This window comes from Adiantum capillus-veneris, chromosome 14 (assembly GCF_014529385.1).
Source record: "Adiantum capillus-veneris isolate H3 chromosome 14, ASM1452938v2, whole genome shotgun sequence".
In the NCBI taxonomy this organism is placed as follows: domain Eukaryota; kingdom Viridiplantae; phylum Streptophyta; class Polypodiopsida; order Polypodiales; family Pteridaceae; genus Adiantum; species Adiantum capillus-veneris.
The window spans coordinates 15,263,086-15,407,264 of NC_140944.1; the positions used below are offsets into that span (position 1 = coordinate 15,263,086).

The 144,179-nt window shown below is 43.1% G+C and overlaps 2 protein-coding genes and 1 pseudogene across 5 annotated transcripts; all 3 read left to right on the forward strand.

Moving 5' to 3' along the window:
• Positions 1–262: 262 nt before the first annotated feature.
• LOC147441950 (uncharacterized) lies at positions 263–728 on the forward strand (annotated as a pseudogene).
• A 1,837-nt stretch (positions 729–2,565) lies between these two features.
• ACS12 (1-amino-cyclopropane-1-carboxylate synthase 12) lies at positions 2,566–50,809 on the forward strand. Its single transcript, XM_086528342.1, has 4 exons — positions 2,566–3,223; positions 3,710–3,841; positions 49,585–49,745; positions 49,845–50,809. The coding sequence occupies exons 1-4, from the start codon at positions 2,798–2,800 to the stop codon at positions 50,689–50,691; spliced, it is 1,566 nt and encodes a 521-aa protein (XP_086384468.1). The 5' UTR covers positions 2,566–2,797; the 3' UTR covers positions 50,692–50,809.
• A 51,869-nt stretch (positions 50,810–102,678) lies between these two features.
• Positions 102,679–114,039, forward strand: CYN (cyanase). Of its 4 annotated transcripts, XM_086528346.1 has the most exons (8): positions 103,092–103,393; positions 103,985–104,056; positions 104,134–104,242; positions 105,411–105,448; positions 105,709–105,722; positions 105,895–106,041; positions 110,930–111,641; positions 112,124–114,039. In XM_086528346.1, the coding sequence occupies exons 1-6, from the start codon at positions 103,125–103,127 to the stop codon at positions 106,032–106,034; spliced, it is 642 nt and encodes a 213-aa protein (XP_086384472.1). In that variant the 5' UTR covers positions 103,092–103,124; the 3' UTR covers positions 106,035–106,041; positions 110,930–111,641; positions 112,124–114,039. The 4 variants fall into 4 exon arrangements, with proteins under 4 accessions (XP_086384471.1, XP_086384470.1, XP_086384472.1 ...); XM_086528345.1 differs by lacking the exons at positions 105,411–105,448; positions 105,709–105,722; positions 105,895–106,041; positions 112,124–114,039 and adding an exon at positions 102,679–102,829 and having other exon boundaries at positions 110,930–112,117; XM_086528343.1 differs by lacking the exons at positions 105,411–105,448; positions 105,709–105,722; positions 105,895–106,041.
• Positions 114,040–144,179: the final 30,140 nt, after the last annotated feature.

Below are 144,179 nucleotides of genomic sequence, written 5' to 3' on the forward strand. Positions count from 1 at the left end.
GACACTTGATACATCATAAATTGGAAGAGAGGGGTCTGTGCCATTATATTTCAGCAGCACATCTTCCGTGATTTCGCCCACTTCAGTGGCCATGATGTCGTATGTGGCATGCCTTGATGTAGTATTCGTGCAGGTGCTAGTCTGATAGAGATTTGGTTTTAAAAAAAAAAACGCGCAATCATTTCTCTCTCTTTCAAGCTGAGGTGGGCACTTAGAGAGAGAGAGAGAGAGAGAGAGAGAGGAAGTTGAGCTGCTCGACAGAATGTTGATATGTGTGCTCGTCACCAACACAATGGGAATATTCTTCTGGATTGCTTTCAGGGTGTTCAAGCTGAGGAGCGCTTGTATTGGAGGTCTTTTCTAGTAAAGATCGGAACGGATAACCTCAATGGGGCACACAATGAGGAGCTCTTTGTTGCCTCTCATAAGTTCGTCTATGTCATTTATACCACAATTGGATATGAGTTTGTATTCGTGGTTAGCAAGGATGAGTATGATGAACTGGCATTGACAAAAGTGTTGTACATGATAATATCTTCAATCAAGGATGTGTGCAAGAAAGCTCCTATTGAACGAGCATTTTTGGAGAAGTATGGGAAGGTGTGCTTGTGTCTCGATGAGATAGTTTTTCAAGAGACATTAGAGCATACAAAAAAGATTGCATTCGACAATTGACTCGGTTGAACCCCCTGCTGATTGATGAATGCTCCAAAGAAATTGTGGATTGAGGCCCTTGAAACAAATGCACATTAAAAAGACATGCAAAACTTTTCAAATTTTCAAACCTCAAAAAAGTTTTTTTTTTTTTTGGCTTGCCATGCCAGGCCTTTTGCGCGTGCGCGCGCACACACACACACACACACACACACACACACACACAGAGAGAGAGAGAGAGAGAGAGAGAGAGAGAGAGAGAGAGAGAGAGAGAGAGAGAGAGAGAGAGAGAGAAGGGGGTGAGAGATAGAAAGATAGATAGAGAGAGAAGTGGGAGAGAGATAAAAAGATTGATAGATAGAGAGAGAGGGAGGGAGGGAGGAAGAGAGAGAGACATGGAGGTATATAAAAAGGGGGAGGGGATAGAGGAAGAGAGAGATAGAGGTAGAGGGAAAGAGGGATTGTGTGTGTGTGTGTGTGTGTGAGAGAGAGAGAGAGAGAGAGAGAGAGAGAGAGAGAGATTGAAGGAATGGGAGATAGTGGGGGAGAGAGAAATAGAGATAGAGAGAGAGCTGGAGATAGAAGGGGAGTTAGAGAGAGAATATAGAGGGAGGAGAGAGAGAGAGAGGGAGAGAAAAAAAAAGCTCGCTCCAAAAACTCTTTTGGAGTAAACTTTTTTTCTAGATTTGGTCAATTGAGTAATGTTTGAAAAAAGCTCACTTTAAAGCTCGCTCCAAATCTCAACTAGTTTTGGCTCCTCTACCTTGATAAGAATGAAAATTTTGAGCTAGCTAGCCATTCTAGGGGTGTTATTTTCCATGCAACACATACTCATGAGGAGGTGATAAATTTATTTGCCACTTTATCTTACATAATACACTACTTGGTAAAGGGTTTTCTATGAAGCTTTTCTCATGATAGTATCACAAGTGTGAGATGCCTTTATCGATTGGGCAAGAATCTTCTTTTTGAAGAGTACTAGGTCCCGAGGTCCATATTTATATCTTAAAAATCCATGCCATTAGAACTTCTTTCTCTTTTCGACGAGATTGTTGACCTTTGAGAATGACAAAAAAGGGTATAAAAGTTATTAAATAGTATGATTGCATTGCACACACAATTTTAACCAACACTCGTACAATGGAGAGGGACCAAGTGTTCACAACGAGGTGTGAACTCTTGATTGCAATGCAAGTATCCCCCCGATCTCCTTCTCCTAGCAGTCATGCCAATAACTTTGATTCTAACCGCTCGGTTTGAGCCTTATTAACCAACAATCAACATGTGTATGAGATCACATGTAATATGAGAATAAAATAGAATGACCTTCAATTTGTCTATATCTCTTTAGGGTGATTCTCTCTCTGGGATTGTTACTATGACGTATATAACTCTTTTCTTCTTCTTCTCCTCTCTAAGCACGAGCACAACCAGAGCAGCCGGCCAACCAAAGAGAATCTTGCAGGGGCGAGTGCATACGTGTCGAGTGCTCTTTTTGGCCGGCAAGTGGCTGGCTGGCCGCTGTAGCCCACGCCTCACCTCCCCCGGCAACGTCTCCAGCCTCCTGCCATCCAATCAAAAGTCTGCAACCCTCTTCCACTCGCTGGCCGAGCTGCTGCCGGAGAGGTTGTGCTCAATATCGCCAGCCAGCAAGGGAAGATTCCTCAGCATCAACTGTTGGCTGCCCAGCTGCCGTCCGGCTCGTTGTGCTAGAGCTATCTCTCTCTCTCTCTCTCTCTCTCTCTCTCTCTCTCAAGTCTCTTGGGATTGTTCCTATGACACTTCTCTTCTTCCTCATTCTTAATAAGCCTTGAGCTCAAGAGATAGAGACTTGTCGGATAGATTGTTGAGGTATCGTTCCTCGTGTGTACAAAATTCTCATTCGCGCGTGTAACTAAAAATTATCGTCTCTTACTCCAGGTTAAATTTGATGGATTAAAATCGGTCCCAATCCAGAGTAGGAGCCAACCTCGGTTTCTTCTCAGCCTCCACCTTCTTCTTCATCCACGAAGAAGAAGAGGGGAGGGGTAGGGAACAATAAAGTATTTGCACCTGCCCAAAGTTAGGGTTTGATCTTTCAGGAAGAAGAATAAGGGGCTCCACCATTTCGCTTTTTGCAGAAGCAGATTTCGTTGTTGCAGCCATGCGTATCATAGTGCCCTTGCAAGGTGTGGTGCAGGGCCGTGGGGGTGTATTCTGGGGGTCTGTCATTCCTTGTGGCCTCTTCTACCTCCTACAACTCTATATACGACAACGCAGGCCTAACTCATCTGAAGATGGCGAAGGGGAAGCTGGTCAAGCAGCACCTCCTTCTGCTGGAGGTACCATCAGCCGTGCCAGCTCCAACAGTAATGTCAATTCTACAAATAACGAAGATTCTGCCAATTCTCTGTCTCTCCTTCAACCTAAAGGTCCACAACGCCCACCATTTGTCTCTAAACGAGCTATTGCTGCGTCCGACACAGGTGATTCGCCTTACTACATTGGATGGAGAGAGTATTATCAGGATCCATATCATGCAACTGAGAATCCTGACGGAGTTATCCAACTTGGATTAGCAGAAAATACTGTAAGTTTGACATATGTGCTCCACATGGACTGCTCAAGGTTAAATTCGGTCATCCCTACATTGGTGCAACATCTGCATATCAGTGTGCATCAGCAGGCACATGCCCTTCGTACAAATGTTCATATGCATGAGCATGCACTCCACCAGTGCCGCTGCTAATTTGTAGTCGTAAGTTTTGCATGTTTTTTTTGGGTGTCTGTGGTGTATACTATGTAAGTTATTCACTGGTCAGCCCCATTTGGCATTTCACACCTGTTTGGTGTCCATGTGCATTGAGTTTGTTTTTATTGTAGTTAAATTGGGTGGTGCTTTTGATAGAGATATCAGAACCCTGAATGTAATTCTCTCCCTGGATTTTAGAATGACATGTCTCAAACAACAATGTGTAGTACTGACAAGGCTTGATATTTTTTTCTGGACATTAATTTTATTGTTTATAGAAAACTATTGTTTAAAAGATTTTTGTTGGATGGCGCTTTTGTGCAGCTTTCTCTTGATCTTCTCCAAGATTGGCTGAAAAACCATCCTGAAGCTTCTTTGTGGAATGAAGGTGAACATCTTAAACTCATGGATGTGGCACCTTACCAATATAGTCACGGGATGCCTGCTTTAAAATCTGTAAGTGTTCTTGATTCTTTGGTTTTGAGTTTTTGTACATTTTTGAGAGAGAGAGAGAGAGAGAGAGAGAGAGAGAGAGAGAGAGAGAGAGAGAGAGAGAGAGAGAGAGAGAGAGAGAAGGGGGAGGGGGAGTGTTCAAGCTAGTGTTGGTGTTTTTTATTCCTATTTAACATAGCAGAACACACCTTGCTGGCTCAAGTGGATCAAGCAAAGCTGCAACAGACATGTGCTGGATTGATTCATGCTTTGGCTTTGCTGTCACAAAGGACGGAAGCGTAATCTGACTTTTAAATGCAATTCATATACTCAAGAGAATTGGGGAGAGAGAGAGAAAGCTTGACACATCATTGGGGACCAGAAGATGGGCTGGTCCCTCCCCATAAAGAGAATATCTTTATTACTAAGGGAGAATCTTTACAAGTGCAGGAATGGGGCAAATACCCGTCCTCCATTCTTTCTTGTCCTTTTCCACTTTTGACTGAGAGAGAGAGAACTACTCTCTAACTACTAAGAGGAACCTTCCCCTCTTCTGTGAGATTTTGGAAGCTCTTGTAAGCGAGAGTCTTATCTTCCACAAACCTCCTCGGAAGCTCTCAAAGAAGAGAGTCTATCTTCCACTAATTGGCCACCTTCATACTTAGTCATTTCTGCAATAAACACAAGGGAGAAACACGCAAAAGGCACACACATATGCTTGCTGTAATTTTCTGCACATTATCTGAAATCGTTACCTGTGCACGTTGCAATACCGAAATGGAGGCCTTTTTTTGCGATGGAATTGCACCAAACTTTGCGTATACGTAGGGTAGGTAGAGAAGAATGAGATTCTATGAGTGCTTTGCTGAAATTCACCCTAATAGAAGTGATTAGGGGTTGAAAACAGAGAATTTACAGCCACTACACTGGAGAAAGAGAGTGTAGGTTGCAACTTTTCGCGATAAAACTTCTAGAGAATGTGGCTATGGTTGTGAGAGCCCTTGTTCTAGACTATGGGAGCTCAAAGCTACCACATACGTCCAAGGGGCTGCTCTCAAGCTTCATTGAAGAGCTCCATAACGTAGAGCATACTCACATTTGGGGGGGGTAGGTGCATTGCGAACCTCTTAAGTGAGAGAGGGACTGCTTTAACAAACTTGGACAACCCAAGTTTGGAATCTAGCACGACACACAAGAGATAATCATTATAAACACTTCACACTTAGATCACAGTTCAATTTAATTGAGTCGACACGGCCTGACCTAGTTCTGTGCCTAGAGAGATTGGCCCCAAAGACTGGCGCCCCTTTCGGTATTTCTTTTTGGTTTAATAATTGAGTAAAGTACAATTGCCCTTTGGTCGCTTTTGCTCACCGGCTCATCATCACGAAGTGAGTCAGAGAGCCCAAGGGGCTTATTTAAAGCATAGTTACCCGGAATGTGAAATCGGAACGGGAACGGGGAACGGCAACATGCATGAAATGCCATTCCTTGTTTCGGATACTCACGTCTGAACACGGAACGGGAATCCGGAACGGGAAATTGGGATGGGAACGGGGAACGGAGACCTAAAAATGGCCATTTCCTGTTACTATGATTTAAAGGCCCTTGGCCTAGGAGAAAAGCAGTACATGAAAAGCTTGCAACTAATTGACACGCCCAAGTGGTCTTGGAAGTTGGGTTAGGTGTGATCACAACAAGTAGAAAAAATTATGTGGTTCTTTGTGCTTCTTTCCTTGAGTGATGATACCGAACACTGCCAAAGAGCTCTGATACCAATGTAATGTGCAGCGGAAGTGAATGTTGGTGTATGCTCAAGATGAGTGATCAATGCGTGCTCAAGGTTTCTTTTACTGAAGGGAAGGGAGAGCCTTCCTTGACTTAATGAGAGATTGTGCAATGACCAAAACAAGAGAGTGGAAACTGAGAGAGAGAGAGAGAGAGAGAGAGAGAGAGAGAGAGAGAGAGAGAGAGAGAGAGACGACTCCAGATGTTGTGAAACCGGCCTGTTAACTTCAAAAAGGGCGGTAGACTTTACTTCAAACCTTGATTTAGCTCTCACCCATTATGAGTCGTCTATTCTACCCGTACTTTCAAGACACAACAAAGGGGAGAGGGATACAGGATGCTAGATTGCACTTGTATGAGTAGACCGACACCAGATTGGCCCCTAACTTAGGCGCCCCTTTCGGTATTTCTTTATTGTTTAAAAGAGGGAATAAACGCTGTGGTTCCCTACAAGCTGCCCCGCACAAGCTCGGCTGAATTTCAACTGTTCCGGCCTGATTTCGGCAGCATAACTGTACTAGGACCCTTCACAGTCAGTATTCCCACACATGGAATGACTTTCCCGACGCATACGGGCACTTTGCAAAACCTGGCGAGAATCTGCAGCCCACTGAATTCTCTGTTTTCAGCCCGGAAAGTGCGCCAGATCGCCTGTATAGCGGTCCCCTCGCGCCCCCGAACCTCCTGGGGGTATTAGGGTCCGTTTAGGGCCAAAACCCTAAACCTGCAAAAATACACAGCAGGCTGTAATTTACTGTTTCGGGCTCCGTTTCGCGTGCCGGTCGCATCCGTAGCAAGTCCTCGAGCTCCCGCACCTGTAGGGCTACTTGCCCTTTGAATCGGACGAGATTTCTGGTGTGAAACCTCTCCGAATTTACCTGTACCTGTGGGGGATTAGCCGCTAGCTAATCCAGTACCTGTGCAAGAGGCTCTTGCCTCGGCAATCGCGCATGAACCCACACACCTGTACATTGGTCAATTGAAAAGCCCACTAGAGGGGCATAACATACTGCCATAGGGGAGAGAGAGGGCAGTGCGTAGCGTGCAGGGCATCACTCCTGGCACCGCACTGTACATAGGAGGGAAAGCAAGCACTCCATAGCTCTTAACCTGTGACAAAATCTGAAAATGAGCCTCTCCCAACTTAAAAATCAGCGCCACTTCTTGTTGCATGAGGAAAGTGCACCAGAATGTGCCACTTTGCGCATTTACAAGCATTTTTCCGTTTCGGGGTTGCCGCCTAAAAATCTCCCAACCGGTTGCCCAGTTGACTTCACGGCAGAGTAAGAAAATGTTCTCCTTGTCATTCTGGAGGTAATGACGCAAACAAATTTTCAGGTCCCAAAATAGCAGTTCCCTAAATTTTAGGAGATACTACCATTGTATCTTTCTAGGTCATCCGACCCCCTTTGTACATTGCAGCCACACCCATAACTGAAATGTAGCCTCTGTAGCAAAGGATTCCACTTTGGCTAGTCAATGAACCCACTTTGGCTAACCATAGTCCTTGTCCAACCTTAGTGCTCTCTTGCCCTCAGGCCTGGACTCCCTCTGGACAGTTCCACACTAGCTATGCAATGCAGGGCAATTAGATTTCCCGAGGGGTGTTTCCAAAAAGTGAAAGTAAATAGATAATAAGAAAGAAATCAACAAAAAGGATAGATAGTAGTCACACGTTGGTGACATACCCCCCTCTTGAAATCTCAAACGTCCTCGTTTGCATCTATGTCGTACATACTCACAGTCAACACGGATGTATTCAACACCTGTCGACACATGTACGACACATACATGCTCATTGTCAACCCTGGTGTATTCAACACCTCGTCGACAGATGTATTGCCTGCGTGTGAACCCTATCCCAATGACATAGTGGTAGCTTTGCACTCTGCCATTGCTTTGAGTCACTAACTTTCCAATGACAAAATGGTAGCCATACATTTTGCCAATGTCTTATAGTACACGTTGGGCCCATTAACACTTTCGAGCATACCCAAACCGACAATTTAAGAATGCAGTTACACATGTATCCTTTAATAGAAGCAATTACTGTATCCTTGACAAACTGACAAGAAATACTCACTTCTATAGCACTAACCAAACTTTTGGACATTCCATAAGAGGAATTGCCAAACTGACAATCTGTACAGCTCTAACATTCATGTAACATGTATTTCATTTGAGCTCACTCTAAATACCATGTACATCATTTGTTTCAAAAGCCATTGTCACACTGACAATCCATGTAGCTTTGAAACTCAAGGGGTCAAGGTAGGTTGCAAATCGAAGGCTTCAAGGTAAAGTGATAACACAGTTGGTGACTCTGCAAGTTCACCTTCTTCCATCCACTTAGCATCCATTGGTGGATAGTTTCTGAACTTTACCAAGAAACGCCTAGCAACCTTGCCTTTCACTTTTCTTTCCTTATGTGCCAAAATCTGTTCCGGGACCAAGATCTCGTCAAGTTCCTCGACTTCCGGCTGATCTTCAGCTGGCATATCTTCTGGCACATCACCCACATAGGGTCTGAGATGACTCACATGAAACGCATTGTGAATCTTCCAACTGTCAGGCAATTTCAGCCTATATGCAACATCACTGATTATGTCTTACACTTGAAAAGGCCTATAGTAACGCATGCTGAGCTTTGGAAACAGTCTTTACTTGCCCTTCATCTTCTTTAACCTTGCCTTTTCAAAGCGTAGAACCACCCAATCACCAAGTGAAAATACCACTTCACGACGGTGACGATCACCTGCTTTCTTTTGCTTTGCTTGAGTCTTTTCCAAGGCCACTTTGACCTTCTTGTACATTTCATCCATGTCCTGAACATACTTATCTGCTTCAAATATCTCGTCCTTTGTATGCAGTATGGGAGGAACTTTCTTGCCAAATTCAACTATCTCAAAAGGTGCCTTGCCAGTTGATGAATGCACTGTATTATTGTATGCATACTCCACCAATGGCAAATAGTGCTTCCACTTTCCTTTATGCTCTGACACATAGCACTTCAGCAGATCTAGGACAGTAGAATTTGCCTCTTCTGACTGCCCATTTGTTTGAGGATGAAATGACGAAGAGAATTTGAGCGTGGTGCCCATATTCTCAAACATGCCTCTCCAGAATAAACTTGTTATGCGTGGATCACGGTCGCTAATAATCGACTGTGGCATGCCATGATACTTGAAAATATTGCTCATAAATAAGCGTGCCATCTGATTTGGCTTTATCTTCTTCCTAACAGGAATAAAATGAGCCTGCTTGCTGAATCTGCAAATGATGGTCCAAATACCATCGTTTTCTGTCTGCGTTCTCGGAAGATCAAAGATAAAGTCCATAGCAATACTTTCCCATGGTTTATCTGGAATAGGTAGTGGTTGCAATAACCCTGGTGCCTTTTGCCTGTCAAACTTGACCTTTTGGCAAATTAGGCATTCTCGCACAAAGGCATCCACATCCCTTCTCAATGTAGGCCAATAGAAGAATGTCTCAACCGCTTTAACTGTAGCATCGATACCACGATGCCCTGCATACGGTGGGACATGACTCTCTTCCATAACTTTGCGTCGCAATGGCTTTGTGACACACAATCTGCCATGCATCATCATGAACCCGTTTTTAAGAAGATAGTGTTCATGACGTTGTCCATCCATTAGCTGCTCGAAGACCCTTGCAAAATCTTCATCATTTGCATATTGTTCTCTCATATCATCAAGTTCGTGATGATAAGGAATTGACACAGCTGAAATTTGTGGCTTCCTTGACAAGGCATCAGCCACAACGTTCTTCTTGCCTTCCACATGCACAATCTGAAAATGGAACATGGACAAGATATTTGCCCATCGCATATACTCTTTAGATAACTTTGTCTGTGTCAAGAAGCATCGCAAGGTCTGATGGTCCGTTTGGACAACGAAATCTGCACCTAGCAGGTAGTGTTTCCAACTTAAGAGCGCATGAATCACAGCCAGTAACTCTTTCTCATAGACCTGCATGGTCATCTCTGGCCCTTGCAAAATTATGCTCTCATAGACTACTACCCTGCCATCTTGCATTAGCACTGCACCAATGCTACTACCACAGGCGTCGCACTGGACCACAAATGACTTCCTAAGGTCTGGCAACACAATGACTGGATATGAAGTCATCTTTTCCTTTAAGAGATTAAAAGCTTAAATCTCTTTCTGTGTCCATCGAAAGGTGACTGTCTTCTTTTGAAGAGCATATAAAGGTGAAGCAATCTCAACGAAATTTTGGATAAACCTTCTGTAATAGGAGCATAGTCCCAAGAAACTTCGGACATCGTGCACCGTCTTCAAATCTGGCCATGACTTGATCGCTTCAACTTTTGCAGGATCCATTCTGACACCATCCTTTGAGACAATGTGTCCCAGAAAGTGAATCTCTTCCAGAAAAAATTCACTTTTCTTTGCATTGATGAGCAACCTATGACTGCGTAGCTCTTCGAACACAATGGCCAAGTGATGCCTATGCTCCTCTTCATTCTTTGAGTAGACTATCATGTCATCAAAGAATGTACCAACAAACTGCTGGTGTGGACGGAAAATTCTGTCCATCATCTTATTGAACGTAGCAGGAGCATTTGTGAGACCATAGGGCATCACTAAAAATTCGTAAAGGCCAAACGTTGTTCTAAAAGCAGTCTTGTGCAGATCCTTTGATCTAATGCGGATCTGATGGTACCCACTCTTTAGATCTATCCTGCTAAACATAGCTGCTCCTAATTTGTCGAGAATATCATCAATTCTAGGTATAGGGAACCTATTCTTGATGGTATTCTTGTTCAGTGCATGGTAGTCGATGCACATCCGCCATGAGCCATCCTTTTTCTGCACCAACACCACTGGAGAACAGAATGGAGATGAACTGGGCTGAATCAGCACCTTTTCTAACAGCTCCTGTACTTGGCCCATTATCTCTTTCTGTTGAGCCGCACTAACCCTGTATGGAGGCTTATTTGGTGGGCTACTGCTTGGCACCAAATCTATCGCATGGTCCTCGGGTCTCTCTGGCGGTAATTGAGACGGTAATGAATCGGAAAAACAGTCACTATACTGTTGTAAAAACATTGACCTTTCTTTATCTAGCACAGATAAATTTGATTCATCACAATTTGACACTTCACGTGCAAAAACCAAGTAGGCAGAAAGATGCTTTTTCATTACAGAAGTAATAGCAGAAGCTGATATAGTGGGAATAGACTCCCCTTTAAGCTTTACATCCAGAATGTGAGTCTTTCCCCTGCTCTGTACAGTGATCTTTTTGATGTAGGCATCCATGATTCCCTGTACACGAAACAACCAAGGAATACCTAACAACACATCACATTCGTCCAGTGGCATGATGTAAAATTCTTCAGCATCTACATAGGACTGGATATGTAGGCGCAACTTTCCAATGATGGGTGTCACAGCCTTTGTATTGCCAGGACATGCCAAACCTGCCTCTGCTGTATATCCCATCTCTTCAGGTCTGATTTCCAACTTTGAAGCCAATCCTGGGGAAATGAAGTTAGCTTTGGCACCTGAATCAAAGAAGATAAGTACTGTTTGATCCCGGACCTTTCCCCATGCTCTGCAAAGCTCACTTGCATCTGAATTTGGCTTGTCGCCCACCATATCTGGCACTAGACCAGCCATGGGCTTCTTTCCTTTCCTGTCCTCTTTGTCTTTAGAATCAAGTGGCCTTTTCTTTGTAGGACAATTGTAAGCAATGTGGCGAGGTTGCTCACAGATGAAGCATTTGTTCTCTGACCTCAGGACCTTCTTTTGCTCTTTTGACTTGCGAGGAAAATGTCTTTTCCATTTCTTTGGTGGTCCCTTTTCTGAATCAGCCGTAGCTTTGCCTTTCCCTGCATTGGCTGGCTCCTGAGTCCCCTTAGGAACCTCATTGGGAACGTGCTTCTTCTCTGAATTTTTCTTGGTTGATCCTTCCTTGACGCCAGTATTGAATTCACAATCTTCTCCCTTGAGCAAACCATTGCCAGTGTTTGCTACCTCGATGAGCTGCGTCAAAGTAGTGACTTTGGTCTTCGTACAATACTTTCTCAATCCTATGGGTAGGCCACAACAGTATTTTTCAATCTGTTCTGTCAATGGCACAAACCTATAGGAAGTTACTGGAAGTAGAGTTGTCCAAAACTTCTGATTGTAGTCATCCAGATTCTTACAAGTAGCAGCATTAAGCGGGTGCCATTCTGTCATGACATCTGCTTCAAAGTCATCAAATAACCATGCTGCTGCAAAAATCTGCTTGAAGTAAATCCATGTGGACGGAGCTTGCCCTTGCAGCAATAAAGTTGTCCACCATTGTCCCGCATTCCCTGTCAAGAAAGTGGCTGCCTTGCGGACCTTTGAAGCCTCTGTAAAGTTTCCCCCTGCATAGGCCTTGTCAAACTGCTGGAGGAATGAGAGAGCCTTCTTCCTGTCATCAAACCCTGTAAAGGTCGTGGAAGTCACACCTTTGCCACCTTCTTTGTACGGAGTTGGCCTCTCCAGCGGCGTTAAATTGTCATATGGAAGTGACTGAAACATGGGAACACTGTTAGGGTTCATTTATGTTCCCTGACCGCAATTAAGTTGACTTGGAAATGCCATATTTGGCTGCTGATTTGTAATTCCAGCCATACCAAAATTTGCCTATGGCATCCCAAATTGGCCCTGAGTGCTTTGAAACCCTGGTAGCATGCCCGTGACACCATACATGGGGTTAGGCATCATCGTTTGAGCACCCCCGAACATTGTTCCTAGCGTATAAAACTGATTTCGAGGTGTATGACCAGCCATGCTCTGGAATACCAATCCACCTCCAAAATAGCCAGGGTGTACTGAAGGTGGTGGGAAGACTTGTTGCATAGCCTGTAGGTTGCTTCCCTGCGCATTAGAACCAGCTATAGGCTGTTGAAAGGTGGCGGGCTGAACTGGTACAGCTTGAAAGATTGGCATCTCAGCGACCTGTTCTTGCACCTTAGGCACAGGTTGTGGAGACTGCATGTTCTCCGTCAAGTGTACAGGTGTTTCCATTGACTCTGCAATATGAATCACCTGTGCTTGAGCCTTAATAGACTTTTGAATGTGATCCAGTGACCCAACTTGCTGAGATGGAATAGGAGGTTGCAGAAAGGCTAAAAACCTCGGGTTCTGCATTACTTGTGTGAACATAGCCACATCAGTAGCCAACTGGGTCCTGAATATATCATCATCTGTCTGTGGCGGTCTTGAAGACTCACCCACTTTATGTGTCTGTTGACCCTGTGAAGAGGAAACCTCTTCAGTCACATCATCTCGTCTGTCAGCCATAATTGCAATTCCCTATGTCTGGTCTATGATCCCCTGTGTCTTCAAGCCCAAACTGACCAAGGCTCACTTCTATGGGAAAAAGTGATTTAATCCCGGCAATAGAACCATGAAACCGGCCTGTTAACTTCAAAAAGGGCGGTAGACTTTACTTCAAACCTTGATTTAGCTCTCACCCATTATGAGTCGTCTATTCTACCTGTACTTTCAAGACACAACAAAGGGGAGAGGCATACAGGTTGCTAGATTGCACCTGTATGAGTAGACCGACACCAGATTGGCCCCTAACTTAGGCGCTTCTTTCGGTATTTCTTTATTGTTTAAAAGAGGGAATAAACGCTGTGGTTCCCTACAAGCTGCCCCGCACAAGCTCGGCTGAATTTCAACTGTTTCGGCCTGATTTCGGCAGCATAACTGTACTAGGACCCTTCACAGTCAGTATTCCCACACATGGAATGACTTTCCCGACGCATACGGGCACTTTGCAAAACCTGGCGAGAATCTGCAGCCCGCTGAATTCTCTGTTTTCAGCCCGGAAAGTGCGCCAGATCGCCTGTATAGCGGTCCCCTCGCGCCCCCGAACCTCCTGGGGGTATTAGGGTCCGTTTAGGGCCAAAACCCTAAACCTGCAAAAATACACAGCAAGCTGTAATTTACTGTTTCGGGCTCTGTTTCGCGTGCCGGTCTCATTCGTAGCAAGTCCTCGAGCTCCCGCACCTGTAGGGCTACTTGCCCTTTGAATCGGACGAGATTTCTGGCGTGAAACCTCTCCGAATTTACTTGTACCTGCGGGGGATTAGCCGCTAGCTAATCCAGTACCTGTGCAAGAGGCTCTTGCCTCGGCAATCGCGCATGAACCCACACAACTGTACATTGGTCAATTGAAAAGCCCACTAGAGGGGCATAACATACTGCCATAGGGGAGAGAGAGGGCAGTGCGTAGCGTGCAGGGCATCACTCCTGGCACCGCACTGTACATAGGAGGGAAAGCAAGCACTCCATAGCTCTTAACCTGTGACAAAATCTGAAAATGAGTCTCTCCCAGCTTAAAAATCAGCGCCACTTCTTGTTGCATGAGGAAAGTGCACCAGAATGTGCCACTTGGCGCATTTACAAGCATTTTCCCGTTTCGGGGTTGCCGCCTAAAAATCTCCCAACCGGTTGCCCAGTTGACTTCACGGCAGAGTAAGAAAATGTTCTCCTTGTCATTCCGGAGGTAATGACGCAAACACATTTTCAGGTCCCAAAATAGCAGTTCCCTAAATTTTAGGAGATATTGCCATTGTATCTTTCTAGGTCATCCGACCCCCTTTGTACACTACAGCCACACCCAGAACTGAAATGTAGCCTCTGTAGCAAAGGACTCCACTTTGGCTAGTCAATGACCCCACTTTGGCTAACCATAGTCCTTGTCCAACCTTAGTGCTCTCTTGCCCTCAGGCCTGGACTCCCTCTGGACAGTTCCACACTAGCTATGCAATGCAGGGCAGTTAGATTTCCCGAGGGGTGTTTCCAAAAAGTGAAAGTAAATAGATAATAAGAAAGAAATCAACAAAAAGGATAGATAGTAGTCACACGTTGGTGACATGTTGGGTCCCAAACCCCCCTCCAAGGGCCCCCCCTCTCTATTGCTAGAGAGGTATTTGCTTTAGAGTGCCCAAAGTGTGGTACAATGCTTCTAAATGCTGTGATGCTTGACGACGAGGACGATGTCGTCGACGATGATGACAACGATGTCGAGGCTTATGGGCTGAAACCTGAAAATGCTGCTGATGCTTGAGGCTGAAATCTGAATCGCTGGACTAGGGCTGAAATCTGCATGTGATGTGACGACGATGCTTGGTTGAGGTTGTTGTGCAGTGAGGCTATGGCTGAATGCAAAAAACGCTGGCTGTTTTGATGGCTGAAAACTGAAAATGCTGAGGATCTGTCATGGGTCGGGGTGTTGTCGGTGATGACGAGGCTGAATGCTGGTGCAAAAGCGCTGGTACTGCTGGCTGAAAACACTGGTGTATAAGGACACCAGGTACTGGGTACTGATTGGTACTTGAGAGGCTCCTTGCTTTGCTCCTCTGCTTGACTTTGGTGCCCAAAGGGTTGCATTTATAGGTGCTACCGGCTGGGCCGGGCAGCCTCCAGAAAAACCCCACGATTTGGGTAAATGAAGCGTCACCTTTTAATAATTTACCTAACAGAGGTGGTTCACACGCAATTGGGAAAAATGGTCCAGTGCGGTGAAAATGCTTATGCGTGGTGCACGGTATTGATGCTAATGCTAATTGGTTGTGCAATCAAAGGGTATGCATCTACTCTAAGTGCCTGGACATGCACGTCGTGCGTAAAGGCTCACAAAGGTGTTAGAACACTTCCTAGGTTATCCTAAACCCTAGAAATAGGAGTTACATCTTGTCCACATGCACATAGGGTTAGATGTGCAGGTGACGTTATTCTCCTATTGTATTCTTGCTTGTGAGATGATTAAGAGATTATTTGTTATCTTTTGTCACAAACTCTTGACGTGTCAATACAGTGAAGATCCTAGCCAACCTGCAGATCCCAGCCAAGGGGCCTAAGCCCTAGGAGCCAGTCGTCCTCAAAGTTCGGCTTTCCGAACAAAAACTTGAATGAGTTTTCTAGTTGTTTTGTATTTAGATACTTTTAAGCTTTGTTTGAGAAAGTACAGCTTGAAATTTGTTTGAAATGGACGGTATGTGTTTTGAGCGTTCTCGGTGCGATTTGAGAATGGCTTGACTCTGGTTTTTATACGGTTTTCAATGATTTGTGATTTACTCTCGGGTGGAGTGATGTTTGATGTCTAAAACCTCGGAACGACGCAGACCGCGTGTCTAGGGAGCGTTTTGTTGTATGCTTGAAAACCTTGGAATGACGTTGACCTGACTTAATGGTTGGACACATGTCCAGGACCAGTTCTACACATAGTATACACTTTATGGACTTAGTTACGTGAAAGCATCTATGAGTTGTGCATCTCTGGCTTTAGCATGGCATTGTGTTGCCTCTATGAATCATGCTTTTTGGAACATTTACTCCAGGGCATCAAGAGTTTTGGCTAATGTGATAAACTGGATGGATGGTAAACCTAGTGCATCAACAACTTTGCAAGGATGAGATGACTAGATAGATCGTCACTTTGGAACATCAAGAGTTGTGAAAATGATGAGATGACTAAGACGATTGTTTTTCTCTTATTGTATTCTTGCTTGTGAGATGATTAAGTATTTGTCAGCTATTGTCACAAACTCTCGACGTGTCAAGACACTAAAGATCCTAGCCAACCTGCAGATCTCGGTGAAGGGGCCTAACCCCTAGAAGCCAGTTGTGCTCAAAGTTCGGTTGTCCGAACAAAACCCAAATGAGTTTTCTAGTTGTTTTGTATTTAGATACTTTTGAACTTTGTTTGAGAAAGTACTGCTTGAAATTTGTTTGAAATGGATGGTATGTGTTTTAAACCTGTCTTGGTGCAGATTTGAGAATTGCTTAACTTTGGTTTAATACTTTTTCCGGTGATTTGTGATTTACTCCCAAGTGGAGTGATGTTTGATAATGTCTAAAACCTTGGAATGACGCAGACTGCGTGCCTAGGGAGCGTTTCATTGTATGCTTGAAAACCTCAGAACAACGTAGATCGGGTGTGTGGGGAGCGTTCTGTTGTACGTTGAAAACCTCTGAACGACGCAGATTGGGTGTTTGGGGAGCATTTAGTTGTATGCTTGAAACCTTCAAGCGACGTAGGTTGCGGTCCGCGGAGCGTTTCGTTGTATGAGTCATGTGAGCTCATGACCCCGACTTTTTAGGTTATGTGCGGGGAGAGTGATGAGGTAGTCGTTGCACAACTTCATTCCGCAGACTATTTGTCTCGGAGGAGTGCTTAGTGGCGCCTCTTCATGTGTCAAGCCACTGAAGACCTGAGCCGGCTTGCAGATCCCGGCCGAGGGGCCTAAACCCTAAGAGTAGAAGCAACAGCAGAAGTAGTAGCAGAAGAAGAAGCCTGACCAACTCATAAAGTCTTGCTGTGTGGCCTAAGTTTAAAAGAAGTTTCCACCAATTTATGGGACTCCGTCTGATGCGGCCCAAGGGCTTAAGGACATTAAAATAAGGCAACAATTACACACAAAAGCTTGGCGTGAAGAATTAATGACGTGGCAGAGGTTGTACGGACGTCTGTGAAATACGTTGACTGTTGGCTGGCAGCTTGTACGGATCTCTGCGTTGTTGGATGCTGACGTGGCACACTGTACTGAATTCCTTGGATGTGCACTGATGCTTTTTGGGAACCCAGATGCTTTTAGAACTTGAAGCTTTTCATGTAACTGCTTTTAGAGGCCAAGGGCCTGTAAATATGACCCATGGGCTCTCACTTCGGCAATCTACCCGGGGGAGATGCAAAGTAGAGCCATGGGGCTAGTGCTCTCTGAGGGTGGAACTCTGCCACTCCCCGTCTTGTGTGTCGTGCATCTCTTTTAGGTCAGTTATTTGAAGTGCTTAAAGTTGTTCAGCTTGTTCTTTTTCGTTGGCACGTGGTGCTCGTCCTGTTACAATGATATCAGAGCTCCAATTGTGCGCGTTTCTGAAAGCATACCGGTCCTATCAAAGAGCAGACAGAGCAAGATGACGCTTCCCATTTTGTTTTCAAAGAATCCTCGTGTCCTTGCCTTGGACTTACTAGCCACTCCCACCCTTAGTCCATCGCGTGTCGGGCGCGCTCTCGTCTTCATCGCTCTGACTTATGGGGCATAAGCCAACTTCCAAGACCACTTGCAAGAGAAGCAGGAGATAAAGAATGAGTTCGTCTCGACAAACCCTACGCATTGATGCGAGCGGATTTTTCGGGCCATTGTAAGCAGTGCCAGGCAGTGGTGGATGTCTATGGGCGATGATAAATTTCGAGCATTGCTGCCTATGTGGCAGCAGCCATTGCCATTAAAAAGCTCAACATTTTTTAAATCAACGGTGTCTGCTAGTGCCACGTAAGGCACTAGCGCTCAAAATTTAACCGCAAGTGATGTCTATAGCTACCAAGCCGCACACTCCAAGGACTTGGCAAGCTTTCAAGAAAATTTTTGCCCAAAGTTACATGCCTTTCGACATCTTCCTTCGGAGTGTAGCTTCTGGTAGAGTGGGGTATCTTGAAATGCTTGCCAATGAACCCTCGTAGATTATAACTTGGAGTCTTTGGACATCTTTCAATAGGTGTCTCTTCCCAAGTTGATAACCTTGGAGATCCAATGTGATTGCTATATCATTGGACTATCATCATCGCTAAAGGAACAATAGTAAAAGGAATGGCCGTTTTCATGTCTCCGTTCCCCGTTCCCATTCCAAGTTCCCGTTTCGAATCCCCGTTCCGTGTTTCCAACGTGAGTACCCGTAACAAGGAATGGCAATTTGTTCCGCGTTCCCGTTCTGCGTTCCTGTTTCGGTTTCCCATTCCTGGTAACTATGAAAGGAACACTGCCTGACCAAGCCAGAGCCTATACACCATGCTGCGGCCGGCTACAAATTTCTGGAAGAAACCTAACCCTCGTTTTTGGTGCAGGTCTTAGAATGGAGAGCCACTCATCTTTTCGAGTTGGATTGACGTCGGGAATGCTTTTTCAGTTTGATTTAGCAGTTTTTTGGATTTTTTGTTCGAGAACTCGTTTGGTGATCCTGTTTGGAATTTGTTTGAAATGGATTGTATCTGTTTTATATTTGTCTTGGTGCTGATTTGAATTGTTTGACTCTGGTTTTAATAATGGTTTCAATGATATGATTTTCTCCGGGGAGGAGTACTGAAGAGAACTAATGTTTGAGAATGCTTGCACATACTCATGGCTCGGACCCTTGTGGTTGTTCGCGGGGGGAGTATTGAATGTTTTACAAGTGTTGTTTTTACTCATGGCCCGGACCCTTCTGGTCATTTACGAGGGGAGAGTATCGTTGTTGTTACTCATGGCCCGGACCTAGATGGTTATTTACGGAGGGAGTAATAAGAAGTTTGAGTAGTGGTTAATCTCAGCACCTCAAAGCGACGGAGGCTGCGGTCTGGGGAGCATTGTGTTGTAAAGGGCCTCTATATCTCATGGCCCGGATATCTTTAGGTTCTTTGGGGAGGAGTGATGAGGGAGTCATTGAATAGCTCATGGCTCGGACCAAGATGGTTATTTGTGGGGGAAGTGTTCTTTGGCGATTGTATGTTCTCTATGTCTTGTAACAACATTTGTGCTGCATTGTGATGTACCAACCATTGAATATTCCTGATTGGGTGAGATTGCCTGGGTAGTAATTTTTGTACATCAAGACACCCATGAAAGATCAACGCGGTTTGGGTGTGATGGCTAATTTTGCTACGCTGGAATATGAAGACCTCCGATCTGGAATGAGAATATACTCCTTTTGGATGAGATTTTTTGGGGAAGTCAACGACCTAGGATATCAAGAGCTCCGATTTGGAATGAGAAAACTGTTTGTCCCTCAAAGTGTCCCTCGGAATGATTCGGAAATTTTTGAGCTAACTTGAGTTGTTTTGCGGATATACTATAATCACGGACGATTACTTTTCTTTCAAGAAGGGGGGGTGTCACAAACCTCTATGTGTCAAGCTATTGGAGTAGAAGTAGCATCAACAAAAGAATTCTGACCAACTCACAAAGTCTTGCCGTGTGGCCTAAGTTTAAAAGAAGTTTCCACCAACTTTTGGGACCCCGTCCGATGGGGCCTAAGGGCCTAAGGCATTAAAATTAAGTAGCAATCACACACAAAATCTTGGCATGAAGAATTAATGACGTGGTAGAGGCTGTATGAACGTCCGCGAAATGCGTTGACTGTTGATGTGAACATTTACGGAGCTCCACGTTTTACACTAACGTGGCTCACTGTATGGAATTCCCTGAATTTGCTCTGATGCTTTTTGGAAACCCAGATGCTTTTAGAACTTGAAGCTTTTCATGGAATTGCTTTTAGAGGCCAAGGGCCTTTAAATATGACCCATGGGTTCTCACTCTAGCAATCTACCTGCAGGAGATGCAGAGCAGAGCCATGGGAGTTGTACCTTGTTGAAGCAATATAAAGAAATATCGAAAGGGGCGCCAGGATTTGGGGCCAGTGCTCTCTTGGGGTAGAACTCCGCCACTCCCCATCTTGTGTGTCGTGTATCTCTTTCAGTTCAGTTATTTGAAGTGCTTAAAGTTGTTTAGTCTATTCTTTTTAGTTGGCACGTGACAGCTTGTAGACGTGGCAGTATAGATTTTCGCCAAAAGCGCTAACAACTTTTGAACTAGATGCTTTTCATATACTGCTTTTAGAGGGCCATGGGCCTTTAAATATGTGGCAAGGGTTCACTCTTTGGCATGCTTCCGCGTGAAGGTATAGAGAGATGTTGCCGCCGTTGTATTGAGTTGAAGCAAAAAAAAAAAATACCGGAAGGGGACTGGGTTTGGGGCCAATGCTCTTTTGGGATGGCCGCCACTCCACGTCTCGTGTGTTGTGCATCTCTTTCAGTTCAATTGTTATTGAAGTGCTTAAAGTTTGTTCTGTTTGTTCTTTTTTGTTGGCACATGGTGCTCTTTTGTTACAACTATCTTCTACATAAGCTTGTAGATAATGCATTTTAAGCCAAGACACACCCTTTTCACTCTCTTTTTCATATAGGGCTGTGTAGTTCAAATGCTATGTGTCTTTTGTTTGGGAATGACCTAATGCATCGTTTAGTGCTAGGCTTTATTATGGCTGGGTCTACCTTGCATCTTTAGAGTTATGACAGAAACTCAATATGCAGTTCTTTGTATTGATGAGTATGTGTCACGAGGACGTGGCAACTGCTAACGTTAGTTGTTGATGATTTTTATTTAATTTTTGGGACCCTCTTTTTGAAGTGACAAATGGTTGGACATTGTATGGCTAGTGTGAATTAGCCAACGGCCGAGAGTTTCACCTCCAGACGGGAAGGCCTTGTCGCCACGAGTTGGTTGGGCTCCAAACAGTTCACAGTTCACAATAGATTTACACTGGCCCGGCGGAGTTCCGTGCCTAGAGATATTGGCCCCAAAGATTGGCTCCCCTTTTGGTATTTCTTTTGTATTAATCTCAGTTCAAAAGTACAAGAGTGGTTGGGTCTCACTCTCAGACTCGGTGTCGAGATGCTCTGCAGAGTGTGAGCCCAAACCACGTATTTATCTGTTTACAAGGGATGCCAAAAGCAGAGCCCCAAAAACGTAAAATAGAGCAAAAGCTCTTTTCTCTCACAAGCTCTCTCTCTTGAGCTTCCAAAATAAAGCAATGGAGTTCTCTCTCTCTCTCTCTCTCTTTGCAATTGCATTGAACAAAAGCAAATCTGACGCGATTTTCGAGATCTACCGTACAGTGCCACGTGTCATGCCCCGAGTTAGGGTTTCGGCAGGTTTTAGGGTTTTTGCAGTTTTAGGATTTTGGCAACAAAATTAGGGTTTGCAGGTTTTAGGGTTAGGGTTTCCAGAATTAGGGTTAGGGTTTCTGTAGAAGGGCATTCATGTCATCCAAACCCTAGCAATCGGGCAGCCACGTCATCACTTTGTGACATACCCCCCTCTTGAAAGCATTGTGATCGCCCTCGATTACGCCTGTAAAACAGACAGAGGCCATAAACTGTCTTAGCAGACACTGACTGTTAGTACCTACGTACTAGGAACGCACATCTAGCACTTGTACCAATCGACAGTCACATCACAGGACATCACTTGACATCACAGGACATCACATGACGTTCAACATTCATTCGGATCTTAGACCATGATTTATGGGCAATGTAGCTAGCAATCGCATCTAGATCCAGTCGGGACCTCATCGATGTCCGATTGACTAACCCCTATTGCAACCATGTCTATTCGAGATCAAGTAGACCAAAATGCTGCAGTCATTTCGTCTATCAGTTCCTGCACTTAAAAAGAAGTCAAGAACAAATCAATATCATATTTAGGAATTCCATTTCATAAAGTCATACAACAGAATACTGCCAGCTCTTAGTATCCTTGAAGCTCAAAGAGACATCAGTGACTCTAGTGTCAAAATCGAGGCATCTGTTGACAAAGTCTTGTGCATCCTGCTGCACCAGATCTCCGGTCAAGCTGAATTCTGGGTTCCATTGGAGTAGACTATGCTAAACCAAAGCCTCAAGGTAAAGTTTCACAATCTGAGGAGTATTTGCTAGGTCCTCCTCCTCCATCCACTTCGCATCCAATGCAGGATAGTTCTTGAACTTAACCAAGAATTGCCTTCGGACTTTACCTTTATTCTTCGCATCCTTATGTGCCAAAATCTATTCAGGAACAAGGATCTCCTTGTTTTCTTCCACTTAGGGTTGCTCATCAGGCTCCCCATCATCAGGCACATCACCTTTGAAAGGTTTCAAGAGACTCACATGAAATGCATTGTGAATCCTCCAAGTGTCACGCAGTTTCAGTCGGAAGGAGACATCATTTATCTTTTGAGAGATCTGGAAAGGTCCGTAGTATCGCATACCAAGCTTTGGAAAAAGCCTCTCCTTTCCCTTTTTCTTTCTCAGGCGTGCCTTCTCAAAACGTAAGAGCACCCAATCTTCCTCCTTCAATTTCAAGTCGCGACGATGGCGATCCGCTGCCTTTTTCTGTCGTTCTTGAAATTTCTGCAAAGCCTCGCGAACCTTGGCAAAAGCTGTGTCTAAGTCTTGCGTATACTCATCCGCTTCAAAAATCTTATCTTCCGTGCTTAGGAAGGATGGAACCTTCGCAGCACCTTCAACAATCTCAAATGGTGCTTTCCCCGTCGAAGACTGGCAAATTCCACCAAAGGTAAGTACTTTTCCCATTGAGTCTTCTAATCCGAGATATAAGACTTCAATAAATCTAAAACCACTGAATTTGCAATCTCAGATTGCCCATCAGTCTGCGGGTGGAATGATGACGAGAACTGCAACCGCGTGCCAATGTTCTCCCAAATTGCCTTCTAAAACAAACTCGTAACTCTGGGGTCCCTGTCGGAGACAATCGTCTCAGGTATGCCATGTAATCTGAAGATCTCGGCCACAAGCAGTCTCGCTAAGTGATCCGGTTGACTGTTTTCTTCACTGGAATGAAATGAGCTTGCTTGCTAAATCTGTCAATAACAGTCCAGATACCATCGTGACAACTCTGTGTTCTCGGAAGATCAAAAATGAAATCCATTGCAATACTTTCCCAGGGGCGGGTGGGTATGGGCAAAGGCTGTAACAATCCCTGTGCTTTATGCCTGTCAAACTTGACCTTTTGGCATGCCAAGCAACTGCGCACAAACTCTTCCACATCCTTTTTGAGTCTCGGCCAAGAGAAGTATCTCTCTATCCCTTTCATGGTGGTAGCAATGCCGCGGTGACCCGTAAAAGGTGGACAGCGGCATTTAGTCATAACCTTTTTCCTCAACGGCTGTGTAACCCACAACATGGTTTTTCTCATCAAGTAGCCATCCCGAATGGAATATCCCGCTATTGTCTCCCCATCCCGTATCCGTGTGAAAACGTTTGTAAAATCTGTATCTGTGGCATACTGGTCGACCATATCCTCGAAGCTCCTATGATGTATCGCGGAAATAGCCAGAACCAACGGCTTCTGAGACAAAGCATCTGCCACAACATTCTTCTGTCCCTGCACATGGACAATCTAGAAGTGAAACTGTGACAAGATGTTCGCCCACCCCATTTGCTTTTCCGAAAGCTGCTTCTGTGACAAGAAGTAGCGCAAACTTTGATGGTCTGTAAAGACAGTAAAATCTGCTCTGAGTAGGTAATGCCGCCACTGAATAAGAACATGGATAACTGCCAAAAGCTCTTTCTCATAAATCTGTGCTGTCATTTCCGGCCTTGAGAACAATCGGCTCTTGTAAGCAATGACATGGCCTTCTTGCATTAAGACCGCACCCAGACTATGACCACAAGCATCACAATATACTTCAAATGACTTCTGCAAGTCCGGCAAAGTCAAAATTGGTCTCGTAGTCAATTTCTCTTTCAATGTCTGAAAGGCAGTCACCTCTGTGGGTCACCACGAGAAAGGGACTCCTTTCTGTGTCAAGATATACATAGGGGAAGCAACCTCTGCAAACTTTCGAATGAACCGCATGTAGTACGAACACAGTCTCAAGAAGCTTCTAACTTCATGGACATTCCTCAAATCGGGCCAATCACGGATAGTCTCTATCTTGGCAAGATCCATTTGCACATCCGCTGCTGACACAATGTGTCCCAAAAAGTGTATCTCTGGTAGCAAAAATTTACTTTTCTTTGCATTAATCACTAACTTGTGATCTCGTAATGCTTGAAAGACATGAAGCAGATGATCTCTGTGTTCTGCCTCATTCTTGGAGAAAACAATGATATCGTCAAAGAAAGTGCAAACAAATAGCTTGTACTCTCGAAAAATCCTGTCCATCATCCGGTTAAATGTCGCAGGAGCATTGGTTAAGCCAAAAGGCATCACGAAAAACTCAAATAACCTAAAAGTCGTCCGAAATGCCGTCTTGTAGACGTCTCCCGGCGCGATTCTGATATGATGATATCCACTCTTCAAATCAATCTTGCTAAAGCACGAGGATCCCTGTAATCTGTCGAGTATATCATCGATCCTAGGAATCGGAAATTTGTTCTTGATGGTGATTTTGTTGAGAGCTCTATAATCGATGCACATTCTCCAAGATCCGTCTTTCTTCAAAACCAACACTGGAGAGCAATACTGTGAAGTACTAGGCTGGACAAGACCCTTTTCCAAGAGGTCTTTCACTTGGTTCATAATCTCTTCATTCTGTGCTCGGCTTACACGGTAAGGTGGCGGATTCGGTGGTGTGCTTCCAGGTATTTGATCAATGGTATGATCTTCAGGACGAGCAGGTGGTAACTGGCCCAATAGGCCCTCTGAGAAGCAATCGGCGTTAGAGTGGAGAAAATCTTGGCGTTCTTTCTCAAGTTTAGACATATTTGTCCTATCCGTATCGCTCAATTCTTTCATAAAGATCGAGTAAACAAACAGACTTGGATTTCATTAATTTTGAAATGGCTGAAGCCGATACAATAGGGACAGACTCGCCCTTCAGTTTAATGTCAAGTACAATGGTTCTACCCTTCTCTGTAGTCAATGTCGCTTTCCTCGCCCGATAATCGACCACGGCGTTGTTCTTGTGGTACTAGGGAATCCCCAAGAGAACATCACAACATTCCAAAGGCATTATGAAAAAGTCCTCATGCCCCAAATACCCCTAACAATGCAACCGAAGTTTGCCAATGACAGGTGTAATGGCTACGTCCCTGCCGTGTGTCGCTAGAACAACCTCCGCAAGTGGTCCCATCCGAACCGGAGTGATCTCGAGTTGCGCCGCCAATTCTGGTGAGAAGTTGGCCTTGGCTCCTCCATCAAAGAAAATTATGGCCTCTTGGTGTTTCACTTTGTCCCAAGCCCGACAAAGTTCTGTACTCTCGTCCATGGTGTTGGGATCGGTACCCACACAATCTGGAACCAGTCCTGTTTTCATCTTGCCTTTTCTTCCACGTTCCTCAGTTGCTCTCGAACTCTCAGGCCTTTCGTCGTCCTTGTCATTTTGTTCTTTTTGTGCCTTTTTAGGGCACTGCGCGGAGATATGTCAATGTTCCCCGCATCCAAAGCACTTCCCCTCCCTGATGAAGCGAGCTCTCTCCTGAGGAGTAAGCTTGGGTCGTGCATTCTTCTTTTATGGGTTGCTCTTTCTCTTTCTACTTTCATTCGCTGAAGTCTGTTCGGCTCGTTGTGTCATGACCTCATCGGTGGGGTAGGTCAGATTGTCAGAGTGAATGGCAAAACCCTGTTTCGTATGACTCATCAACTTCTGAATGTAAGCTGACTTCTGTTCCAAGCAGTGCTCTCGGATGTCTGGAGGTAGACCCAAGGTAAACCGCTCAATCTGTTCTCTGAACGAGATCTTCAGTCAGCCAGGAAGAAATAAAAAGCTTCTTAAATTTCAGCCATTTAACTGGCGCAGTCTTTTTTAAGAAGCGTAGACCACCAAGTTGGAGCATTCCCCTTAAAATAAGAGGCAACTCTCCGAATCTTGGAGTGCTCTGAGTAGCGTCCTCTCGCGAAAGCGATGTCAAACTGCTGTATAAAAGACAAAGCCTTCGAAGCATCTTAATATCTTGAAAACGTGTCAAATTTAATGAACTGTCCACCTTCCTTAAACTCTCGGACTTTCTTGCTTTTATCTTCCAGAAAGGCATACTGGTTGGTGTTATAAAATTCTTTTTGTTTGCATAAAAGTTGCTGTCGTCAGAGTCTGAACTGTCTGTAAACGAGTCCTCTGTAGAACTGTCACTCACTAGGCGAGATTTAGACTTCTTTGCCTTTTTCTTGCCCTTTTCGAAGCGTTGTTTCTTGCTTCGCTTTTTGCCTCTTCTGTCTTCTTCGCTCGAGTCAGAAGAGCTAGAAGAACTGTAAGAAGAAGAAGAAGAAGAAGAAGAGCTGGGTACTTCTTCAAATCGAACACGCTTCTTCTGTTTCTTTGCCTTATCAAATGTCGGCTAGGGACCCAAATATCCCGGGAAGTCAGTGCCTTTCTTCTGCTTTTTGCCGTGCTTTTTAGCTTTGTTCTGCGTGTCAAAAAGCTGAGCAATCCGTGCATCAACCACCTCTTCTAATTCCTTTTTGAATATTTCTTGTGAGCAGAAGGTTTTTTGAGAGCGGGTTTCGTTTGGGGGGGGGGGGGTGTTTTGGTTTTCTACCACTGCTCGTGTAGTTCCTGAAAAGAAGTCTCGCTCATATATTTTGCCAATTTTGGGTCCTTCGCAAAATTGAGCATTATCTTTGTTGCATCGCCGATCAATTGATGACGCTCCATCTCTCGTCGCTCCGCGTGACTAGGCCGAGGTGGGTCTGTCGGAATCTTCGTTGTGATCCCTTGCCGCATCTCCAGATGCAGAGGGAGTCGACTGATCCTTGCGTGAAGCTATAGGTGCTGCGGAAAAAAAAATTTGGGATCGGATTTTCCGTAGAAGAGAAATCGGCCGTGCTCTGATACCACTGTAAAACAGACTTGGACACTTCCAAGTCAAGAATCAACCACGGCAGCACCAACTAACCACTTCAAAACAGTTCACAGTTCACAATAGATTTACGCTCGCCCGACGGAGTTCCGTGCCTAGAGATATTGGCCCCAAAGAGTGGCGCCCCTTTCGGTATTTCTTTTTGTATTAATCTCAGTTCAAAAGTACAAGAGTAGTTGGGTCTCACTCTCAGACTCTGTGTCCAGATGCTTTGCAGAGTGTGAGCCCAAACCACGTATTTATCTTTATACAAGGGATGCCAAAAGCAGAGCCCCAAAAACTTAAAATAAAACAAAAGCTCTTTTCTCTCACAAGCTCTCTCTCTTAAGCTTCCAAAATAGAGCAGTGGAGTTCTCTCTCTCTCTCTCTCTCTCTCTCTCTCTCTCTCTTTGCAATTGCGTTGAACAAAAGGAAATCTGTCGCAGAAAGCAGCCTCCGCAAATTCCAACGCGATTTCCGGGATCTGCCGTACAGTGCCACGTGTCATGCCCCGAGTTAGGGTTTCGGCAGGTTTTAGGGTTTCTGCAGTTTTAGGGTTTGTGGCAGCAGAATTAGGGTTTGCAGGTTTTAGGGTTAGGGTTTCCAAAATTAGGGTTAGGGTTTTTGCAGACGGGCATTCATGTCATCTAAACCCTAGCAATCGGGCAACCACGTCATCATTTTGTTACAGCAATGGTGGAGTTCGATCGCGACACAACGGCATGCTCCAAGGACCTGGCAAGCTTTCAAGACAGTTTTTGCACGTAGTTACATGACTTCTATGTTTGAAGTATAGATTTTTGCAGAGTGGGGCAACTTGAAAATGCTTGCCACCGAAACCATGGGCGAATATAACCAAAGGTTTCTCGACGTGTACCTTCCGGTGTCTTTCTTTAGATCTGTTCCCTTGGAGGCCCAATTCGAGCGATACACCATTGGACTACCATCACCATTGCAGGAATATTGTCTATTCAAGTAAGTCTCCACCATGCAAGAACTTATGGACCATGCCGCAGTCGGCTACAAACTGATGCAGGGAAAGCTAGAGTTTACCACAGAAGAATCTTTGGCCACTAACCACAACTCTCGGCAACAACGAGCAAATTCTCAAAAGTATCGTGAAAGTCAATCACAAAGGCCTCGTTTGACACCTCAACAACGAGACACCTTACTACAAGAAGGCCGATGTTCTGGATGCTTTCAAACAGGACACAACACCACAGAAGAATCTTTGGCCACTAACCACAACTTTCGGCAACAACGAACGAATTCTCAAAAGTATCATGAAAGTCAACCACAAAGGCCTCGTTTGACACCTCAACAATGAGACACCTTACTACAAGAAGGCCGATGTTCTGGATGCTTTCAAACAGGACATAACTATTTTGGTTGTCCCCAACGCACTGACAAACCTGCGGAGTCGACTCCCGCGTCGACGGTCGACAGAAACCCAGGACCATCTCCAGCCAAACGAGCTAAACCGGCCATTGGATTAGTACCTCACATCTATGGCATACGCCTTGAAAGTACAAATGAATTGTGTCGAGCATATGGTCGAGCATATGGCAAAGTCAACGGTTTGAAATCCCTAATTTTCTTTAACCCATGAGCTACAAAGAACTTCATCCATCCACAATTCTTGAAGAAGATGGACTTTGATTATGATGCAGAGGGTGGAGAAATTGAAACTGAGCTAGCGGCTAGCCACAGGGCAAATTCAGAAAGTGGTACCACTCATTGGTTCTCTTCCAGTGACTATCCAAGATTATCATGGAAAAGCAAATTTCCACATTATGAAGTTTGGCAATTGTGACGTTCTATTAGGCATGCCTTGGCATGACAAGAATGATGCGACTCTGCAAGTTCGGAACCGAACCATCACTGTGATGCAGAAGCTAATCGTCCTCAAAGTTCGGTTGTCCGAACAAAACCTTGAATGAACTCTATAGTTGTTCTATAGTTAGATACTTTTGAACTTTGTTTGAGAAAGTATTGTTTGAAGCTTTGTTTGAAATGGATGGTATCTGTTATGAACCTGTCTTGGTGCCGATTTGAATTGTTTGACTCTGGTTTTAATACTGGTTTCAATGATTCGTGATTTTACTCCCGGGTGGAGTAGAAGATGTTTGAGAATGCTTGTTCATACTCATGGCCCGGCCCCTTGTGGTTATTTGCGAGGGGAGTATTGAATGATTGAAAAGTGTTGTTTTTACCCATGGCCCGGACCCTTGTGGTTATTTACGGGGGGAGTATTGTTGTTGTTATTCATGGCCCGGCCTGCATGGTTATTTACGAGGGGAGTATTAAGAAGTCTGAGCAATGGTTACTCTCAGCACCTCCAAACGACGTAGGCTGCGGTTTGGGGGGCGTTTGGTTGTAAAAGGCCTCTATATCTCATGGCCCGGACCTTTTTAGGTTATTTGCGGGAGGAGTGATGAGGGAGCGTTGAAGAGCTCATGGCCCGGACCTGGATGGTTATTTGCGGGGGGAGTGTTCATCGGCGGCTTTATGTTTCTATGTCTTGTAACATGCATATGTGAGCATTTGTGTTGCATTGTGTGATGTGCCAATTTTTGAATATTCCTAATGGGATGAGATTGCCTGGGTATGTATTTTTTTAGTGCATCAAGACGCCCCTGAAAGATCAGTACGGTCTGGGTGTGATGGCTAATTTTACTACGCCGGAATATAAAGAGTTCCGATCTGGACGAAAGGAGAAGCTAACTCCTTGATCACAAGAGCAGAAAGGAGAAGCTAACTCCTTGATCAAAAGAACAGAAAGGAGAAGCTAACTCCATAATAAAGAGAGCAAACTGATTGTTCCTCGGAATGTTCCTCGGAATTCTTTTTTAGCTAACTTGAGTTGTTTTGCAGGTATACTGTAATCGCGGACGATTACTCTCTTTCAAGAAGGGGAGATGTAACAAAGTGCTGATGTGTCAAAGCCCTGAAGAATGGAGTCAACTTACAGATGTCGGTCGAGGGGCCTAAACCCTAAGAAGAACAAGTAACAGAAGAAGAAGTCCTACCAACTTATGGGGATCCCGTTCGATGGGGCCCCAAGTGACATAAAGGATTAAAATAAAGCAGGACCCACACATACACAAGAAAATTGCGTAGCTGATGACATGGCAAATTTTCAAAAATTACGTTGGCTGATGACGTGGCAGGTTGTACGGATTTCCGCGTTTTGCGCTAGTTGATGATGTGGCAGGCTGTACGGTATTCCGCGATTTACGTTGGCAGCTTTTTGGCTTTGCTTTTGGACTAGATGCTATTGGGTTTGAAGGCTTTTTACTGTAAATTGCTTTTGGGACATAGGGTCTTTAAATATGAGGTTAGGGCTCATTCTCTAGCATGCTTCTTGGAGAAGGTGCAGAGTCTGGAGTACCGGCTTGTACTGTGTTGATGCAATATAAAGAAATACTGAAAGGGGTGCCAAGGTGTGTGGCCAATACTCTCTGGGGTGGAATTCCGCCACTCCGTGTCGCGTGTTGTCTCTCTCTTTCAGTTCAGTTGTTATTGAAGTGTTAAAAGTATGGTCAGTCTGTTCTTTTTTATTGGCACGTGGTGCCCGTCTTGTGACACCTATTGTATCGGCTTCGGCCTTTTCAAAATTAATGAAATCCAGTCTGTTTGTTTACTCGATCTTTTTGAAAGAGTCGAATGATGATCATAGGACAAATATGTCTGATCTAGAAAAAGAACGCCAATATTTTCTCCAGACTCATGCCGATTGCTTTTCTGAGGGCCTGCCAGGCGAGTTTCCACGAGCCCGTCCTGAGGATCATACCATTGATTTGATACCTGGAAGCACATCATCGAACCGGCCACCTTACCGTGTGAGCCGAGCTCAGAATGAAGAAATTATGAACCAAGTCAAAGACCTCTTGGAAAAGGGTCTTATCGAGCCGAGTGGTGTTGTTGGTTTTGAAGAAAGACAGATCCTTGAGAATGTGCATTGACTATAGAGATCTCAACAAAATCACCATCAAGAACAGATTTCCGATTCCCAGGATCGATGATATTTTAGACCAACTACATGGATCCTCTTGTTTTAGTAGGGTCGATTTGAAGAGCGGATATCATCAGATCCGAATCGCGCCGGGAGATGTCTACAAGACAGCTTTTCAGACGAGTTTTGGTTTATTTGAGTTTTTGGTGATGCCTTTTGGCTTAACCAATGCTCCAGTGACATTTAACTGAATGATGTACAGGATTTTTCGAGAGTACAGCCTGTTTGTTGACACTTTCTTTGACGACATCATTGTTTTCTCCAAGGATGAGGCAGAACATAAAGAACATTTGCTATTGAGATCACAAGTTGGTGATTAATGCAAAGAAAAGTGAATTTTTCCTACCCTAGATACACTTTTTGGGACACATTGTCTCAGCAGAAGCAGGAGTGCTGATGGACCCGGCCAAGGTAGAGACTATCCGTGATTGGCCCGATTTGAAGAATGTCCATGAAGTTAGAAGCTTCTTGGGGTTATGTTTGTACTACCGGCGGTTCATTAGAAAGTTTGTAGAGGTTGCTTCCCTTTGCATATCTTGACACAGAAAGGAGTCCCTTTCCCGTGGGGACCCACAAAGGTGACTGCTTTTCCGATATTGAAATAGAAATTGACTACAGGACCAGTTTTGACTTTGCCGGATTTGCAAAAGTCATTTGAAGTATATTGTGATGCTTGTGGTCGTAGTTTGGGTGCGGTCTTAATGCAAGAAGGCCATGTCATTGCCTACGAGAGCCGATTGTTCTCAAGGCCGGAATTGACAACACAGATTTATGAGAAAGAGCTTTTGGTGGTTATCCATGCTCTTACTCAGTGGCGACATTACCTACTCGGAGCGGTATACAATCAGATGTGTGATCTTTGTGAGATGAGAAATGTGGAAGTAGGTATCCCCTTGGCCCTATAAATAGGTGCCCAAGGGGAGGTAGGGCAAGGCCTGATGAAAATCCCCACGACCCAACATAAAAATGATATATGGAAATATATGTGGGCGCCTGGACAAAAGTGGGCGGTCGGACTAGGTACAACCTAGACTATGGGTGGCCAGCCCGGAGACATACTAGCCGTACAAGTATGCCCTAGACCTATGAAGCAGCAGAGTGGTGTAACATTCCTCCCAATATCTTCCATGAGCATTTTGGATTGCCCTAATACGGTCTCTGATCTCTGAGACACAAACTAACTCCAAACTTTGAATCATATTTTCCTTTCACACTCAATTCTACTCCATTTCCTTCATAGAATCTCGCAGATACATTGTGATGTCCTTGTCATCATATTGGTCAATTCTCTTTACAATAGATTGCAATGCTTGTTGGGTTTATGGCCTTTGGCCTAACGCCGACAACGGGTGTCTCTTGTACAATAAGCAGTCCTATAAGCAAGTAAGCATATGTGGCAGATGAGTTGCACAAGAGTCCAAATTGCCATCCTAGTCAGCATGGATTTTCCACACTTTATGGAGACACTCTTGGCCTTTGGAGAGTTGTCCCTTGACCCTTGGGAGGTACATCTAGCTACTAGCAGCTACTATATAAGTAGCTAGTTTCTTGTACACATTACCAACCTATTATCATTGTATGCATCGTGTTAGTTAATCATAACCAAGTTATGTTTTGAGTCTACTCTCTCTCTCTCTCTCTCTCTCTCTCTCTCTCTAATTACTAGTGCAATTAAGCAATGCTATCACCATGAATGCTAGTCTTGTTGATCCACCCTAGCCCAAAAAGTGGTATCAGAGCAAGTGGTGTGATTTAGCATTCTCTCTTAGCAAATTGAATCTCTCACTAATCGAGCTTCAACCTATCCATGTGTGGGCAAGTCCTTGGTAGATCCAAGAGGCCACTACCCTCCATGGACTAGGCAAGCTTGATTAAGGAGCGTTAGGTCTCATTAAAGTCGATGTCATGACAGATTGGCACCAACTCACTACGGCTACTTGCAAGAGCCTACAGGAGTACTATCGGAGGTTTTGCAAAGCGTTGCTCTCAATAACCTCCTACAGGTTTGTGCCACTGACATAGCAGATTGAGTGTGAGTGAGCAGCGGAAAGAGTGTGAGCCATGCGCACCGAAAACACTGGAGGGAGAGAGTGAGAGAGAGAAAACACAAGTGCTCTGCAAATGATGCTCTCAATACACAATCTGTATGACTACAAGACCCTAAGCATTCTATTTATAGAATCTTAGGTTGAGGTAGGGCAAAAATGTGTAACTGGTGCAAAAAACATAAAAGCCCAAAAATGGCTAAAAATGTGTGCACCAAGCCAGGCTCAGAAAATGACCGGCTGGACACGTGCTAAAAGTGGCTGGACATGTACTAAAAGTGCTCGTACGCTCCCGGCAGGGTTCGGAGCGGTGCACAGGGTGTAGGGAGGGATGGTGAGTCACTGTCACTGCCCCAGATAGGCTGAAAACAGCAAGGGGTAATGGTTGAAATCGGTAGATTTGAAGAGGAACTTCGCCAGCAAGGCACCGGATGCCAAGGCCGGGTAGGTGGTGGCAAGATCCGGGGTCAAGAAGCTGAGTGCTGCCCTCCTGGTGCACAAATGCAGGTCAATTTGCAGCCCACTTTTGCTGCACTTTTTGACACCAAAAACCTTCTGATTGCTGAAAAAACAAAGGCTTGTTGGGTACCCTAGGTGCCCAACAACTTGTGGAAGGGGTCATGACACAAAGTGACCAATAAAACGGCCGAAAATGGGCTGAAAACCCAAAAACGCAGATGAACGTAAAAAACGCAAATGGATCTGGAGGGTTTTTCCGCGACAAAGATGTCCAGAAATGGTAGCGCTAGCAGGGAAAAACGCAGATCTGATGTTTCTTGCAGAAAACGCAGGTTGAGGTGAGGTCCTCCGCGATAGAAATGCTCCCGTTCCTTTGCTTGCCTGGCTGATGCAAAAACGTTGGCAGATCTAGCTCCAATTTGCAAAACCGCTGGCTGATCCAGCCCTTGGGAGAAGAACCTGATGCGATGTAGCACCTCAGAACAGGCAGAGCTTGAAGCTACTGTTATTGTCACAAAGTGATGACGTGGCTGCCCAAAAACTGAAACCCTAATTGTTGCTAAAAACCCTAATTCTTGAAACCCTAACCCTAAAACCTGCAAACCCTAAAACCTTCCAGAAACCCTAACCATTAATTCTACCCTGACCTAATCCTAACCCTAACCCTAACCCTAACCCTAACCCTAAAAGGCAGCAAGGGCTGAATCCTAGAAAATGCGCAAACATGTTGACGTGGCACCGTACGACATTCCCGTGAATTGCGGCAGCTTTCTAGATTTTTGCGATGGGAAAATCAGCTTTTTTCTACGCAATTGGAGATAGATAGAGAGAGAGAATACTTTTGCTTTATTTTAAAACTCAAGAGAGCTCGAGAGAGGAAAGAGCCTTTGCTTTTATTTTTAGGCTTTTGGGGCTTTGCTTTTGGCATCCCTTGTAAACAAATTAATATGTGGTTTGGGCTCCCACTCTGGAGAGCATCTGGACACAGAGTCTGAGAGTGAGACCCGAACCACTCTTGTACTTTGAACACTGATTAATACATAAAGAAATACCGAAAGGGGCGCCAGTTTTTGGGGCCAATATCTCTAGGCTCGGAACTCCGCCGGGCCAGTGCAAATCTATTGTGAACTGTGACTGTTTTGAAGTGGTTATTTGGTGCTGTCGTGATTGATTCTTGACTTGGAGTGTCCAAGTCTGTTACAAATACCATGTGAGAGTGCGCGTGTGCGGAAGCGTGAGAGAGGAGAGGAGAGAGAGACAGTAGACCACAAATGCTAGAGATGGTGAAGAGGGGGCGATCAAGCCCCCACTGACTACCAGAGAAAGAGAACCTCAGTACAACAAATGTGATCTCTGTGAGATGACATATGTGGAAGTAGGTACTCCCTTGGCCTCATAAATAGGTGCCCAAGGGGAGGTAGGGCAATGCCTGGAAAAATCCCCCACAACCTAACAAGAAAATGATATATGGAAATGTATGTGGGCGCCCGGGCGGCCGAACTAGGAGCAACCTAGGCTATGGGTGGCCAGCCGGGACATACTAGCCGTACAAGTATGCCCTAGACCTGTGAAGCAGCAAGGTGGTGTAAATCTAACACCCCCTCTCAGCACCCGATGCTGAACAAACCGCGTGAAGCCGAAGATGTGAGGCAAATGATGAAAATGTTTGCTGCGATGTCCATTGAAGGACAATACTCCGACGAAATCCGCGAGTGTAGCAGTAGTCGGGGGTGTCACGACAGCCAAGAAATCTCCATGGTAAAGTGCCGTCACGAGCAGTGTAGTAAACTGCTGTACTCCGTCGATACAGGGTGAAGATAATGTGTGAAGGTCCCGAACTGAGTGTGAAAACAACTCCTTGTCGTAAAGGAAGTGCCAATAGACTTGCAAGTGTCCTGCCCAATAGGATCTGTGGTGTCTGTAGTCAAACCGTCTGGAGAAAACGGAGAAGCCCAGGAACCGTCATGAGAATGACCGGAAGCCTGTCAATGCATGAACTTGTAACCCAGTGTGGTCAGGTGGCTAAGTTGTGTAAAACTCCAAGAGGGCAAGATGTAGTAACCTGAAGTGTAAACGTCCTCCGAATCAAGGAAAGCTAGACTAAGCAGTCTGCACTCTAGAAGCTACTGTAAGCTGCAGCAGTCACCGATAGACCGCACGGACCACCATTGGATGGTGTCCTTTGAGTAGGTAGGGTAATCCAAGATGAGGGGAAAGCCAGACACAACATTCTGCACTGTGTAGGGCCTCTGAGAAGAGGTATGGTCATACCAAGGTGTTTGCACCGTAATCATCCTGTATGAAGAAGGGAAGCCAGACTGAGCAGTCTGCACTGTGAAGATCCTCTGAGAAGAGGAAAGGCCAGGCTAAGATGTCTGTGCCGTTTTGCCCGTATCTCTTGCCTCCAATCCTCCGGTGTCAACCTAAACAGAATCCACGCCAACAACACCACCAAACTGCAACTCGGTTTGGCTCTCAATGTGAATGAGCTTGGAGTGGCCTACTGGCTAGGTCAGGGGGATAAGTCTGCTGTAAGGTTACCTAGGGTGAGTGTAAGCAACTTTGAAGGTAGCAATCCAAATGATCAGGAGTGTAGAAAAGCAAATGCACTACCATCCAAGCCTAGCTCTGTGTGACTCCAGATGTGGTCGCGGGATGATGCTTGATCTCCCGCATCTTGTGGGTAAACTCTCCAAGAGAGTCCAAAGCACTGAAGTCCCACTCCAGTCTGTAGATCCAAGCAATGAAGTTGTCCAAGAAGAGATCCAAGCTCCTCTCCCTAAGTCCATGTAGATGCTCTTGTGCAAGCAAGTGATCTGACGTGTTGAGGTCAAGTGGTAAGTGTCTGTCCACCCAAGATGGTGGTGTCTTCTCTGGGAATGTCGTGATCCCATATGCCATGAGCATGGCCATATCTCGTGTGAACTCCTCTTATGAGTGCATAGGTGTGTCCATAGCAAATCACAAGTCACCACCCCCGTTGGAGTGTGCAACCGTCGAATGATGGCTGGAATGAATGGATCTCCCAAGGATCGTATGCCCGTAGATGATCAAGCCGATGTCAAAGATACCGTGTACTGCAGCAGTCACTAAGAGACGGCAGAAACCACCATGAGATGGTGTTCATGCAGGAGGTGGCTGTTGTCCACCCAAAAACGCAACTGTGAGGTGATGAAAACGCTGGTGTCCAGCGATTTTCAGCGTGCTCGTACGCGGATTTGCCAGAAAAGCGCAGATGGAGCAGAGGAGGTTTTCGGTGATGAAATGATCCCATAAGTGAAGCGTTAGCAGCTTGATGCAAAAACGCTGACTGATCTGCAAAAACGCAGGTGGAGGGGGTCCTCCGTGATGAAAAACGCAGATCTCGTCGCGCACCTGGTTATTTTGCAAAACGCTGATAGATTTTGCATGAAAACGTTGGTTATGCTGATCTTGAGAGGAAAACCTGATGCGATGATGTGCCCTTGGATCATCGAGAGCTCGAAGTTGTTGATACTATGTGAACTGGCGACATAAACCAGTGCAAGTGGTGCTGAAGCTCTGTTGGATGCATGCTTCGGAAAGGCAACCCTGTGTTGCTTGCCTAGCTGGCAAGGCTCGCATACGCTTGATGAGGAGCATATCGCTGGTAAACCCTCCACCATAGAGGTCCTAGCAGCCTGCTGAAGCTGTTGATAACATAGATGTCCAAATCGTGCATGCCATAGAGAAGAAGACTCCGTGGTCCTAGACAGAAGAGGAGTGAGGCAGTATAGGGAACCATCGCGCTCACCGTGTGCAAGGATAGTACCTGTCGTAGAATCAGAAATGGTGAGTGTGCCACTCCCAAAGTGTATGTCAGCTCCCTGAGAGTCCAAACTCGACACAGAGAGGAGGTTGAAGGCCATGTCCGGAACGTAAACCACCTCCACTGAATTGAACTTCGGGTCTGAGGTAGAACGAAAGAGGGTAATCTGGCTTGTCCCAGACACTGAAATCTCATGGTTGTCACCCACAATGACAGTCTGCTTGTGAGTTTCCCTGAGAGAACTAAACCATGATTGTTGGGGAGTCATGTCAGTGGCTTTACTGTCAACAACCCAAGTACCTGACTGCGATGTAGCAAGAGCGTGGTCCGTCGTCGCGACAAGAGCGGTCCCCGCCGTCTCGTGAGAGGCCACTACTGCAGTCAAGGCTGTTTGTTTCTCCCTGTTGGCCTCGTCTCGCTTCTTCTTTCTGCGTTCTGATTCCCTGTGCCCATTTTTGTGGCAATGGTAACATTCGATGTCCTTGTTGTTCTTCTTCTTCTTACCTTTACCTTTCTTGTTACCTCCTTGACCTATCAAAGCTCCTTCTGCATCAACACCTCCGGCTCGGAATGCGGAGTGCCCCTCAATCTGTATAAGGGAAGGGAGAATCTCGTCCCGAGTGGGAAAAGAGGTATGTCTTGATGTGAGCAAACTTTGAAAATAGGGATCAAAGCGTTGGGGAAGCTTGAGTAGTAATAGGCCAGCCATGCGTGCCGAGGTGATGTCGCCTCCGGCAGAGACAAGGTCGTCCCAGAGTTCTCGCATGCGGCGGGTCAACCCATCAAGTGAGTTGAAATCCTTGAACGGGAGGTTGCACAACTCCCGTTCAAGTGTGATCTGTCTGGCAAACGAGGTCTCCTCAAATTGGTCAAGAATCCGTTTGCACAATGGATGTGCATGCTCCTCTTTGGAAAACTTTCTTCATGCTGTGGTCCGAGAGGTTCATCATAAAAAAGGTGGACTTGTATGTCCCGATCCACCCACTCGTCGATCTAGGCTTGAGTGGCGGTGGGAAGGGAAGGCTGAGTAGCCGAATGGGGATATCATTCAACCATTCCCAGAGTCGATGGTAGGCAATAATTGTGCAGACTCGTGTCCTCCACACAGAATAGTTGTGTAATCCAACTACTTCTTCTCAGCAAAATGAGCGAGGGCATAATTGTTAGATGTAGCATTGGCAGATGCTGATGTAGTCACAAAAGTGGAAGTGGCCGTAGTCGCAGAAGACGTAGTGCCCGCTTCGGAGTCGACATGTCCTGTGCTCAGAGAGAAGTCCCAGAAGGTAGATTGATAAGATCGCAAGTCGTCATGAAGGTACCGTTCCCAAGGCTGTAGCAGTCCAAGATAATCACACGGACAACCACCGCATGGTGTTCTGAGTCCTGACGAGCAAGGGATGGTTCAACCGCACAAGAGGTAAAAATTTAGCGTGCTATCCGCCCAAAAAACGCTGCTAAGGGTGCTGAAAACGCTGCTGTAATAGAAATTTTCAGCGTGCCTGTACGCCACTGGTCGGTGCGGAAGATTCGTAGAGTGTCAGAGGAGAGGGTTCTCGCACTTTTCATCCGTGGAGGGGCTGAAAACAGAGAAAAAACAGCAAGTAATAAGTACCGAAAATGGTGCCAATTGGGTGTAGATACCTGTCCAAGGTGTAGATCTGCAAGTTCTAGGTAGTGTAGAAGACTCTTGGGTGTTCCTTGTCCGCTCCCGCAAGTGCACAAGATCAGCTTTTTGTGAAAAACGCCAGCAAAACACGGAAAAATGCAGCAAGATCTGCAAAACGCAGATCTGTCCAAAACGCTAGGGTTTGCAAAAACGCCAACAGATTTTGGTGCTGGTTTTGGTGCGTTCTGATGCAGGAGGGAAGCGCTAGGAAGAGGGATGCATTTCAAGGCTATAAATGCAAAAACGCTGCTGTTCTTGCAGAAAACGCTAGGACTGAATCAGCGTTTTGGAATTTCGCCACGATGGAAACTGGCAGATGTGCTAGCGCTAGCCTTAGGAGGAGAAATCGATGCAGATTCTCCGCTTCTTGGCGACTGATACCATGTGAGAGTGAGCAGCGGAAAGAGTGTGAGCCACGCGCGCCGAAAACGTTGGAGAGAGAGAGAGAGAGAGAGAGAGAGAGAGAGAGAGAGAGAGAGTGAAACCGGCCCGTAGGGCGGTAGGCGTTGGCTTTCACCCGAAATTCTTTACTTCAAGCACACACAGAGCACTTTGCACAGAGAACCTGCGACGGTAGGCGTTGGCTTTCACCCGAAATTCTTTACTTTATACACACACACAGAGCACTTTGCAAAGGAGACCTGTAACGAGAATTAACACTTCATCACACACACGGCTCGGAAGCTAGAATGCTCCGAGCAGACGCCGACAACCTGTAGGCCCCAAAATTGGCGCCCCTTTCGGTATTTCTTTATTCTTTAGGAGGGTAAATTACAAGGTAAGGTCCTGGGAATCCTTCACGTGTATCCACCTAGATACCATTTGATTTGGCCAAATTTCGGCAGCATAACAGCCCCAAAACTTGCGCGAAACCAATTCCCCTGCTGGAACTCGCTTGCACTGTCGTATACCCTCTGATTCCTGTCCAAAAACAGTAAATTCAGCACGCTGTATTTACTGGTTTTTGCCCTGTTTTCAGCCCCAAACAGTCCCCTAACTGTCCTTCGCCAGTGGGGCACGATTCCCAATGATCCTGGCGTCTGTATGGCTGAAAATTAGTCAAATTACAGCGCATACACATCGCTGATTTTGCACCTGTACGGTGAGGTTATGATCCTCACCAGTGCCTGCTTTGGAGCAGCAGTTAGCTACCCCTGTTCCTGCTCAAGGAGGCTCTTGCCTCAGCACAAAAGCATGAACCCACACAGCTGTACATCAGTCAAATGAGTAGCCCTCTTGTGGGGCATCACATAACTGCACGTAGGGGAGAAAGAGAGAGCAGTGTGTAGTGTGCAGGGCATCACTCCTAGCACCACACTGTACATGAGAGGGAAAGAAAGCACTCCATAGCTCTTAACCTGTGACAGGCTCTCAATGAAGCATCCTCCCAGCATAGATCGAGCGCCCCCTCTGCTGCCCTTGACCTGTAATGCATCTGTGAACAAATAGATGCAAAAAGGGGAAGATTTCCATGGCTGCCAAAACCTGCGTATCGCTGAAAACGCAGCAAAACAGCCCTGTAAACACGCATCTGATGCCTTCCAATGCTGAAAATGAGCTCCTTGGACCTAGGCAAAGTCATGGGAAGCTCAAAAATGGAGAGAAATGGCTGAAAATCCAAGTTAACAGCCTCCAAAACTGCTCTCAAAAGTCAGTTACAGGTTCTGTTCTCCCAGACTTGGTAAATTGACCACAAAGTGCCACTTGGCACTCATACATGCAATTTCCCCGCATTGGGCTTCCTGCTTAAAAATCTCTCAACTTGTGCATCAGTTTACTTTGCAGCAGAGTACTAAAATGTTCCCTTGGTCATACCGAAGGTAATGACGCGAACACATTTCACGGCCCAAAATAGCAGTTCCCTAATTTTTAGGAGATGCTTCCGTCGGGCTCCCGCTGGTCTTCTGACCATCTATCCTCATTGGGACCGCATCCAAAAGTGCAATGTGGCCCAACTGTCGGATACTTTCTGTTGGTGATCCCACCTTGACTTTATGCCTTTATTGAGTTCACTTCCTAGTATCCACCAACTTGCTAAGTGCGACGGGGGGGACCTGTATGATCTTGCTCTAAGCCTAGACATCCTCTTACTGTACGAATTCCAGTGCCGACCAACTTCCCGTCTGCGGGTGAAACTACCGTTCACATTGGCCATACAATGTCCGACCATTTGCAACTTCAAAAAGAGGGTCTCAAAAATAAAACAAAAATCATTGGAAGAAACCAACAACTAAGGTTAGCAATTGCCACGTCCTCGTGACAGAGAGAGAGAGAGAGAGAGAGAGAGAGAGAGAGAGAGAGAGAGAGAGAGAGAGAGAGAGAGAGAGAGAGAGAACACAAGTGCTCTGCAAATGATGCTCTCATTACACAATCTGTATGACTACAAGACCCTAAGCATTCTATTTATAGAATCTTAGGTTGAGGTAGGGCAAAAATGTGTAACTGGTGCAAAAAACATTAACGCCCAAAAATGGTTAAAAATGTGTGTACCCAGCCAGGCTCAGAAACTGACCGGCCGGACACGTGCTAAAAGTGTCCGCCCATGCAATCTACATGATGTGCGAAGGGTGGCCAACCCGGGACAATCACTAGCCGTACAAAATGGTGAAGCAACGGTGGTGTAACTCCAACATTGAGAAGTATTGTTGTAGGGTGTCTAAAGGGCTTCGAGATTACTGTACAAAGAACATAGTGGCTACCCTCACTCAGCTTATGGAAGGTGCCAACACTAGTCTTGCCTTGTTGAAGGGAGAGGACAATGGTTTCCAGGCAACTTGAAAGGGGGACAGCAAAAGAAAAATTCAGCAAAGAGGCCCTTTGTGAAAACGGCTTCTGAAGCATCACAAGGGTCAAAAAAGGATAAGTCGCTCGAGGAAAAGAAGGTCTTGATGGCTGAGAATAAATGCTTTATATGCGAGCAACCTGGCCACTTTGCTGCGGATTGTCCACAAAGGAAAAGACCAGCTGACTTAGATGATAAAGAGGACAAGAAAGGAAAGAAGCCCAAGCCCACGACAGGTTTAGTGTCAGACATGGTGGGTGACAAGCCAAGCACACATACCAGCGAGTTATGCAGAGCATGGGGTAAAGTCAGAGACTAGACGGTTGATCCAGGTGCCAAAGCGAACTTTATCTCACCAGAGTTAGCTATGAAGCTGCACATCAGAGCTGAAGAGATGGGGTACATGGCAGAGGCAGGGTTCGCATGTCTTGGCCACTCAGAGTGTGTTATTGCCCTCATTGGAAAGGTGCATCTGCATATTCAGTCGTATGTGGACACAGAAGAGTTCTATATCATGCCATGGGAAGGGTGTGATGCACTACTGGGAATCTCGTGGATGTTTAGGATACATGGCGTGCTAGATGTCTTCGGCAAAACGATCACCCTTCAACATAGGGGCAAAACTCATGTTTTGGATGTAAAGCTCAAAGGTCTTTCTGTGTACTTGATTCTTGCACGTGATGTTTCAGATAATTGTCAATCAAATTTATCCGTGTTAGATAAAGAAAGGTCAACATTTTTGCGAGAGTTTAATGACTGTTTTTCTGATTCATTACCGTCACAATTGCTGTCGGAGATTCTTGAGGACCATACGATAGATTTGGTGCCAGGGTGTAGCCCACCAAACTGACCTCCCTACAAGGTTAGTGCGTCTCAGCTGAAAGAGATTATGGGCCAGGCTGAGGAGCTTTTAGAGAAGGGGTTGATTCAGCCTAGTTCTTCACCTTTTTCCCCAAGCTCCTAGTGCAAAAGAACGATGGCTCTTGGCACATGTGTATTGACTAACGTGCTTTGAATAAGAATACCATCAAGAACAGGTTTCCTATCCCAAGGATTGATATTCTTGACCGTTTAGAGGGTGCTGCAATTTTCAGCAGGATAGACCTTAAGAGTGGGTACCATCAGATTCGTATAAGGCCAGAGGATGTGCACAAGATTGTGTTTAGAATGACGTTTGGTCTTTATGAGTTCCTAGTGATGCCATTTGGTCTTACAAATGCTCTTGCTACGTTCAATAGGATGATTGACCGGATTTTCCGCTCTCATCAAAAGTTTGTTGGCACATTCTATGATGACATGATAGTCTATTCGAAGAATGAAGAGGAGCATAAGCGTCACTTGACCATTGTGTTTGAAGAGCTGCGTAGTCACATGTTACTTGTCAATCTTAAGAAAAGTGAATTCTTCTTTGAAGAGATCCACTTTCTTGGCCACATAGTGTCAAAGGATGGTGTTCGAATGGATCCCACAAAGATTGAAGCTATTAAGACATGGCCAGACTTAAAGACTGTGCATGATGTCCAAGGCTTCTTGGGATTGTGCTCATACTATAGAAGGTTTATCATGAATTTTGTAGAGATAGCTTCACACCTTCACGCTTTGCAAAAGAAAGAGGTCACTTTAAGATGGACCCAAAGAGTGATTTTAGCTTTCAATCTTTTAAAGGAAAAGTTGACTTTAGATCCGGTGATTGTTTTACTTGATCTCAGGAAATTACAGTTGCAAGATGGGCAACGCCATGAGCACTACCTCCTCAGCGACGGTTTTATGATGATGCATGCCAAACTTTGTGTCACTAGGCCATTGCGACATAAGGTCATGGTAGAAAGTCATGTCCCACCATATGCAGGGCATCGTGGAATAGATGCGACAGTGAAAGTGGTAAACATTCTTTTATTGGCCTACTTTGAGGAGAGACGTGGATGCCTTTGTGCGAGTATGCGTGATTTGCCAAAAGGTCAAGTTTGACAAGCAAAAGGCACCAGGGTTATTACAGCCACTGTCGATTCCGGATTAGCTATGGGATAGCATTGCTATGGATTTTATCTTTGATCTTCCAAGAACGCCGAGAGGGAATGATGGTATATGGACCATTATTTGCAGGTTCAGCAAGCAGGCCCATTTTATTCCTATCAGAAAGAAAATAAAATCTGATCAGATGGCACGGTTGTTCATCTACAATGTGTTGAAGTACCATGGTATGCCACAATTGATTGTCAATGATCGTGATCGGCGCATGATAAGTTTGCTTTGGAGAGGATTATTTGAGAACATGGGCATTACGCTCAAGTTCTTGTCTTCGTTTCATCCACAAAATGATGGACAGTGAGAAGAGGCTAATTCTATTGTCTTGGATTTGCTGAAATGCTATGTGTCAAATAATAAGGGCAAGTGGGAACAATATTTGCCTATGCTTGAGTATGCGTACAACAATACGGTGCATTCGTCTACAAGCAAGGCACCTTTTGAGATTGTTGAAGGTGGCAAAAAGGTTCCTCCCATTTTGCATACAAAGGACAAGATCTTTGAGGCAGATCGATATGTTGAGAACATGGATGAAATGTATAAGAAAATCAAAAGGGTTGTTGATCGTCATCGACGTAAACTGTTGTTTTCACCTGGTGATTGGATACTTTTACGGTTTGAAAAGGCAAGGTTAAAGAAGTTGAAGGGCAAGGAAGGTTGTTTCCGAAGCTCATCATGTGTTACTATGGGCCTTTTTAAGTGCTTGATAAGGTCAACGATGTTGCTCATAGGCTGAAATTGCCTGACACTTGGAAGATTCATAATGCGTTTCACGTGAGTTCTAAAACCCTTTGTGGGTGATGTTCCAGAAGATATGCCACAGGAAGATCAGCCAAAAGTCGATGAACTTGATGAGATCTTGGTACTGCAGCAGATTTTTGGCACATAAAGAAAGAAAAGTTAAGGGACAGGTTGCAAGACGCTATTTGGTGAAGTTCAAGAACTATCCATCTATGGATGCAAAGTGGATGGAAGAGCATGAATTGTTAGAGTCACCAAATGTATTGCAGCTTTACCTTGAGGCCTTTGGGTTACAGCCTACGTATGCCCCAACCCAACGTGCTCAAAGGGGGGGTAATGATGGAGCTAGCACATCAAATGTACATACGGAATTAGTGCAATAGAAGTGTGCATCACTCTTCAAGTGTTAAAGGTATTACGCTCACTTATGTCATAGATGGAAATGACGAAAGTATGAAGGTCTCGTTAATTCATTTGTATCTATGTGTTATGACCTTTCTTGCGGGTACATGCGATGATAAAATCGTGCTAACAACACCAGATCATCAATGACATGTATATATGGCATGCAATCGAGGACATTTGCAATTTCAAGAGGGGGGTTAGTCACGAGGACATGGCAACTGCTAACCTTAGTTGTTGATTTCTTTTCGATGATTTTTATTTAATTTTTGGGACCCTCTTTTTGAAGTCACAATGGTTGGACATTGTATGGCCAGTGTGAAATGGCCGACAACCGAGAGTTTCACCTGCAGACGGGAAGGCCTTGTCTCCACGAGTTGGTCGGACCGATCAACACTAGAATCCGAGCAGTAAAAGGGTGTCTAGGCTCAGTTCAAAGTAATGTAGGCCCCCTCGCTACACTTATAAGTCGGTGGGTACTAGGAATTAACTCAAAAGAGGCTAAGTGGACACATGGCAGCTCCTTAGCAAACATGCCAAGCCAACATGAAGAGGGGGAAGAGAGGAGGCTGATTTTCACTCATTAAGTGAACTACAATGTGTGGGTGAGTGGTGGGTGCAGGTTTCACAGCTTTAATGGAAAGCTTGCCTTCTCCCTTGCTTTATGTAGCACGATGATTCCGCTCTTGTGCATCTCTCCTTCCCTTTGAATACAGAGACGTGATGCCCCGCTTGAGGGCTTTTCATATTTGTGTACAATTGTGTGGGTTCATGCGCGATTGCCGAAGCAAGAGCTTCTCGCACAAGTACTGGATTAGCTAGTTGCTAATCCCTTGTAGGTATAGGTGAATTCGGAGAGGGTTCATGCGAGCAATCTTGTCCGATTCAAAGGGCAAGTAGCCCTACAGGTGCGGGAGCTCGAGGACTTGCTACAGATGCGACCGGCTCGCGAAACGGAGCCCAAAACAGAGAAATTCAGCCTGCTGTGTATTTTTGCAGGTTTAGGGTTTTGGCCCTAAACGGTCCCTAATACCCCCAGGAGGTCCGGGGACGTGAGGGGATTGCTGTGCAGGTGATCTAGCGCATTTTCAGGGCAGAAAACAGAAAATTCAGTGTGCTGTAGATTCTTGGCAGGTTTTGCAAAGTGTCCATATGCGTTGGGAAAGTCACCTATTGGGTGGGGATACTGTCTGTGAAGCGTCCTAGTATAGTTATGTTACCGAAATCGGGCCAGAACAGGTCATTTTCATCATGGATTATGTGGGACAGCTCGTAGGAAATCACAGGTTTTATTCCCTTTTTGAATACAAAAAAGAAGTACCGAAAGGGGCGGCTGTCTTTGGGGCCAACAGGTGTCGGTGTGTGCTTGGTAGCGCCAGCTTCCAAGCCGTGTGTGTTTGAAGTGTCAATTCCCGCTACAGGTTTTATCTGCAAATTTTCTCCGTGTTTTAAAGTCTAAAGTAAACTTTTGGGGGTGAAAGCCTACATCTACCACCCTACGGGCCGGTTTCAATATGTGTGTGGTGTGTGGAGGTAGGAGCAGATATTGGTACTATTGGGCACTCAGATGTATGCTGAGTATGTGTGTGTGTGTGTGTGGTGTGGGGGTAGGAGTAGATATTGGTACTTAGTTCTGTACCCACTATTGGGCACTCACGATGTTAGTGGGGATGATGTAGTATTTAGTCAATACTACGCATGATGGAGCTTTTTATATATTTTAGTTGCATAGTGGACATGCAAACTCAACATTGTGAAGTTTTTGTCGGAATTATGACAGGTTGATATTATTAATTGGTTGTATCTTCTGTGGTGCATATGCCCTATCAACTATCTTTGTTTTTTTGGTACTAATTTTTCCTATCTAATGCATCTTTTAGTGCTAGGCTTCATTATGGCCGAGTCTGCCCTGCATCTGTGGAGTTATGAAAGAAACTCAATACACATCTTTGGTTTATGCTTGTGTGTGTGTGTGTGTGTGTGTGTTTGTGGGGTGTGTGTGTGGGAGCATATATTGGTGCCTAGTTTTTACACCCACTATCGGACATTGATGATGATAATAGCATTTTATCAATACTATGCATGATGGAGCTGATGGTTACATTATGGGCTCACATGACATGAGGAAGTTGAACCCATTAGAGACGCTTATAGCAACTGGAATGAGGTGGGTAGTCGGTAAGGCCGCGAAGTCGAGTTCTGTGGCAGCAGCAACTCTTCACCGGGAGTTAGGGCTCCCCCCCGTACCAGCTTACTGTGCAGGACAAAGGGTACGAGCTTTTACCAAGTACGCAGGTCTAAAGACTTGGATTGCAGATTTGGTTAACAATATACCAGAATGGAACCAATTCAAGAAGTGGACCTGGTGTAAAAGGACAAAGTTTTGGGGGCAGAGGTATATCAACGGCGCTTCTGTTGAAACCGCAAGACAGGAGAGCTGGAAGCTCTGGGAACACTCACATCAATGTGTCTCCCTTGATCCTTATATCGAGAGGAAGTATGAGGACACGCGTGGATACCTCTATAGGCAGAGCATTGGGAAGAACCCCGGTGGGATGGAGGAGAAAGTCTTGTTACTAGCAAGAGTGGATGGCTTAAGGCTTAAGGATAAGATTGAACGGGCACAGTCGAGGACTTGCCCGTTATGCGGAATGGAAGAAGGTTCAAGGTCACTTACGCACTTGTTGGTACAGTGCCCTGAACTGGACAATCTGAGAAGCTCAATACGACCCTGTATGGAACATGCTAGACGGCTGTTAAACAATCCGAGCGGTGAAGATACCGAAGTGTTACTCTTGGGAGGGGAGATTAGCGGAAAGCGATTGCCAGGTTGGGTTGTCCCCCGTGGGGCCCATAATGGTCGTCGTGGACCGTAGCTGAGGAGTGCCTATGCGGATAACGTTGCAGCATTCCTCTGCGGGGCCGTACCGCGATACTACAATGCTCTGGCCCGTGAGGGTGTTGAAAGCTCGTAGGGCTTGTAGTTATTGCGTACGGTGCGGTCTCGCCTAACATGGTCCTGGGGCTTTCCGAGTGGGCCTTGGTGACCATGGTTGGCCGGATCGGGATGCCTCCTTTGAGCCGACGCCCACCTTGGGTATGGCAGTCCTACCGGACATCCGCTGGACGGGGGCCTTTTTCTACCAGGCGAAAATCCTGGAGTACCTGGGCAAGATTCAGTACGGTCTGTGAGTTACAAGGGTTTGTCCCTCTCTCTCAGCCTTGGTCCTTAAATGCATCACTGAATTGGTTTGGTGATTTCCCGACGTTACCCTCGGGTGGCGTGACTAACAAGGGAACATGGACTGACTAACATGGCATGAAAAGACTTTTTACTCCCCCGAGGGGGAAACTTGCTTCCATTCCCCGTTGACATGCCACGATACAGCATGGAAGCGCTTTTCCCTTTGTCGGCAAGTCCGCAAGGTAATTTGTCTTTGACTCGTTTGCGTGCACGCGAAGCAAAGGCAGTTCCTTGCTGGCTTGCCGGCTCTAGCCCAAAAAAGTAAAAAGTAAAAAGGTTACATTGTCTTGTGGATGACTAACATGATGCTATACCTTGCACTTTCCTTTAAAGGTGAATCTGGGCTTACCTTGAATTCATCCATGTATATTATTTAGTCATATAGCGGACATCCACACTTCACATTTTGAAGTTTTCGTGCGAGTTACGATGAGTTGATATTATGCTGATTCTTTGTATTTTCTGCCCTATCAACTACCTTTTTTTTGGGTACTAATTTTTCCTATCGATTGCATCTTTTAGTGCTAGTCTTCATCATGACGAAGTCAGAAGTTTGCTCTGCATCTTTAAAGTTATGATAGAAACTTAGTAATCTTTGTATTGATGTATGCTTGTGTGTACACGTGCGTGTATGGTGTCGTGTATTGGAGCATATAGTGGTACCGAGCTTGACACCCAATATTGGGCATTGACGATGTTAGTGGGGATCTCGTAGTGTTAAATAATAAATACTATGCATGATGGAGCTGATGATGAATTTTCTTGTGGATGACTACCATGAGGCTATACCTTGCACTTACATTGTGAAGTTTTCGTCCAAGTTATGACGAGTTGATATTGTGTTAATTCTTTGCATCCTCTGTTAAGTTGAATACTATGCATGATGGAGCTGATGGTTAATTTTCTTGTGGATAACTACCATGAGGCTATACCTTGCACTTACATTGTGATGTTTTTGTCCAAGTTATGACGAGTTGATATTGTGTTAACTACCTCTGTGGTGTGTATGCCCTATCAACTACCATTTTTGTTTTTTTTCCTATCTTATTCATCTTCTAGTGCTACGCTTCATTATGGCTGAGCCTGCCTTGCATCCCTAGAGTTATGACAGAAACTCAGTACACAGATCTTTGTTTTGATGTATGCTCGTGTATGTCTATGTAGTGTAGGTGTGTGAGAGCATATATCGGTGGCTAGTTCTACACCCACTATTGGGCATTGATGATGTTAGTGGGGATGTCGTAGTATTTAGTCAATACTATGCATGATGGTTTACATTTGTCTTGTGAATGACTACCATGAGGCTATACCTTGCACTTACCTTTATAGGTGAATCTGGGCTTATCCTGGATTCATCGAGGTATATGTAATATAAATTAGATGTCTAGCCATGTCGTTTGAACCTGCCTTATAAGAAACTGAACCGAAGTGCTTACTTTTTTGATAAGAGTAATTCTTTCCTTCTAATCAGGTCTTGTCCAATTTTTTGGAGAACCTGGTGGAAAGGAGTATGCCTTTCAATGCTGATAATATTGTGCTCACAGCCGGAGCAACTGCTGCGCTAGAGATATTAGCTTTTTGTCTTGGAGAGGCAGGGGATGCATTTCTTGTTCCATCTCCATATTATCCTGGGTAGGTTTCAATTCTTGGAGGAGGCTCATATGCTACATTTTAACTCCTGCGGCATGGTTAAGAATATACTAGCTTTTTTAACCTTCCAGAGATATGTAGGTTTGACAGAGATATCAAATGGCGGAGTGGCATTCAATTGGTGCCTGTGTACTGTCCAAGTAGCAAAGGTTTCATGATTACAAGGACGGCTCTTGAAAAGGCCTATAATCAGACCCAGAGACGGGGAATCACCGTCCGGGCCATTCTCATTACAACTCCTGGGAATCCCGTAGGCAACATACTTGATGCTGAGACCATAAGCTCTGTGTTGAATTTTGCGAAAGCAAAGGGGATTCATGTAATAAGTGACGAGATTTATGCTGCATCCGTCTTCAGAGGCAAATTCGTGAGTGCATCACAGGTTTTGGCTGCTGGCGATTACGACTCTGGCTTTGTGCATATAGTTTATGGGCTGTCGAAGGACTTTGGGATACCTGGATTCAGAGTTGGACTGCTATATACAAAAAATGAGAAGATTTTGGCAGCAGCCCAAAATTTCACGAGGTTTTGTACAGTCTCATCGCATACCCAAAGGTTGTTGGTGTATTTACTTGATGACAAGGATTTTGTAGGAAAGTTCTTGGAAGAGAATAGGAGGCGGTTGTACAATCGATATGATTCTGTGTTGAAAGGCTTGCAAATAGCTGAAATGAATTGTGCAGAGAGCAGTGGTGGGCTTTATTGTTGGGTAGATCTAAGGCATTTATTGGCATCTGCCAGTCAGGAGGCAGAGAGTAACCTATGGAAGAAGTTGTTGTATGAGGTGAAACTCAATCTAACTCCAGGGTCTGCTTGTCATTATCCCGAGGCCGGTTGGTTCCGGCTCTGTTTTGCCAATGTAGATGAACAAACTTTGAATGTGGCGCTGAAACGTTTACATGTATTTACAGAAGGCATGAGAAAATGATCACCATTTTTTTTGTCATCGTGTTTGAGAGCCATGATTCTTTGCGTTGCACTGATGAGCTCTTGTTTGCACTGAGGCAGCAAGCCAATATAGTGAATATGCAGCAGGATTGTCAGTATCTGATTCAAAAGCTTAGTTTTTTTTGGGGATTGTAGAGAAGCATCTAGCTGTGGCGTATTTAGCACCTGCAATTTATTATTATTAATTTTTGGCAAACACCTGCAATTTATGGTTACATCAGTCTAGCAATGTTATGCCCAAATGGAACCCCTTCTTGAGAGGTAAGGTTGTAGGAAGCTACTAGTTGTTGCTTGTGACCATCGATCTTTGCCTGAATAGAGACAATCATGGGAAAAAATTCGATTGGTTGCTCCTATTATTTATTCAAGTGAGAGATTGATGGATACATATATCTCACCTATGTTTGTAAGGATGCAAATGAATAAGTGTATTAGCCGTATCTTGGTTGGGTTGCTATGCTTGCTAATCGAGAGATCATGCAAACATGTGGATGTGTTGATTTATAGTGACCAGCCTAAAATGCATATGCAAAGCCAAAACTTGTTGGGGGACAGATCTACAAGCTGCAAAAAATCTTAAGAGCCTCAAATAACATCCACCGAGTCATCTACCAAGGCATCCCCAAAATCACTATAAAAAACACTCTAATAAAAGATAGATTGTATGCAAGCATGATGGATCTTTAGGACCAAAACCAAGGCCATCAATTAGGTCTCCCCACTCTCAGAAAAATAAAAATTCTTTCAAAATATATTAAGTGATAAGTGAAGGGTGAGTTTAGGAAATGAAAAGACAAATGAAGGTGGAAAGTCAAAAGGCGAATGAAGGTGGAAAGTCAATAGATCTTTTGTGTCCATATAAATAGGTGTTTCTTTGCTCTTTCATTTTTCCTTTAGTGTTTTCTTCTAGGTTATCTTTAGCGTTTTCCTTGCTCTCTCTCTCTCTCTCTCTCTCTCTCTCTCTCTCCTCCTCGCGCGCAATCTATGTGCTTTGTCATTGCCTGTCGTTACGTGTTATAAATTAACGCATTGTTTCTCTTGTTTTTGAGTGGAATCTTTGAATTAGGAGCACCTTTTAATTTTTTTGAAGCCATTAAGAAGACCTTTTAATTTTTAAAGGTATTCCTAACATTAGCTATTTTAAGGGAGTGGATAGAGCACTAATTTAATTACTACAAAATTACATATGTTTTTTCTTACAAAATGAGGGAATGAGGGTGGATTTTTGTTGTGAGGGTAGGAACTTCTGGAATGAACAACCTTGCTATAATGGATAAATTACTATACTATCCATCTTAGGGAGGTCAATCTCTAGTGTTTTAGGGAATTTTTTTGAGCTTGTGAGAGAATACAAGCATGGTTGTGGTTAGCAGAGTTGACAGCTAGAATACACAATTATTCTCTAAGAGATGCTACAAGATACTCAATAAAATTCCACATGAAAGAAACTATGATGAAATCAACATTCCCAAGGTAGTTGGAGACCAACTCCCCTTTGATAAGGTTGGCTCGCTACCATTCAAATGAATAGGCATTATGAGGGATATAGTGGGGGAGGATAAGAAGGACACTTGGCTTTCATTCCCTTGATAACACTTCAAAAACCAATGTTTAGGATAGAATATTTGTTTTGGCAGAAGATGTTGAACCCATAGTTTATAATCATAGCTAAATTATTGATGATAGGAAGCTTAACTGTGAGATAATAGATCGCAAATTCTCCTTGAACTTAATCATATGAGCCCATAGAATATTTAATTTCAAAGACACATTGTGATGTTCATTAACACTAGGATTACTAGCAAGCCCTCCAACACGACTCTCATACAGAAAAGTAGAAGCCTCATCTCTAGAGTTTTGAGAAATAAATAGTAGCAAGACTATGCAACAGGTTTAGACATGGAAAGGTGGGAAGAGGGGTCCATAGGCATACAGGATGGGAAATATTGCGCTTTGTGTGTGTAGCTGTGTAAATCTTAACTAATAAGACATGATTGAATTTTTACATTCAAAAGACAGCTAGCCAAGGAACAATGAACTGATATGTACAAAAATAACTCAGTATCAGAATTATTTAGGTACGATGATTGTAAGAAAGAGGTCCTCTTTCAGTAGGGTTGGTAGTAAAAAAACTTCCCCATTCCTCAGTGGGTATTTCATCATAGTAATGTTGCTTGCCAAAGAAAATAAAGCCTTCCAAGATAAGATAGAGTCCTTACCTGCATCCATCCAAACAAGACAACAATTAAGTTAGCTTTGGATATGTTTTACAGGTATCAATGGACTATATCAGTTGTTATCTATCTCATCTTATAGAATTTAATTACTTTAGACAAGCTAAGTTATTAGATTTTGTTAAAGAACAGTGAGGTTTACTTGTTAAGCCATAGCTTGGTAGCTATGCTTGAGCCCATAGTAGCAGCCATATACTTACTAATCAATAGAGTATCGTAAAACTCCATTTTTACCAAGTGAGACCTCATTTCTCGAGCCATATCTTGGTATTTATGCCAAGTTTGAGAGTACCAAACCATATACTTACCTTCAACCTCCCAAGATTTCTCCATAGCTCGGTAGCTATGTTTAAACTAATAGTAGCAACCATTCACTTACCAATCAAAAGAGAGTATCAAAGAAACCTATTCAAGTGGAGCTTTATGTCATGAGCCAAAGGCCAATTTTTTACGCCAAAGCTAAGAGTAATCCCCATATACTTACCTTCAAAACTTCTCATTAAGCCCTTAGCATTCCATACAGTTCGGCAGTGTTCAACCGCATTTTAGCCAAGATACTTTTAAGTGTAGAGTCGTTTTTCGGATCCTTTCCACATGCCAAGCCCCAAAAAAACCATATACTTACCTTCAGAAAGAGCAGAATAGTCAAAGATTGGTAGTTCCCCTAAAAACCGAGGGTTATGCCAAGCAAGAGGCCATCCTTCCTCACATTGTGAATCCGTACAAGGTACCGCATGATTTGAATGATACAAAGCTAAGATTAGTTTTTAATTTTTTAACCAAAAAATACCAATTTTAACGTCGAAAGATCAATTAGGCCAGTAACTCGAGATAACCTGCAACGGCTTGAGAAAGGTCCCAAAAAAACCAAAAAATTGCCATATACTTACCATCAGAAGAACGAGCATAGAGAGGCAAAAAAAAACCCAACCATACAGAGCTAATGGACCGTAACAGAAGTCCATTTTTTTATATAAGTCCCCACAGTAAACGAAAGTACCAGGCATATCAGTCAAGACTAAGAATAAGACAACCCCTAAAAAACCAGTATAATGCCGATAAACTGTCTGCAGACAGTTCAACGCTGCCAAAACTTTTGAGAGCTTAGGTAAGCAGTAGCAACCATATGCCATGCTACTAAAACATATATCTAAGAACCATAGTAGACGACTGTCGAAAAAAACCAGTCAAGCAGAACTCCTAAAAAAACCAGTATAATGCCGAAAATTGTCTGCAGACAGTACCACGCTGCCAAAACATTTGAGAGCTTAGGTAAGCAGTAGCAACCATATGCCATGCTAAAAAATATCTAAGAACCACATTAGACGATTGTAAAAAACAACTAGTCAAGCAGAACCACCACAATGTTAAAATATCTTTCCCTAGTGTGTTTAGCAAGATGGCAAAGCAAGAAGTACATAGTGCCATGCAAGGTATTGCATCTTTAAAAAAACCTAAGCTAAGTTAGGTACCTGTGTGACTTGAGCTGCGAGCTCCATGTTGGCAAGATCAGACAGTAGCGAAAAGCAGAAAAATACCTACTCCATAGCTAAGTGAGGGGCAAGGTGCGCCTCACCTTTTTTATAGTGGTTTGAGCTTGGTTTCCTGAGCGTGATCGGCGAGAGAGGCAAGCGGCCCTCCTATTTAAGCGTCTTCAAGTGATGCACATAAACTTTGCAAGGGGAGATCTCAGCCCAAGATGCGCAGGCCGCCTTATGAGAGCTCAATGTGTTTAATTATAGTAGAGTTTTTTTTTAACCAAGGACCTAGTCCCACCGGCCATGAGTAGCAAGTTATGAGCTAGTCTCCCATAAGTGCTTCAGAGAAGGGGGGGGGGGGGATATATAGAAGGAGGGTAAAAGTTAAAGCATTTAGTAATACCACAATGTGTGTTTGTGTGTGTGTACCCGTCCTAACCCAGGCACCACACACAATGGGTCGGTAGTAGGCCCATTGTGTATGGGCCTACTACCTTATGAGAGAGATAAAACTCTCTCTTTGGAATAACAGCCCAGGCCAATTGTGCCTAATGAGAGCTTGAGTGATGGTGTTACGGATCTGATTGCGATTAAATCCATCAAGGCAATATTTTTTAATTAGTACAGAAATTTCTTCCCAGGCCATGGATGGTGTAGATGAAGAGTAGAAGATTAAAGTAAAGAAGGCCAATACATGAGCAGATAGAGGCTTTGTAAGGCCTATTGCTATTTCTTTTGATGAATTCTATGTGAGGCAATTTAAGAAGATCCTTTCTCCAGATAAATCTAAGGTCATATCCACCTATAGATGGGGAGTGAAGGGATATTGGTTAAGAAATTGGGCTGATTCCCAAGAGTCGAATTATCAGGGGTGGAAGTAGGCTCTATTCTTAGGCAACAGGGGTATATTTGATCAATCTTTGAAGAGAACAATCTGTTGTTGATACTAAGCAGGTCATCCATATATCTAAAAGGGTGTTTGAATAGTGGAAGTTTTTAATGGTTAGTTTCCATGTTCTTAAGACACCATTTGTACTCAAAAAAGGCTAGGTAAATGTTACACATAAGTGGTGAGCAAGAGAAGCCCATAGGGATGCCAAGACACTGATTAAAGTAGCAACCACCTGCTATAATAGTATAGTTGTTCAATAACCAAAAAATGTAGGAGCAAAGTTTTGCTTCATTGAAGTGTAAAGGGTTTATGGAGTGAGATGTTTGAATCCATCTAGGTTTCTTGGCTAGAGAGATGAAAAGATGTTTTCTTTTTAGCATTGGTAAATGCTAAGTTAATGACCTTGGCTAGTACTGTCTTAAGGCCAAGATCCCCACTAAGTGGGATGTTTTCATAGCATTGTGTAATATCGGCTGTAAAGATGTGGAAAATATATTGAGGAAGGTTGAGTGTGACTTCTGTAGCATTTTTTGTAAGCCAGAAGGGATTGCATTGAATATTTAGGAAATCCTTGCAGATTTTCTGTTTCTCTGTACAAATGATTTCTAATTCTGTAAGAACAATATCAAGGCAAAGAGTAATATCTTTGGTGATATCTGTGAAGATACAGTTAGAGGCATCAGATATCCATCTGAATTTATGTTTGTGGAATTTATATGTAGGAAATAGTACTGGTAATTTGTTGTTACTGATAGCATAGCCAAGCTGTCCTAAATGTTTAGAGATCTTGTTAGAGGTATCTTGCGGTGTTTTTGTTGGTATGACAAAAACACCGCAAGATCTTGTTAGAGATATCTTGCGGTGTTTTTGTTGGTATGACAGAATTCTTTTCCTGATACTCGATCCCGAGCTGCTTTCCAGGCAAGGTGTTTGCACATAATAGTAGGATAGTTAGAGCTTTTGTCAAGCCCGACTACTAACCCTTTATCTGAGATTAGTTGAAAGTCAAAAGCTAGTTGAGGTGTAAGCCAAGAACTATGAGAAGAAAGCCACTTTCTAGGAAGTAGAGAAATTTTGTGAAGGAAGCATTCCTTTACTAATTCCTTTAAGTCCGGTAGGATTGTCATCTCCAGTTGGAGAGCGCTAACAAGGTCAGTGAGGCAGCTAAGTAAAGCTGATAGGTCAAGGTAAGGGTTTTTTGGATAGTTGGATATGTGATTTAGTCCTTTGGCTAGTAGCTTACGTATTGTGACATTATTGATAATGTTGAGGTCCTGAGTACAGACATGGTTCCCAAATCCTTCAAAATTCCTACAGAATGAGGTAAATCGAATGCATGTACAGTAAGGGATTGTTTCTTGTTAAAGAAAGTCATTGTTTAAAACTAATCCTTTTATAGGATGATGATATTTCCATCCAATGAGAATATTGTCAAGCAGTTTATGATTTCCAAAAAATAAGTCAAAACACTCACCAAAAAGACTTTTTGGTAAGATCCAATCAAGAAGTATGTTGTGAAACAGACATTGTATGTAGATAGCACCATAATTCGAATCATCTTTGCTAAGAACTTTTCTTCCACATGGGCTTGTAGAGACCTGCAATATATTCAGGAGTTAGATTTCAGGGAAGTTTCTGATTGCAGGGAATCTACCTCTCCCTCTAGTAAAGCTACGAGACTTTCCTCGATTCGATGAGGAGCCATGTGTAAAAAAGAAGGTGAAAGAGTTGGGAGAAGCTAAAGAGTTAGCTCTTTTTAGAGCAGGAGAATCATCATCTTCAATACAAGGTTTAAGCAGATTAGTGATGTATTTGACTCTTTTGTAGTTAGCATAAGTGGTGAGGTATAGGCCGGGCTCATCAGCTTTAAGTTCTTTCAGAATATCATGCATCAGTCCTCGGAAGATGTTAAAGGCAATTTAAGCAATCACAATCTGCTTGGCCTGTTCACCTAGCCATGAGCAGATGAGGGATAGATGAAAGTCTATTGGTTTTTCTGGGAACGACAGATCCAAATGGTTGAGGATATACCATATTGCATGGTCAAACCACATGATGCTTGATTCACAGGTAGCTTTGGGGTCAAGAAATCTGCAGACACATTTTCATAGGGACGGAAGATATTCCATATAGACTCTGTGTAGAAATCTGGGTTACTTTTCGCAAATTCCATGCTACCCTTAGTACGTATGTACAATCCAGCATTAGAGGGGCATTTGGAGTGGTCGATAAGATGAAGGTTAAAGGGGGCTTTAATCAGTTCTCCCTTGTCCAAGAATTGTCCACCTTTAAGAATTTTAAGTTTACAGTCTTCCACTATTGAGGCGGGGAGGTTGGCCAAGTATACCCAGGTTTCACTAAGAATAGGTGCTAGGAAGGCTTTGTTTGGTAGAGCCCACAGTTGATGGTCAACTCCGAGAGATTCAATTTCTATTTGTCTTATTGGTAAGACAGGAAAGACTTTTGAGATTTTAGGTACCATTTCAAGGAGATTAACATCATTGAGGGAGCACATATTATTTTGAAACTCTTTTACTGCTTCTAGAGCTGCACTATCTCGACAGAAGAGGCCACCAGTTGGAGGGATGGAGGGGGTATTTGGGGTGCAGACAAACGAGGGGTTAAGTCCACAGAGTTTTCTAAGGAAATTTGACAGCTCAGCTCCAGATGAGGAGAACAGGGCAAGCTCTTGCTGATATTGTGAAGCAAGGACAGGAAGTTGGGCAATGTATTGGGAAAGCAGATTAACACCTTCTAGGGGGTCTTTGTCCAATGACGCCAGAATTTTTACCCAGTCATTAAATGATAACATATGCAAGTCAGAAAGTTTTTTGTCCGAAACAAGAGCTGAATCATAAATAAGTTGTGAAGCATCCAAACTGCTAATACATCTGAGGACCAAAGAGGAGGCCATAGAGAGAGGATCCACGGTAAGTTCCAATCCTTGGGATAAACCAAGAGTCTGCAAAAACAGTGAGGTCAGGTTTATTTTTTCTTGCCAAAGTATGTGACACATAATTTGGCTTTCCTACAAGGAAAGGTCTAGTTGTAGCTAGGGCATCCTTTGGTGTATGGTCTTTAAGGTAGAGCTTAATCTGATCAAGAATCTTTGCATGATTCTCAGGGTTGTGATTAGTACTCATGCGAGCTGTCATTCTATAACGTGAGCAGTCCTGAAATAGAGGTGACATAAAAATTAGCAAAAGTGTCTAAAAAGTAAAGTCTTTTTGGTCCTGCAACCCTTCAACCGGCAGAGTCTGAGACTATGGTAGCCGTGAGCAGGAAACCAGAAGAGAGTCTAAAAGGGGCCACCTAACACCAGTCTACCGATGAAGGATTTAACGACTATGGGTCCAATTTAGAGCTCTATTCCTACGATAATTTCCTAGGCCATCATTCCAGTTTCCCCGAAGAGGAGAGACGTTATGTATAGGATGTGTGTGTAGCTGTTTAAATCTTAACTAATAAGACATAATTGAATTTTTACATCCAAAAGACAGCTGGCCAAGGAACAATGAACTGATATGTACAAAAATAACTCAGTATCAGAATTATTTAGGTACGATGATTGTAAGAAAGAGGTCCTCTTTTAGTAGGGTTGGTAGTAAAAAAACTTCCCCATTCCTCAGTGGGTATTTCATCATAGTAATGTTGCTTGCCAAAGAAAATAAAGCCTTCCAAGATAAGATAGAGTCCTTACCTGCATCCATCCAAACAAGACAACAATTCAATTAGCCTTGGATGTGTTTTTATAGGTATCAATGACTATATCAGTTGTTATCCATGTCCATCTTACAGAATTTAATTACTTTAGACAAGCTAGGTTATTAGATTTTGTTAAAGAATAGTGAGGTTTACTTGTTAAGCCATAGCTTGGTAGCTATGCTTGAGCCCATAGTAGCAGCCATATACTTACTAATCAATAGAGCATCGTAAAACTCCATTTTTACCAAGTGAGACCTCATTTCTCGAGCCATATCTTGGTATTTATGCCAAGTTTGAGAGTACCAACCATATACTTATCTTCAACCTCCCAAGATTTCTCCATAGCTCAGTAGCTATGTTTAAACTAACAGTAGCAACCATTCACTTACCAATCAAAAGAGAGTATCAAAGAAAACCTATTCAAGCGGAGCTTTATGTCATGAGCCAAAGGCCAATTTTTTACGCCAAAGCTGAGAGTAATCCCCATATACTTACCTTCAAAACTTCAAGTTTCTCATTAAGCCCTTAGCAGTCCATTTAGTTCGGCAGTGTTCAGCCGTATTTTAGCCAAGATACTTTCAAGTGTAGAGTTGTTTTTCGGTTCCTTTCCACATGCCAAGCCCCAAAAAAACCATATACTTACCTTCAGAAAGAGCAGAATAGTCAAAGATTGGCAGTTCCCCTAAAAACCGAGGGTTATGCAAAGCAAGGGGCCATCCTTCCTCACATTGTGAATCCGTACAAGGTACCCCATGATTTGAATGATACAAAGCTAAGATTAGCTTTTAATTTTTTAACCAAAAGAGACCAGTTTTAACGTCAAAAGATTAGTTAGGCCAGTAACTCGAGATAACCTGCAACGGCTTGAGAAAGGTCCCAAAAAAACCAAAAAATTGCCATATACTTACCATCAGAAGAACGAGCATAGAGAGGCAAAAAAAAAACCCAACCATACAGAGCTCATGGACCGTAACAGAAGTCCATTTTTTTATATAAGTCCCCACAGTAAACGAAAGTACCAGGCGTATCAGTCAAGACTAAGAATAAGACAACCCCTAAAAAACTAGTATAATGCCGATAAACTGTCTGCAGACAGTTCAACGCTGCCAAAACTTTTGAGAGCTTAGGTAAGCAGTAGCAACCATATGCCATGCTACTAAAACATATATCTAAGAACCATAGTAGACGACTGTCGAAAAAAACCAGTCAAGCAGAACTCCTAAAAAACATAGTATAATGCCGAAAACTGTGTGCAGACTGTACCACACTGCCAAAACATTTGAGAGCTTAGGTAAGCAGTAGCAACCATATGCCATGCTAAAAAATATCTAAGAACCACATTAGACGATTGTAAAAAACAACTAGTCAAGCAGAACCACCACAATGTTAAAATATCTTTCCCTACTGCGTTTAGCAAGATGGCAAAGCAAGAAGTACATAGTGCCATGCAAGGTATTGCATCTTTAAAAAAACCTAAGCTAAGTTAGGTACCTGTGTGACTTGAGCTGCGAGCTCCATGTTGGCAAGATCAGACAGTAGCGAAAAACAGAAAAATACCTACTCTAGAGCTAAGTGAGGGGCAAGGTGCGCCCTCACCTTTTTTATAGTGGTTTGAGCTTGGTTTCCTGAGCGTGATCGGCGAGAGAGGCAAGCCGCCCTCCTGTTTAAGCGTCTTCAAGTGATGCATAGAAACTTTGCAAGGGGAGATCTCAGCCCAGGATGTGCATGCCGCCTTATGAGATCTCGATGTGTTTAATTATAGTAGAGTTTTTTTAAAGCAAGGACCTAGTCCCACCGGCCATGAGTAGCAAGTTATGAGCTAGTTTCCCATAAGTGCTTCAGAGAAGGGGGGGGGGGAGGGAAAATATATAGAAGGAGGGTAAAAAATAAAGCATTTAGTAATACCACAATGTGTGTGTGTGTGTGTGTGTGTGTGTGTGTTTCCCTCTTGAATAGGAGGTATTGAGATCAAAATTGGCATAGATTGCATATGTCGCCTTATGGTGGGTTTAGGAAACTTGACAACAAAGAGCTATTCTACGATGGTGCACAAGGTTTGGGTGTAAAATAAAGCCTCTACTTATGAGGCCCTCTATGACCTAAGCAACACTCTCTCTTGAAAATGAGGGTCTTTCCCTCACTTTGCATTGTACATTGTAGATAACATTGCTTGAATTGACAACCATCCACTATAGAAAATGAGCATTTGTGACTACTTTTTTTTTTTTTGCAAAGCTAGCCATCAATTTATCAAATCTTTCGATCTCTGTCCCATTTTGAGCATGAAGCACAAAGGAAAAATGAAAGCAAGAAATTGTCGCTAGGTACGTTGAAACCCAATCTTATACTTGCTCATTCAATTCAAATCTCTCTCTCTCTCTCTCTCTCTCTCTCTCACACACACACACACACACACACACACACACACACACACACACACACAAGAAATTAGTGTGTGTGTAGCATTGAACACATATGGATTGAATTCGCACACCTCCGTTACTCTTTGGGAGGCATCCGCCCTAGATAAACTACCCACCTTGCAATATCCCGCTTGTGACAGCAGCGGCGGTTAGGCATCCAACGACGAGAGAGTGGTATTTCAAGAGTGGTGGAGACATTGTCATCACCTCCCATCTATCCTACACATTAACACTACAAGAGGCTATTCATATTAGCGACGCTCACACAGCGACGCTAAAAAAAAAATTTCCCGACGTCGCTATGAGCGTCGCAAATTTCTTTGTAAATTTGCGACGCTCATAGTGACGCTCATAGCAACGCCGGCTGGGCTAAAAAAATAACCGAGCGCGCCCAAAAACTCAGATCTCAGATCTGAGTTTTTCGGCGCCCTCAAGCAAGGATCAGGTAATGCTCTCCCTCCCTCTCTCTCTCTCTCTCTCTCTCTCTCTCTCTCTCTCTCTTTTTCTTCTCCACACACACACACACACACACGAGGAGAGGAAGGAGAGCCAGGTATGCTCCTTCCCTCTCCTCATTCTCATGTTCCCTTCCCCTCTTTCTCTCTCCCTCTCTCTCTCTCTCTCTTTTTCTTCTCCACACACACACACACACACACGAGGAGAGGAAGGAGAGCCAGGTATGCTCCTTCCCTCTCCTCATTCTCATGTTCCCTTCCCCTCTTTCTCTCTCCCTCTCTCTCTCTCTCACACACACACACATAGTGTTTTTGAGAGAGAGAGAGAGAGAGAGAGAGAGTACAAACAAAAACAAAAACACACACACACATACATAAACAAAGAATACACACACACATTGAGAGAGAAAAAGAGAGAGAGAGCATGCATAAACAAAAAACGCACGCATTGAGAGAGGAAAAGAGAGAGAGAACATGCATAAACAAAAAATACACACATTGAGAGAGGAAAAGAGAGAGAAAACATGCATACAATCCAAAAAAACGCACACACATTGAGAGAGAAAGAGAGAGAAACTAATTTAACGTCGTAGGAAACTAATTAAAATTAAAAGAACTAAAGATCTAGCGGACGAGGAGTTGAACTCAAGACCTATTATTCAAGAGGGAAATGGCATAATCAATCTATCATACTTGGCATGGGTGATAGAAAGGTTATACCATTTATCTCTTTTTATTGGCACACACATCCACACACGCGCACACACAAGAAGAAGAGAGTTATAACGTCGTAGGAAACTATCTTAAAAGACGTTAAAGATTAGGTTATATGTAGACTTACATTAAATTAGATTTAGGTTTATTTTTAACTAGATTTACGTTTATTTACGCTAGATTTAGATTTACGTTATATTAGATTAGATTTAGGTCTCCATAGACTGCGATGCCTGCATGAAGCAGGTGAAGAAAGCCCTCAATGGAATATAGGGTATTGCTGCCTTCACTCATGGTGGGCTCCGTCGATCCAAAAGTACTGGTGAAATGTCTTCAGAAGATAGGGAAGAAGGTGGATCTTCAGGGCAGCAAGAGTCACTACATCCCCGACACAATGACCATCTAGACAACCTCTAGTCATTCAACAGCAACTTCAAAGTTAGTAACAAGAGCAAGAACGGTCTAAAGGGCCAATTGCTGTCGTCAGATGTGGATGGAGATGAGGCAGCGTCACCACCGGAAGTTAACTCTCACATCTTTAGTGATGAGAATGCCAACTCTTGCCGAGTTATGTGAAAAATTATGTGTTAAATCAGTTTTAAGGTTCTTATAATCCCTGTTAATTTAGTTCTTTGTTTTTAATATAACATAATATATTTACGTTAGATTTAGATTTATGTTATATTAGATTAGACTTAGGTTTATTTAGGTTTACCCACACACACACACACACACACAAGAAGAAGAGAGTTTTAACGTCGTAGGAAACTATAGACTTACGTTAAATTAGATTTAGGTTTATTTTTAGTTAGATTTACGTTTATTTAGATTTACGCTTATTTACGTTAGATCGAGTAGAAGCAAGAATTACTTACGGTTTAGGGTTTAGAGTTAGACGAACAGTGAAAAGATCTACCGTGAAAAGATGTTAAGATGCTGTGAAGTGCTACAGCTAGAGAAGAGGCAAAGGGGTTTTGTCCACTACATGCAGTATCATGTAGACGTGGGTGTGTAGATTTCTTGTACCCACAAATATAGGTATTGACCAATAAAGACGAGATTATAACCCGGTGGTTCTGATCTCCATGCACCTCTAGACCGAGGTGTGCGGGGATTGGACATGACTAGAGAATGTGAGGTAGAGAGAGAGAGAGAGAGAGAGAGAGAGATAAGACGAAGAATGCCAATAGAATATTAAATTTGTTGTCCAGGTTATAAGTTTTTTATCCTCATTATGAGTAGCGACGAGGATGTGGGACCGTCCAACAGAAACACCTATCTCTCAACGAGGGTCTTATGTCCTTGTAATCAATGCAAGCATGCTGTGCGACGGACAAGACGTGTTTCTTTGCAGCACGTTCGTAAATTTGGCGAGTTCGATCCATCTATTATAGATCGAGTTGTTGCCAATTATAACTCGTCGGACTCTGACGTTGGCCAACAAGCAGCAATCTTGCAACCCAATAGACGTGTTCGCAGGCGCTTTGGTCAAGCAGCATATGTGAGGCCACAAGATGTAGCCTCTGACAGCTCGGGGGATGATCATGCAGAGCACATTCCCAACGAGGCAATGTTTGAGCCCGAGATTGATGAAATGATCGAGACGATCATGGATTCAGAAAGGCTTATCTATGATGATATGAAAAGTGAAGCCGATACGCCATTGTATAATGGAGCACGTATGTCTAGATTGAAAGCACTCCTGGTTCTTCTCAACATGCAGGCAAAGTTTGGATGGAGTGACACTAGCGTCACAACGCTTTTCAGGTGATCTATTACAATTAGTTTACTTTAATAAAACTCTAAATGTATAATGATCTGATAGATTTTTACACGACTGTATCATATTTTTATGTTGTATAGATTGCTGAAAGAGCACATACTACCAGCTGACAATGTGATGCCAGATTCCCGAGATGAAGCAAGAAAGATTTTGCGAAACTTGGGGATGGATTACAATTCTATCCACGCTTGTCCTAATGACTGCATTCTTTTCAGAGGGGAATACATAGACATGGAGAAGTGTCTGAAATGTGATTCCGAAAGATATCGAGTAGATCTCCACGGGACAAAAATTCCACGAAAGGTTTTGCGACATTTCCCTCTGCTTCCTCGCATCAAGCATTTCTTCGAATGTAAGTCCATGGCCGCCCTAGCATCATGGCATGAGGAGAATAAATCTTCGGATGGTGTGCTACGAATTCCTGCAGATTGCGTAGCGTGGAAACATATAGATGGAACATGGTCGGCTTTTGCCAGGGAAGCTCGAAATTTGCGCTTAGGCCTGGCTATGGATGGCGTAAATCCATTTGGTCAAAGATCAACATCTTACAGTGTATGGCCCGTTGTCATCGTCAACTACAACATTCCCCCGTGGTTGACTACGAAGAAGGGGCACCTATGGCTAAGCTTGATTGTGCCAGGGCGATATAAAGTGGGGAATATGGATGTGTATCTTCGTCCACTATTGGAAGAGCTACAACAATTGTGGATTGGTATAGAGGTGGTGGATATGAGCCGACACACAGGACGACGGAATGCTTTGATCAGAGGCATTCTAATGTGGACCATGCATGACTATCCCGGGCTAATAGAATGCTCAGGTGATCTATTGACACTCCTCACTCAGACACTGTAAATCTTGTTTTTTCCCATAGTTGATCTATTATCATGTGTATACATGCAGGGCTTCAAACAAGCGGATACAGAGCATGTGTCACATGTGGACCTAGACTGAATGCACGTAGGGCACCCTCACTGAAGAAGCAAATCTACGAAGGTCATCAAGCGTATCTTCCAGAGAATCATGTGTTACGCGACGGCTTTTTGGGAAGAGAGCCACCAAGGATGTCTGCACAAGCATGGTTAGAGCAGAAGGAGATGTGCGATGACGGATTAACTCCAGGGATGAAGAGACTATCTCTATGGTACGAGTTACCATACTGGCCCCGACTCATGATCAATCACTTGCTCGATCCAATGCACATATTCAAGAATGTGGGTAATCTACTATGGGACCATCTGACCGGCAATAAAGATACTTTGGGAGCCAGAGTTGACCTTAGAAATGTGGATCGTATGGAGCAATATTGGCCGCAAACAGCGTCTGATGGATCGATAAAACTCCCTAAAGCACCATGGATTTTCACAGGAGCCCAAGAACGCAAAGTAAAAGAGACCATTCGATCTTTGCGGACCCCCACTGGCGTAATGCACTCGCTCCGAACGTGTTTTACTAAAGAAGGAAAGCTTACCGGTTTGAAGTCACACGATTGGCATAAAATGTGTTAGGTACGTTCATAGTGGATTTTAATATCATTGCATAAAATGTGGACTTTAATATCATTGCTGAACATACTTTACAGTTTATTTTACCGGTTGCCATTGAGGGATGTTTGTCTCTCGACATCCGTAACACAATCTACAAACTTGCAAAGCTGGTGCAATGGATCTCACAAAAGGAGATCAACGTACACTCCATACCTTTCGCCAAACTAAATGCTGCGAAGCTTGTGTGCATGTTTGAGAAACATTTTCCTACTACAATGCTAACCATTCAGGTGCATCTTCTTGTTCACATAGTTGATGAGGTGGAAATAGCTGGCACAGTTCATTCCAGATGGATGTTCTTCTTAGAGCATTTCATGAAAACGCTTAAGGGATATGTGCGTCAAAAGGCACGTCCGGAGGGTAGCATGGCAGAAGGTTGGTTGGTATCAGAGTCCCTAGTGTACATTAGAGAGTGGCTAGACGGATTTGATAAATCCCGGGACACGCTATGGCGAACCATAGATGATGAGCGCATATCTGGGATTGTCATGTGCAATCTCGGTGTTGAGAAGAAGATGACGGAAGATCTAGAGGCTAAAATCAACCGATTTTGCATGCTTCACAATCTAGTGATGCAAAAGTGGATTTCACAATATGAGGATGCAAAGCAAGAGCGACAAAGGGCACGAATCGAGTGGAGACGGGGAAGACGACCACCGATGCACTATCCAGCGGTTCTGGAGAGCCTACCAACCTTCATGAGCTTAAGATTGTTGCACAACCAATTGAAAAGCGCACAACAATGCGGTGACGAAGTGACTGAAGAAGAGTGGGAGTACTCTCGGGGTTGCGCGACCAAGGTAAGTTTGCAATGTACGACTAGCAAGTGACTTTATTTATAAACGTTTGAACGGCCACTCATAATCTTTGTTCGTTGTAGTATAAGTCATACACAGCAGCATGGTGTAAAGGTCGACATTTTAGGGTGGAACGAATCGACAAAAAGCGTTTTACTCAAGATTGTGGAATCATGGCAAAATTTGAACAGTCTAGTCGACGACGTTCCTCTGATGCAGATCGTGTGGTGGCGGAACTCACTTACTTCGGCACGCTGCAAGAGATTTTGAGGATCGATTACAGAGGATTTTTTGTCGACTTGTTCGGCGTGCAATGGTTCAAGATAATCATGGAGGGTCGCAACGCTACTGTGCGTAGAGGAGAGTCTGGTTTTCTTGAGGTGGATTCTACTAAGAAATGGACTGACCTAAGAGACACTTTCGTACTACCCGAGCATTGTGAACAAGTAAGTATGTAAATAGTTAACATCCCCCTTTTACAAGTTATGTGCTTGAAAGCTCTCATGTAAGTTATGTGGCTCTGGCAGGTAATATTTCATCCTACAAAGTCTACATCAAACTGGTGGTACGTCATAGAGGTAGCCCCTCGTAGTGCAAGGACGTATGAAGGCTACCATGTGCCAATCACAACGACATCAATGGAGGAGATCAGAGAAGATGCTCAATCAGAAGCCGCTACGATGGTGCCAGACGAGCATCAAGATGCTACTACTCTATATGGGGTGCATGCAGAGGAGCTACAAAATGAAACAGAGGATATGTGTTTAAACGGAGAGCTCTATATAGATATAGGAAGTTATGCTGAGTTATGCGAGGATGAGAGAGAGATCTCTTAAAGCCACAAATATTGTATTTGAACAATTTTGCTCCGTGTTGTAAAAGCTCTGGCTCTCTAAGTACCTTCCATGGTGTATAACGCTCTTTTCTACTCGCGCTCACATCTTTTGATTGAAAATTCTGAGTTTTCGACTTGCCTCTTCTATCACTCAATTCATTGCGTCATTGTATTTATATGCGTCATTACGTCATTGTATTTAATGGTCTTTGCGTCATTGTCTACTCTATTAATTCAATATTAAGTTTAAATATTCGTGTGTTTAATGCAGGTATGGATGATGAGGAGTTTCTTTCTTCTTTGTCACCGCAGCAGAGACAGTGGTACGTGGAGCGTCATCGCTCTGGCGCATCATCGCGCGTTCCTACTCCATCCGCATCTCCCTCTCTTTCGGAGCATTCGGCACGCTCCGAAGCTTCGGCGTCGACGAGACGAGCTTCACACTCGTCTAGACACCGGCGCTCTAGTGGTGGCGGTGGCGGTTGTTGTGGGGATTCCGCCACCGATGCCTCCACACCGCCTCGTGTTCGACGAGGCTCTTTACCCTCCCCTTCTTTGCTCGCCCCCACACCAGCCACAGCATCGCCATCTACGCCGGGTTTTGTACGGCTGACTGTTCCTAGAAGCTACACACCTCTACCTACTCCGCCAGGAGCCACCCCACTCGACACTCCTCGCTTCGGGGCCCAGACGCCGATGGAGACACCTGACGTCCGTACCCCCATTGACACGCTGCTAGAGACCCCTGCCGGGACACCCAGGTTCACGCGTCACCGGCCAGAGGGCTTGCCTTACTCCGTCGACATCAGCGGCGGCATCATCATAGATGATGACGGCAAGAAGGTGATCTCGCGCATGCGTGGTCTTTGCTCTCAGCTGTTTAGACACTACATACTAAACAAATGGAGTGAAGTACCAAGTGATTTAAAAAACAGAGTCATCAGCATACTTCATGATGAGTTTCCCGTTCCAACACGGGATCAGCGCTTCAATGAAGACCTGATGAAGATTCGAATGCGCGAATACTGCAAACACAAGCGTTCCGAAGTGCAAAAAGCAATCAAGAATGGGTGGAACATGCCAGATTGGCTGGCCAAAGAAGATTGGAAGAATGCGAAGAAAGCAGCGTGCGAGAATCCCGACAAGTGGAAGCAACAAAAGGATGCAGCCAGAGCGCGAGTAGAGGCAGGGAGCTCGCACCACTTGGGGAGCGGTGGATGGGCATCATTTGAGGCCGATTTTGTAAGTGTTTTCGCATTGCTCTTTATGTTCAATAGTTTAGGGTTTATGAGTTTTTTAATTCTAACATAATGAAATCTTTGTATGTTTTGACAGTGGTCGATGACAGGACGTGATCCCACACCGTACGAGCGCGAGTACGCAGGCAGAAAGGGCTTAAACGCCCTGATGGACATTCTCAGTTCTCGCGGCGGCATGGTTAGTATTAGGGTTTACTCTTTTTTATTTCTTTTATTGTTTTATAAATGTCGTTATATGTTTATACTTACTGAAAGCTGTCTTATTGTCTTTTTTTGCAGAATCCGACAGATACGCCGCTTGGACGCGATGAGACGTCTGACTAGACGACGTCAGTTTAGCCGTAGCTAGATAGCATTAGTTTAGGGTTTCTCATAGCTTATGTATCATGAGACGGATTTTATACGTCTTTTTGAACCATGTATATTATTACATTTGTCACCGCAGTTCCTTTTGCCAATCAATTCTTTATGCCTATGATGTTGTACAATTGTCATTATTACATTTGCCAATCAATTCATTTTGCCTATAATGTGTACAATTGTCAATTTTGCAAACAATGCGTCTTGTGGGTGACTATTTTGGGTCTATTATCTATCCTTGCACTTTTTTTAAAAAGTGAATCAAGTACAATATGGTTGATGGGTGGCAGGGCATTCAATGTCCTGCCACCAAAAAAAAATTCTCTCGGGCGTCGATATAAGCGTCGCTATTTATGGCTCTGTAGCGTCGCTATGAGCGTCGCTATAGTCTTCTGTGTAACCGTCGCTATATGCGTCGCTATGAGCGTCTCTATGGGCGTCGCTATATAGCGACGCAGATAGCGACGCTCTCGTAGCGACGCTCATAGCGACGGTTTTAGCGACGCCGGGGGTTATAAAAACCCAGTGTATTTCCGTCGCTAACAGCGTCACAAGAGCACACAACCTCTTGTAGTTTAAATCAAGGATAGCACTGCTTACCGCTAACCAAAAGGTTGACAATTTAAGAGAATTAGTCAATAATCAACTTAAATGCCATTAAATAGCTAATATATGATCAACCCAAATGATTTTCTCATATTATATTGATCATTTAATATGGGATAATAAACGGGAACAAGGGTTAGAATATAGACATGTGCTTACGGATCTATCTCAACACCGGCTAATGGTAAAGGGGCCCAAATGAGAGATGGTCTGTTAAAGAGCAAGGTTAACTAATGCAGCTTAAAAGACCTTAGGGTTAGCTTCATTAAAGACCTCCAATGGTTAGTGTTAAAAGTCCTTTGACCTTAAGCAAACTATGGTTGAGCTTGAGGTGGGAATCCGACCTGAACTTAAGCAAGCTAGGGTTGTGCTTGAGGTGGGAACCTTAAACAAGTTAGGGTTGTGCTTGAGATGGAAACCCGACCTAAACTTAAGCAAGCTAGGGTTGTGCTTGAGGTGGGAACTCAACCTAAGGTGCTTGTCATGCTTGATGACTAAGGTATTTGAGGTACTTGTCACATTTAATGAGAAAGTTGCTTGAGAAGCTTCCTCTGCATGGGGGGTAAGATGCTTGAGTCAAAAAGAGAACCTACACACTTAATGAGGAAGTTTCTTGAGAATCTTCCTATGCATAAAAATCTCAAAGTTATGGGAATTCTAAAAGAGCACATGGGACACATGTCAGACTCTCACTAAGCTTAACCACATGGTGTGCTTGAATGCTATTGGTTGGGCTAAAGAGGGGTCCCATGAGCTTCTACTTCCATCTAACAAATATCTAGATATTTTCAAGCTCTCTCTCTATAAGGGGTAAGGAGGACACTTGCCCAAAGACTACCCATGTACTTGACTGCATGCTGCATGTGATGAGGGGTCCAATGAGCTTGCAACATGCAGAAAGGTCACCACTCACCCAAAGCAAGGAGGGGGGGTGATAGGGGGATATACTCCACACACACACTCATTTGGAAGGCCGTTCTCACTTGGTGAAAGTTGAGGAACACCACCTCCTTCTCCAAGCTTGTGAAAGTGAAAGCCTACACCAACACTCTTGGCTATGGAATGCAAATCCAACCAAGAGTCATGCTTCAATGCTTAAGCTTGCCATCTTCTCCATCTTCATTACTTTGCTATTATGTATGCTAGCAAGAAGAGTAATAATCAGTGAGGAAATATTTTTTTCTCCTATGGAATATTTCTTCTTCCTCTTCCCTATCCTCATTCCCCGCTAGCTCTCTCCACCTTCGAAGGTGTTTGAGGCCTTGGAACTAAGGCTTGGGATAGTTAATGCTTTCTTCAAGTTTATATTATGCTTGTGATGCATGAAGCTTTCCATCTTCTTTGCATTACCTAGGTTACAAGGAACACAAAGATTGTATTGTACCAAGTCTCTCTTGATGGGAGAAACTATAATACAAATGCCTATTGGAGGGGGGACCGGCTCCATATGAATTGGTCCACAACTATTGTCATGTTCTCTAAACTCTCTCTCTCTCTCTCTCTCTCTCTCTCTCTCTCTCTCTCTCTCTCGCAAAAGTATTGTTCATGCCAAGTTAACTAAGTACCATGTTTTTGTTGCTAATCAATTAAGTTCAACCGCTATGCTCACAAAGAATCTCTCAAAAGTGCTTCACCTAATTTCCTAATTCTGCTACTCTAAAAATTCATAGGCAATTACCATTACATTGGTATCAGAGCATTTGGTTTCTCTTTTCTTGCTTAAGAAGAGAGGTCCTTAAGTAGCCTATTCATGGTTGTTTTTGTTAATTATATTAGGGTAAGTGGGTCTGGGATCTATTATCGGTTTTGTTGAGCCCACTATGTGGGATATGGTGCACACCTCGGGAGCTTTGGTCATAATAATGGAGTCTTTTTAGACTTGCCTATGGCTTTACCATTATTGAGTCATAAGAAGTCCGAAAGGAGCTATCCCTCGACAACTTCTCTATGTTAAACTCACTCCCCTTCTCTCTATAATTAACGAATTCGAGCCATGGGTGTAGATACTTAAGTGTCTATTTTCAAAGGCTAAGAGGAGTAGCAACTAAGTTTTTAAATTGCCAAAGCATACACTAAGTAAACACATAAGTCTAATTAGCATGGCTGACAATAACCAAGAGAGGAGAATGAACATTGATAACTTTGATTTTGCACTGTTGAGCCAGCAGAGCCAACAGAGGATCACACCCACATTTTTTGCTCACACTCATCAATTTTGTAACCATTGATTGTAATAAATGTCTTTCCGACATTGATTTTGAATTGAGCCATTCGTTAAGTAACGGGACTCAATTGAGTGTCCAGCTTGTAAATCCGAAGTAATTTCACTTGCCGATGTAATTAGTTAGAGATGTTCTCACCTCCAAGGCTGTGGTATATAAGCCAAAGTTTTGTAACCTAAGGGGATTCAGTTTTATTAATCAAAGGTGAGTTTTTGAGCGCCGTGACTGTGTCTGAGAGAGAGAGAGAGAGAGAGAGAGAGAGAGAGAGAGAGAGAGAGAGAGAGAGAGAGAGAGAGTCTTATCTACTTGCTACGCGAGCTACGGAGCCGCCATTGGAGAAGCGACACCGCCATTGTGTTAGCAACGGCGAGAGCTACGCACAGATACCAAGAGTGCGCGCTATCGGCTTCTATGTGTGATAAGTTCCTACAAGCTTTGGTGTGAGTTTTCTTCCAACTCGTGTGTCGGAATGGAGCGTGCAGCATATCTATAGAACCACAACGAGTAGAGCTACACATTGGTACCATCGGGGTCAAGTTTCGATCACCTGTATTTTTTGGCCTGTCTTCATACGCGTTTACCGCACAGCGTGGTTATAGGTTGATTTTGCAGTTCAAGTCTTTAGGGTGTTGTTCTTACCTAGTGTATAGACTTCCCCTTGAGTTTGAGATCGAATCAATGATTCTAGATCCTGTTTCGTATAGCATTCGTTCGTAGTACGAATTTTAGTCACTTGCGTATTTTAGAACTTAGATTTGATTTCCTTAGTAGTGATTGTCATTAGAAGGTCGAGTAGGTGATTTGACACCCACCTAGTTGTTTCCATGCGCCTGCGGGTCAAGCTCCGTCCTCGTCTGACAAATTCTGTTGTTGATTGAGTTCTCGCTATTTAGCTTCCGCTAGCGGCGTAACCGCCTTAACATTTGGCGCCGCTGCCGGGGACGAGAGCCCTAAGTAGGTGACCTTAGACTAATCCTACGAGGTGAGTCGTATAAACTACTTTGTATACTTTAGTTAGAAAAGATCTAGGAGTGATGGACTCCGAAGATCTCGAGAGATACTAGGAAGTGGGGTATTCCTGGGTCTTCCGTGTTGACAGTAATTTTAGTTTAGCTTAGATTTGTTTGTTGTTTTGTTGGTGTTGAGTAGTTGTTGATAGAAGAAGAATTTGCTAGTCCGTGAGTGGCAGTGGATCTCTTTAAAATCACAATTACCAAATCCATTTTATGATTAGGAATAGCTTAGGTAGGACTTCATTTGATCCTGATCTAGAGCTAGTAATCATTGGAGTATTTGCTTGATATGGTTGATTGCATGTTAGATCACTAAACCGTCAAGTTAGTAGTGAAACTTGCAATAAACAAAAGTCAGAGAAATTTTCTGTGTATCTGGGAGTTGCTGAGCACTAGAGAAAGCTTTAGGAAGGATTCTGTGCCAAAAAACTGGAAATCTGCAACTTTAGACATCATACGCGTATGATGTCTAAATGACCAAACAGAGACCAAAACAGAAATTTTGACTTTACCAGAGTGTTCAAAAGGGGGGTTATACCCTAATTTCAACTTAAAACAAGAGCATTAACACTCAAAGAAACCCAAAAAGACAAGTCGGAGTCCAAGAAACGCAAAGAAGAGGAAAGTTTGGATTCAGATCTTGTTTTTACATTCAAACCTGACAGAAACACTTGAAACTCAATTATAAACATTGGAGAAGGCTTAAAACCAAGAATAGTCAAAATCTGGGACAAAAGACATCATACGCGTATAATGTCTTTTGGCACATCCACTGCTTATTTTTTATATCTGACCTGACAAGATTGTTACAAGCACTGTAGGAAGCATAAATATCAAGTTTTGACCCAAATTGATGAAAAAGACATCATACGCGTATGATGTCTTTGACCTAATTTTGGACATATTTTGATACTTTGCCGACACAGATCCATTGTAATAGCTGTCTAGAGGTTATATTTCAAGTTTCATCCCATTTGGATCACAATTGACCCAAAACAAGTCAAAAGCGAAAAATTGCCAAGAAAAGCCTAAATTAGCCATAAAGCCTAAATTAGCCATAACTTGCTCAAACAGAGTTCAAACTGAATTTTGTGAGTGGACAGAGCATAAGGGGGCTACTGAGAGTGAGCATAACCAAAATAGTCCAAATCTGTGAAAAAAGACATCATACGCGTATAATGTCTTTTTCAGCATAACTGCAACAAAATTCTCACTTGATGAAACAGAAGTTGTCCAACTGACAAGATTAAACAATTGACCAAGTATCAATCAGTTTGGATCAATTCTGACCACAAAAACTTGGGGAAAACAAATTGCCGAGACGGAAAAGTTAAAGTCCTTTAGGGAAATTGATGAATTTGAGATCGGGCAGGAATCTCCAGAATAACCAACCAAAACAAGGGGAACAAGCAAGTGTCATATCAACCGAGGGAAGTGTAAACCAAAGTTGGGTGCAACCATTAGAGCCGATCTTTGAAGGAAGTGTTTCTGATACTTCTTCGGAGAGATCTTACGAGATTTTCACTGAACACTTGGAACACTTGAACCTGAACAACAGAGAAAATATGGCAGCAGGATCATCAAACCCTTCCGCCACAATGAAGCTATTGTTCATAAAATACCAGTACGACAATGAGCAAGGTGCCAAGATCTACAAAGATGGAATGGACCGCTATTGTGTAAAGATAGAGGAGAGACCTAGTGAGTTCAAGGACTTAGTGCCTGTGAGCTATAGCGGAGATAGATATCTAGATGACGAGGGTACCATGTCCTTGGTAGTCCTAAACCCTAACATTGTGGACAAGTGGGGATTGATGGGCACCAAAGCCAAAGTAGATGAAGAACTTGAGGAGAAGGCACCAATAATGAACTTCCCTGATGCGAGGTTAAGAAGAGAGAATGAAACTACAAGGATCAACACTGATAACATCTATGTGGGGCTATACAAATATAATAATGGGGAGCAGGATCTCTATTATAGATGTGAAGAACCCTACACTGGAGAGTTGACAGACCGGAAAAGACTTTATGTCTTTACCTACACAGAGGGATCGGAAGTGAAAATTGCCGCTTACGACAAGTATGGGAGGCAATACTCAACAATGGGCAAGAAAGAATTAGAAGGATATACATACTTTGGGGGACCACTACATCAGTATTATGTTACTTCTAGCTCACAAAGACCAGCACCAACAAATGGAGTGCAAAACCCAATGACAACAGGAGGACAAAGAGCTCAGGTTGCTGACTCTTTCAGCCAACCTCCGTACTCGAAGCTTGGACCAATGGGATCATTACATTCCAGAGAGTCAATGGATACGAATCGAGGTAGTGCAGTTCCAATCCACACATATACCACTCCAGGTCCAAGGTTCGAAGCGGAACCATCACATTTACCTCCTAGTAGTAGATTCAGAGCAGGGGAACCGACAAGGGTAACTCATGAAGTCCATGATGCTAGAGAAAGCTTTAGCCGGGACACAGGAGCAATGAGATTGGTAGCAGACCATAGACGTATGAGACCATCTCAAGTCGCGAAGTGTATGCCAAAGAAGTATGGTGGTTCAGGAGATCCGTATGCACATGTGTCACTCTTTAAGCAAGTCTTAAGAGCTGAGCAGATAACAGATTTCCATACACAATACGAGGGATTTGGTCTTACTCTAGAAGGTACGGCATTGACATGGTTTCAACCACTGAACATAGGGGGATTCCATGACATTGACCATTTGCTAAGAGAGTTTGCCGAGGAATTCTCAAAACGAGGGATTAAGCACAATACGGTCTCACAAATATATGCTTTTAAACAGAGAGAACACGAAAAAGTGAAGGAAGCTTCACTTTGCTTCAAACAATACATTGAGAGATGTCCAGTACGTGAACGACCTCAAGATGACAGACTATCGGTTCTCTTTATTGAGGGATTGAGAAACGACACTCTCAAGAAGGACTTGCACTTGAAATCTTGTACAAGTTTCGATCAAGTAACGAGAGAAGCATTGTACTTAGTGGATAACTGTACGGTTTATGGAGAGGTGTCAGCGGATACAAATGGTAGTCCTAAACCCTAACATTGTGGACAAGTGGAGATTGATGGGCACCAAAGCCAAAGTAGATGAAGAACTTGAGGAGAAAGCACCAATAATGAACTTCCCTGCTGCGAGGTTAAGAAGAGAGAATGAAACTACAAGGATCAACACTGATAACATCTATGTGGGGCTATACAGATATAATAATGGGGAGCAAGATCTCTATTATAGATGTGAAGAACCCTACACCTGAGAGTTGACAGACCAAAAAAGACTTTATGTCTTTACCTACACAGAGGGATCGGAAGTGAAAATTGCCGCTTACGACAAGTATGGCAGGCAATACTCAACAATGGGCAAGAAAGAATTAGAAGGATATACATACTTTGGGGGACCACTACATCAGTATTATGTTACTTCTAGCTCACAAAGACCAGCACCAACAAATGGAGGGTAAAACCCAATGACGATAGGAGGACAAAGAACTCAGGCTGCTGACTCTTTCAGTCAACCTCAGTACTCGAAGCCCCGACCAATGGGATCATTACATTCCAGAGAGTCAATGGATACGAATCGAGGTAGTGCAGTTCCAATCCCCACGTATACCACTCCAGGTCCAAGGTTCGAAGCGGAACCATCACATTTACCTCCTAGTAGTAGATTCAGGGCAGGGGAACCGACAAGGGTAACCCATGAAGTCCATGATGCTAGAGAAAGCTTTAGCCGGGACACAGGAGCAATGAGATTGGTAGCAGACCATAGACGTATGAGACCATCTCAAGTAGCGAAGTGTATGCCAAAGAAGTATGGTGGTTCGGGAGATCTGTATGCACATGTGTCACTCTTTAAGCAAGTCTTAAGAGCTGAGCAGATAACAGATTTCCATACACAATACGAGGGATTTGGTCTTACTCTAGAAGGTACGGCATTGACATGGTTTCAACCACTGAACATAGGGGGATTCCATGACATTGACCATTTGCTAAGAGAGTTTGCTGAGGAATTCTCAAAACGAGGGATTAAGCACAATACGGTCTCACAAATATATGCTTTTAAACAGAGAGAACACGAAAAAGTGAAGGAAGCTTCACTTCGCTTCAAACAATACATTGAGAGATGTCCAGTACATGAACGACCACAAGATGACAGACTATCTGTTCTCTTTATTGAGGGACTGAGGAACGACACTCTCAAGAAGGACTTGCACTTGAAAGCTTGTACAAGTTTCGAGCAAGTGACGAGAGAAGCATTGTACTTAGTGGATAACTGTACGGTTTATGGAGAGGTGTCAGCGGATACAGATTTCGCATCCAGTAGCTCTTCCTCCGTAGCGAGTGAGACTACCACTAAAAAGAATGTTCAAACAACAACCATGCCAAATGTAGAGCAAATGATAGAAGATGCTCTAAAAAGGATGGCACCATACCAAAAACCATTGCCAAAAACACTGAAATGGTGTGCTATTGAACAAAAATGGACAAACCATCCAACAGAGGAGTGCTATTACAACAAAGGGTATGTAAGGGAGCGTCAGTATGCACCTCCTGCTCAATTAGCACCACCTCAAGTACATCCAGTACCTCGATACCCAACGGGAAATGTACCAAGACCTATGGGGATAGAAAGACCGCAACCGGTATTGGGACAACAACCGCCTTTACCAGGAGCAAGACCAGTGGGCATTAGATATGCACCAACCTTAGAGAATCAGGAAGAACAAGCCTTAGTGCCTGTTCAAGCCTATTATGAAGAATCTGGTGCACACATGTCTCCAACTGTGTATTACCCACCAGAAGAACCCAAACAACCAGAACCATGGGGCAGGATTGGGAATGTTGGAATACCAACAGTTATAAGTGCTTCTGATGAAGAGAGATACAATTTGGACGCAAGAACATTGATGTTCATAGCTCATGGAGGGTTAACAGGACAAAGACCATCCTATCCACAAAGGACGAATCAAATGGGACCAAGACCAGCACTAGGACCCTGTTACAAGTGTGGAGGTGACCATCTGATGAATGTTTGTCCACATACGAAAATCATTAGAATTAACGCTTATTGCACTGAGTGTGGGGTTACTCACTTCATTGAGGATTGTTCAAAGAATCCAAACAAAGTGCAAAAGACGACATTGAATATGCTAGAAACTATTCCTACCAGCAGTGGGTCTGAAAATGAAACTCTGATACCAACGCAAGTTGTTACTAGAGCTCAAGCTAAGAAAACCACTAGAGAACCTGAGAATGGAAAGTTAGCGACCGAAGTAGTTAGTCAAGGACCGCGGAGTCAAAGAAACACATGGAAAGCTAGAAAAGCACGCATGAAGTTGAGAAAAGAACGTGAAGACGCTATTCTAGCTGAGGAACTAAAGCGAACTAAAGATAGATTAGAAAAACTTGAGATTCAAAACGGGAAACGAGAGATGAGCCCGGAAAGAACGAAACAAAAGAGTATCAAAGAAACAACGAGCTTAAGCTCAGGGGGATCAGTGCTAGTTGACAAAGTACACGAACCATTGGACGCACTGATGAGAGCTTACAAAGTTAGGTTAAAGAACAACCAAACACAAGAACAGAGGTGGATGACATACCCAAACGCGGAATTGGAAAAGCAGAGACTTGAAATGTGCCAGAGAATGATCGAGACTGCACAAGCTTTATTAGAACCACCAAAAGAAACAATGAATTGTGGAACGGAAAACCCAATTCAGGAAGAGACTATTGTTTCACGGGTAGCTGAAAAGACTCCAAGTGCACAAAAGCCTGAAAATACACACAAGGATGACCGCATAATATTGAACACAACCGATCAGGAGATAGAGAGTTTTCACCCAGTCATACAGAGGTCTTACGGAAGAGATGAGGATTACAATGAATTTTGGAAACAAGTGAGAGAGGCAAACTTTGCAAACGAGCTAAGTTGCCAAGCTAATCAGACAAATTGGGAAAAGGACATCAGGAACCCTCCCATAGTGGAATTTGAGGCAGGATCTCAAGTGGACTTGGATCTGCAATCTTACTGGGGAGATGGGGGCTCTGTTAGAACAATGGAGAGCAAACCTCACTCACTGAAAACCTTACCTTCATACTTAGGAGAGTATGAAGCAAAATCCGAGATTAAAGCACTTCCCTCACGAAGAATTTCATCAGAAAAAGTCATGGACTCGCAAGGATTGATAGAGATCTTGTCAACACCAGTGACATGCACTATCACTCTAGCTGAGCTTTTGAGGCTAAGACCACATATGTGGACCACTGTAGGAAAATGCTTGGAGAAATTCGGGATAAAAGACCCAACATCGAGACTGAAAGAGGGTATACAAGAGCTGAGTAAACCACAAAAGAACGCTAAGCATGTACCCTTAAACAAGGTCGGAGAGTATTGCAAAGGTGAAGAGGGGAATACAACCTTACCAGTTGAATTCCAAGGCGTGAACACGATGGCAATACTAGACAGCGGAGTTGGGGTAGCCATTGCTACAAAATAAATCTGGAAAAAATGGGGGAAACCAGCAATAAGGAAGACTAGGTTGAAACTCCAATTAGCAGATGGACACATAGAGAAACCTATGGGGTTATTAGAGAAAGTCGTAGTGACTTCTTGCGGCATTGAATACGACCATACTTTTGCTATTGTCGATTTTGGCAAGGAGAATAACTATGATATCATATTGGGAAGACCATTCATGAGACAGTTGAAAATGGTCCAAGATTGGGGCTACGATCACCTATACCTGAGAAATATGGAAACCACTACACGTGTGAACCTGAAAGACCATAGCTACAAAGATGTGAACCGAACACCGGTAGAGGAGTTTGATTCAGCTACTTTGGCGGGATCCGAATTTCCAGCTTGGTTAGGTAAGCCCAAGGAGTTATGGATGTGTGGAGCTTCGAAATGTGGAAGTCTGAAACGAGAAGAATGTGTTTTAGAAAGGGCTATCGAAGACGAAACTTATATAGGAGAACCCTTTCCAGAGGACACGCTTGAACCATTAGAATGGACACACATTCTAGCAACCCTAGATGTTTGTGCAATTCGGGATGGTCCCACAACGAAATTTTGCGACAAGGACGGGTACGACGTGGTTCCGTACTTCATGTTGAGAACTGTACTCGAAAAAGAAACTGAAAAGAACGATACACTGGAAAAGGAAGATGAAGAGGAGGTGTTTCACGACATTCCCGATCATCCTGAGTGGGGAAATGAAGCAGACAACGAGTCAACGAACAATTCAAGCGGAAACGAAGAAACTATAACGGATGTCAGATTTTATGATTTTCCGAACCAAACTAAACAACGCCAGAAACGCTATAGAGCAAAGAGAAAAACAAAAAGGGTTCGAACCAATCCAATGCCTAGAATAAGAGGAAAAAATCAATTTCTAATGCTAGTAAAGGCGGAAGATTGTGTTAAGGACAAGATTTCTGGAAGAATGAGAGGCAATGATCAAAAGAGCTTACGAAAAGACAAAAGAGGCTCAAGAAATCAAGTTCAAAGGAATGGAACGAAAACAGAAACAGAAAAATCAGAAAAGAACAAGTGCAACAGAGAACACATAGAGTCCAAGTTAGAACGTAGAAACAAGTACAGAGAGCTCAAGAAAAATCTGAAAGAAGTTTGGACAACAGAATTTGAGAGTGGAGAGGACGAAAACGCCAAAATCAAGGAAAACATGGATGTTCCCTCTCACTATAGGAAATTCACAATAGAGGATAGGAAGGTAGTATTAACCCAACCTATTCGAGAGAGAAGGGAGAACGAATCTTATGACGGACCGGAGGATGCAAAAAAAGTTGATTTAGCAGCTCCAGGGGAAACACCTAGACCGGTGTACATAGCCACGGATTTGTCTCCAGGCGAGGAAGAGAGACTTTTGAGTCTTCTCAGAGAGTATAGGGATGTGTTTGCATGGTCTTATAAGGACTTAAAGGGAGTTGACCCATCGATATGCCAACACACAATCCCACTGAAACAAAACGCAAAGCCTAGCAGACAGAGACCATACACATATAATGATACGTTTGCTAAGCGAATCAAAGAAGAGATAGATAAGCTAATGGAAGTTGAATTCATCTACGAGATTGAACACACCGATTGGGTATCTCCAATTGTGGTGGTACCCAAGAAGAACGGAAAACTCCGAGTGTGTGTCAACTTAAAGAAAGTGAATGCTGCAACAATCCGGGACAATTATCCCCTGCCGATAACTGATCATGTTCTAGAGCGTGTATCAGGGAAAACAGCATACTCTTTTCTTGATGGTTTTTCAGGATATAACCAGCTAGCCATAGCATTGGAAGATCAACATAAAACAGCTTTTGCAACGGAGTGGAGAATTTATGCTTATCGGGTTATGCCTTTTGGTCTAACCAATGCTCCCGCAACCTTCCAGAGGCTGATGATGCATGCTTTCAAAGAATACTTAAGGTTGTTTCTAGAAATATACATGGATGACTTATGTGTACATTCTCTTCTGAGAGATGAGCATCTAGAACACCTAAGAAAAGTATTTGAGAAATGTAGGACATATCGCATTTGTCTCAATCCTGAGAAATGTGTGTTTATGGTCCGACAGGGCAGAATTCTGGGACATATTGTCTTACAAAACGGAATATCCACGGATTTAGAGAAGATAAAAGTTATAGTGGATATGCTTAGACGAACTAATGCGAAACAAGTGCAGAGCTTTATGGGACATTGCGGATATTATAGACGATTCATTTACATGTACGCTATAATAGGCCAACCACTTTACAGGTGATTCGAGCCTATCACAAATTTTTGTTTATCATATTTTGTTGGTTTTCCTTGCTTCTAGAGGTTTACAATAAAAGAAAGAGTGAGAACAACCTCTTGGAAAAATTTTAAAAAAATGATTTTTTCTTGACTAGTTCACCGGAGGTGAAAGGTAGAGGGAGAACCTAGTGGTAAAGGGAAGGGAAAATATGTAAATGTGAAAAGAAAAGATATGATGTAGTTGTGGAGCCATGCACCCATGATTCAAGGGTCATGAGTGGCTCATATCATCATGGCTTTGGAGCCATATGATGATTCAAACAAATGGGACCCAAGTGGAAGACTTGGTAAAGGAAGAAACCAGACACATGATTTTGCTGAATTTTTAAAAAATACTTCCACTCCGATCCAAGAAAAGTTGTCTTCATCAAAGTTGTAGCTGATGAGCTGGAGATTCTGGCCATATTTTTTTTATAATTTTTGCATCTACGGTTTAGGAGATATGGCCAAAATGGTGGACGCCAGTTTTTTCAACTGTGGTGGAGACCACCCCCTCTACCTTTACACACACACACCCTTCCTTTTCCACATTGAGACCTTCTCTAAAATCAACCATTAGTCTTCTCACCCTCCTCTCCTTCCTCCTCTCTCTCAAGCTCAAAAACCCATCAAAGTTCCTCTTCTAATCACCTCTCAAGTCATGCTTAATCTTGTTGTAATTCATAAGTTCTCATTCAACCCCTTTCTATTATTACTAGATATGTATTGATTTTATGTAGATTCTTTACATTTTAAAATAAGGAAGCTCTTGGACTCAAGCTATGGAGGAAGGAGTGAAGACAACACAAGTGATGATGGAGCTAATTGGTCAACAAATCACTTGGAAGGAGCTTCTTCATTGGTTGAATGTCCCTAATCAAGCTTCATTTGTACAAATTACACTTGGATCTTAACCTCACTCCTAATCACTCTCTTTCCTATATAAAGAGGCCTTCCCCTTTGTAATTTCAAGCCTCCCTCAGCCCCATTGAGCCTTTGTATCACTCACCATGAGCCCATAAGCTCATTCATTCACTCTATTCTTGCACATCCTAGAGTGCAAGTTGTTTCATGCTAGTAACCTCTCCTCCTCTTACTTATGTTAATTAAGAGAAATGTTTTATATGCGTGTGAGAGTGCTTGATGTGATCTTGGCTAATCCTTGAGTGATTGTTTGGTAATCTATATGCTATTTGTGTTGGGAGTGTTTGAAGTCATCCATTTCTTGTACACACACTACGGTTAATGCTTCATTCATAGTGATCTCTCTCTCTCTCTCTCTCTCTCTCTCTCTCTCTCTCTCTCTCTCTCTCTCTCTCTTTGTGTAGCGGTCCTAGTCCACGCTTCCAAGACTAGGTGGTGCCCTCATCTCATTTCCCTTGTGGCGCAATGGAGTTTGTTTTGGTGTAGAGGCCGCCATTTCAAATTTCCTTCGTCACAGGCTAATAGTGAACTTTGAATGGACAAAGGAGTGTGAGGAATCGTTCAAGAAATTGAAAGAGGCACTCATTACTGCTCCAGTCTTGAAATCACCAGATTGGGAGAAGATATTCCATGTGCACATAGATGCTTCGGCATATGCAATAGGATGCATTCTGGCTCAGCCAGAAGAAGGAAACATGGATTTTCCTATCTGTTACGCCAGTCGACAGCTCAACAATGTAGAGAAGAATTACACCACAACAGAGCGAGAGGGATTAGGAATGATATATGCTGTGAAGAAATTTCGGCATTATCTTCTAGCCAACAAGTTTGTGTTTTTTACGGATCACCAAGCCTTGCTCTACCTAGTGAATAAACCATGCAAAACCGGGAGAATAGTGAGATGGTTCATTATCTTGCTGGAATTCGACTTCACGGTAGTAGTAAAGAAAGGAAAAACACATCTTAGAGCTGATCATCTTTCGCGATTGACGAATGGAGAAGACCCTATAGGAGTAGATGACGACATGCCAGACGCGTACTTGTTCAACATAGAAATGATACCGAAGTGGTCTCAAAATATCGTTAACCTATTAACCTATGGAGGAGAGTTCGATAGAAGAGAATACAACCAGAAACATATTGCTATTCAGCAATCCAAGAATCTTCAATTGGTTGCAGGAAGGTTGTATCAATTGGGAAATGATCATGTTTTACGACTATGCATCAATCCTGAGGAATATAATATATATCTGCGCGAAGCACATGTTCAGGAATGTGCATTTCATTGTTCAAGAAGGAACACATATAGAAATTTGTTACAATTGGGAGTCTATACGCCAGGAATGAAAGAAAGCGTACATGAATATGTCATTGTATGTATTGTATGTTCATCAAAATCGCCAGCAGAGTATTCGACATTATATCAGATAACGATCGCTCCAGAATGGAGTCAGTATATTGTTGAATATCTCACAAATAGAACTTTCCCAGAAGGAACGTCAAAAGCTCGTCAGAAATCTGTAGAGACAGAAGCTAGAGATTACGCTTTAATAGGAGATCAACTCTATAAGAGATGTAAAGACAACCAGCTTAGGATTTGCCCATCAGAGTCTGAGTATGTGATAATCCTAGAGCAAGCTCATGGAGGAGTAGGTGGAGGCCATTTCTCAGGTGATAAGATAGCAAAACTTGTCTTAGCCGCAGGAATATGGTGGCCAACATTACATATGGACGCTGAGGAATACGTTAAACGGTGCGATGACTGTCAGCGGACCAAAGTACCACTTAAAAGAGATGATATGCCGCTTAGACCAATGATGGGGGCAAGAGTTTTTGCAAAATGGGGGATTGATTATGTCGGACCCATTTCACCTCCTGCATATAAGACTCATGCACAATACATCGTTGTGGCTACAGACTATCTAACAAAGTGGGTCGAAGCAAAGGCAACTCAAAAAGCAGATGCCAGGACCATGGCACAATTTCTATATGAATACGTCTTTGTACGATATGGATTGCCAATAGAAATTGTGAGTGATCGAGGCACACATTTTATAAATGAAGTGATAGAGATCCTTCTAGATGAATTCATGGTAATCCATAGGAAATCAGCCCCGTATCATCCACAAGCAAACGGACAAGCTGAAGCAACAAACAAAACCATATGCACGGTCCTTACGAAGATTGTATATGAGTCGAGAACTGACTGGGACCAGAAGTTGCATTCAACATTATGGGCATATAGGGTAGCATATAAAACATCAATAGGAACGACCCCCTATAACATGGTTTTTGGGCTAAATGCTATCTTACCAATAGAATTTTTGATTTCAACCTTAAGGGTGGCTAAGGATCTAGAGTGGACAGGGCACGAGCTTTCTGATAGAATAGATGACCTGGAAAAGCTAGATGAGCTTCGCCTAAAAGCAGTGGCTTCTATCTACGCTTAAAAAAGGCGACAAAAAGAATTTTTTGATAAGCATGTGCGGACTAAAGAGTTTAAGGTTGGGGACTATGTCTTAGTTTACACTCTGAAACAGCATGCTAAGAAGCTTAAAAAGCGAGGGATGGGACCTCTGGTGATTAAAGATCTATCACCAAGTGGAGCCGTCAAGCTTGCTACATTAGACGGAGAAGAAATGCCCAATTGGATTAGTGGATGCAGAGTGAAAAAGTATCTTTTGCCGCTAACCCAAGACATGCTTCTCAAAATACATCAAGAAAAGCTGCGTGTCCAGAAAAAGAAAATGATTTTGGAGGAAGCGCAAGCCGAGGCGAAGGAAAGAATGGAGAAAAGAAAACTACTGCGTCAAAAACAGCGCAATGAAGGAGCAATACGAATAAACGCAGTCAGTATAACAGAAATGGATAATGACAAAGAAGAACCCATCATTGAATGCAAAGTAGGAACCAACTAAATGAAAGCCAAAGCACTATTGGATTCAGGAGCTCAAGCTAACCTACTTTCACTCAGTTTGTATAGACAATTGACAAATGACACTAAACTACAAACTGCCAAGCAAGAGTTAAAGAGTTACTCTGAGAATTCAATCAAAACTGTCGGATGCACAGTTTTACATATACAGATTAACCGTTATGTGTATCCTCATATGTTTTACGTGGTTGAAGACCAAGCTACACAACAACCATTATTGCTAGGACAACCATGGCAGAAGCAATACAATGCAATGATTGACTGGAGTTCTAAATCAGTGCTTATCAAATACGAAGGTGAAGGTCAATCAGTTAAGTTCACCAAAGGAAAAGAGCCAACTCCAAAGGACGAACCCAAAGACAAAGGTAAACAACAACCAGCGAAAAAGAAGAAGCAATGGCAACCAAAAGTTTCTATACAACCGGATTACTCTTCGACGAGGAATTCTCAACAGTGGATAAGGAAGACAAGCAATAATATAACAACTCAACCTTGGGAAAAAACGGAGTCAAAATTGGTATGGAGACCAAAAAAGGTTGTGCCAGAGAACACAAAGGTGGAAAACAGAGTCTTCAATACCAGACAACAGAGTGATTCCAAACAATCAAGGACAGTGACACAGATCTGGATTCCAAAGAAGTTCATGACGGCACAAAGCTATAGCAAGCAAATTTGGATCCCAAAGATTTGTAAACAGGAACTCCCTTCAGTACAATCAACGGACACTCCTAGGTATTTCAAGTCGAGGAAATCAACACAAAGAACAAAGCATGTTTGGGTCGCAAAGAGTTTGTGGCAAGCACAAGTGAAGCAGAAGCAGATTTGGATTGTGAAAGAGAACAACAAAGTAAAGAAGAATCCATCTACTGATTCTACTACCGAAGTGCCAAAACCAACCCAAAACCCAACCACCAATCCATCTACTGATTCTACTACCGAAGTGCCAAAACCACCAAAACCCAACCACCAATACCGAAGAGCAGCTTTATTGGAAAGACTGTTGTATCATCGCTCTACAATTGCACTGGGAACTTATGACCAAAACAACTACATTGCTTCGCCCACAGACACTTCATAGTCGTCCGGGAGGACTCAGACTAGGAGGGGGGGAGGTATACAGGTATACAGGAGTTACAAAGCAGCTACAAGCGCCAAAAACAAAGAAAAACAAAAATTATATTACAAGGGCAGTGTCTTACATGATTTTGCAATTTTTATGTTTGATTGCGGATATTGATAATATTTATGCCCTTATATACCTTGTTTTGCAACAAGAAGAGATCAAATGATGAATTTGGGTCTCTAGACGTGTAAATATCACTAAATAAGAGTGTTTTTGGAGCTAAAAAGTGGTAATCCAAGTCCAAAAATCACAAATAAGTGTATATTCATATACACAGGGTTACCAGCTATTTATTGTGTATGTTTGGAATTTTTTGGCTTCAATTTGCTATTTTCTTTTATTTTTTATGATTTTCTTGATAAAAGTAAAAGAAAAATAAAAAAGCAGGTGAAATGAGATCGGAAAAAAAGAAAAGAATAGACGGTGATGGTCCTAATGACAAGGGCAACCCATGGTAAAAATTGGGTACAATTTCGAAAAAGTTGCGGAAAGCCCGAAATGACAGAATTTTGGCAAAGTGAACAGATTTCTCAGAAACAGGTCAAACGGAGTCCAAATTGAGAAATTTCAAATCCTAAAGTGCATTTCACGACGAGATAGGAGCACATGTCAAATTTGGTAACAAGTGATCCGAGAAGCCCGAAGTTAAGTATTTTTCACATCACTTTCAAGCTCATTTCCACTATTACCTTCTTGGAGAGAGCAAAGAGCACACAGGAGCATCCGACCTTCTACTGCCTTCTACGACTGCTACGAGAGCTCAGAGGACACCAGACATGAGAGGTAGACTCGTTGCATTAAGCTTTTGATGCTTATCGTTAACTTTTGTCGCGAAAACTGACCAAAACCAAGAAACAAGAGCAGACGGGGAATGGGGAAGAACGCTAGGTAGGGGCACAACCGCCTAACCAAACCTTACAAGAACTTAGAGGTGGGTTACCCTAGCATAGAAGATGGGTTTCTAACATTCAAAGCTCGAGAAATAACGACTTGAAAAACCCTAGGTCAACAGAGCCTGCAAGAGGCAAACAGGAAAAAGTTGTCGAAACGACACAAAACTTCTCAGGAAGCTTAACAACATCGAGGGCAATGCAACCATGGAGTATCTCCGGACGTGGATCACCAAAATTAGGTCAGAACAACCGATTCGGCTTCGGACACACAAAGCGTCATTTTGGCATAACGGCTAAAATTGACGACCAAATGACATGAAACTTCACAAGCAGCTTCGAATATACATGGATGACTTATGTTTGCAAGCAAAACCCAAAAGAAAGCTGATTCACTTACCGATGGTGAAAAAGACGCTTTCGGGCAACCAAATGGAGAAAGATGGAGAACGGGGAGCCAAAGTCAAGTTCAACCAAATAGGTGGCTTCACAACATATCCAATGAGCTGGAAATGCAACTCTCGAGAAAAAAAGTTGAAGAAATTCAACTCCAAGGCAAAAAGACGACTTCGGAGACTGAAATGCCTATAAGGGGGCTTTTTAGCTAAACTGATGACTTTTTAAGTTGAAAACTAGTTATCAGGGCTTAGGGCACTAGCACAAAGCATTCTTTGCACAAAAAGACCAACATTTCAAGAAAAGACATCATACGCGTATGATGTCTCACAGCATGATTTTCACATCCATTTCAACATTTGAGTGCATAGCCTCATTCCACATGTTAATCACATCCTATGAACCAAGTATCATGAGAATTGGAGTTAGAAAACCCAAGGAAAACCAAAAAGACGCAAAGTAGGCCATAAAATTGATTTTTGGTCCTAATTTTGTCAAAATAACTCCAAACTCATTGAAACTTTGTAGGATTGTTGATTAACACATCTACAAGCTATCTGGAACCAAAAAGCACCATTTTGACACAAAAGACATCATACGCGTATAATGTCTATTTGCACTTACAGAGCCAAAACTGCTCATTTGACATCATACATCCATTATATATATCTAATACATGCTACATATGAAGTTTGGAACCATTTGGTCAAGTGGATCACCCCATTAGCCCAATTGAGGAAAAATCCTTCATCCAAAGCCTATTTTAGCCCAAATCCAACATACTCAAGTCCAAACCAAGATTTGAGTAGGGACAGTCCTTCACTAGTACATGGGAAGTCCACAGAACCAATCCCATGAAAAATTGATGAAAAAGAAATCATACGCGTATGATGTCTCTAGAGCCATTTTTAGCCCAAAATCTATCCAAACTTCATAAATCCACTGAATAAGCCTATTTAAAGCCAAATCCAAGCTTATAGAGAAATTTGGTCCAAAAATACACTAAAAGACATCATACGCGTATGATGTCTCACTATGTGATTTTGGCGCCTCAGGGCTTCAACCACCAAACAGAAGTGATCTACATGCCATTTGAAGGTGAACCACCAAGTTTTATCCAATTTGGATCATAAAATCCAATTCCCTTTCAAAATTTTGCCAAGAGCCTGAACTGAACTAAACTGGCATAAACTTGACCAAATGGTATCCAAACTCAAATCCAAGCATATGATACTCATGTATACACTATCAGCTACAAGCACAACCAATATGAAGTCATTTTGACACAAAAGACATCATACGCGTATGATGTCTCCAGCATGATTTTGAGCCCATTTTGCATATTTTTTCACCTACCCTGCATCCTTAGGCCTTGAATAGCTCATGTTTCAATTTTCAAGTCATTTGAATAGTTAAAAGCTTCATTTCGGCTTTCAATACTAAAAAGACGCTAACTTTTGAAATTGGAGTTACAGGATCCATGGATTCCGCCAAGTTATCAGCAACGAAGAGAAAAAGACCGACAATCAAAGATGCTCTTGCAGAAGCAAAACCCTTTGACATTCCAGCAGAAACCCTCAAGCCAACCAAAACTTGGGTGGAGGAAGCAGTACTGGAACAAGAGGGAATAAAGATCTACCAGGGGACTTTCAGAGATCCTCAAGGGCAAGCGGTGGATATACCGATGATCCCACAAGAATTGGTGGATTATAGCAGGTCAGAGAACATCAGCAGGTACCTGGAAAGGGCAGACTTGCACAGATTCTTTACGTCGAGACCATCAGGTGTAGATACAAGAAGAGTGTATGAGTTGGCAACCTCCATTCAGAAGGATGGGAAAGCCACATTAACAGCAATAGATGGAGAGAAAGTAGAGGTACAGATCACTCCACAGCTCATTGCAGATGCATTGAAACTGCATAACAAAGGGAGCTCTGTCAGGGAAAGAAGGGAGGCTATAGAGGTTTATGGGTCCAAGAAACAGAATGCAACTTATGGAGATATGGCAGACCAAAGAGCGGCAACCCTTTGCCGACTGTACAACCAATTTCTCCATATTTGCAGTAAAAGACCGCAAAAGTATACGACACCACCCCATGCCATTGCAACTACCATCACATGGGCTTTGAAGAGCAATATGCCAAAAGAGGTGAATTACGCTCAACACATCCACGAGCAGGTAATTGCCATGCACAACGAGAAGCCAAAGTATATAGGAGGAGCTGAAGTTCTAACAAGAATAGCTTATGAAGCTATTGGAGCCAGAGATCAATGGCCAAAGGTTCCCTCCCAGAATGAGTGGCTTAGAGAAGCCGATGAGGAGGAAGAACAGCTTGAAGTATCCAAGAGGGCGTCCACAAGAGCACGCAGGAAACTAGAAATAGTTTCAGAACCTGAAGAGAATGTGGATGAGCCCCTTATGAAGAAAGCAAAGAAGAAGGTTGCTCCCAAGCAAACCAAAAGTCAGAAAGCGGCAAGAATGGAAAGACTGGTGGAGCAGTTTAGAGCGAAAAGAGCTCTAAAGGGTGACTTTGAAGAAAAGTGGGTGCCAGACCCCACCAAAGTCGGAACTAGCTCAGCCAGGCCACATGTTGATCAATATGATCAATATATTAGAGCTTATGAGGAGTCAGAGGCTATACTGGAGCAGCAACCTGTCAAGCCATACACTGAAGAGGAAGTACAGCTTTTAAAAGCTGAGCTGAAAAAGGACGACAAGGGGAAGAAGAAAGTAGATGAGTCTACTGAACCTCAAGAGAAAGACGGACAGCCAAACAAAGGGAAAGCCAAGATGACTGAGGACAATCAGCCCTCCTTTACTAATGTACCAAGCCCGAAGAAGACGGAAATCATTGTGGAAGAGACCACAGTAGAGATGGACACGGCTGGTATGGAAAAGCCGGAGGCCGGGACCAAGGAAAAGGAGATAGATCCAATTCAGCAAAAGAAAAACGATTATGAGGATCTGGTAGCGATAGGGTACACTGAAGAAGAGGCCCTTGAGGCAGTTTATGGGATCACACTACAAAAACAAGATGATCGGAGACGGACGAAGGAAAAAACAAAGAGTACAAAAGAGAGTGAAGAGAAACTGGACGAGCAGAACGTACTAGAAGAGCCGAAGCCAGTGGAGGTGGTGGCAGAAAAAGCTTTAGAGTTGACAGATGAAGATGAAAAAGACATGCACATGGTGCATGAACTGCTCAGCAAGATCAAAGAAAGATCCAAGGCAAAGGAAGTGGAGATTGAAACAGCCAAACAAAGGGAAGCCGAGTTGCAGAGGAAATTAGAGAATGCTATGACTGAATTTGAAAGTCATAAAGCATCACTCTACGACGCGAAAAACGAGAGAGATGGCTTGATACTCCAGCTAGCCGAGGCTTCAAGAGAAGTAACAAGTGCACAGGAAGCAAGGGAGCGGATGGAAGACGACTTGGAGGCGGTTAAAGATGAGCTCATTGAGCTAAGGGAGAGAGTCGAGCTCCAAGAAAGAACAATCACTAGACTCAGGACTACTCCTAGAGCTAGCAGAGCAGGAACCGAACAAGAGGGAGCTCTTGTACCAGCTCTGGAGGACCATGTCCGAAGCTTACAAAGAGAGCTAAGATTAGAGCAAGTGCAAAGGTTGCACATTACGGAGGGATCATTGGCAGCAGAGGAGAGGCTCACTTTAGAAAATCAAACACTAAGAACAGAGAATGAGACCCTCCGCAAACAGCTCCAAAGATCTACAAGAGCAACAAAGAAGAGAGACAAAGACACCACAAGAAGAATTAGGTGGAGCAGCCATAGAGCTACCAGAAACTAGAGAGGCAACCACAATTGAAGATCCAGCCCCAGTTCAAGAGGTGACCTCAACCTCAGGAATCTCTGAAGAAGAAGAACAAAGGCTCCATGACCAAATAGAAAAGTCAACAGAGGAGAGTGCCAAGGCGGAAATGGAATGGGAGAGGAGACTCCTAATCTCCATTAGACTTCAGGGACTAGACACAAAAGTGCTCCATGAAGAGTGGATGCAACCCAGCCTGCCTTTCCCTTTGATGAAGTTTGAAGTGATAAAAACGAAAAAGAGAATAGAAGAGGAGCAGTATGTCGCTCTTTACGAAGGCGACATTACAAAAGAGGAACAATCAATTCGTAGCCTAGATGGAGGAAAGGTTGGCTGAACAAATACCTAGCCTACCTCATCTACTTGGTAGAGGCACCAAAGGAGATTCGGGAGGATGCAACCTTCTGCCCGGTGCCAAGAGTCAGAAGCTGGAAAGAGCATGGCAGGATTGCAGAAAAGAAGCCAAATTGGCTTAATTACCCCAGAATGCCAGGACCAAAGGCAGGAGAGAGAATAGGTAAAGCCTACATGGTGAAAACCCTAACAGGAACCATCAAGCTCTTTACTGGCTCTCCTGACCTTTCGTGTCAGATGCTCAAGAAAATTTGCAGGACTCTCTTAGCTTGCATTGAAGTGTTCGTGCCAAATAAAGCCACGACCTCGAGTCTACTATCGACGGTTGACACAGTGACTGATATGATATATGATCTTTCATTGCAGCCTTCTCCAAAAGTGTTGCACCTCCTATACCAGAGGATTATGTTTTTGCCTAGCTTCCACATGCAAACATTCGAAGAAGCTTTCTACACCGGCTTTTTCACCCACGAAAGCAAAATATTCGGCCCAACCTTGACCATCGGCAACCTACAATACGAATCACATTTGCAGATGCTCAAGACGACTTGACTTTATTGACCAAGCATAAAAGTCATGTCAGGGACGACATGAACGCGGAGGGGGGGAGTGTTGAGCCAGCAGAGGATCACACCCACATTTTTTGCTCACACTCATCATTTTTGTAACCATTGATTGTAATAAATGTCTTTCCGACATTGATTTTGAATTGAGCCATTCGTTAAGTAACGGGACTCAATTGAGTGTCCAGCTTGTAAATCCGAAGTAATTTCACTTGTCGATGTAATTAGTTAGAGATGTTCTCACCTCCAAGGCTGTGGTATATAAGCCAAAGTTTTGTAACCTAAGGGGATTCAGTTTTATTAATCAAAGGTGAGTTTTTGAGCGCCGTGACTGTGTCTGAGAGAGAGAGAGAGAGAGAGAGAGAGAGAGAGAGAGAGAGAGAGAGTCTTATCTGCTTGCTACGCGAGCTACGGAGCCGCCATTGGAGAAGCGACACCGCCATTGTGTTAGCAACGGCGAGAGCTACGCACAGATACCAAGAGTGCGCGCTATCGGCTTCTATGTGTGGTAAGTTCCTACAAGCTTCGGTGTGAGTTTTCTTCCAACTCGTGTGTCGGAATGGAGCGTGCAGCATATCTATAGAACCACAACGAGAAGAGCTACACATTGGTACCATCGGGGTCAAGTTTCGATCACCTGTATTTTTCGGCCTGTCTTCATACGCGTTTACCGCACGGCGTGGTTATAGGTTGATTTTGCAGTTCAAGTCTTTAGGGTGTTGTTCTTACCTAGTGTATAGACTTTCCCTTGAGTTTGAGATCGAATCAATGATTCTAGATCCTGTTTCGTATAGCATTCGTTCGTAGTACGGATTTCAGTCACTTGCATATTTTAGAACTTAGATTTGATTTCCTTAGTAGTGATTGTCATTAGAAGGTCGAGTAGGTGATTTGACACCCACCTAGTTGTTTCCATGCGCCTGCGGGTCAAGCTCCGTCCTCGTCTGACAAATTCTATTGTTGGTTGAGTTCTCGCTATTTAGCTTCCGCTAGCGGCGTAACCGCCTTAACATGCACATGAAGGTGCCAATGATGATGCCCCCATGTTTGTTAATTATCTTGTCACTTGGTTGCAACAAGCTATGGGCAACCCCACTTTGCAAGCGGAAGTTACTCAACAACTTCGTGCTTATGGGATTTCCTTTCCTCTCCAAGAGGAGAGAGAGCTTACGAGGCCTCTTGAAGAGACCCCCAAAAGAAGACTCTCTCCCATACGAGAGGAGCAATCCAAAGATAAAGAAAGCAATGAATCCCTAAATTCCTCCGAAGATGTGGCTCCACGAAGAAGGAGGACTAAACGATCGCTAACTCCTCCCAAGAGGAAACGATTAACCCATAGTCCTTCTCCTCGTCACTCCAAAAGGGAAGAGAGGAAACCAAGGAATAAAAGAGCAAGAAAGAGGTCACCCTCTTCTGCTTCTTCTTCACCTTCCTCCTCTACCGATGAAAGCTATGGCTATTCTCCTAGAGAATATAAGAGGGGAGGACATCGCAAATCTTACCCTGCATGGCGAAGGTCACAAAAGCTCAAGAAGTTCAAAGAGGGAGAAAAGAGTATCTCTTTTATCACCTATGATGGCACCTTTGGTGCTACCGACAAAGTATTGGCCTTCATCCAACAATTTGATGCGGCCTTTGGAGACGAGGGCTTCACGCAGTCCTCTAAGCTACGCCATGTAGCTATGCACTTTTTAAAATCGGCCTGTCAATGGTGGGCTAGCCTTCGAGGAAATGGCGAAGCCCCAAAGACATGGAAAACTCTACGAGTTTCCATCATGAAGCAATTCCTTGCAAGTGATGCAAAGGACAAAGTGCTCACCGAATGGCAAATTTAAAGGCTTCTCTCTCATGAGTCTATCCACAAATATGTGGACAAGTTTTGGGATTTACATCTCAAGACCACTGTCTTTCAAAAGATAGACTTTGTTGAGCAAAAACAACAATTCTGTGTGGGATTGCCTGAAGAGATGGTTGATTATGTCAACTCTCAACGGCCTGACTCTATCAGCGAAGTAATCCACCATACCATGGTTGCTTCACGCATCAATTTCCAAAAAGGGGTTAGACGGAATGTCAAACCCATGGAAAATAAAGACAAAAGTGATGCAAAGGGAAAGATTAATGCCCAAAATTTTTCCCACGGCCATTCCAACAACAACAACAACAATCGGTCCAAGGAGAAAGGAGTTTACAAAGGTAAAAATAAACTCTCTCCTGAAGAGCTTGAAACTTTTCGCAAGGATCACAAATGTTTTAAGTGTGGAGAGCAAAAACATGGCTATCGTTCTTGCCCCAAAAGAAATGCTCGCGATGAGACTCCTAGAGCTTTCACTATCGAAACTCCAAAAGAGGATACTCATTGCAAAGGATCACCTCTCTCCTATGCTTGGGAAAAGGTAGAGTAGCATGATGCTTTCATCTTGTTTGACCCTGGTTCTATTCTCAACTTCATATCAATGGAGTTGTCCACCAAGTTGGGCATTCAAGCTTTTGAGATGGGAGATGATGTAACCGTCGATGCCGCTTTCAAGGGACAGCAAGCCTCCGTTACTTCCTTGATTGGGAAGTTGAGGCTTCATGTCCAAATCTATGTCGACAAAGAAGACTTCTTCATCTCTCCTCTCCAACATGAGGATGCTATCCTAGGGATACCATGGTTCAACCGCATGGCTACCAACATGAAGTTCCCTGAAAGGAGAATCTACTTCACCTACAGGGGAAAGAATATGTATATAGATGCTAATGAGTTTGGTCGTAATAGGATTCCAAGATGTGTTCATAGATGATATCCTTATGGACTTACCTCCAAAACGAGGGGATGATGACCATCGAATTGAGCTCCTATCATGAATCTCACCGCCTAACAGACCTCCCTATCGAGTTTCACAAGCTTAATAAGAGGAGATCATGAGACAAGTACAAGAATTGGTAGACAAAGGAATGGTGAGGCCTAGCTCCTCTCCCTTTTACTCTCGAGTCCTTTTAGTACAAAAGAAAGACGGTACATACCGCATGTGTGTGGACTATCACGCACTAAACCATATCACTATCAAAAATCGATTTCCTGTACCTCTGGTAGAAGATCTGTTTGATAAGCTACAAGGATCTACCTACTTCAGTAGGATTGACTTTAAAAGTGGCTACCATCAAATAAGGATAGTGAATGAATATATCCTAAAGACCGCGTTTTGTACAACCTTTGGCCTTTATGAATATCTAGTCATGCCTTTTGGCTTGACTAATGCACCAGCTACATTCAATCGATTAATGGAGAAAATTTTTAGACCCTATCGTAAATTCAATGGAGTGTTCTTTGATGATATCATCATCTACTCCAATTCCTTGGAGGAACACAAGCAACATCTCCAAGTAAGCATTAAGGGAGAATAAACTTTTTCTCAATCAAAAGAAAAGCGATTTTTTTCTTCAAGAGATTCAATACTTAGGTCATATTATCTCTCGAGATGGTATCCGTATGGATCCATCAAAGTTGGAGGTAATAAAAGCATGGCCTAATCCAAGGAATCTACATGAGCTAAGAAGCTTTATTGGTATGTGTGCATACTATAGACGCTTCATAGAAAAATTCTCTCAAATAGCACGACCATTATATGACTTAACAAAGAAAAACGTTAAGTATTCATGGAGTGCTAAGGAGCAAAGTGCTTTTGACAAGCTCAAAGAGAAGCTCATCTCCCAACCAGTCCTTATGCTTCCGGATCTCTCAAAGCCATTTGAGGTCCAATGTGATGCTTGTGGTGATTGCCTTGGAGCAGTTTTGCTTCAAGAAGGGCATGCCATAGCATATGAGAGCCGAAGGCTCAACACGGATGAACAAGTCTTGGGCATTTATGAGAAAGAGCTGTTAGTTGTTCTACATGCCCTAGACACATGGAAGCACTATCTATTGGGGACTCCATTCATCTTACGAATAGACCATTAAAGTCTCAAGTACTTCATGACGCAAACAAAGGTTTCTGAAAAACAAACGAGGTGGAAAAATTTTCTTTCACAATTTAATTTCCACATTGCTCACATTGTTGGTAAGCACAATCAAGTGGCTGATGCACTTTCACGACGACCAAAAGTTAATGTTGTGTCAATAGCAACTCAGAATGATCTATCTTCTATGATAGATGAGTATGCTACTGACCCTGACTTTAAAGACATAATGTCAGCCCTTGCTTTGTGGAAGAAAGAGGAACCATTCACCTTGCAGGATGGTTATCTTCTCCATGGCAATAGGCTATGTGCTACCCACTCCCTTCGTGAGAAAGTCATGTATGAATCCCATGCTCCTCCCTATGCAGGGCATAGAGGCATTCAACCTTCTCTTCGATGAGTAGAGACGTACTTTTATTGGCCCACCATGAAAGTGGACATACGAGAGTATGTTTCAAAATGTGTAGTATGCCAAAAGACCAAGTATGATAGAGGGAAGCAACCTGGATTACTCTAGCCATTGCCAATTCCTAATTCACCATGGGAGAGTATATCCATGGATTTTACCTTTGGATTACCAAAATCTATCCATGGGAATACGGGAATATGGACAATAGTCAACAGGTTTAGCAAGCAAGCACACTTTATCCTTGTCAAGAAGACTATTAAGGCACACCAAATGGCAACTCTCTTCATATTATAGATTTTCAAACACCATGGATTGCCAACATCCATCGTGTCAGAGAGAGATCCTAGAATGACCACTAATTTCTGGAAAGGTCTCTTCAAAAATCTAGGTACAAGATTGAATTTCTCTTCGGCCTATCACCCACAAACGGATGGCCAAAGTGAGATAGCCAATCTTATGATTCTTCTACAAAAGTAGATCAACGCTCACAATGGAAAAAGTACTTACCTCTTGTAGAGTATGCGTATAATAATACTATCCATACTTCTATGGGAAAAGCACCTTTTGAAATCATAGAGGGAAGACCTAAAAGTCCTTTGCTACTTAAAGTACATGGGAAGATCTTTGCTGCCGATGAGTATAGTCGTGACTTGCAAACATCTTTTCAAAAGATTAAGGAGGCTATATCCATCTCCCAACTAAGGCAAAAAGCTGCTACTGACAAGCACAGAAGGGCCTTCACATTCAAAGAAATGACTGGGTCTTACTTAAGTTTCCTAGGCTCGATTGAAGCAAACTACGGGCAAAAATCCTATGGGCCATCAAAAGTATTTTGCTAAACTAGCAAAAAGATACTATGGTCCTTTTCAAATTTTGAAGCCAATCAATGAGGTGGCTTATCAACTCAAGTTACCTAACCATTGGCTCATACACAATGCTTTTCATGTGAGCCTACTCAAGCCCTAGAAAGGAGAGCCTCTAAATGAACCAATTATTGAAAACCCTCCCGAAATCGAAGATCAAGAAGAGGTACTATAACCCAAAGCTATCCTTTGGCATGAAGACAAGGTACTACGACATGGTAAGATTATCTGACGGTATCTTATTAAGTTCAAAATTATCCTTTTGAAGATGCTAGATGGATGCAAGGAATCCAGCTTAAGGATAGTATGGACCTTGTCAACGCTTACAATGCTACATTAGAGTAACCAAATGTACATGTTTCTTTTAAATGATCAATGTTTTTGTCTTATAAGACTAATTCTCTCTTTATTCTGCACAAATTTAAGTAGTATGCATACTAAGAATCATGTTTGGGATGACGACGTCTCTCAAACACCATGTAGAATTTGTCACTCTACTTGGGAGGATGAAATGAAATAAAGAGCAGACATGCTTGCGACAGCTATGTCTCCCAAGCACCAAATGGATTAGTCATCCAGCTTGGAATGATGTCGTAGGGTAAAAAGGGATCCTCTACCCGCTAAGACAAATTGACTAATGACTATGACTTTATCTCTTTTACCTCATAGTCGAAGACGACTATGATTTCAAGAGAGAGGTAATGTCATTAAATATCTAATATCTAACCAAACCAAATGATTTTCTCATATTAAACTGATCATTAATATGGGATAATAAACGGGAACAAGGGTTAGAATATAGACACGTGATTACGGATCTATCTCAACACGAGGCCAATGGTAAAGGGGCCCAAATGAGAGATGGTCTGTCAAAGAGCAAGGCTAACTAATGAAGCTTAAAAGACCTTAGGGTTAGCTTCATTAAAGACCTCCAATGGTTAGTGTTAAAAGTCATTTGACCTTAAGCAAACTAGGGCTGAGCTTGAGGTGGGAACACGACCTAAACTTAAGCAAGCTAGGACTGTGCTTGAGGTGGGAACCCGACCTAAACTTAAGCAAGCTAGGGCTGTGCTTGAGGTGGGAACTCCACTTAAGGTGCTTGTCATGCTTGATAACTAAGGTACTTGTCACATTTAATGAGGAAGTTTCTTGAGAAGCTTCCTATGTATGGGGGGTAAGATGCTTGAGTCAAAAAGAGAACTTGCACACTTAATGTGGAAGTTTCTTGAAAAGCTTCCTATGCATTGGGGGTAAGATGCTTGAGTCAAAAAGAGAACCTACACACTTAGGAAGTTGCTTGAAAAACTTCCTATGCATAAAAATCTCAAAGTTAGGGGAATTCTAAAAGAGCACATGGGACACATCTCAGTTTCTCACTAAGCTTAACCACATGGTGTGCTTGAATGCTATTGGTTGGGCTAAAGAGGGGTCCCATGAGCTTCTACTTCCATCTAACAAATATCTAGATATTTTCAAGCTCTCTCTCTCTAAGGGATAAGGAGGACACTTGTCAAAAGACTACCCATGTACTTGACTGCATGCTGCATGTGATTGGCTAGGGGGAGAGGGGTCCAATGAGCTTGCAACATGTAGAAAGGTAACCACTAGCCCAAAACAAGGAGGGGGGGTGCTAGGGAGATATACTCCACACACACACACTCATTTGGAAGGCCATTCTCACTTGGTGAAAGTTGAGGAACACCACCTCCTTCTCCAAGCTTGTGAAAGTGAAAGCCTATACCAACACTCTTGGCTATGGAATGCAAATCCAACCAAGAGTCATGCTTCAATGCTTAAGCTTGCCATCTTCTCCATCTTCATTGCTATGCTATTATGTATGCTAGCAAGAAGAGTAATAATAAGTGAGGAAATATTTTTTTCTCCTATGGAATATTTCTTCTTCCTCTTCCCTATCCTCATTCCCCGCTAGCTCTCTCCACCTTCGAAGGTGTTTGAGGCCTTGGGACTGAGGCTTGGGGTAGTTAATGCTTTCTTCAAGTTTATGTTATGCTTGTGATTCATGAAGCTTTCCATCTTCATTGCATCACCTAGGTTACAAGGAACATAAAGATTGTATTGTACCAAGTCTCTCTTGATGGGAGAAACTATAATACAAATGCCTATTGGAGGGGGGACCGGCTCCATATGAATCCGGTCCTCAACTATTATCATGTTCTCTAAACTCTCTCTCTCTTTCTTGCAAAAGTATCGTTCATGCCAAGTTAACTAAGTACCATGTTTATGTTGCTACCATCAATTAAGTTCAACCGCTATGCTCACAAAGAATCTTTCAAAAGTGCTTCACCTAATTTTCTATTCCGCTACTCTCAAATTCATAGGCAATTTCCATTACATAAAAACCCAGCAAAAGAGATAAATCAATGTAGGTATATGAAATTGGAGGTAGAGACGGTAAGAAATTTTTAAGCTTCAAGGATGCTACCTACAACCATCTTGTAAACAAAAAAATGACTAGTTTCTCTTTTACAACATCGAATGCAGGTGTCATGTCTATGAAGCACTTGCATGTCCATGAAGCACTTGTGATCAATGTCCACAACATTGTTTGCCTAATGCAATTGCTCATGGAGTGTACCTAAAGTTTCATATTAATGGTGGGTTGGTTGGAGAAGTAAGGGCCACGAAGATAATCTTCTACCAACTAGGATTCTGTGTGTAGGGTAGCAACCCTTGTATAGAATTAGATTTGGGGCTCCATGCTGGTAAACAGTTGTGCATCAGAGATGAGGGGATGAGGCCCACTAGTTCAAGAAACAGGAGGTTAAAAGACTCTCCCACTACATGGTATATCGGTACAGAGCATGAGATAGGGTAGCACATACAAGAAGAGAATAGATAGAAAAAAAAAGAGTATCTTTCATGGTGTGGACATCATTTAATTTGTGAGGGATCCCCTCGGTGATTTTCTCAACATAAGTAGAGGTTTGGAGATTCCCAAAACAACCATCTATTTATGAAATGGATCCCATGCAAGAAGTGGTGATCCACCATCCTTCTTAGACTATAAGACCAGGTACTTTCTTTGATGGGGGAACTAGGATCCCCAACGCACTGACAGACTAGCGGAGTGGACGCCCACACTGACGGTCGACAAAACCCCACGACCATCTCCAGCCAAACGAGCTAAAGTAGCCATTGGACTTGTACCTGACATCTATGGCATACGTCTTGAAAGTACAAATGAATTGTGTCGAGCATATGGCAAAGTTAACGGCTTGAAAACCCTAATTTTCTCTGACCCAAGAGCTTTCAAAAACTTCATCCATCTAGAATTCCTGAAGCACATGGACTTTGATATTGATCCAAAGGGTGGCAAAATTGAAGCCGAGTTTGCCACCGGTCAGATGTAGAGGTGGTACCTCTCATTGGCGCTCTCCGAGTGACTTTCCAAGGATATCTCGGAAAACCTGATTCTCACATTATGAAGTTGGGCAATTGTGATGTTGGAGAGGGGGAAAGGGGGAACACACCCGACACACAAGCAGATTGCCTCTCTATAGCTTAGCATATACAAAGCATCTCAATCCACTAGAGTTCACCTTCGAAACTCTACACACACATGAAAACCACCATTTTCACACAACACAATGCACACATGTGCTGATAGAACACCACACCGCACTCACATTCCACCACCGTCCCTCTCTACCCTCTCAACACACACACCAATACTCTAACTCACTCTCTCTGCTCACAAGAACTGTCGGCTTGGGTGGGCACACACTTCCACAAGCCGACACCATAAGTAAAAGACGAGAGCAAGAGAAAGAGAAGGGGGGAAGGGGAGAATCGACATCGACACGGGGCACTTCAAAGAAACCTCTTTAAACAGACACCAACACCAAAATATGGCTGGCGGGGCAAACAACACACCATCCAAGCTTTACATCACAAAAATACATGGGGGGCGAGCCCTCGTTGGCTCCCCGCTGCACCATAAGCTTCAGAATGCTTCTGGCTCTGCAAGCCCACCCTCCATGAGAACGGCCTTCAAAAAAACTCTTCTTTTGGCCTCCTCAAAAAGAGCCCTTGGTCGGGAGCTGAGACCCCCCTAAAATGCCCCAAAAAATGTGTTTTATAGGACCCCCATTTTTTTCAAACTTTCTAATCTTAAAGAAAGGAAAATTCCTTGGATTAGTTTAGGTTCATCGCTAAGTAGAGGAGAGATTGGAAAGTTTTTTGGAGATGAATTTTGAAAATGTGTGCCTTTAGAACTTGGAAGGTCAAGTAGTTTTGTGCTAATTTAAATAAGTGGTGGAAGGTGTATCATTTTAGAACTTGGAAGGCCCACTGGTTTTGTGTTGGTTTAAATTAAAATGAGAAGGTGTATTGCTTTAGAACTTGGAAGGTCAAGTAGTTTTGCACATAAACGCATCGTTTGAAAGTATATATATCTCACTCTCACTCTCTCTCTCTCTCTCTCTCTCTCACACACACACACACACACACAGACATGAGGTCTCAACGTGTTCTATCATTCTCTCATGAGGGCCCATCAAAAGTGGTGCTTTTCATAGTAGGTTATTTCTATCGCGTTGAAAAACAAGCTATTCTATCGCCGTGAGTAGCAAGCTTCTTCACACTTGTGTCATCAAAGCTAGTGAGAGAGTATGAAGCAAAGGATGCAGCAAGACTGTTGCATAGAGCATTAATTTTAACTTATAGGCCATGAAAGACATGTGTTTCTCATTGTGTGTGGGATCGTTGCTGTGAGTTTTCCTACAGGAATCGTTGCTGTGAGTTTTCCTACAGGAATCGTTGAGTTTTAGCCTTTTAATTTTTTTGAAGCCATTAGGAGCACCTTTTAATTTATTTATCAGAAAATCAAAAGTGAAGAGAACCAATCTTCCTATGAAGAGATGCAAAAGAATTGTTTTAGGAGGTATTTTGGGAAATTTGGCAAAATTGAAGGGCATTTTGGGAATTTTTGGCCAAATATGAACATTTGAGAGCTATGCGGCTCGTGAAGAATTTCATCTGAAATTTTCGACTTGGCAGGTCCATCACTGCTCAGTACTTAGTTTGAGGGAGATGGCGGAGGAGAAGGCAATGTTGGTGAAGACTCTGCTACGGGCAAAGGAAAGGACCGGCAAGACCTTCACGCAGATCGCAACGGAGGTGGGCATCACCAATGCCTACGCAGCTCAGCTCTTCCACCGCCAAGCCCCTCTCCCCGAGTCCTTGGTTGAGTCTCTCCAAAGGGCAGTCCCCACGCTTTCCAGCGAGCTCCTTCAGGCAATGAAAGTCATCCCCCTGCGGTCTTATGACCCCAACATCTTACAAGATCCCACCATCTATAGGTACTTCTCCTCTGCTAGACATATACTTACGTCAGCTTGTACTTACGCATGCATGTAGGTACATGCACGTGTGGATGTGTTTATGTTTTGTGTACATGCTAAACTGTATGCTTGTGTGTGACACATATGTTTATGTTGCGCAAATGTGAAGAGGTTGAAGCATTTTCGTGTGGACAAGAGGTGCAAGAAGGATAATTTACATGGGATTAAGTGGAGGTATAGTTTGCAAGCTTAGAATGACACCATGTTCAGGTGCATCGATTATGCTTGTAATTGGTAGATGCATCATATGCTCATTGTGAGCAGATTTCAAGGCATTTGATCTTTTGAAAACTTGTATATTAACTACTAGGGTGGTAGGAGGATTTTGCTCGTAAGCCTCCGGAGTCGTAGCATATCCTGTCTGGTGCTTGCTGGGTTTGAAGTTGGTTTTGGCCTCTTGTTTTCTAGAATTCGTTCATTTTATGATTGCTGTGCTCTTATTTGCTGGTGCATGCAGCTGTGGCCTCTTGTTAGTCTCGAATTCAGTCACTTTATGATTGTGATGCTCTTATGTTCTAAAAAATGTGTAATTGTTTTGTGCTTATGAAGGTTTAATGAAGCAACAGCTCATTATGCTGAAAGCATAAAAGCGATCATAAATGAGGAGTTCGGTGATGGCATGTGAGTTACAACACCATTATGTTTTCATACCATTTCTTACTGAGCAAAATTTAATCCTTTTGTTTCATGTCATGTAGAATGTCTGCAATTGGCTTCTATTGCACAGTGGAGAAGGTTAAAGGAAAAGATGGTGAGGATCGAGTAGCAGTGGTTTTTAATGGAAAGTTTCTGCCACATGTTGTGCAGGTTTGTATCTTTCTACTGGTCTTATCATTTCAAGTTGTCAACGAGGAAAGTGGTCTGCGAAATGCAACCTTTTTTTTCTAATGTATCATATACACAAATTTTTCCTTCTTTTTCACTTTCTTTCGTAAAAACTGTCCTCAAGCTCTCTCTCCATTGACTGAAGCCTTGAAGAAGGAGAGGATGTTAATTTTGTTTGTGTGTACAGTGCATGTGTGTGTGTGTGTGTGCGCGCGCGCACGTGTGCCCGTGCTTGTAAAAATTGTGTATGTCGGGATGTGTGCGTTCATTTTGGTGTGGTAGGGGCTGTATCATGAGGCCTTTTTGTCAGTTACCTTGACTAGGTCCTGTACTAATTGTTAAAAAATTAGTTTACCGCCCCCCCCCCCCCCCCCCCCCCCCCCCCCCCCCCCCCCCGGCCCCCAATGTTATGAATCATGTGTTGAAGCGCATATGATGGCTCATTGTAAATTCCATGCTCCCAACTTTTTATGATTCTTTCGTAGGCCCATTGGATTTGGCACAAGAGTTTTAGACAATCGTCAGCTATGTTGCAGATTACAATAACATTATGAGCTTCTGTGAGGAATAACTGCTTACAGAGCCGGGTGGTGATGTGAGATTGCCACCCCACACTATTCCCTTACCCAGGCACACCTAGCTAGTTGAGCAGTGCCTCCACTGTAGAAGTTCTTGAACACTTTGGGGGAAAACAGGACAAAAGGGACCCTTTGCCCACACAGGTTATTTTCCAGAATGTCCTTGAATTTTAGGAGGTCAATGCAGTTTTTGTTTGCAGTGGGCTAACTGGGCCTGCGTGTTATTTGGGGCTTTCTCTCCCTCAATCCCATCTCCTTGTGTCATTTGTGTCAACAGAGGTGCGGATATAAGCTTGGTTAGTGAGAGTTTCTTCAATGGAAGTAAGCACACTGATTTCCATGGCATCCACAGTATATGGTTTCTGTGAGTCAACAAAGGTGGAGAGGCTTGCGTGACTTTCCACACACACACACACACACATATGTTAAACATGCCAGTGAACTTCTTGGAAAACTTCAGTGTCACTTTGAAGATAGTCAGTGTTCGATAAAACTCCCATGCCTAATATAAGAGCATGGGAATGCTGCTTTCTTTATGGCCAACTCATGCAGCTTTTGTTTGTGCGTTGCAGCAAGCGGAAGATAATACGGTGAAGCTGCAAAGCACAAAGTAATGTGCAGTAGATATTCACATTTACAAAGATGGTAGAGCTGCAAACAGTTCACTGCAATAAAGCTATTTCTCTTCTGTTAAGTTGTACATATGTCAATAAGCTGGCGGCTGGAGGATCTTTTTTCCTTGCTGGCTCTAGCTCGAAAAAGTCAAAAGTAAATGTAAACTTTGGAGCAGTGTTTTTGGTTATGTTCATGCGGGCCCCATGTTCTAAGTTCGCCTGGAGGTGAGTGATGACATTGACCCGATGGGAGCAGCATACTTTTAACTTGTAAGTTTGTGCTAGCCTTACTAGTTCTACTCTTTAAGTGGTGCACCTGCATCCTCACTCTCTATGTCATGTCTAGTCGTATTGAATTTCAATCGTTGCACATCCTCTATTGGATGCTTAGTTTACAAAGAAAGGTTGTACAAACCAGGTCTTACTTGGGGACTTCTTCCAGGTACGCTGCTCGGGGTGCGAGCTCCTTTTAACTCCACCTCTCCATGGCACATTTGGGTCTTCTTGGGTGCCTCTGCTGCATGGCTGGCCTCTTATCACATCTCAAGTAACAAGGATGGGAGTTCAGATAATCAACTCTAGCACGAGGGTAGTATGTGTTCATGAAAAAAGTGAAATTGGCTTCTGAAGCATGGAGTATATTGTCTTTTTAGCGAAAACTTCTCTTGCACTCTGTGTTTCGTAATTTACCCTTGGTTAAGTTTTTGCTTATGAACTTTTCTGTGTCATTCAAGTGTTTTCACTGTTCAATCACATTCATTGTGTGTGCACATGTGTACCAATTTTTTGGTCATTGGTATACACATTGTCTGCAATTAATCAGTCTTGATTGCACACACCAAGTGAAGACCTTTTCTCTCACACACACACACACACACACACACATTTTTTTGTTTTTGTAAATCTATTTTGATTACTTTACTAGTGGGAAACCTCAAAGCGAGGAAAACCCACCGAAAGGGTAACGTACAAGGGCAAGAACATAGAGTTACTCAGCTGTACAGAGTAGCTAGAAACATTTATAAAAAAGCCGATGTATCTCTGCGGTGATATCACCAACTTCCAAAGCAAACCGTAACGATTGCCTAAGGGAAAGCTTGAAGAGTGGGGTCTGCACGAGTACGATGAAACATGTAAGCATTACGCTGACACCACAGGGTCCAATAAGCTCAGTATCTGACCCACATAAAGAAGACCGCAAAACGCAGTAGGTGTCGGTGAGAAAATGCCAAATGTCCAAAACCTTTTGTGAAAAACAACCCCAGGAAAGCAGAGCCGCATACAGGCCGATACACGGCGAAGGAAGTCTCTAGTAATGCAGCAATCCCACAACAAGGGGCAAATATCCTCTTCTGCAGTAGAGCAACGGACGCAAGAGGAGGGGCGAATATGACGTGCCCTAAGAAAAGTGCCAACAAGAAGCACTCCATGCAAACAGCGCCAAAGAAACAATCGCTCCTTCAAAGGCAAATGGCTTTTCCACAAGGCAGAGAGAAGCTTCCTCCACCAGAGATCAGATTTGTGCATGTGCCAAAGGGCATTGCAATGATCAGCAAGCCATGATTGTTGTTGAAGAAGAGCATAAATTCGACTCGTATAAATATCTCGAAAAGGCGTTTCCCGAAGATCCCATCAGGTAAAGGTGAAACTGGCAAAAAGTCAAGCAACATACTTTGAAGTTCTCTCCAAAACTGACAATAATGCATGCCCAATCCAAAACAGCGAGTGGCGAAGGGAAACTCAAAAGTATATCTAGCCTCATCGACTACATCCTCAACCACACGAATGCCATGGTGAGAGAAAATAAGCCTGGCGAGGGGAGCGGTCGACCAAAGTAAGAGAAAATGCTCGGCTCCAATGGAGACTCTCCAAACGAATCGAATCACCTTCCTGTCGAGGATTCCATGAAAGATGAATCGTAACCTCTTTCCAGGAAGACACTAAAGTGGAAGCAAGAGGACATCCAGGAATGTACCCTTCCATCTTACCGAAAACCGGCCAAAAGAGGAAGTAACAACATGCTGACCAAGGTGTGTGTAAACATAAGAGTCCAAGGCTGAATTTGTTGTGCAAGTGTAGGCAACAACATAGCTTTCCTAGCAAGAACATGCTTGCGCAAATCCAAGATATTAAGTCCACCCAGACGTTTAGGAGTGCAAAGCTTCTCCATTGACATCAAGCGCAAGCCTTTTGTCTGAGCATGGGTCTGCCACAAATGGGACATAATGTCGGACATAAGAGAATCAAGACAACGACGAGGCCAATGCATCAGTGGCAAAAAGAACTGAACATATGCCAATATGATACTCTGAACAATTCGCAGACGAACATGTAATGGCCAAGTGGATAACTTCCGGTAGTGCAATTTGATATTCAAACGTTGCATAACCCAGTCCACTTTCTGAGAATGAGTGACATTCCATCCAATTGGATAACCAAATGCCTAGTAATCACGTTCGAAGAAACAATCTCACTTGGCCACAATAGACTGTGCCAATCACAAGAACGAAGCGGCAGAAGCTTCGATTTACAAAAGTTGACTTTAAGCCCAGCCGCAAGGCCAAAAAGTTCCAAGGCTTCCATAATCACTTCGACATCAGCCTTCTGATTACAAGGCATAACAACGAATCATCTGCGTAAGCCTGGCCAACAAAGGTACACCGGAAGGTAATTGCAAACCATGAAGACACTCAACAGAGGTCAAGTGATCAAGATAAATCAATAGCGGGTGAGTGGCAATAGCATACAACAGAGCACTAAGGTGGCAACCTTGCCTGACCGAACAACCAAGAGGCCAAGATTCTGTTAATTCGCCTTCCAAGATCCCCAAAGATGCGCTACATGCATACAAGAAATAAACCATAGTGGCGAATTTAGGACCAAACCCTAGGCACCTCATTGTGGCAACAATGAAATCCCGATGTACAGTGTGAAAGGCCTTTTTAATATCAACTTGCATAACCAACACATTCTGATGAGTGTACTTAGCATACTCCATGCCAATCATAACATTAGCCAAATTGTCGATAATCTGGCGACGTGGAATGAAACCATATTGAGCCTGATGGAGTCTTGCAAAGAGATGGTCCTTAATGTGGTGCACCAGGATCTTAGCCAATATCTTGTTAATCACCGTCATCGAAGTAATCGGGCGCCAGTGAGTGAATCGCTCGCAAAGCGCTTGCTTAGGCAGCAATTTAAGTAAACCTTCTTTCCAAGATAGTGGCAAATCCTGTTTTTGCCATGCTGCATTTATCATGAAAAGAAATGGAAGTTCAAGAGAATCCCAAAAGGAGAGGAAGAATTCCACAGTAAGCCCATCCCAACTGGGAGACCGCCAACCGCCCAAAGCAAGCAACGCGTTATGCAATTTCGAGGCAGTGAATGGGTCCTCAAGGCAACATGCATCTTGTGGGGATATGATCGGATGAACAAAGGAAAGCATCAATTAACGTGCATGGCAAGCAACCAAGGATGCCTGAGAAGGAGCAACAAACACCTGTCGATAATGCAAAACCATGGCATCAACAACTTCTTGCTTTGAAGAAGTCCAAACACTTGGGGAAAGCATAACCCGCTTGATTGCTTGCGAGACCCTCGTATGATGCAAATGCTTAAAAAATTGCTTCGAAGCACAACCTTTATCCATGAAAGCGTGTTGACGGGCACGCGTCTGCCATTTAGCAAGTTTACGCTTGTCATTATGCTGAATACACACACAAGCTTCGCACAACTCCGACATCTCAGAGTCAGACAAAGGCCGCAAATTAGCCAACACTAGCAACTGTTGACAAGCTTGCTTCACATCCTTAACATCCCCCTGAGTGCATTGCATGTAATGCATGTCATAGTCATAAATGACACTTTGCACCCTCATAACAAAGCGATACCAGGTTGCATCAAGATCAAAATGCATGTGAGCAAGAAGCGGGGGAATAACATCAGAAATCATGTCACGAAAAGCCGCATGAGTGAGATAGGCATTGTTAATATGTAGCAGACGTTTCCTAGAAAGAGGTCGATCACAAAGAGACTGCCCAAAACTCATATTCAACAAAACAGGGTAATGATCAAATAACTGTAAGGTGTAATCGATGCTGACCTCACATACAAAATCCTCATATTGTTGCAGATTAAGCAAATACCATCGATCCAACCGCGCTCGATAAGAAGAGTGAGCAACATGCTGAAAAGTAAATCCAGAGGCATTTGGGTGCGAATGCCGCCATAAATCAATCATCGGAGTAGTAGCAAATAGATTATCCCATTCTAGCCTTTCCGCAGACAACATGTGTGAATTACCTGTGGTACTATCATCCATCGTAGGGGTATTATTAAAATCACCGCAAAGGAATGCATTTGGAGTCCATAAACGAGAAGAGATGTCTCGCCATAGAGCAGCCTTTTGCCCAGATGCTGTATGCGCATAAACACCTCCAAATTCATAAACCTGACCGTTCAACAGGCATTGAACCACCATCTAGCGGCCCTTGCGGATCATTGTACAAGAGATTTGGCTGAAGCTCATGCCGAACCAGCGCGCACACACTTTTTTTCTTGTAAATCAATTTGATGACACACACACACACACACACACACACACACACACAGTGGTACTCACGTTGTCTGCATTCACATTGGTACTCACATTGTCTGCAATTACTCAGTCTTGATTGCACACACCCAGTGAAGAGCTCCTCACACACACACACACACACACACACATCTTATGCATATATATTGGCATACCCTTGTCACTTCTAACTATTGTGTGGTTCTTAGATATTGTGTGTAATTCTTGATGGAATTAATTTCTTCCTTAAGAATACAGACCTCGGTTGTAATTTTCAAACTGAAGTGCATGCTTTTATCATGGCATGCTTGAAAAAGTAGGTATTATAAATGTATGATTTAAGTGCAGAATTTTGTTACCTTGTTTGTTTGTTAGACCCCTATTTCTTTGGATGAGGTGTCATAAAAGTAAAGAAGTTTATGGGACACCCCACATACATTCTAGAGGGCCCTCTATAGACACCCTGTAGAGGGTTTATGGTGGAGCCCTCTTAGCCCAACATGCTTTTTTGGAGTCGGGTAAATGTTTACCTGCAACGAGGATGAGATCTCAATTGATTCTGGATGTAAAGTTTTGGGACGCAGAGAAAATTAAGCAGCATTGTTTTCACGTGGAATGTATGTCTATATGTATGCGCATTGGCATTTGCCAGCAAGTAAGTAAATGTGTTTGAAGATTATATATATCTATACGTTTTGATGTGGAATGTATGCCGATATGCTTGCACCTTGAAGGTCTATGGTCTTCTGCAAGATCTTCACATGGGTGAGAGGATTCAGCGTGAGATTGCTTGGCAGTGCTTTGATCGATATGTATGCCAAATGTGGTGCCCTCAAGAAAGCACGAAAAGTTCTTGATAAGCTTCCTCTCTGAAATATCATCTCTTGGAACGTTTTGGTTGCAGGATATGCCGGCATCAACATGGCTGTTGCAAGGAAGCTGCTGTTTTCATCGAATACGAAGGGAAGACCTCTTTCCAGATGCTCAATGCATGTTGTCACTCTGGTCTACTGGATGAGGGCCAAATGCTTTTAGATAGCATGAGGGAAATCTATGGCATTATATTGGACAAAGAGCACCAAAATCAAGATGATGCCATGATCTGATTCTCCTCCTGTTTGGCCAGCCCTTCTAGGTGCCTGTCGAAAATAGGGGATCGTGTAGCTTGGACAATCAACCTTTGAGCATGCAATATAATAGGGTAATGCTGCAGCATATGTGTTAATGAGTAACATTTATGCAGCTGCTGGCATGCAAACGCAGCACAAAACATTGAATGCATGAGAATCGAAAATGGTGCTAGGAACCAGCCAGGACCTGGCTGCTGGACTGATGGAAGTGGGGAGACCCAATGATTTGTGGTTGGAGATACTGAGCATTTGCAGAGCAGACAAATCTAGTTGAAGCTACAAGATCTTGAACTTTAATTGTCCCTACAAGGGTTTTCCCCAAATTTGCACTGGGTCTCACATAATATTCCCCTTGTTTTTGTCAGATGCAATCCAAGAGCACATCGGTGAGTGTGTATGCCAAACGTGGTATCCTCATGAAAGTACAAGAAGTCTTAATGTGCTTCCTATCCAGAATGTCATCATTCGGAACGCATTGATTGCAAGGTATTCCCCCATTGATGTGACAAGGAAGCTCTGTGCTGTTTTCACAGGATGCCTTCCCTTCCCTCTGCATGCATTCACCTATGCCTTAATGGTCAGTAGCCTTACGCAAGATGCAGACTTGAGGTGAAAGAATTCACGATGAGATTGCCAGTCAGAGGCTGTTGCAAGATATGCCCAACATGATTTTGGCAAGGTAGATTTGGGGTGTTTTAACCAGATGTGAAGGGAAGGCCTTTTTTCCGCTTTTTCCAAATCTATTCACCTATTCTTGCATCTTGATGGCCTGTAGCCGTATGCATGACCTTCACATCGGTGAGAGATTTCATGATAAGATTTCTAGTCAAGGTCTATTGGAGGAACATGCTGTGCTTGGCAATGCTTTGGTCAATAAGTATGCCAAATGTGGTTCCCTTACAAAATCATAAAAAGTTGTGATGAATTTTCTGCCGAAAATGTAATCTCTTGGAACACGTTAATTGCAGGATTGCCCAACACGGCTGTGGTGAGGAAGCTCTATCCTGTTTTCACCGGATGTGAAGGGAAGGCCTCTCTCCAGATGCAATCGCCTATGCCTGCACCTTGAAAGCTTGTGGTCTTACGCACGATGCTGACATGGGTGATGAGATTGCTAGTCAGGGGCTGTTGGAGATGTCGTTCTTTGCAGTCCTTTGGTAGATATGTTTCTCCAAATGCAAGCACCTATGCTTGCACCTTGGAAGCACGTGGCCTTATGGAAGACCTTTACATGACGAGAGAATTCATGTTGAGATTGCTAGTCAGGCTCTGTTGGAGAAACATGCTGTGCTTTGCAATGCTTTGGTCGACATCGGTGCAAAATGAGGTGCCCTTACAAAAGCATGAAAAGTTAATGATGAGGTTACTGTGCAAAATATTGTCTCTTGGAGCACGTTGATTGCAGGATTTGTCCCAACATGGCTGTGGTAAGGAAGCTCTGGGCTGCTTTAACCAGATGCGAAGTGACGGTTTTTTTGCCATACAAGTCTCCTGGCGTGCTCTTATAGGAGGATATACCCAGCAAGAGCTGGCTGAGGAAGCTCTGAACTGTCTTTGTTGGATGCAATACGAGGGCACCTCTTTGCAAAGAAATAGCCAAAAATAGCAGCTCGTGCAGTGAACAAAAGAGGGCGACCTGCACTTGTAGCTAACAAAAGCACGTGCGAGCAGCACAGATGGCAGGTGTTGTCCATGGAGTGTTACTAGGGTTGATGAAGATCCTCTTTGCGCACCTGTTTTGTGTCCATACAGCGGCATAAATTCTACTGTTAAATCATGGAAGAAGCAATAGTAACCAGACGGGACAGGAAGACGTTGGTGAGGAGTCAAAAGCCTGGCTAAAAGCCTGTGCTCAAAAGAAGGATTTGTATAAATCAGAAGGATAAACAGAGCTCCACAATAGTGGGTTACTTCAAAAGATGCATGTTTAGGGAGCGCATGCGTGAGTGTGTGTGCCAAATGTGGTACCCTCACAAAAGCACAAGAAGTTATTGATGGGCTTCTTGTCCCCAATGCCATGGCTGATATTCCCAACAGGGCTGTGGCAAGGAAGCACACCGGATGCAAAGGAAAGGCATGTTTTTGGATGCAAAATGATGTGCTTGTTGGTGCTTTGGTTGATTCTCTCTAGATTGTCATCACTTGGAATGTGTTGATTGTAGGATATGCCCAGCATGGTGTGGCAAGTTATGGACTGTTTTATTCAAATGCAAAAAGGAGGCCTTTCTCCAAGGGCCATCACCTCTGCTTGTACCTTGAAGGCTGTAGCCTAATGCAAGACCTTCACATGGGAATTCACAATGAGATTGTTAGTCAGGGACTGTTGGAGAAGCATGGTGTGCTTGGCATTGCTTTAATTGATATGTATGTCAATTGTGGTGCCCTTATGAAAGCTTAAAGTTCTTGATGAGATTTATGTCAATAATGTTGTTTGTTGGAACTCATACATTGCCGGATGTGCCCAGCATGGTTGTGGTAAGGCAGCGTTTCCCAACAAGGAAGCATTATGCCATCTTCACCGAACGCGAAGGAATACCTCTCCATCACCTATGCATTGGTTGTGACAATTGATAATTGGATGGCGAAATAGATCGGCAATTGACGTATTATAGAACTCGGCACCGGCTCCGCCCATAGGCTCAACCAACAAGCAAGCAATGGCCTTAAGGGTGTCTGGCGATAAGGCTGCGTTCTACAATTGCAACTTTCTAGGACATCAGGACACTGTATATGATGATAAAGGTAGGCATTACGTCGAGGGTTGTCTCATTCAAGGCTTCGTGGATTTCATCTGCGGAAATGGGCAGTCGTATAAGGTAGGGCGGCGTTGATGAATGATTAGGCTTTGTATAATTTAAGGCCATGCAAGCTTTTGATGAGCTCTTGACGTCTCTCTCTCTCTCTCTCTCTCTCTCTCTCTCACACACACACACACACACAGCCCTAATAAGTGCTATAGCTAGAATCTTTGAGGTTTTAGCCTTTTTAATTTTTTTGAAGCCATTAGGAATACCTTTTAATTTTAGCTAACCTTTTAGTTTTTTGGTATAACTAGAATGGGTGTTTTGGTCAGCAACATTTTAAGGCGGTGGTATGCCAAACCAGATTCTAAAGTTCACTTGAATTCCTTCTTATCCACATGTGCCATTGCACTCAATAGTACCGCAATATGAGCCAAAAACCATAAGTGTCGGCCACGCCATGGTACTAGGCCATCGCATGCGAACACATTCATAAACTTTGTCCACAACTTGATAAGATCAATCCGAAAAGATCCCTCCGCACAAATCTTGATAGGTTTGGGTTTATCGTGTGTTCCAAGATTTACTTCTTGGATTGCATCCTCAACTCATGAAAACTTATTCATTTGCTTCTCAAAATCACGTTTCTATTGTAATAATTCCTTCAGGTCCATCATCTTGGGTCCTAATTTACTATCATCCACCAATTCTCGAACGTCAATGGTAGAACGCAAATCGGTTTTTGCCCACCATGGTCTAGTCGGGATATTCTCCGCATAATGATTTTGATTTGCTTCAACATCCACCATACAATTGGCCATCATATCAAGATATACTTCTAGATATTCGGCTTCTCCTTCATCTGTCAATCCTTCCATCATATTTATTGGTCAACCACAATGGGTTGGCTCTCTTCACAAACATGATTGGCATGGTGATACAAGACACATACCTTCCTTGATCCTCTTTTTATACTTAATGTATGCTTGGCCCAATTTTGTTTCACCTTGGCTTGTCACAACCATGGTCGACCTGACAACATATGATAATATGCTTACATCCCCTAAAGATCCAGCACAACAAAGGATGCCACAAAAGGTATTCCCCCAATATCAATAGTCACACCTCAGTATGCCTCAATATTAGACCCTTCTTTGATCTGCCATGCGGATGAAAAATGAGACAGTTTTTGATTCCCATAATCTATACTTCTTACATCTTTTCCATGTAATGATATTGACTCCAAAATAGCCCATCAACGAATACATTTTTTATATTACTACCCCGCAGCTGCACCGTGATCGATTGGGTTAAATCATCTTCCATAGGCCAGCATTACCCTCGGACAATGTAATAAGTAGAAGCAAAGAACAAATACTTCATTCCCGATAGGTAAGTACAAAAGACAAAGAATGCAAGAATAATACTGTTAGTCATCATCATAATCCAATTACATAGATCAAAATAAAAATTATATCCATACATCTCTATACACATCACATATATCTCTTCTCTACATAGTACACAATGCGCGTCTGACTTATGGCCAACACATCGGTACAGACGATTGCATCGTTTCTAATCTGCATGCATACCGTTTCATACTTCTACTAAGGTTTTTTCTAGCATAACACATACCATGTGACCATACATGAATCATAATCTTGTCCACACATCATGAGGTGTCCTCTTATACATAACATCAACATAAATGGACTCTACAAGGTGCAATCTAAGTGGCTTAGGGTTCAATGACTTTGCATGCAAAGAGATAAACATCACTGGATCAAATGATAGCTAGATGTAAGCCCTATAACCAATCAAAATGCTTCAAAAATGGCTCCAAATGCAACCATAAATTATCTAATGTTGCTCAAAATGGCCGAGTGCTTTCTAGCTCAAATCACATCACGATGCCACAAACTACATCAACAATGTAGCATACATTAAGGAATATACACAAAGATAGATGTTGTCATAGAGTATCAACACATCAGCTTAGCCATAATTCATATACATGTGTCAAATCATCTCCAAATGTCAAGTAGACCAAGAAATCTCTTATAGTGGAGCATTTGTAAGAGCATACACATCAAGTATGCATGCCAAAAGTGAACATGAACATCACAAAACCGCATTCCCATATGTATATAAGAGTTAACATTGTGCATTTTTTCAAAGTGCAACTCAAGTCATAATTTTGCTCTATTCACTAGAGTGGTAAAGGGGGCAGTGAGGGTTTACTTGCATTAGCAAGTGGGTGTTAATTGAGGACTTATCCCCTCCCCACAATGTGGAGATCATCCCAACTTTGGCATTGTGTGAAAGCTCTCATAGAGCCAATTCACATTCATGTTGGGTCTTGACTGTGGCAACCAGTTGCAAATAATGGCAAGGAAAAATCCGGCAACTTGTTGGCAATTAGTTGCAATGTTGCTCTAGGATAAGGAGGTCGATAAACTTGGAAACTACAAAAAATGACAAAAGATATGTGTGCACAAGTGACGACGAAGCACTTACTTTTGAATTCAAAATTCGCAAAAGTTTTCAAATGTGCTCACTCCTCACATGAACGTGCATGTAATTTGGTTGTGATGGAAACAATATCATGGTATGGATCATGGAGTATTGGCTTTCTAAAACAAGTCGTATAAAACCTCTAGTCTATTGGGATACATAAGTGGTATAGAAACATGTGGTCACATGTGAAAAAGGGCACTGAGGGTATGACATCATTAATGATGCCAAATAAGAAGCTTGCACTAGCTCTATATAATGAGTTCACTACTCTATATAATGAGTTCACTACTCTATATAATGAGTTTTTTGTACACACTTGCGACACAAATAATGGCAATCTAGTATTGCATCCACATTTCACTCTATTTCATTATGTAATTATCATCATCATTAGTTTGCAAACACATTGAATGATTCTCTTCTCCATCCTCCCTAAGATTTACAATTGGTAATCTCTGCAAGTGGTATCAGAGTCCATAAGGGATTCGCATCTCCTAATCCTTGATCCTAGCACTATGCTCTTAATCTAAGTAGCATAATAAGCTCCCTACTAATTCATGTGCTTGTGTGTGCAAATAATGCTTGGCAAAGCCTTTCAATTAAGCCCATCCACACAATTTTTTGGCCAAGTAATACTGATTAACGCCTTGATTGAGTTTGAAGTTTTTTGAGCTCCATCCTCTATTTTTTTTTGCAGTGTAACAGCTCAGAAAGTGTGTGTGTGTGTGTGCACGCGCACGTGCTTGACGACATTTAATGCCAAAAGCACCATTGGAAGGGCAAGAGGTCCAAATCATTCAATTATCTCCAAAAAAAAGTCGGAAAGGTACCTATGCTAGGGGTCCTTTTTTTACTTTTGAGGGGCTACACACAAGGTAGGGCACCAACGCTTGCGCGTTGCCCATTGGTGATGCCAAGGGCTCATCAAATCGAGTTAACGAGCTTGGGTGGGTCAGTGGCCGAATAGATCCACATTGAGTTTGGGTTGAGCTGTCGCTGCCTCCATCCATTTGCAGGTGCCTGCCGCTCGCAATCGATCACTGCCACCTGAGGCTAGCCTCCCTGCACCCACGAGCGACTCCTATTCTCTCCAACCTGTGGATGTCTCCATTACACCAAGGCAAGGGCAATGACTTTTCGGGTCTGCCTCAACCACACCCCCCTTCCCATGCTCAGTTGAGCCTTGTCAAAAGAGGCTTAAGAGCCCTATCACACCAAAGGCCACACTCCCTAAAGCTCAAGTTCCACATTACCTAAGGAGCATTTCTCGCAGCGAATAGAAGCACACAATTAGAAAGTCACAAGCAAATAAAATTCAATAGTATCATGTGAAGAGTGACTTCACACCTGGAAGGTCAAAAAGCTCCATAATGTCGTTAAGCAAGACATACTGCAAATCACCAATAGGTATGGTAGGTAGAACACTAGTAGGCAAAGCACCCTCCAGAAGCTGCACTCCCTCTGAAACCTGCAAGGCAAGGCTTCCTCGAGACTTGGGCTCTTGACCCTCCCCAGTCTGATCCTCTAGCGAGGCCTCTGCAGCATCAACATGCTCATCCAAAATTAAATGCAAATATAAAATAAAACCTGCATAATATTCAGCCACTCGACACTTGCGGTTATGAAGTGTACACTTGTAGTCTGTTATCCGCAAGTGCACTGGCAACTTAAGGCAACTCCTAGAAAATATGTGTTTCTTGGAGGAGTCCGAATTGATATCCTTCATGTGAACAAAACGAACTCCTTGTATCTCGACAATGCCACTAGACGTTTGCTGCTGGTAGATTTTCTCAAAACCTGATAGGTAATGTTGCGCGGAGACAATCCACTCATGCAAAGAAAAATCTGGATTGAACATCGGCCTGATCTCTGTCTCGCGCTGCTCAAGCCCAATGCGGTATAGAAAATGAGATAGTTTGTCTTGGGGGGCATCCTCAGAGCAAGGCACTTCCTCCTCTGCTTCAACATTGAAGGGATCCATAACATAAATTCAAAAGCGAAGATAGACGAGAGAGCACAACATCCAAACAAAGGGCAAATGGGGGAGCAAGTCATATTTACAGGACTCCCGAGGATAATGATGACATCGATTGACGCTCATCATGGGGCCAGCGTACATCATGCAATCGCCGTGAAGATTACGCCACGTGTCAACCGCCATGGAACGGTCGTGCCACAATGCGAAACCGGTGCCGCCACACCAGAAAAGCATCGCTATCGCGTTTTGGCGCGACAACTTGTTGTCACGTCATAACGCGATACGGCCAGTCAAGAGTGCTGCGGTCCGCCTCCTCGTGTTGTGCCGCGATGCCTTTTTTCTCACGCCATGCGTGCATGATGCAGTCGCCGTGATGATTACGCCACGTGTCAGCCACCGTGGAACGATCGCGCCACAACGCGAAATGGGTGCTGCCGCTCCACAAAAGCACCACTATCGCGTTCTGGCGCGACAGCTTGTTGTCGCGTCATAACGCGATACGATCAGTGCAGAGTATTCTGGTCTGCCTCCTTGCGTTGTGCCCGACATACCATTGTTGCTAGGGCAACCCGTTGGGACGCTTCTTTCCTCGTCGTGCCACGTGGCGTAATCATTATGCTCGCACGCTTTCCGTCATACCTCGCGATGTCATGATTAATGCAGCCACCTCTTCTCATTATACTTATTCCGCTAATATAAACACCAACCCCCCACCCCCCCCCCCCCCCCTTTTTTTTTTCTCACCGTTTTTTCCGAAGTGTCTGTAGTCACTCTGCCTTTTTACCCACATCCAGATTTTCATATTTCCTCGCATTCTCCTCGTTCAGGTCATGGCCCGCACAAAGCAAACAGCAAGGAAGATTTATCCTGGCCAGTCTGTTCCGCAGGGCCAGGCTAGCTCGTCTACAGTGCAGCCGCCAACATCGCATGTGATTCCGGGCAAGACCATGCCGCAGTTACGCGCAACAATGCAAAGAAGAAGATACGAGAAAAATAGGCGCGTTCTACTCGAACTTCATAAGGTCCAAAAGCACATTTCATTGGCAATACCTAAACTGCCATTCCAGAGAGTTGTTCGCGAGATTTGCGAGCAACACAACCTGAATTTTCGGTGGTCTCGAAGTGCAATGGGGTGCTTGCATGAGGCCACCGAGGATTTTTTTGTAGAGCTTTTCTAGGACGGCTACATTCCCTTGGTCCACGCCCATAGGACAACATTGCTGTCGTGAGACATCAACACACTTCGCCTTCTCAGGTTCAGGTATGACAAAACAATACCGCCTGCTAGTATTTCAGACCGAAAGATGGACAATATTCTTAGAATACCACCTATTGACAAGGTCAAAGTTCATGAACTGTCTACACAAATGCATCGATATAGCACCCGTCTCAACACCGAGCGGGCCACAACAAAAGACGATAGTGAGAGATTGGAGCAGTTACGCCTTGAGATGATGGAGGAACAAATGGCAGATGCCATCAGCGACGCCAACGCTGATGATTTGTCATTGCTGTTTCCCTATTTCCATGTTGGCCTTCCTGTGTGGGGAGGACACATTCTGTATTTTCCTTATCACCCCCACGAGATTGCAATTTTACAGAACCGGACGAGGGAACTCACAGACTCTATCATCAATTGCTTGCTTTGGTGAGTGCTATTCTTTTTTTCACAATAAATTCTTTTAATATATTCAATTTTGTATGACACGAATTTCTTTACAGGTTTGTAGTTTCAAATTTGCCTTGGAATATGCAAGATGATGTCGCCGTCCTTGACTCGAACCTCTCGGTCGTTTTGACGGCCGAGGATACATCTTTAGTGGAATTAGTTGACTGGTTCCAGTCAGTGAACATGGATACGGCAAATTTTTTTGTTCTGGCTTATCATGAAGGGTACGCAATGTTTTCAATAGTGAAATTATTTTATCTTGAACTCTAATTTTTTGTGATGACATATGTTTTGCTTATGTTTATTTGTAACAGATCTCATTGGAGTCTTGTTCTCTTACACCTTGAACGAAACCAGTGCTACCTTGCTAATTCATCCCATGGATTTCATGGTGAAGTACGTAGGTAAGAGGTTTTGTATTTTGTTCGACATCGCATAGAAACCATAGCTTTCCTTTAATCTACAAACCATTTTCTCCTTACCTTTTACTTCATACCCCTTTGGTTGAAGCATGTAAATTTCCTCCTCGAAGTCACCGTGAGGGAATGCCGTATTTACATCCATTTGCTCAAGATTTAGATCATGAGCAGCCATAAGGCTTAAGAAAAGCCTAATTGAGTTCATTTTTATAACATGAGAAAATATTTCATTGAAGTCAATACCTTTCTTTTGAGAAAACCCTTTTACCACAAGCCTAAACTTGTACCTTTTCTTCCCACCTTCTTCTTCCTTCAGCTTGTACACCCATTTGTTTTGAAGTGCCCGCTTACCTTTAGGCAACTCAACCAACTCCATGTTTGGTTGCGATGTAGTGAGTCCATCTCCACTTGCATGCTTTTCGTCCATTCTTCTTTGGATTCGTGTTGCATAGCTTCTTCGTATGATTCCGGCTCTCCAGAATCTGAGATCAAGAGATGGCTGAAGGAAGGAACGAACCTTTCTGGAGCTCTACTTGCTCTTGTAGATCTTCGGGGAATAGGTTGAGGTTCCTCATTTGGTTGACGTTGTTGCACATTGTCACCGTTTGTGGTCCTTGAGTCTTCACTGTTCTCAAGCTCCATGTACTCATCACCTATTTGTTTTGTTTGTTTTCTTTCCAAGTAATCTTTGTACATATTTTGTTCGTTAAAAATTACATCCCTACTACTTAAGATTTTACCATCTTCACGATTCCATAGGCGATACCCAAAGTCACCTTGTCCATAGCAAATGAAGAAACACTTTTTGGACTTTGCATTTAGCTTTGATCTTAGGCTTCTATCTATGTGCATGAAAGCCTCACACCCAAACACTTTGAGAAATGCATAATTTACCGGTTTACCTGTCCATACCTCTTCTAGAACTCCCCCATCCAATGCCGTTGAGGGTGACCGGTTGATTAAGTATACATACGTACTTACAGCTTCCGTCCAAAGCTTAAGCAGTAGGCCTGCATGTAGCTACATGCTTTGTGCTTGCTCCATGATTGTCCTGCTCATCCTTTTGAAATCCCATTTTGTTGAGGTGTCCTTGGTGTTGTCGTTTGCCTCCGAATGCCATTTCTAGCACAAAAGCTTTCAAAAGCTTGGTTGCAATATTCGCCTCCATTGTCGGATCTGAGGCATTTAACCTTGGTACATGTTTCATTCTCCACAAAGGCTTTCCACCTTTGAAATATGGAAAATATATGGGACTTATTCTTGACATAAACTCATGTTTTTCTAGTCGCATCATCTATGAATGTTACATAGTATAATGAGCCACCAGGTGATGGTGTACTTGCAGGACCCCAAACATCAGAATGAACCAACTCAAGTTTTTTATTTTTTCTTTCATTTCCTGATTTTTGAAATTTTACCTTCTTTTGTTTACCATAAATACAATCTTCATAGAACTCTAAGTCCACTTCTTTCAAACCTGGTAGAAGCTTCTTCGTCTGAAGGATTTGCATTCCTTTGGCACTCATATGCCCAAGCCGGTAGTGCCACACTGCACTGTCAACTGCTGTAGTTGCTGCACAAGCTGAAGGTTGTGTGCCGATAGTACACAAGTAAAGTGTACCGACCTTTTCTCCCCTGGCAACCACCAAAGATCCCTTTGAGATCTTCCACCGTTTGTTTCCGAATGCAATGTTGTGGCCTTCATCGTCCAATTGTCCTGTAGAGATCAATTTTTTCTGAAGAGAAGGAACATGCCTAACATCTTTAAGCTTTCATCATTTCCATTAGCAGTTTTGACAGAAATTGTACCTTTGCTGACAATCTCACAAGCTTCATCATCTCCCAAATATACATACCCAAAGTTACCTTTGGTGTAATCTTGGAAATGTTGCTTGTGTGGTGTCGCATGGAATGAAGCCTCGGAATCTACTATCCAAGAATTAGACACATTGTCTAATGAGAGAATTAGAGCATCTTGCTCTACTTTACCTGCCACATTGGCCTCCGATGTTGGCTTGTTGTCTTGAGACTCAGTCTCCTTCTTCTTCTTGGACCAACAATCCTTCTTGATGTGGCCCTTCTTGCCGCATTTCGAACATTCAAGAATTGACTTTGTGCGTGACTTGCTCTGTCTTGAGCGATCACGACCCTTTTGGTTTTTGAACCTCTCGTCAGGCCTTCCTCTTGTTTCCACTGATAGTGCAACACTTGATGATTCTACCGTGCTTCTCCTTCATATTTCCTCGCTTAGGAGAACACCCACAACATCATCAAACTTAAGAGTATTTGTGCCAAAAATAGAATTACTTACAGCCATCACAAGGATGTCCCAACTATCCGGTAGAGATGATAGTATAAGGAGAGCTCGCACTTCATCATCGAAATTGATTTTCACCGATCAAAGTTGACTTTTGTTTGTGTTAAAGTCATTTGGGTGTTCTGCAACTGAACCATTCTCTGCCATCTTTAGATTGAACAAGCGCTTCATAAGAAATACCTTATTGGATGCCGATGGTTTCTCGTAGAAGTCGTCAAGTGACTTCAACAAGTCCTCCATGGTCTTCATCTCCAAAACATTGAAGGCCACCGTTGACGCCAAGATTAACCGGATTGTTCCCAGTGCCTTTCGATCAAGGACATTCCATGCTTCATCTGCCATTGTTGCGGGCTTCTTCGCAAGACCGCCTAGTGGCAAATAGAGGTCCTTCTGGTAGAGATAGTTTTCAACCTGCATCTTCCAATGTTGGTACATTTTGCCGTTGAACTTCTCAGTCTTGAGCTTCTCTTCCTCTGCCATAACTCCCACTCAATTCAAGGAATCCTTTCCTTGAGATAATTTAGCTACGAGCAAACCTTGCTCTGATACCAGTTGTTAGGAAATATGACGTAGCTAAATAGATATTTAGGTAGATTACTTAATGGAGAGAGATAGATTTCACACGCAAGAGATTATAGAGGAGAGAGAGAGAGAGAGAGAGAGAGAGAGAGAGAGAGAGAGAGAGAGAGAGAGTACACACGATATACGTGGTTCACCCAATGTGGGCTACGTCCACGGGAAAGCAGCCACTCAATGGCCTTAGTACTTCAAAACAAGAAGTAGTTTACAAAGGGATTATACCCTTAATAGAGCTCCTGCCTTGCTTCACTCCTGTTGTATGCCACATGGTTTGCGATCTTCTTGGACAAAATAATGTTTTCCATGCTTCTTGGCTTAAAATGTTTAAGGGTGAACCTAACATGAAATCTTTGGTTATTGGGTTTTGGATCTCAATGGCTGAATATTCCACAAATCCGGCACTCAAATTCTTCATCAGTCGACCCCATAGTTCTATCCTCAAGGTGAAGAATCATGTGTGGAAAGCTTCCTCAAAGGTTTGCATGAAGGAGGATGGTAACAAAATGATTTGGATGTAGAATCCATAAAGGTTTTCATATGTTGGCTACCTTGAGAGGTCATAGTGAAGGCCTTTGCCGGGTCTTCCAAAAATGATATCCAGGGACCATTAGTTTGCTCGTCTTTATGGAAAGTTTCCAAGCATGTAAGTAGAATCTTGGCTATGTGAGGAGCATGCGCAAACACATGTGTGCTTGCGGGGAAGGGGGAGAAGCAGGAGCACACATTTTGGTGGAGCTCAGAGTGAGGATAAAATTGCCTCACCACTTCCTTATTATATTACGTTTTAATGAACAAGATTAATGTTAGGTCATGGGTTAGTAATAGACCCGGCCAATTGGCATGAACCCCAATAACTCCCACTTGAAGGCCAATGTGGCCCAAGTGGCCTATGTACGTACAACACATACAACCGTGAAACGCTCCAATGGCTTCACCCCACACTCATCATCTCGATGAAATGTGTAAACTGCTTTGAGGCTAAGCACTTTGTGAGAGCATCTATGGATTTGTCATTAGTATGAACCTTCACTATCTTGATGTGCTTGCTACCCAATATATTCCGTATCACATGATACGTGACCTCTATGTGTTTCAGCTTGGAAAGAGACAGGGTTTTTTGCTGACGCAATAACACTCTAACTATCACAATGCAATACTGGAGTCTGATAAATTCCAAGGTTTCCCACTAGACGGCGAGCTAGCCATACAGCTTCCTTGCTAGCACCAAAAATTGCAACGTACTATGTTTCCGTGGTGGAAGACGAAGTGCACTTCCTGGAGGCATGATCTCCATGACACAAATACTCTAGAAAATAGGAATAGATAGCCATACATGGATGTTCAAATATCCACACAAGTCGCATCGTCCGCATTCGTGTGACCCACTATAGATACATCATTATTCCCAAATTGTAAGCACTTGCTTGCTGTATCCTGAAGGTATCTCAGAATGTGCTTCATTGCCTCCCAGTGCTTCCTGCCAGGTTTTGACATGAATCTACTAACAACTCCCAGTGCAAACGCAATGTCTAGTCTTGTGGCTACCATGGCGTACATAACACTGCCTACTACTAAAGAATATGGCACCTTTGCCATTTCTGCTTTCTTAGCATCATATTTGGGAGCATCATTCTTGCTAAGTTTTGCATATCTGTGCATTGGGTTACTCAATGCAGCCTTCCCCCGTTGCATAGTAAAACATTGCAAGCCTCCTTGTGGATATACATTCCCTGAGATATGTCCATGATTCCACATTTTCTATCCCTCTTGATACACATACCAAGAAAATGACTTGCTTCAAATCCTTCATATAAAATTGCATGCGTAGTGGCTTCTTCAAGATGGAAATCTTGTCTTTAAACTTCTCGACAATGAGCATATCATCGACATAAAGTATCAAGATGTTAATTGAACTATCCTTCAACTTTTGGCTATATAAGTAGTGATCTTCTTGGTTCCATACATAACCTTGGGACTGCATGTCAAATTTTTGGTACCGTTACCTTGAGCCTTGCTTTTGGCCATACAATCCCTTACACAGCCTACACACCATTTCTACCCTCGTTGGCTTTTTCGGTTCAACTTCAATTCCTTTAGCTATTTCATGTAGACGTCTTCTTCTAGATCCTTGTGTAGGAAAGCTATTAACAACCAATCTAGCCTTATATTTAGGCCTGGGATCTTTTTCCATGTACTTCTTCTTATACACCCATTTGCAAGGCAAGGATTGTTTACCCTCTGGTAACTCTGTTAGTTGGAAAGTCTCATTTGCTACAATCGATTTATACTCCGATTGCATTGCTTGCTTCCACTTCATGCTATCTTCCATTTAAATAGCCTCTTGGTAGTAGGTAGGCTCTCCACAATTAGTGACCAACAAATAGTCTAACCATGGATAAAAACACTCAGGGGCATGAGAGACTTGGGTAGATCTCCTCACTACTTGACTACTGGACCATACTCTCTCTGGAGCACTACTAGTGGTAGGAACATCAATAGTAGACTGAGCTATTTGTTTGATCTCATTCAAGACTACGTCCTCGAATCTGACCTTGTGATAACCTCTTTGACAGGCTATCTAGACATCTTTGACTCATTGAAGATAACTTGTGAGCTGCGAATGACTTTTCTAGATTCTGGGTGCCAGAGACGATAGACCATCTCTCTATCTGCACCATATCAATAAAGACACATTTGTGTGATTTGGGATCTAGATTCTTGTGTAGCTCTTTAGGTACATGTGAGAATGCCTCACACCTAGATACACATTATCTATCATAGTTTGGCTTCTTGCCAATCTAGATCCCTTGCAAAATCTTAGAGTTCAATAGCATACAAGGCAAAAAAAATTGATAATGTAAATTGCTATCATAATAACCTCTCCCCAAAACTCGAGAGGTAAGTTTTCCATAACAACATGGTTGTGACTCTCTCTTGCATTGTCCTATTCATACGCTCAGCAATGCCATTCCGAGCAGGTGTGTACGACATAGTAAATTGGCATCTACAAAATTTCTTGAACTCAGTGGAGACGTACTCTCCCATGTTGTTAGTGCGCAAAACCTCAACTTTTTGCCTGAATGGTTCTCTACCATTGCAAGGAATTTTTGAAACGTAGCAAAAACTTCCTATTTCCTCTTAAAGAGTTAGATCCACACCTTTTGAGTAGAGTCATCTATGAATGTTAGGAAATATAATGCACCCCTCGAGATGTATGGAGCATAGGCCCACATAGATCACTATGTACCAAGTCTAAGGGATTGGCTAACTCTCTGTTCAATGGCGAAGTGATAACCCTACTATGTTTGCCATAAATGTAATGCTCACACAAACTAAAATAAGAATAAGTGAAGACAAGTAAGTAGCCTAAACGATTAAGTTGTTTCATTCCTTTCTGACTCATATGACCAAGTCGGCTATGCCACAACTCAATAGAAGGTAGCTCAATAACATAAATGGAATTCTCTTTGACATAAGAGACATACAAATACAACGAGCCAAAATTTTGGCCTTTCAAAATGACCCAAGAACTATTGTCAAAAATTGTAGTATAGGCCAATTCATCAAGCTTACCTTCACATGTCCAATACCACAAATGTCAAGGTGATACGAGTCACCAAGATTGACCGAACCATGCATAGAAGCTTAACTTGGAGAACCATTCCCTATGGGGAGTAACGTGGAAACTGGCACTTGTGAATGATCCAGTTTTGCACATAACACTCATCCAAAGCCAATAATGCATCTGGACTCAAATTAGCAGTGTATATCAAGATGTCTGACGATTGCAGCACATCAAGAACAACCTTAGCTGGTGGAGACTCAACTACATTGAGCTCCTTGATTTTCATAGTGGTCTTAGAAGGGCCAGACTTGACAATGGCTTCACCAATTTCATGTTGCAAAATGCAACAATTTTTCTTCAAATGGAGTTTCTTGTTGCTCAATGATAACATTCTACAATGTGCAGGTCACATCCATGACTCTTGCTACACACTTCTTGCAATCCTATGATCGATCACAACCTTGAATACGACCTCTTTGCCTCAAACGACCATCACCATCTATATATGCATCACCATGCCCACTAGTGTCAAGAGACTGACATCTAATCTCTTATGTGAGTAAAATATCACTAAAAACAAGCTTGCCCTTTGGGAAAAATTTACTAATGGTAGTGCTAAACTTGTCCCATGATGCAGGCAAAGAACATAGCAAGACAATGGATTTCATTTCATCATCAAAATTGAGTACCTTAGATGTAGGCTACAACAAAAACAAGCTGTTGAACTCATTTAAGTGTGAAGTGACACTACTATCCTCTTTCATGTTCAAATGCATGAACTTTTTCATAAGACAAAATTTATTCAAGGTACTCTTGCCATCCCAAGTTGAGCATAATGTCTCCCATAATTCCTTTGCATTGGTCTTGGAAGAAAATGGACTCACCAAGGTGCAGACAAATGGTCTCCATAGCACAAGCATCAAGCTCTTCCCACTGATCATTAGTGTAAACACCCTCTTTATGCTCTTTCAATGGCGTAGCAAGGTCCTTATTGACCAAGACACAAGCATATGTTGCTTCCATATTGTAAAGTTTTTTCCATCAAACTTCTTGATATAATACTCTTCTTTCTTAGAGGGTCCAACCATAATTGACAAGAGAAAAAAACAAGAGAGTGAGACACAAAATTTATGGCAGAATTTTTACAAAATTTTTGGCAAAGTCTCCTCTGTTCAAAGATCAAAATCTCAAGAAAAAAAAAAAAAACAATGCACATATTGTAAAAGATTTTACCATGTATGTGGTAGTGATGTGTGTGAACATACTTAGGACCACCTATGCATTTTTCGCTTCACTAGGTTTTTTCCCTCGTGCATTGTATATACGCCCATCATTCTAGGGCTAACTTATCTTTCTATTGTGCACTAAGCAATACACTCTCTGTTGTGTGCCTTGAGCTTCTTCATCTTCTCCAAGATGTGTATGTTTCTTTGCAACCCTAATTCCAAAAGTTGGTATCAGAGCAGGTTGCGTTCTCTTGGGCATAGTTGCCAACATTTCCAGCACCGGCTTGTTCACTTTCTCCAATATGGGTGAGCTTTGGTGAGCGTCAACAAGCAGTACTACGCATGCAATTTTGTCTTTTTTGTGCAGAATTTTTGTCAGTGCAATTTTTTGCAAAACATGTCCCTTACAATCTTCTTTGAGTTGTGTTGTATAGCACATGTTAGTCCTACTTTGTTTTCCTCTTTTCGAGCAGTTTTTACATTGGTGCAGTCACTTGCTATGGCTAACAACAACACAAATGTTTTCAAGATGTTCGCTACCGAGAATAAACTGGATGGGGATAACTACCCAATGTGGGCTTACATGAGGACATATGTTCTTGTGTCAAAGGGCGTTTGGAATGTTGTGCATGGCATTGATGTAGGTCTGCCTTTTGTGGATACAGGCTCTGTTGAGGATGGTGAAAGTTTTGGCACGCATGTTGCTGCTAGAGTTGTTTTGCCTATGACTGCAGGCTCGTTGGGATGCTAGAGGCGTGCATGCTCATGCATTGATTGCATTATCTGTGAAGCGCACTATTACTCCTCACATTTGCAAAATAGGCTTGGGATACTCTAGCTCATCTTCATACAAGTCACAATGAGGCTAAAATTGCATTGCTTTGTAAATAGCTGGAGTCGAAGATTATGAAAGAGGAAGATGACATGGACACTTTTCTTGGTGGTGTCAAGGATACTAATAAGAAACTCATTTTTGCACGCGAATTCATTTCTGACAGTTCACTTGTGCAGACTGTTCTTGATGCATGGCTAGATTCTTACCAGACTTTTACTAGTACTTGGAGACTTATGACCCTAGGAACCCCTCAAGCTATCAAGTTTGATGCATTATGCACATTGATGTTGCAAGAGTCACTTTCAAGAAATAACAAAGCTAAACAATGTGCAATTGAACAAGATTTTGTTGCTACTCAAAGAAGAGTTGGTAACAACAATGTAGCCATTTCTCATGATTCTTCAGTAAATGGGAAATCACTTGTTTGTAATGCTTCTGTTGGTAGCACCTCACCTTGGAATTTGGTGAAAAAAGCAAGAAGAAGATGTGTATCGATTATTGCAAGGCTAAAGATCACTTGATAAAGCAATGTCCAAAAGGGAAGTGGTTGACCTTCTTGCATTAGAACTCCTCCTACATCAAGGCCCCTTGCACGAGTTTCCACCTCAAACTCTTGTGTGAAATTGGGAATTTTGAGTGCATGATCTAACGTAAGGTGTTGTTTCAGTTGAAGGAAACAATATTCTTGCTCTTTTTGCCATGTAAGCTTGGTCAATTTGTTGAGTTACTAGGTTAAGGGCGCAACAATGAGTGCATAATCTTTGGTAAATAATGTATAGCATCATGTAAATCCTACAAAGTCTCAAACCTAACTGACGGTTTTTGATGGACGCAATTCTACCTTACCTCAGGATCCACTCAAATTCTCTGAAGAGATATGATAGATCCAAGGTAGCTAATTTTTGGAGTAACAAAAACAAATTTGTTTAGCTTAACATAAAGTTCATGTTGGCATAAGCGGTGTAGTACTTTGCGCACATGCCATGGACACTCATCCTTTCAATGGTTAGGTACTCCGCATTTATGAAATCCCCCACTTCTTTGTTGAGGTGGTGAAACCCTCATAATAGGTAGTTTAGATCCTTGGTTTGTAATAAAGTAAACCGAAGGGTTTTTGGCTGTGCATAATATACTCACATACGAACTATTTTTGGTTCATACCAACCTTCTTCTACCGCTCTCAAAAGGACTAGCTTCCTTGTAGGGAGAAAGCACAAGCGTATACTCTTCCCTCATTTCTTCTAGTTGCATAATGTTGGTTGGGATAACATTGCCACCTGATAATGGAGATTGTTGACCCAAGACTTGTTGAGCTCTCTCCATTCCCCTATGGATTTAAGCCCTTGCATTGGGTTTAATGATTATTTGTGGACATATTGTCTCTGTTGTATCATGGGCATGTATTACAAATTCTCACCATATTTCGTTCCATAATAGCTCTCACGGGTTTTATGATTAGCCCATGTTTTCTCTATGGCACACCATTTTCTGTCTTTTGGGGGAGCCATATATGCTAGTGGTGGAACAAGGAGTTGATTCTTTGTCCTTGTGCTCTTTTATCTCTCTCTCTCTCTCTCTCACTCACACACACACACACACACACACACACACACACACACACACACATGAGTGTGTGTGTATGTATATGTATTGTATATATCTACAAATGTATATGTATATATGTATAAATAAATAAATAAATACGTGTGTGTGTATGTATATGTATGTATGTATAAATAAATAAATAAATATGTGTGTGTGCGCGCATGCGCGCACACACACACACACACACACACACACACACACACACACACACACACACACACACACACACACGAAATATGGCGCAATTAGGTAGCACGCCATCTTGAGGTGAAGGAGGTCATAAGTTCAAATCCTACTATCCCGAATGTAGACGAGTCCGTTCTATTTGTAGAAACATCGTAACATCATGTGTGTTATAACGCCACACAAAAACTCCCCCAATGGTTTAGCCATATATGCTAGTGGTGGAACAAGGAGTTGTCTTTGTCCTTGTGCTCTTTTATCTCTCTCTCTCTCTCTCTCTCTCTCTCTCTCTCTCTCTCACTCACTCACACACACACACACACACATGTATGTATGAGTGTATGTGTGTGTATATATATGTATAGTATATATCTATAAATGCATATGTATAAATAAATAAATAAATATGTGTGTACGCATGCGCGCACACACACACACACACACACACACATGTGAAATATGGCGAATTAGGTAGCACACCATGTTGGGGTGATGAAGGTCATAACTTCAAATCTTACTATTCCGAATGTAGACGAGTCCGTTCTATCTATAGAAACATTGTACCATCATGTGTGTTATAACACCACACAAAGACTCCCACTATGGTTTAGTTAAAAGCGTGTTACACGGCAATCATTATGTGTGCACAAATCAAGAAGGGGGGCATGTTAACCCTCACGGCTCACGGACACCCTATCACCTACGACGGACATTGTATTATTTATTTGGTAGAGTCAGGTACTGGGCTTGTCGGTCCAATAGGAAAAGGGTAAGAGTGATCGCCGATGAGAGGCGCACTCTAACTGGAACATTCAAGGGATTAGTTGGCTAAGCATGGGCGCCCAAGTGTGAATGGGGCGAGCTCATATAAAAGGCAACTAAACCTAAAATTCACTCATTCTCTCAGTGTGCAATAGAAGAAGTGCTCTTGCTCTATCTCCATCTCCATCTCCATTGTGTGCTCACAGGTGTGTGTGTGTGTGTGTGTGTGTGTGTGTGTATGTGTGTGTGCTTGAGGGAGAGAGTGTGTGTGTGATCGAGCATTGCGGCGGCACCTGCGGCGGTGAGGCGGTTGAGCGCAGTACGGTGGCGGCTCCCTCTTCTTCGCGGCGAGGAATCCTTCACGGCGACAAGCATAGAGAGGTGAGTGACACACCCCTGCTCTCTGTGAGCTTGCTAGGCCTGCTAGTTGTGTGCTTGGATCCTTCGTGGCTCGCACACGGTGCTCGGCAAGTCCCTAGCTCTAACACGTGCAGTAGACACGCACAATAGGGAATTCCAACCCAAGGGCCAAGGAATCAGCCTGAAAAGTAGATCATCATAAATTAGAGGAAAGTAGACATAAAGCTAAAAAAAGTTTTTACAACCAAATTTTTAAAATTTTTTAGCTGTTTTAGCAAGGAAAGGTCTGTATCTATTTGCAAGAAATATCAAAGGACGCCTAAGGGTATGTTTGTACATTATGGCACGGGCCATTCTCAATTTTTTATTGATAGCATCAATATTTTTGGGGGAGTTAAGAATCCGCATTTGGGCAATATATTTGTAGGGTTGATATACCTGACAAAAAGTGAATGAAAAATTAAAGAGGTAATACATACATCCTTTAAACCAGTTAATCCGAGGATATCAAAACTGTCTGTATGTATCCCAATTAGATAATCAGGTAACCACCTGATAATCTAATCTTTATGTATCTTTTCCATACTCCTAGACATAAATTGACAAAGCAATTTTATGCCATTATGCCTGTGTGTGTGTTGGAGTATTAAACTATATACTTTGTTCATAATTTGAACAGAATATTCAAAAAGAGACATGACAAAGATAAATAAAAGTGATAATTTACATATTTTTAAGCAGACCATAAAAGGTATGTACATTTGAAATGAAACTTTGATGTTTTACTACATCTAAGAAATTAAATTGAAGTAACAGCACTAGAAGAAGTATCCCTGCCAAGAATTGTTCGAACAGTATTTGAATTCACGGAAAAAAGAAGCTGGAATCCTTACCTACATCCATCATGTAAACAAAAAAATCATTAGCATTTTTGTTTAAGCATGGAATGCATGTATAGGACGAATCCAGCAGTTGTTATCCATGTCCCTCTTATCCATGCATTCATAAATAGTTCGAAGAAGACAAATATTTTTTTGTCAAAGATTATATATAAGACCAGGGGTGGCAAGAGTTTGCTACTCTAATTGTGTGTAAGCAAGCCGATGTTTATGGATGACTTCCTGTCCCGATCAAGGGACACAATCTCTAATTATTTCTTTAGTGAAGGAGCTCATAGTGTGAGGCATCGTTTTTAGTAAATTGAAAGCTATAAGTTCTTTGTGATTAAAGTAACGCTCGTAGATGTAACCTAGAGTGTCATATTTAGAGTTGCCAAATTCTATAAGCATTAATTCTAACCCTTTAATCAAAAAAAAATTATGGTTTTAATCCAGCTTGGTTGGCTCAAAACAACCCAAAAATAGTTATAAATACAGTAGTCCATCATCTATTCGAAAGTTGACTTCAATCTATTTGTTAGGTAAGACCTATTGCAAAATATTGCATGCAAAGATTTCTTTAAAAAACCCAAATTAATGCATGTTAGAGATAAAACTAGGTAAAGACATGGTTTATTATGTCAGCAAGAGGTATATATCAAAAACTAGTTGTGAAATTATGAAAGGTCATGTGTTTTTGGAGGAAGAAAATAGAACAAATAATCCTTTCACCTACGCGGAGGACGATGAACTCAAAGTTTCATTCATGGTTTGTTTGTCTGCCATGGGTATAGTTGTATTGCAATTCTTGTAAATACCCGACACTAAGAACTTGTGTCTTTATGAAAGAATTGGCTTTTGTTATTGATGTGTCGTCTTTTAGACTTGTTGTAGTATAATGGAGGCCGTTTTAAACCAGTGTATTAGGTTGAGGGTTGTGACCTTGTAGGCTACTAGGTGTATGGAAAGTCGGGGGACCTCAAATAAGTAATGTACTGCTGGTCCGGGCTAAATAGTGGAAGACAAATGTTTAGCTGCATGCAAATTGCAGCACAGGTTTAGCAAGTGTGAGTGTTGTGCATGAATGAGGCACGCAAGGCAACTTTAAATAGCCAATGCTCTTGTTGATGTGGAGAGAGAGAGAGAGAGAGAGAGAGAGAGAGAGAGAGAGAGAGAGAGAGAGAGAGAGAGAGAGAGAGAGAGAGAGAGAAAAGCTAATTGGCTGATACTGTGTACATCATGTGAAACCTCCAGACGATTGTTGTTGTGTGTGGAGTAGAATCCGAATTCTGTTGTTGTTTTTTGGGTGGCTCAGTTTTCGTCAGAGCGCATGTGTGTGTGTGGGTGTCCATGTCCAAAGTTCGGTGTATGCTGCATGACTAGCTCTATAAGAGTCTGAGCGAAAAAACTCACACACACACACACACACACACACACACACACACACACACACACACACACACATATATATATATATATATATATATATATATATATATATATATATATATATATATATATATATATATATATATAAAAGACCATGAAAAAAACGGTTTTGCTTTTGCAGTGCTTTATGGTGCAGTCGTTCCCATATATTTCCCACTTTGTGCTCGCAGGAAATTGCGTGCCAGCTTGGTATCATGTTTTTAATTTCCAAAGGATGCCGGTTGAGGGCGATGGAAAGGAAATCAATCCACCCCAGTCACACAGGGAGAATAAAAAACCTAATTTTCTCAAGATTTCCATCGCTCGTCTAGAGACCTCCAAGCTATCATGCCCTTCTCAAGAGACCTCCATGCAGTGCTCGAAAAAAACCAAGGTTTAGTGTAATCCCACCTACAAATTATGAGATTTACACTCAAAATTTTAAATTTGAAGGTGAGAGAACCTACAAATTGTAGAGCAAATTAATGTAATTCCCTGTTAAAAACTTCAAAGTTAGTCAATTTATTTCTAGTAGTCCTCAAGTGTAGTATGTCAAGTTTTTTCGAGCAATATCTCCATGGCAATGTGGGGTAAGTTTTTATAGTCAAGAGTTTCTAATAAGAAGAAAAAAGTAGGAATATTTAGATAAATTTCCAACTTATTTTCCAAAGATCTGTGTGCTTGTGTTCTCCTAGTTTTAGCATTTTAAAACTTACAATAACAGTAGGAGTTATCACAATGTGTGTGTGTGTGTGTGTGCGCGCATATAGGTGAGTGTGTGTGTGTGTGTGTGTGTGTGTGTGTGAGAGAGAGAGAGAGAGTGAGAGAGTGAGAGATGGAGAGAGAGCGAGTGTTGGGGAGAGAGGGGTTGGGGAGTGTGTGTGTGTGTGTGTGTGTGGGGGGGGGTAGAGAGAGAGAGAGAGAGAGAGAGAGAGAGAGAGAGAGAGAGAGAGAATCTGTTTTTCACCCTGCGGGTTGGTGACACGGGACGGACGGGGAGAGAGAGAGAGAGAGAGAGAGAGAGAGAGAGAGAGAGAGTGGGAGATGAGGGGGAAAGAGGGTGCTGGGGAGAGAGTGAGGGAGTTGGGAGAGAGAGTGAGAGTGTGTGTGTGTGTGGTGGGTGTTTAGAGAGAGAGAGAGTGAGAGATACTCGGGTTGAGCCGGCTGCTACACACACACACACACACACACACACACACACACAGAGAGAGAGAGAGAGAGAGAGAGAGAGAGAGAGAGAGAGAGAGAGAGAGAGAGAGAGAGATAATGAGGAGAGGGAGAGAGTGATGCCAGAGGGGGGGGGGGGGGGGGGGGGGGGGGCTCTGCATGTGCATGAGCAAGGGGGGGAGGGGTGGCGGAAGGCAGGAACCAGGAATTTTTTTTAAAAGTTTTCATGCTTCCCCAAATGGGGTCGGTTCCTGTGGTCAAGCTTCGAAAGCCGGGGGTTAATGATGGGCAGTGATGGGCCATGACCAGGGGTGCCGCCAGAGCTAGGCCGCGTGGGCCATGGCGGGGGGGAGGGAGGGGGGCGAGCTGAGCCTGGTACACATTGCTAGTGTCTAAAGAGTTTTTGGCCAAAATTATGACAAAAAACTATTGCATAATACTGGGTGTACGCGCACTTCATTAATTAATTATCTTGGAAGATTCCTTCGCCAAGAATTCCAAAATGAAAGCTCCCCTTGTCTCCTGGTTCTCACGCAGGCTCTGCACACTCAGTCGCCCACTCCTCACAGACAGTCGCTCCTTTGTACCTTCTCGGCTCCATCTGCGTCTGTCACTGCACAGCTTGGTCAGTCTTATTGGTCGCCCTTGTCCACTCCCTCCTCTCTTACCTCCACGTTCCTTTCACCTACCCACCTTGCTGACCTTGCATTCACTGCCGCTTATCTGACCTCATCTTGACTGCATTCCGAGGTGTTAGGTTTAATGGCCATGTGGCCGACCGCCCATCCCTAACTGCCGCTAACCCTAAGTGTATAGTTATACACTTGTGTGAGCCACTAACACTAAGTACAATGTGTATTGTGCCTTAGTGCCTTAGTGTATAAGATAAGAGAAGAAAGAAAGGGGGCATACAGTACGTTGGCTCTCCCCCTTCAACCTGTGTGTGGCTATGGTGGTGTGTGTGTGAGTGTGTGCGTGCGTATTCTTCTTCCATTGTGCTCCCAGTTCCTCCCCATCATCTGGTATCAGAGCGGTTTCATTCCCGAAATCGTTTCCGCGCGCGCGCACTTTCAAGAGTGCAAACAGGATTCTGATTTCGCCATTGGCAAGTTCAACATACCGAGAGCATTTCCAGCAGGTGTCCTGAGGTTTTACCCCCGTTTTGGAGCCATTCGAGCCATCAGAAACCCCATTCGAGCTACAATTCAAGAGCTGAAATTTTCAGCCCTCTTGTGGTAGTTTGTGCTGCAGTGCTTCCATAGCCAGTTACAGGTACCTTTGTTGCAGTCTCTTCCATCTACGAGAGCTCACGGCTCATTCGGGAGTGTGTAGCCTCTTTCGGAGGGGGTCATACACACACATAGAGTGGGATCTTGACAGCATTGTCTTCTTCGACTACAGGTACAGGCTACAAGTTTCAGTGCTTGCGATATTATGGTTCCAGTGGGAGTAGTTGTTTATGCGTACATGCATATGTTGACACTTTTGACAGTGTTCGAGCTCTTTTGAGAGCGTATTGACTCCCCGCAGGTATGTTTAGTTGCAGGCACATGCTTTTGACGCCTGTTTGAGCGTCTTAACAGACTTGTACGTCTTTGTGGATACTGCCATTGTACGCTTTTGTGGAGCCATCTTTTGGCCATTTCTGAGACTTGGTCCGGAAGATAGCCATTTCTAAGACTTGGCTATACGTTTTTTGCTGCATAACCTACGTTGTTGAGGGTCGATAGCGTGAGGTTTTCATTGAGCTGGGGTATTCTCAAATGTGGAGATACCTTCGGTGATATAGGTAGCTCGAGCATCCCTTACGAGGCCTCGCCATAGGATATGTATAGAGTGGTATAGGTGCTTTTGACACCGAGTTGGCAGTCTATGGTCAGTTTGACTGTTTATGCGCCTCAGTTTGTCTCTATACAGTGTGCTTTTGAGAGGTATTGCTCTCTTTTATGCTTTGTGGGTGACATACTTGGTCATTTTGTCTCGTATTTTGGTTGACATAGTCCCAAATACAAAGGAGACTCTGCCAAAATGTTTCCAGAATCTTTTGGTAGTTTTGTCACCATGTCTACTAGCAAAGACCGTGACATTTATGAAATAAAGAAGTTTGATGGCACTAATTTTCAGCTTTGGAAGAAACAAATGCATGATGTGCTTGTCCAAAAGAAGCAAAATTTACCTATTACCTATGCGGCTAGAACTGAAGATATGCACATGACTCAGTTTCAGTGCGAGGAGCTTGATGAGCTATGCAGGTCTACGATTAGACTGCACCTTGGAGAGTCGGTGTACTTTTCAGTGTTAGAATGCGAGACTGATCATGCTTTATGGCAAAAATTATGCGACACCTATGAAAGGGATACAACTAGCAATAAGGTTTTCCTGATGCGAAAACTCTTCAACCTTCGTATGAAGGAGTCAGCTAGCGTTGCCAGCCATATCAATTATTTTGATTCTCTTTTTGCCCAGATTCGTGCACAGCGCATGACCATTGATGATGAGATGAAAGCAATCTTTTTGCTTTGTTCATTGCCACCCTCTTGGGATATCTTTTGCACAGCTGTTAGTAACTCTGCTCCTAATGGTATGCTAAAGTACGATGATGTTACTAGTGCACTTTTGTCAGAGGAGATGCGTCGAAAGAGCATGATTAGCTTGCATCATGGCGAAGCTCATTATGTGCAAAGGGATGATAAGCAACGTAAGGGCCGTTCTTCGCAACGTGAGTCCAAGAAAGAGGGCAATAGAGATGCATCAAAGGATAGATCAAAGTCTCGTGGTCGCCGCAATGTTCAATGCCATTATTGTGATAAGTTTGGTCACATAAAGAAGGATTGTTATGCTTGGAAGTGTGACAAAGAGAAGGGCAAAGGTAAAGGCAAAGATTATGATGATAAAGAGGAGAAACCAAAGAGTTCGGTTAAGATTGAAGAACTGAACATAGTGCAAGATGATTGTGACGCACAAGACATCAATATGTTGACTGACAATAATGATGTCTTTTATGATGCACAAGAAACTCTATCTTTGCAGAATTTTATGCTAGCTGAACTCCTTGTTAGTGGTGAAGTATCCCATACATGGATTCTTGATTCAGGTGCTTCGTTGCATGTCACACCTCATAGGCATTGGTTTACTACATACGAGGAAACCATTGGCTCTGTTACACTTGGTGACAACTACTCTTGTGACATTGTTGGCGTAGGTGATATTGCCATGGTTATGGAAAATGGGGTGAAGTTTATCATCCATAATGTGCGTCATGTTCCAGCCTTGACACGCAATCTGATTTCGGTTGGACATCTTGATGACTTGGGTTACAAAGTCACTTTTCATCAGCAGTGTTGGCGTATTGCGAAGGGTCATCTTATTATAGCCCATGGTTCTAAAGTTGGTTCACTTTATCCTCTTTATGTATCTGATAAAAACAGTGTTCTTTCGGTAACCGAGCTGCCAACTGTTGCTTTGTGGCATAGCCGGTTAGGAAATATGTCAAAGAAGGAAATGGAGACACTCTCTCGCTTGAGCTACTTACCGTCTTTGTCATTTTCAGATTTTCCCTTTTGTGAGCACTGTCAATATGGTAAGCAAACACGAGCACATCGTACACAGTCTTTTGACAAAGAAAGAAAGCCCTTAGAGCTTGTGCATAGTGATTTATGTGGGCCTATGCCTTCTAAATCCCATGGTGGTGCGTCTTATTATGTTACATTCATTGACGATGCAACATGACATGTTTGGGTTTATGCCATGAAGTCTAAAGATGAGACTTTTTCTTGTTTCAAAAAGTTATTATCTAGTGTGGAAACTAAGTTGAAAGCTTTACGCTCAGAAAATGGTGGAGAATATGTCTCCAAAGAGTTTGCAGACTTCTGTTCAAGTAGGGGAATTAAGCGCGAGTTTATAGCTCCTTATACCCCTGCACAAAATGGTGTTGCTGAACGAATGAATAGGACCATCCAAGAGAGGATTATGTCTATGCTATCACAGAATAATTTACCGCAAGCTTTTTGGGCTGAAGCATTATACACTGCTGTGTATTTGATCAATAGATCACCACATGCTTCATTACAGTTTTGTGTACCTTTGGAGTTATGGTCAGGACATAAGTTGTCTTATGAAAAACTCCGTACATTTGGCTACGAAGCTTATGCACATGTACCCAAGGAGTTGCGTGCTAAGCTTGACCCTAAGTCCAGGAAATGCATCTTTATTGGCTATGGTGTAGATGGTCAATTGGCTATCGTTTATGGGATCCGGAAAGCCGATCAGTAATCCGTAGCAGTGATGTTGTCTTCAATGAGACCAAGATGCATAGGCAGCCAACGAAAGAAATTGAATTCCGGAAAGTGACGTTTTCCGATGTATCACCTCCTACACAGATAGCTCCAGAGCCAATTACTACACAGGCTAGTACAAGCTCTGATCAGCCGAGGAGATGTCAAAGAGTCTCACATCCGCCATAACGGTTTGTTCCAGGCGTGGACTTTGTGTTTCTGACAGATAGTGGTGAGCCTTCTTGTTACAAAGAGGCTATGCTAGCCAATGATAAGGTTCAGTGGGAACATTCTATGAAGAGGGAGCTATCCAGTATTGCAAAGAACAAAACATGGGAACTTTTTCCATTGCCAAAAGGTAGGAAAGCTTTGCCTTGTAAATGGGTTTACGAGAAGAAGATTGCATCCAATGTTGAGAATTACAAAGCTCGTTTAGTGGCTAAAGGTTTCAAGCAAGAATATGGTGTAGATTTCCAGGAAATATTTTCTCCAGTGGTCAAGATGACGACACTAAGAATGTTGCTTGCTTTGGTTGCCACTGAAGATATGGAGCTTGATCAAATGGATGTCATTACAACTTTCTTACATGGTGATCTTGAGGAAGAGATTTATATGCAGCAACCTGAAGGGTTTGTGCTCAAGGGCAAGGAACATTTGGTCTGTAAGCTTCTGAAAAGTCTCTATGGCTTGAAGCAATCGTCCAAACAATGGTATCAAAAGTTTGATGCATTTATGCGTTCCCTAGGCTATAAGCGCAATAATGAGGATCCATGTCTTTACGTGAAAAGACAACCAAATGGACAGCTTATTATGCTTATCCTTTATGTAGATGACATGCTTATTGCTGGTATTCTAAGAAGGACATTGCTGACTTGAAAACCAAGCTGAAAAGTCAATTCCACATGAAAGATTTGGGTGAAGCCAATCACATTTTGGGTATGCGCATTACTCGTGATCATAAGAAGAGGTTGTTGTACCTTTCTCAAAAAGAGTATGTGCACAAGGTTCTTGATCGTTTCAACATGCAGAAGGGGAAGGCCTTGAGTACTCCATTGCCTGCATATTTGAAACTTAGCAAGAACGATTGTCCCAAATCTGCTGAGGAAAAAGCTGCGATGGCTAAAATTCCTTATGCTTCAGCTTGTGGTAGTCTCATGTATGCCATGGTGGCTACAAGACCTGACATTGCACATGCAGTGGGTGTTGTCAGCAGATTTATGTCTAATCCTGGTAAAAAGCATTGGGATGCTGTCAAGTCGATTCTCAGATACTTGAGTGGCACTGCAGATAGACAGTTATGCTATGGTCGTGGAGAGTCATCCATTCAGGCATTTGTAGACAGTGACTATGCAGGCTATGTTGACAGTCGTAAATCAACAACAGGTTAGATTTACACATTTGCTGGTTCTGCTATTTCTTGGAGATCTGTTCTTCAAGATTGTACATCCATTTCTACCACAGAGGTAGAGTATGTTGCATTGAGTGAAGCATGCAAAGAAGCTATTTGGCTTGCTCGCCTAGTGAAAGATCTTGGATTGGAGCAGTGTACACTAGTTCTTCATTGTGACAGTCAAAGTGCTATTGCCTTGGCTAACAATCCAGTGTTTCATTCCAGAATGAAACACATTGATGTGCACTATCACTTCAGTTGTGAATGCCTGGCAAACAAGAGCCTTGATTTGGTGAAGATTCCTACGTCAGAGAACACAGCGCATGCACTCACTAAGAGTCTCTCCAGCCATCAGTTTCAACACTGTCGTGAGTTGATGGGCATTGGGTGAAGAGTGGTGCTCTTCCATTTTTATAGTCTCCCACATTGGCCATCAAGTGGGAGAATGTTAGGTTTAATGGCCATGTGGCCGACCACCCATCACTAACTGCCGCTAACCCTAAGTGTACAGCTATACACTTGTGTGAGCCACTAACACTAATTACAATGTGTATTGTGCCTTAGTGTATAAGATAAGAGAAGAAAGAAAGAGGGCATACAGTACGTTGGCTCTCCCCCTTCAACCTGTGTGTGGCTACGGTGGTGTGTGTGTGAGTGTGTGCGTGCGTATTCTTCTTCCGTTGTGCTCCCAACTCCTCCCCATCACGAGGTCAAACATTTCTTGCGCAAAGAGAGAGAGAGAGAGAGAGAGAGAGAGAGAGAGAGAGAGAGAGAGAGAGAGAGAGAGAGAGAGAGAGAGAGAGAGAGAGAGAGAGAGAGAGAGAGAGAGATATTTCGCTGCTGTGTCGAGTGTCGTGATGCTCATCCTCCTGCTCGAGAGCCCTGCGCAATGGCTTTCCCCAGCCTTGCACAGACCCTCCGGAGAGCTCCCCTTCCTTCCTTGCCCGACCTCCATCTCCTTCCCTTCCTCACCTAAGTCCGCCTGCCCTCTCCCGATCCACCGTCTTGCTGCCTTTCAGACCATGCGTGTAGAAAAACCTCACATGCTCCTCTTCTTCTTCCTCTGCTGTGAGCAATCTCCTACGTGTCCTCAGCTCTACCTACACATGCTAGCCAAGCGCTCTATACTGACTGAGACACTACGTGTTGGCCACCCCAGCTCCGTCAGCTTGAGAGAGAAAGACAGAGAGAGACAGAGGAGACCCTCTCCAGGACAGTTTCACTGCAGGTCGGCAGAGAGCAATTGCCTCTCACGTCCTGCCTCGCGCCCTTCAGCCCGAAATCAACAAAAAGAAATCACATACGTACCTACTGACACGCAGCTCTGTCCCCACGACTTTCTCACGGGCACTCTCCTTTTGCTTTAGCTTTTGCGCGGTATCTGAGCAGATACCCTCTAAATTTACCTGCTCGCGAAATTGAGGCAACATACTCGGTGTTCAATCAAACACATGTTTGAACATTTGTTCAATTCGCCAAAAAAAATGTTTAATATGCTCAGTCAATCAGCACGACTAACACAATGGCAGATTGTTTGTATTTAACCTTGGTCCGGTATAAGTGCACACAATCTGTGCGTGCAAGGGCGTGTACAGATATGCATCTTTGTGTATGGCTAAACGTTTCTTTGTTGTGCATGTGTTATAGGGGATGAAGAGTTGTACCCCTTAAGCAACATTTATTTTCTCTATTTGTTTTGCCTATGCATGTGAATGGCTAGGCGAGCATGTAACACTGCATCGATAAGAGTGAGCATCAGGTAATCAGATGGTTATAGCCTGTGAGCAAGAGCATGGAAAAGAATAGAGTGCAAAGGAGAGTATTTGTAAGACCACCAAGCCTCAAGGTTAAAGAGAGAAAGAACACAGGGTTGCCAGAGAGAGAGAGAGAGAGAGAGAGAGAGAGAGAGAGAGAGAGAGAGAGAGAGACCCAAGATAGCGAGAGGCTGCCAAAGAGGCGATCGGTCGTACTAGTGGCCTTTTTAGATGGCCTAAGGGGGAGCCCTCTTAAAAAGTTTGATTCATAAATAAGATCACCCAATTGAAACAGCTGGGTATCGAGTTTGAAGTTTTACATGCCCCAAACATTTTCTAATAGGAAGTCCCAAGTAGAAATGAGGAAAATCACTTAGATGACACTAGACCAGTTAGAATTGGGGACATACACTTCGATGACACCAGTATGTTTCTACAATTTTGCAAGCACGTCAAATTAGACAGTATCTCATGATATACCTTGAAGTAAAAGGAAAGTGTAGCGACATGGAGAGAGAGAGAGGAAAAAAAGAGAGGGAGAAACGCCCGTGTCACCAGGTCCTTGAGAGGCGGGGATTTATTTTTTTGCACGTATCGCACAGGGACGGAGTTTTGTCTCCCTCGTGCAATTGAGCCACAAGTGGATGCGGCGCGCGTGTGTGTGTGTGTGTGTGTGTGTGTGTGTGTGTGTGTGTCGCAATCGAGTGGTCAGATCTGCGTGTAAGGCAGGGGACTTGTGCAGGTACAAACGGTCCAACCAGTGCGAAGAGCATCAGTGGATGTACTAACAAAGAGGGAGGTAGAGACAGAGAAGGAAAGAGAGAGAGAGAGAGAGAGAGAGAGAGAGAGAGAGAGAGAGAGAGAGAGAGTCTTTGGCCTCCCTCTACTGCCCATATCGACTCACTGTGGTTATTGCAACCGATTGACCGCATAGATTTCCTATGTCTTGAGTGCTATCCCTGTCTTGCACAAATTCGTTGTGTGTTGAGGTAGGTGGGAGGGGATAGTGGGAGCAAGCTTGCGCAAAGGAAAACAGAGGGCGAAGGCCAATGGGAAGAGTAGCCAGGGTAAGGATGATTGCGCCGCAAGAACACAGGCAAACAGGCAAGGCTTCACTTTGACGTAGCCGGGTAAAGGAATCTCACAAACTAATTAATTAATGGAAGCGAGATAGACCCAGGAATGTAAAAATCCTAGCTTTGAGAAATTCATAACCCTTAGATCCATAGCACAAATGGAACTTGAGAAATGGAATTGATTGACATGGGTGAAAGTCGAGCCTACAATGTTTATTTTTAATCTTTTTTTTTCTATGGGCAACCAAAAAACATAGGACATATGAAAACCATAAGTAAAAACATAGTAATATATATT

Bases quoted from the DNA above. Each gene is read 5' to 3' on its own strand.
- ACS12 (XM_086528342.1), top strand. From the start codon at position 2,798: ATGCGTATCATAGTGCCCTTGCAAGGTGTGGTGCAGGGCCGTGGGGGT. The intron at 3,224-3,709 runs GTAAGTTTGACA...GCTTTTGTGCAG, and splicing joins TTGGATTAGCAGAAAATACT to CTTTCTCTTGATCTTCTCCA. The intron at 3,842-49,584 runs GTAAGTGTTCTT...CCTTCTAATCAG, and splicing joins GGATGCCTGCTTTAAAATCT to GTCTTGTCCAATTTTTTGGA.
- CYN (XM_086528346.1), top strand. From the start codon at position 103,125: ATGGCGGAGGAGAAGGCAATGTTGGTGAAGACTCTGCTACGGGCAAAG. The intron at 103,394-103,984 runs GTACTTCTCCTC...GTGCTTATGAAG, and splicing joins CAAGATCCCACCATCTATAG to GTTTAATGAAGCAACAGCTC. The intron at 104,243-105,410 runs GTTTGTATCTTT...TGTGCGTTGCAG, and splicing joins TTCTGCCACATGTTGTGCAG to CAAGCGGAAGATAATACGGT.